Source organism: Enoplosus armatus, chromosome 14, assembly GCF_043641665.1.
Source record: "Enoplosus armatus isolate fEnoArm2 chromosome 14, fEnoArm2.hap1, whole genome shotgun sequence".
NCBI classification, from domain to species: Eukaryota; Metazoa; Chordata; class Actinopteri; order Centrarchiformes; family Enoplosidae; genus Enoplosus; species Enoplosus armatus.
Window position 1 is genome coordinate 1,866,428 of NC_092193.1, and position 144,179 is coordinate 2,010,606.

At 43.7% G+C, this 144,179-nt stretch overlaps 1 protein-coding gene across 1 annotated transcript; it reads left to right on the top strand.

The window, feature by feature from the left end:
* The first annotated feature begins 40,083 nt into the window (after positions 1 to 40,083).
* Positions 40,084 to 115,034, top strand: adcy8 (adenylate cyclase 8 (brain)). Its single transcript, XM_070919698.1, has 18 exons — positions 40,084 to 40,992; positions 68,718 to 68,867; positions 76,976 to 77,106; positions 78,354 to 78,465; positions 79,403 to 79,530; positions 82,771 to 82,929; positions 84,732 to 85,002; positions 94,299 to 94,496; positions 97,427 to 97,527; positions 97,744 to 97,945; positions 99,376 to 99,465; positions 100,512 to 100,684; positions 101,873 to 101,951; positions 106,834 to 106,992; positions 110,955 to 111,101; positions 112,780 to 112,872; positions 113,557 to 113,671; positions 114,535 to 115,034. The coding sequence occupies exons 1-18, from the start codon at positions 40,084 to 40,086 to the stop codon at positions 115,032 to 115,034; spliced, it is 3,717 nt and encodes a 1,238-aa protein (XP_070775799.1).
* Positions 115,035 to 144,179: the final 29,145 nt, after the last annotated feature.

A 144,179-nucleotide genomic window follows, 5' to 3' on the forward strand; every position in this document is an offset into this window, starting at 1 on the left:
ACGTCTTTGGATGTCTTTACCTAAACATTAAGACTGAAGCTGCTGATATAAACTTTCAGTCACAGACAAATTCATTCTTGCCAAGGTGGATGTAAAAGAAAGTCACAGTGACTCAAAATGTCCTGTTTATTGACTTCTGGTGACCTGTGACTCAGCTAAAATAGACATTTTGGCTGTCCAGAGTCACTTTGTATTATCACGATCTGCTTTCCAAACGTCATGGACTGCAGATTCGGTGTCTCCTCGTGCCTGTAAACCTGTATAAACCGTGTGCTGGGCGTTACCTGATGCAGTCTGTCTGTCTTGATCTTGATAAAAGAGTTTTTTAATATTCCCAACATTTTGACATTTAGCATCAGATTCAGCCCAAAGCTTCCCAAATGTCCAAAGCCCGGACAAGCCTGTTAATAGTTTTACTTGTAGGGCCAACATTTCCTCAGGCGCAGGGAAGTTAATCCTATACATACCATCCCCATAGCCCTCCACCCCCCCCCCTCCCTCTCTGCACTATTTTCCACTAGATTTGGTAAAGTCTCCTCTCTATAAGCTGATGATCCGTTTGCTTAATAAAACTCTGGAGAATGATACTTGGGCCGTAGTTAAGCTTCTTAACAGAGATCCCTGTTTGCAAGCATGACCTTAAAATGTAGAATATGTCACTGCTGTTCATAGTTTTGAGGGGAAATGCCCTCCCAGTGAGATTTAAGTTACACAGATTGTTTTGTTGATACAAACTGGTTCAGGCTGGGAAGGCGAGCTGACAACACGCTCCAAGTAGTGTCATGCCTCTTTTTATGAATTAAGTCAACTTATGTAAATAACAACTCATTAACACTCTAATTAAATCAACATTATCTCCAGGGTTTCTCTGAAGTGCTGAAAAAATAATACTAACAATAAAAAAAATCTTTGCTGCTCTTATCAATTACAGCGAGACAAACGGACTGTGTGATTTATTGATGAATTGATTATTGTCTCTGCCGAGGACGGACCCTAATGCATCTCATTAAGTCATCAGTGTTGTCCCATTTAAACCATCAGTACACAGCCTTAGCTGTGTGATATAGCCTCTCTGCTCATTGTTGCTGGAACTGAATATATTTCATAAAAGTGAATTAATGTTCTCTGATGGTGGCTGTGGAAAGGAAAAACTCCCTCTGAGAGGAAGAGACCTTGGGAGGCTATCTGGGGGCACCCATCCTCCAGAGGGATGGGGGACCTCCGGCTGCTCCTGGGTCTGTCGTCTTCTTCGTTCACCCTCCGTTCGTCTTCCTGGTCATTTGTCGTCCGCCTCCACGTTCACCACCTGTAGAGTGATGACAGAGAGGTTTAAAGACAGACTTTCCTCTTCCTGCAGTGGGTCCTCTGGACTCGATGACGTGAGTCCTGGTGTGTTCAGGTCCCTGCTCCAAACCCCAGCCGACGAGAGAGAGATTTTCTAAAGACACCAGGAGCCACATGAAGAGTGCCAGGATCCCTCACGTCATCGAGTCCAGAGATCGCTGTTAACATCTTAACGCACACTAACTCATTCAGTGTTCCTCAGAAGCATGAAAGCGTTCGTATTTGTGTCCCTCGTTCCCAATGAAAGCAGAACAAGTCTGCAGTTACAAAGGTTAAGTCATTAAGTCGAAAGGATGTTTCACAACCTTTCAACACAAAAGTTCCAAATACAGCCTTGCTTGCCTTGCCTTGCCCAGAAAACACTCTGCCTACATGTGGTAACTTGTTTCTTAAAGATGTCTAGGCAGAACATGAGATAGCGGTTGTAGAAACAGTTAGGATCAGAGCGAGGAGCAGTAACTAGCTTCCAGTCTTTGTGCTAAGCTAGGCTAAACACGCCTCGCAGAAGTAGAGAATAGTATACTGGTAAATGCTTATATGTAACAGGGGACACTTCTCATATTGAGAGGGCAGAACTGATGCTATAAAAGAAAAGTTAGTTTAAGGTGTTTGATTACACAGTTTTCATGTGCTTAACATGACACAAAGCAATTCATATGAAAGAATAAAAAGTCAACACAGCTGCAGGACAGAAACAAAGAACAGCAAGCATTTGCACAGCTGCAAATCACCTCCCAGTTATTAATTTGACCGCCGACTATGTAAACAACATTAGCACAATTACATACACAAATGGTTATAGCGAACTCACTAATGCAGGAAAAAGCACAGCGGGATTAAACAGAACAAAATGAACAAAATGAGTATTTAAGGAAGGAACAGACCCCCCGAGACAAAAGTCAAACTGTCACCCCTCTGTAATGACGACAGCAGCTCACAGATCTGTCTTTCAACCTTATGGATCTCAAGAGACATGTCTTAGTCCCTCCCACTGAAGACACGAGGAGGAAAGAAATGATGTCTTAAAATGAATCGACAAACATCTGCACATTCATTATTCATTAAAAAACAAACTGTATTCTGTATTTAATGTGAGTACAGATCAGTCAGTTCAGTTATTGATATCTTGGTTGTAAACTCATTATTTAATAATCTACTCTAGATTAGAAGTTCAGTTTGTAATGTCTTTGTGAAGCGGTTAGGGTTATGGAATGGATGGAAATGCTGATCTCCTGCTCTCATCAAACATCATTTCATCCATTTCTCATTAAAAGACGAAGAAACGTGATGTATGTGCTCGTGTGACAGTTCAGATTTATAATTTGCAGTTATAATCTCGTTTATGTTGAAACATCTGCACCATCCTCTGTGCATTCTTGTCTATTCATGTCCATTTGCATCCTTGCATTGAATTTATATGCATTTATGCCACTTCAAAAGGCCACTTCAGTCTCAGCGGACCTCAAAGATTAACATCCATCTTTTTTAAAAAGTAAATGATGTGTACAGTCGCTCTATTTATTGTTTTCTTTTTCCAGAACAAAGCAAGTGATTCTGCAGAAACATATTTAAAAAATAAGATGGAGAGAAGGTTTTCTTCAGAGACGTATGTGGACGAAGCACACTCGTAGTGCGGTATCCAACGTATTTTGTTGTAGAGATGTAGACATGCAGAATGTGTCCTGAAACAAGACAAAGAGATTCTTCCTGCTCACTTGCTGAAAAGCCCACAGAGCAAACACACCCGATAATCCCCCATTTTCAGAGTCAAGACCCTCATCTTTCCCTATCACAACATTTCCCATCTGAGAGGTCAAAGGTCAGAATTGCTCTATGTTCAGTCTGGATATCAGCAGGCGTACAGCAGCTCTGCAGAGACCCGCTCAGTCTTTTCTTTTTCCTTTCTCCCCTCCTTTACCCCGAGCCGCTCTTTCATTTCCATTTTAAAAATGACTGCTTTCCCGTCGGAGAACTGCTCAGTAATTTAAAAGCTAATGAGAGAAAATTAAAATGACACAGTGTTTCATTGGCAAGACATCTCTCTTTGATTGAGTGGCCCAATTAAAAGTAAGAAAGATAAAGAGACCTGAGGGGAGCTCGCTCTTTGTTCGCCTTTGTCAGGTGAATTAAGGTGCGGCTCCGTTTGAACTGGAGGCCGGAACATCGCGCTGCCGTTCAAATTGGATCCAGTAGTCAAATGAAAAAGGAATACTGATTACTGAGACCTGAAAGGGATGAGAGAGCAAAACTCGCCTCCTGTTTGCACATCAGCTACAGTTACGAAGCCGGCGACCCCAGGTCCATGCAGCGCAGCTGAGTAATGAAATAAGTGATGAAATGGTACAATCAGAGACGCTGCTCAGCGCCTCAGAGAGCGTGTAACGTTGCAGCCAGAATAATATAATAGAAAAATTAAAAATAATCTCTATTAGATGTGAGGTCTCCTGTAGGTTTAATGTTGGGATTAAGGTAAAGACCAAGTTATTTTGCTAGTTTATCCAGAAACGTATCCAAAAGACGAGAACACACATCAGGGACACAACAGTCTGTGTGACGCAGGACGTAAAGCACCGATGCATCTGTGTCGTTTTCAAAGCTAAAATGTCTGGTTTATTTTCAACCAAGAATTGGATTAAGTGCACTTCCAAAATCCCCAAATCCCTCGGTTGAAATCCAAATTTAGAAAGCGAGACAAAGAAGACATTAATTTATCATCTCCTTCCTCCCCCAAAACAGAAAGAAGAGCTCGACTCAGCAGAGACGAGGCCCCGGGCCCCTCAGCTTCAAGGCTGCAATGCGTGGGTGTCGATTTCCTTTTTTTTTTTTTTAAGAAAGTGTCTCTGTCGAAGCTTTCCGCTGAGAGAGGCTGAGGATGTGTCAGCATCTCCTCCAAGCTCACAATTTAAGTCAAGCAAGAGGACACGTTGCAGGAAAATGGAAAAAGCACTAACCTCTTATTCTATTTCAGTGAAGCGATTTTGAAACCCGACACTCTCCTTGCACTTTGTCTGCCATTCGCTTTACACCAAACAGCCATTATCAAGCTCTCAAAGTTCCCAACATCCAAAAGCTCTTTTCCTGCATCGACCTCGTTTTTCTTTCCTCTTTTTTCTCGCCTGCTTGTGTCTTGCTGGTTTGAGTGACGGGTCATGAGTCCAGCTGTTCAGGGTGTCGGCACTCAGCCAATTAAACCAAAGGGGAGAAGTGGAACAGGTAAGTCTATGATTAGATTCGGCCGGGAAGCGTTGACCTCAGTGAGGTGACTTAGAAAGAACCTTACCTGTCAAATCACAAACTCTCATTTTACACAAAAGCCCGGCGCGGCTGTGACACAGGCGCCCGATGTCAAGATGGAAATGAAAGTGTGCGTGTCAGTCTGAAGTTTCGGTCAAAAAAGCTGCTGCGACTCGTCTTTCAAACCTTGCGGCACATAGCCGCAGTACAGTTCACACAACAGTCACGTAAAATCAGGTTTGGTGATTCGTCATTCTGTGGACGAACTGGGTACCATGCCATTATCCCATTACTACTACATTACTCTGATACCCCAAGAGTCCGAAAAATGTCCCAACGGACGAGAGCCCTTTTTGTTCAACAGCCCGTTATCCCGAAAACAAATTCCCCACTTCTCTCTTCTCTAGACTCCATTCAGTAATTGGGTTATTTTCCCACAATTGAGTACTTGAATAAAAATTGAGGAAATAGAGCATTGTTATTTCTTGTAAAGAGAAACAAAACTCCTTTTGAATCTGAGCTGAATGTGAACTGAAGTCTACTGTTACTGTGTGGTATGAATATCTTTTGCAGAGACCAGATTAAAGGACTATCATTGTTTTCCTCGAGAGCTCATCGCTGGTAATTGATTGTCTCATATTCATGACGGGTCAGCAGGAGAAGACCCTGATTGATCCGTTCCCGATTGACCGGTAAAGCAGCAGAAAGATAATAAGAGGGTGTTTAAGTAAAAATCAATATCGTTTAGGTTCATTTACTGTTGTGTTTCCTGCTGATGGATGGACAGACCTGCAACCACGAGGTCACAAGTGTCTTTTCTTGTCATGTTGTGTAACATGGTAACACAATGTGTTCAATCTAAAAGATGCTCTTCTTCCCGGTTGGCGGTGATATAAAAGCTGTGACATGAACCCGACGTTCTTGCGTTTTCTCGTTGGTCCCCCATATTTCTGCCGTCACCTCCAGCGAACCGTGAGCTCTCTCCTGAATCTGTCCACACACATTTTGTTCTGGTTGGAGTCAAACTGCGCCGGAGCCAGCGAGCAGGTGGCTGATTGTCAAACAGATGAAGGCGACAGGCTGCGTGGCGATGAAGTGGGAAGAAGGGCTTCTGGAGCAAATAATTAAGGACTCGGCGTGTACATAAAAAAAGCAAACACTGGTGTTTAAATTCTACCGAGGCATCAATCCTCCGCAAATCCCCTCCACGCTCCACCAACGGCAGCATTTCTCTGTTTCTGAGGATGGAAATCAAAGCAAGAATGATTTGATGTGATTTTAAATAGCGTATGAATATACGTTTTTATCCTGGATCATTGTCAAAACGCTGCTAACAAGATGTAGAGTTTCATAACAGCAAAAGTCGACGCAGATTCTTTTTTCATTCCCACGTTGAAGGAAACCTGAGAATCATGAGACCCCGAACAGTCAACAACAGAAAAAGTGATGAAGTTAAAGTTATTTTGTGTCACCTGGTGAATCTAAGTCCAGTATTCTCTCTCTGTTAGCTCTGCTTTGTCTCTCTACCGACTGCTGAGGGAAACAACATCAACAACAACAGTCTAGTTTGCTGATACTAAGTTAAAAAGGGGAAAACAGAATATTTCTGTCAAAGGGAAATAAAGGGTCACTGTTTTGACCGCCAGACAAATGAGGCAGAAAGAATGATACTAATAACTTTCACAAACACACAGATGACTCACATGGATGAACTACGAGCCACACAAAAGAAAGAGAAAGAGACTGAAAGATTTTGTTAAACTGGTTTGCAAAAAACATCTGAAGGACTTGTGAGATGATTAACAATACAAGAAAGAAGGAAAACATTTGGGTTTATCTCAATTATTAGCTTTTCCTCTTGTAGATTACCATCTTGCCATTTCCCGGTCCCGCCTCAGCTCTACTGTGCCTCCCAAAGGAAGAGTTGACGAAGATATCGCAGAACTCCAGGTGTCTGTGATGTCATGTGACCTGTTGTCTGGACCCTAATGTGAGTCTGAGTGGCGTCTCTGGGAAGACTCAGAGAAAACGCACGCATTTTGTGTTTTTCTGTGTTTTAATGCAAAATCTGTGTTGAAACTGGTTGCTGCAGTTCTGCTGTTGCTATAGTTACTGTGCACATGTTCAGGACAGGGTTTAAAATTACAACAGTTAACCAGAAGTTATCCAGGCCCAGTGAGGGTACATAACATACTTATCTCATATCTGTTCACATTAAATCCTGTACTTTTGATCCCGGCTACTGTACGCCTGTTTCCACCCAGTGTTCAAGAAGATAAAGACACACATGCTATCTGCAAAATGAGATTAATGTTGTGGCTGACAAACTACTATCTGTTTCCCTGCAGTAAATCTGCCCTGTGTGGTACTCGCCCGGTCTCATATACGCCCCGTTCATCGATGCAGATCAGCCACGTGACGCCGTGAAGGGCGGCTGCTGAGGCTCGATCGTCGTTTCGGAGATTTACGGTGCAGATGTTTTGTTTTCGGCCTCAGTGTCACGTTCTGGTGTCCCATCCATCACATGTCCGACAGCGTTTATGGGGCTGCAGGTAGCAGAGCTGCAGCATGTGACGCCGGCCATTTTAATTATGTGGGCCAATAAATCTGCTCTCGAGGAAATGTCAGTGAGCAAAAGATGGGCGGCAGAGTCTGAGCCTGAGGAGACGTTCAGTTTGAAAAACAGGGGTTCAACAAGGCAGAGAGGGTCTTCTGATGCAGGCAGGAAAGGGTACTCTTCCAACAAATCCAAACTGCCTTCATGACATCTCTGTTCTGAAACAAGGCAAATGCTTTCATGCCAACAACTGAGTCTGCAAATCCCAGCAGGTCGAGTCCATAGAGTGAGAGTACTACGCGCAAAATAATACATACATATGAGAAAGTTCAGGTAAAGTTGAAAGACAGTGAATTCAATCAATTAAAATGAATTCAGTTTTTCAAGTTTAACAGAAAGCTCGTCTCTTGGTCAGTTGTGTTTTGTGAGGCGACGGCTACATCTGAGCCTCTTATCAAAGGAATAGATTAACAATTTGGGTGTTGTGCTTATTTACTTCTTGCCAGGACCAAGATAAGAAGGTCAATATCCATCTCACATCCGCAGGGTCAGCGCGAGCAGGAGGCGCGTAGCTTAAGTTAGCATGAAGACTGGAAGCAGGGGAAACAGCTGCCGGTCACCAGGAAATAGTTAAACCACAACTTCATTACAAAACACATTGTTGTACATTTGATTTTGAGTACAGATTATACAAACAAAATATAAAATGTACATTTGTGAGCTTTAGAGGTGGTGTGTTTTTGAACCAGGCTAGCTGTCCTGCCCCCTTCCAGTCTTTATGCTAAGCTAAGCTATTTGCCTCCTCGTTCCGGTTTCATACTTAATCCACAGGCGTGAGAGTAGAATCAATCTTCTCATCTATCTCTCAGCAAAAATATGTACATTTCCAAAAAATGTCGAGCTACTGCTTGAAGAGCAAACATGCTAACCCATCATTCACACCAAATATGTTACATGCACAGTTTGCATATAGGATGAAAAGCATTACAAAGCACTCAGATTCTACAGACTACATCGACAGCACCGCTGGTTATTTTGGTAAGTTGGTATACCTGCTCTACAAAAATGCGCAGGTTTCTGGAGACTGAATCTCCATCAGTTTGGTTCTGACCTGAATTGGGGGCGGTGAAGACCACTGGAGCAAACTGAAGCTCTTCCTGCTCTTCATGACCTCGAGCCGCTGCAATTCTGCTAAAAGCCTCCAAATCCTGCCATCATTAGCAAAGCTCCGAGCTCTTCTCTGATTGTTTTTTGGGGGCTATAAATGGAAGAGATTTATTTCATAACATATTATAATCTCTATTTTGGGAGAAATGTTCCACGTCTTTACTTTGTATTATCCTTGAAAACTAGAGGAACCAGGCTGTAAGACGGTGTCATTGTTTCAACCGGGGAAGCATCTAATATACTCGTGTTGTGTGATCTCTGCATGGTGATGACACTGAAGCAGTCTTCCCTTAAATAATTATAGCTTGTAAAACATGTCCCACGTCTGCTTCTCCAGCCGGCTGTCTCCTTCGGTCCTGCAGACATCTCACCTTTGGCAGTATCAAATGATCTGCTATCAGAAAATTGTATGAGTTGAATGATCGAGTATAATCTTTTGCTCCAAACTACTTTTTTTAAAAGACATTTTTGCAAAATGTGTTCGGGGACTGTGTTTCTGACATGCTTTAACATTTAATATCAGTCAAAGGTTGTGACCAATGTTTGAAGTAATAAATAGCTTTACCTGTGTAGCATGTTACCTTATGTTTGTCACTGTATAACACCATGATAATCTGATATGATAACAGCATATTTTAAGATATATGGCAGCTCTGCTGAACCAGATAAGACACTAGCATGATGTTAAACTAAATTAAAGCTGCATTGAATGTTGTTTGGTTTGGGCGCAGTCTCCTTTTAGCTCTGTTTTGGTCTCCACCGACTCCTAGTCTCTAACTGTGTCCGTCTGCAGTTTGGTGCTGAGCAGGTAGTGTGCAGTGGGTTCATCAGAGCTGTGTGTGTCACAAAAGAGGCCAAAACACTCACAACTGCAGTTGGTGTTCATCAGTGTTCACATGTGGTGTGTCATGTGGGTGGTAGGGAGCAAGTTGTGCTTGTTAGTGGCCACAGAGTAAGAAAGCTACATCATCTGCAAAGAAGAACAGAGTGATCAGCTCGTGATTTTCACTGCTTGTGGACTCCAGTTAAAGGTTCATATTATTTCAAATCTTAAAAACAATACCCACATGTTGTTTGGTCACCTGTGTCTTGGCAGCGCTCAGAGCCCAACACACAATCACTGTAGGTACACGGCTGAAAATAAAAACATGAAAATATGCTTTTGGTTGCGGTTAGTCGAGTGAAACGTGAGCTGTTGCCTGTGTAGACAGCTGTGTTGATCAAGTTACAGCCCAGGACCCAAAAGCACGACTAAAGATAAAAGTAAAGCGTTCTTTACACAGTCATTACATTGTGCTTCCTGCCTGGATGAATATGCACAAACATCAAACATCAATCCAAATTTTGTGTTTTGGATTCAAACTTCATTGCTGCAAATTACAGGTTGCACTCTGCTGAATACTTTGCAAACAGCTTCTATCCAGTGGAAATAGTTCTCGGTGTCTTCCACAGCTGTGCCAGCCAACTGTCTGCCAGTATGATGTATGTGTTTCTTATTCCTCGGTATTTTGTACATTGTTAAAGAAAATGTGCAGATTATAGAGAACGGCCGAGGTCCAGTCCACGTAGAAAAATGTATGCACCAATAACGGGTCACACAGTTTCCTCTGAAGGCCGTCTGTTTCGTCATTATTACGGCACGAATCAAGTTCCTCTCGAAACTCCTCGAGATGTCTGTGTTTGAACTTTTGCAATTTGTTCACCGTGATTCAATTCAGTCGTCTGGGAGGGAGATTTTACAGCCCCCCCTGCGGTGTCAGACTTTTTCATTTCGCTGATTTAGAGCCACTTGTATCCATGGGAGACGGCGGACCGCGCCGCTGTCGCCTTATTAGGGACGCTGGTGGGTCTGATCAAAGGAGAAGGTATTGTTATCCAGCAGACTTATTCAGCTGTTCCCTGAGATTTAACCTCTGCAGACACCAGACATACGCCATGTGGCACACACTGAAACTAGACACATCTTCACACTTTGACAGTTTTATTTAGTTCAAGGCGAAATGATCCACAGATCTTGACTAATCCATCCATTCCTCGTGGCTTCACAGAGGAGTCGACTATCAGCACCACTGGACGACCCTGTGCATCCACTAATCGTTCATCTGTGGTTCATTAGACCACAGAGACTCACCAACACAAGGCCCTGACCTGCTGGTCGGGTGCACTGTGAGGTTCAGTGTCCTGCTCAGTGACATGTGGACAGGAGGGACGGATCGAACCACTAACTCAATGATTAATGGTCACCCCCGCTCCGAACCACCGACAGCTTTGTTGTGATTTTATTCTGCGCTTTAGGTTTCTACCGCACCGTACTATCCTACACCAGACCGTACTAGTGTATGTACCGTAGAAGACGACACCGGGACCAGGCTTCCGTACTGGCAGTACTCCCAGTGCTCCCAGTGCTCCCAGTAATAGGCAGAGATTGTTCATCAGTTCAGCAGCTGAAAAACAATCCGTCACTCTGGAGAGCTGCCTCGGTGGAAAATTCATTCATCATACGCGTGCCAATCAAGAATCTTGTTCTTCTCAACATATTAATTCCACAACTTTAATAACAAGGTCGCTGGCAACATCCGTGACGGAGAGCTTTGTACAATCAGGGAGCAGCTGAATCACTCTGAGTGTGACTGTAATGCCTCAATGAAATGAATGTAAAGGGATTGTTCTCTGTGACATCGCCGCGTTCTAGATAACTGAACGCAGCCCAGTACCACAGGAACACCGGGGGGGGGGGGTTGGTTATACAACTGAGAACATTACGGCAAACACGCTTCAATATAGGATATATGGTATAGTATTATAATATAGCTTATAACATGTTGCCGGTGTTGGACGGCTGCATGTAACTCCCATGAAAGCCTCACACACACATAAAAAATTGTATAAATGTTAATAAATGCTTTAGAGGTGTCGGTCAGCACATGTTATCGCTGCTTAACGCTCAGTAGGGCTGTCACTCTTTTTATTGATCATTAAGACTGAAAATACTGAATATGAGACCCGCAATGATCAGTTTGAACTCAAACTCATTGTTTAAGGTTGTGTCTTGTACTTCAGTGGGCAGCGTTCATAAAATGCACTGTCCGTTTAATAATAATAATAATAATAATAAACTTTATTTATAACAGCACCTTTCAAAAGACAGTAACAAAGAGCTTTAAATGAAAACACAAATAAACACATTACACGGCTCATCTCACTCTCGGAAAGAAAGCAAATGATTGTATTTCCCAAAATGTGGAACTATTCCACCTTCTTAACCTTCATTCGTCAGTTATTATCAGTGCTAACCTTCATCGGTTGTTTCCACGTACCACATCTTCCCTCCTGTCAACTGAACGACGGCGGAAGCGCTCACTGATGAAGATGGAGAGGAAGACCTCGTCTGAACAATAATTGCCAGTGAGGTTTAATTAGTCGTCAGGGAGGTTTGAAACAAACCTGATGAGGAGGGTAAAGACGCTGCAGAGTGGCCGCAGACAGCAGCTGCCCTGATTAGATCAGAGCCTTCCTCCTCTTCTTCCTCACTGCATTGTTTTTGCTGTCTCTAATTGAAGAAGTGACATTTGAAACAGAGCCCGGGGTTGCTGGAGGACTGAAGACCCTCCTTCTCTATCTCCTCCTCGTCTTCATCGGCCCTTCTTTCTATACCGACAGTGTGTATCCATCACTGCCCCCCCCCCCCCCCCCCCGGGGTTTATGGTGGCGGCCTGAATGTCAGATGGTCTGGTAATGAGTTGATATTGTGCCAGTCGATGTATACGCGCGCCTCCCCGATGATCTCGGGTCACCGCGAGGATAATGTATCATTGATTGCGTGATCAATGGCTCACAGGAGGAGCCGGGGGGGTCGTTGTTGGGTGTTGAGTCGAGTGACGAAGCCCGCCGTCGTGTTTGCGATGCCTTCGCAGCCTCTGGGATGCATACCAAGCGTGACATTGGCCTCTCAACGCTCGCTCCTCTTAATCGAGGAGGTTTATTCATGTCCTTTGTTCAAACTTCTTACTCGATTCCAACTAATACGTTGTGAAAGTCGGTGGTGACGGCGTCCCATGTGTCTCCGTCCTGATCCCTGACGTTTCACCCCTCGAGTGAAATCTGAACACGTGACTTACTTAAAAGAGGAAGACGATAAGAGATAGATGCATAACCTGTCCACCAACCACCAACAGTACATTTAAATGTATTTATAAGTATATGTTTGGTCAAATTACCTCATTGCACCGCCAGATTATTTCTCTAATTTCAGTAAAATCTACGACTAAAATGTTAATGATTCTTTGGAGGAGCTTTACTTTAATTTCAGGATCACATTGTCTGAGGAATTCTTTTCCATAACTGAAACCACACGAGTTTTATATCGAAATGATTTTCCTTATCTGAAAGAAAAATGTAACTAAAGACAAACAAAGTACAACATAGTCACCAGTCCAACCCAAAACATCAATAACATTAGATGCATTTGTTATCTCATGCTAGTTCTTGTATTAACATATGGGAGTGATAGCAGATTTCTTACTTCTTTCTTACTGATCTCCACCTTTAAGTGCAATGTAATGAGACCTGTAGTTTTACTGTAAGTGAAGAACCATGTTCCTTCAGCTTATACTTTCTTTATTTTCTTGTTCATTTAAGATCTTATTCATCGTGCCAGAATGTCAGAAGGCCAGCTAATTACACTTTACCAGGATAGCTATGAGTTGGTAAGCCGGCTAAGCTAACAAGCTAAAAAGTTTTACCATTACACCATCGACCATTTTACCTGTATGTCACTCAACGACGGAAATATGGAAGCAGAAAACTGTGTACTGTGTTGAAGAGGCAGATTGAGAGCAGCAGTCAGCTGCAGCAAAACATCACGCTCTGCCAACACGCTTGTTTCCGGCCCAGAGTAATTCAAAAGTGAAAGGTCAAAGCCATCTTATTTAACCTCCTGTCAGTGACTCACTGGATGGACTGTGTGTGTGTGTGTGTGTGTGTGAGCTTGTACACACACACACAACAAAGGGAAGAAATGAAAGAAGCTGCAGTCCATGTCAGCAAAACATACAGAAAGATTTGATTTGTTTCAGCTTCATTTTAGATTATTGAATAATTAATGTATTTAATCGTAACTTTATGTATTAAGGCAACATTTTTAGGTTTATTTAGGTACTTAGTGATATTACATAATTGACAATGAAATGCTTCTTTAATGCGTTTTTTCTTGTTAACAACTTAAATAACCTACAGTGAATAAGAAAAGAGAAACAGCACAAAAGCAACGACAACAGGGAAGCAAGTCTTTGAGAGTTCATTTATAAAACGCGCAGACATTTAAATATTATTGGTCCTATTTTTCACACAGGCTTGCGGCCTCAGACGAGAGATATGAGTTTCTCTGCAGCTGATCGATGTTGTATCCCAGCAGGAGCTGACACTCAGCTCCAGAACAGAGCATCAAGTAGAGAAATCTGTGGTGGGAAATATCAGCGCTCTGCTCTGGTTGATGAACAGCTCCGTGTCCTTCTTCTCTCCACACAACCTTTTCATCAACTCTGCTAATTTGTTCATTTTCTGTGATAAGAGATATACTGGCGGATGTTGACCTTTCTGTCATTTGTCAGCATGAAAAATGCAGCTGCAGCGGAATTCAATCAGCTAACGGCTAAACAGGTAACAAAAGAATATCACCGCCTTAGACTTGAGGTAGAATCACCATAAACAAATGAGACCTTTACTGAAAAGCTTTGGCCTTTTGCAGCATTTCATATTCAGTTGTAACGAGAACAGGAAGTTCTCAGTGTTTACTGTCACAATTAAGTAAGAATTGCACCAGAAATGAATTAAAAGTTAAATTTGAGTCTGATAATAAAAATACATCTGCAACACAGACACTTTTAGAGGGATGTGCTGGCTGCTGCTCTTCTTATGGTGTGCTCTGCGGTGAGTCTATTAACTGTAATGTTGTGGCGGTGAAGGCTAAATTATGAATGCATTTATATTCAGGCTCGTGAGCTGTGGCGTGTTGTAGCCTCTGAATACTGATGTATTTAAACTGCAGTCTGGGTTTTGTTGTCATACTGCAGCGTGGACATATTTACTCTGCAAAAATACGTCTCAAACCATTCAACAGACACATTACACACTTATATTCACTTATATCTTTAAGAAAGTCAAAAGAAAAGACAGAGATTCACTCCACACAACGCTGGGAGGCGTTCAGGTGTTGTCCCTCCTCCGTGTGGTTACTGACCCATGGCCGGTGTCAGTAAACACATCATCCTCGATCAGCCCTGCTGTCACCTCGCTCAGGTCAGACAGAATATTCTCCAGCTTCACTCCACTCACAACGTCGGCACAATGAACTGTACCTTTTGGTTTCTCAGTAAGAAACCGAAAACTAAACAAAACGTTGTAGTGCCGCTTTAGACCAATCAGGGCAATTTTGCCTGGTGCTGATACTATTCCAGAATAGTGGAAGCTTTCATATAACCGTGCTCTGCTGTACGCTACTCCACGATTCAGTAACATAGTGTTCCCTACACGAACCAAAAGAAAACCTTTGTTTGTTTGTGATCTCCCAGATGTTTACAGTCTGCCAGCCTGAGGCCTAACCCATGTTTACATCCAGTATTTCCACAAACGGTTGCGACGGCATCGGCGTGGCGCAATGGCGTCATTTCCGCAGCACGGACACATAAACAACACTGAATGCAGGTGATAGATGCAGAGAAAGAAGTAACAAGATGCTAACGAAGAGAAAGAATGGAGGAGGAAATAAAGACCGTGCACTAACAAAGCCTCCTGGAGCACAGAAACCAGCTCTGATCGATGATGACTAGAGCTCCTCTTCATCAGACAGATGAATGACTCAGCTCTCTTTTTCTCTCTTTCACTCCTCAGTCCTTTTATCTGTCTCTCGACCGACATCTTCGCGTCCTGTCGAGGTCTCTTTCTGTATCTGTCAGTTATGCAGCTGATTCAGGGAGTCTGTATATTTATTAAGGATGGAGAAGCTCATTTTGTGTGAGGCAGCCAGATGTTGCCAGCTGCTGCGATGGAGTTTGGTAGTAAAAGCTGTGGATGAATGATTCTGGAGTCTCAGTCTGACTGAATCAAAGCGTGAAGGCTTCCTCCAAGAACCACAAAGATGTTCTCTAATAGCAAGAAGAAAGAAACACAAGAACAAATTTCAGTTCAAGACAGTTCAGGTTTGGGCCAGTTGTCTTTTTCTCCATAGCAACAGTGGCCGAGGCTCACGGGTGTCAGACCAAACCTGGATGTCATTTTCTGTTATAAATATAGAAAATAAGAATATAATTTCTGATAAAAATGTATTTAAGAAAATGTAATTCTCCTGTATGGGCACTTACAAAAGAATAATAATAACAATAATAATAATAATAATGATAATAACAAATCCAATCAGTCGTTCCTACTTGATCTTGATTCTCTGTGATCTTCCATTCACGCTGATCCACGAGTCAGCAGAGCAGCGACACGGTGAGTCATCTCTGCCCTCGCTGCTGTTTCTACATTCACTTCACATTAAACAGCTTTACTAGCGTGCGAAGGTTTTCCTCACACTCAAACCACCTCACTGCTCGGCATTAACGTCCACGGGACACAACGTCCACGGGACACAGTCGTATATGTGTTTCGGTACATTATGCACCTTCGTGTAGTTTGATACAGGTGGCTTGTCCTTCTCTTTTATGCCGTCTCTCATGAACTGAGCGTTGCTGAAATACATTTCCTTTACTATGCTAAACCTAGTACTGCTGATACTACTGGGGGACTGAAGGCACAATGTTTTATATGTATATTGGTAGAATTCTGATTATATTGTAGAAAATATTGGGATATTTGGTTGAAAATGATGGGTTTTATATATATACATTTTATCCACCACCGCCTTTCCAAGCTAGCTTGTGTTGTACTGGCCTTAGTGTCTATTTGTATTCTGCTGTCACGGTTTCAACGTCCGCTGAAAGCGTTTCATTTACAGTTATGTCCTCCGGTGTTTCGCGTGTCTGGCAGATGCTTTCTGGCTGTATGAAAAACATTTAGTTGCTTCAAACCTTCTCTGTGATCTCACTGTACAGCTGCTGTCATTAACCTGAAGTTTTCTTCATTTTGTCTGTTTTTCATGATGTTAGGACTGCTGGTGGCGTGCTCCCTAGTGGGGATTTAGTACTGTTCTGTTAGTTGTTTGTTCCGGGTGGTTGTCGTTTTATTTTTGGTTTGCTTTCTTGGTTTTATTGTTGTGTCTGTTCTTTACAAAATGTAAGGTTTTGATTTACTGTAACCGTGCATTGTCCCGGCACTGACTGCTGGATAACATAGTTTTTATTAGCTGCGATCGAATTTCAAATACTCATCTAGTTGTCTATGTTATTGAAAACAACGATATTGTGACGTGGCAGCATTAAAACTCAGAGAGCAGGAGGAGACGCACCGAACGTTCAACAGGCCGCCTCGCTTTCCTCACTAAACACAAACATTTGCTGTGTGACAAATAAAATGCATCATTGAAAAGTGGACGACAGACATTAATTACATCCGCTGGACTCACAGTCTGCACTGTATATTGGTGTGTGTTTGTTTTAACAGTATGTTGGCTTTTCTTTTGGTGCTGTTATGCTCTGTTGGTTTCCCACCACATAAAGTGGTTCTACTGCATATAGATAATGTATTTCACATAATATCGCGATGGTATTTTACTTTTTTATTACAAAAGCTTTGTGATGTTGCACACGAGTAATGAAGGTGCTATTGAGGAGGCGATGGTGAGGATGAGGAGTTTATTCTGGGTATGTAGGTGGTGGTGGGGTGGGGAGGAGGAGGTCTGTTCCCGTCAGACCCTGGAAAAATAACTGGGGTGTGAAACAGAATTACAGGATCAGTTCTGCTAATGCATCAATCAGAATAAATGACTTTGGCGTAGCGTTCAGGGTTGTCACCAAGTTTACAGGCTCTAAACAAAAATGTTCAGTTTTTTGTTATTTGTGGAGGAAAATAAAACCTCTTGGAAAACATCACCTGACCGTAAATACACCGTGGTTTTTAAACGAGACTTGGTTCCCACAGGCCTAGTAGTTATTTGTCCTCCTTTTAACTCCATGAAGCATCTGTTGACAGTGGGCGAGACCAATTTAGGTTTAAAGCGTTCTCTTCTTCATTTAGTATGGAGGAAATCTGTCTCCTTTGGTAAACAAAAATGTCATGTTGTCGCGATGATATTTAGTCAACAACTGACTGTTAGTCCTCCAGGAGAGTAAAGCAATGCTGTCCTCTCAACTGCTGGAAGTGTTTCAATGTGAAAAAGATGTCGGAAGGAAGATGTTTTTATACAACATGACTGATTAGAGCAGGAACAGATCAGAAAACAGGGATGCTTCTCAATGAAATAAAAGCCTGTCTCTATTATTGGCCAGTCTCAAATACAGGCCTGGTTCTCTCCTCAGTCTAGATAAATAAAATCCCTGCTCATTATTTGAGAATTCACAGAAATTCAAACTTTTACTTGGACGTTTACAAACCTTTATACAACAGTTACACAAGTATGTTTCATATTGAAATACTAGAATATTCTTTTAAAGATTAGGAACGAGCATGAGCTCCGGTAAGAGTCCACCTCCGTGACATTTTGCTCGTCACAAATGTAATGTGCTGCTGACTGGTTTGATAAGACGAGCGTGAGCCAAATCCCTGATGCTGCAGTCTGTGTGTTATCTGGACAGAGATATACCAGGTCACTGTCTATTTCTGTACACAGGACCAGAGCTGGGTGTCTAGACAGTCTACTGACCCGGCTCCTTCCCCCCTCTTCCTGGACACAACTAAAGTATTACCTCTGCCGCTCATTCAGTCCAAAACTTCTACTTGTTTCTAATTGAAATCCCAAGAAAATTGGTGGAAATAACGACTGACTGTCTTGATGTCATTTGACTCATTAACATGAATTAAAACTAGCTGGGGAAAACATTTTCTACCCGACAGCTCTTTTCTTTACCCAACTCGCTTAAAAAAATCTATTTCCTGTCAAAATAAGATAATAATTACAAAGTTTGACAGATTTATAACACAAACTGTCTTTTATTTTGTATAGATTCACTGAGAAACTACTATTTTAAAGGGGCTGTGATCCCTCCATTACTGTCACATCATGTAATAGACACTGCTGCCCTGCTTATTAGTGTGAAATTATTACTGAAGTTAATATAAGTTACACACACATTTATGACAATTTACTCTTCATCATTTGCTTTTGAAGCGTCTGAGGGAGAAGAGCAAAATAAAATTGACCTTCGGAGACTTTTAGTGTCACAGAGTGATCTTATGAGAGGAAGGAAAAGAGGACGCAGACGATGATTCAGAGAGCCGAGAATCAGGCGGATTAAATATGCATTTAAGAGCAGATGGAAGCCTCCACTGCAGGAAATAGAAAATAAATTCAAAACTCTCCACAGCTGAACCTCAGTTAAAGATTTGCCCTGGCTACAGCTGCTGGTGACAGGTGGCAAAATCAAAGACTGCTGCGTTATTATTTCAGCTGATTTAAGGTCCTGCATCGTGAGTGAATTTACTGTTCAGCTTTCAGAACTCAGTTGCTAACTTCAGCAAACAAACACTTTACTTTTAACAGGACAGTTTTTCTCCATACAGGAAATGAAGGCAGGTGATGAACCAGTGAGGCAGATCAGATCCGATTTTAATTCATTAAACTGATGATTAAAGCTGCATTAGGAGCCAGTCGGCTGCTCCACTTAACTTCACAGAAATCCTGTGAAGTGACTTCGGTCAACTGCACTCAGCACACCTCACTGTGGTCACACCTGGACCAAAGCTTTGGTTTAACAGAGCACATCTTGTACATTTCAGATGTTCCCTGGCACTGAACAGTACGTATTCTTTCTTCTTCCTGTCTGACGTGAAGCAGTGATTCACATTCTGCGGCGACAGCTGGCTGGGAAAACTGTCCACGGCCAGAGACAATATTTACAGGTGTGACCTTGGTGTGTGTAGATTTATTCAGCAGAGGACAGACTCAGTGTGTGCTGCATAACAAGACACAGCAGGTCTGTGGGGATCAGTTGGCTGAAACAAGGCACTGACAATGACTGGGGCAGGGGGTCCATTTCCTGCACGGCTCAACAGGAAGAACCAGGAACTTATGACAAATCACATGACAGGTTCAAGACGTCGTGGCGTAAAAACGAAGACATGTTGAGCATCAGGTCGACTTCTACACGCATCTGATATAAAAGTCACGTTTACAGGAGCGTAAAAGTATGCAAGGTGGGACGGGGCAGACGTCGCAGTTATTTAAATATCTTCGCCGTTTTTTGTCACATGATGAAACGGCTTTTTTAGGGAGGTGGGGGAGGCCCCAGCTGAGCAGAGAAGTGTGGGAGTGGGAGTGCACGGGAACCCCTCACACTGAATGAGGGAGTGAAAGACCTGATCTGTAGCTGTCTGTGTTACTGTTCACATCCTCTGTTTTAAAGAGAAAACACCGCCTCTGGCTGCACCTGCTTTTGGTTGTAAGTAGTTTGTATATTGCTTGATATGATCTCACTTTTCTCAGTTTTACCTTTCACATGTTGTGTTTGCAGCCTGTGTTTACATTTGCAACCTTTCAAATGCTTCATTGAGCACATTTGTGGTTTTGACAGTAAAAAATCATTTTCAAATCTGATTTGTACTGTGCTGACACAGTGAAAAACATTATTCTCAGGTCATATAGGTGATGTCGTGCTGAAGACAAAGATGCCAAACATTGGCATGGTAAACATTTTTTAGAGTGGTATATAAAGGCAGGATCCAAAGTATTCAAAAACAAAATAGCCGAAAACCTTTTTGTCCAGAGTGAAATGTCTCAACAAATACTCGCTGGCTGCCCATTCATGGTCCCCAGAGGATGAATCCAAGTGACCTTCATGGTCCTCTGACTTTTCATCAAGTGCCACCAGCAGGTCCATGACAAGATACCTCTGAAACTAAAGACAGAAATCCACCCAGCCTCAGCGATACTTTGAGATGAATGCTAACATGCAAAATATTAGCATGTGGTTTAGCGACTCCAACCACATCAACAAGACCCCATATAAATTGTCTTATCAATGAAACGATCAAATAGATAAATACCAACCATATATTTTGTGAATTACACATCATTGGTGAGCTCTGCAACCGAGCAAACCGAGAGAAGTTTGAACTAAACCAACTAAAACCAAATGATGAATTTTTTTTTTTTATGAATAAAATTCCACCTTTTTTAAATGGAGTCTTGCGTACTGTTTTGTTTTCAAGTGCCAAACTGCCCTTTGTGTGGGGTCTCTTACTACAGTTCAACTGCAAAACAGCTCCAGGTGGCATTACTGCACATTTAGCCCAAAACATATTTTCCTAATGCAGATAGCAGAAAGCCGAATGCTTCGTCCTCACAGTTTATTTCTCGCAGACATCAGGCTGCTGACTGTGTGTCTGATTCTCTCTCAGCTGCTCTGGCACATTGCGCCTCGTGCAGCCGAAGCCGTTAATTATGGCAGCCAGTTCACAGTTTCGATAGCAGTGCTTTGGCGCTCTGCGACATCCCAACTGTCAGTTTAATCATAGAGCGGGGTCGACGACACCGACCACGCCGGGCTGGCTCTGCCTCGCCTCATCCCACGCTGCAAAAAGTATCTGTCACGAAAAGTCACTGCGCCCGCTGTCGCTCGACCTCTTCGACTCACGGCTTCAAGGACGTAACACAAAGCTGGATGCATAAGAAGAATGAAATCCACAAATCTTTTGGTCTATTTTATCATCACCTCCTGTAGTTCATTTCCGTCTGAAATGTCCTAATTTATTGTATTTCAAGTTGTTATTTACCGGGTTTCAAAAATCTTCAAAACTCTCTCGAAACAAGAGAGAATAAGGCAGGTCTCTGACCAAGAATCCAGAATACTCAAACTTTAAAAATACTTTGCCTAATAAAGTTGAAATATTCAGTGCCAGTTGATTTTTTTCACCTGTTTAAGGTCAATAAAACTTTAGGGGGAAAAGAGACTCCAGTAGAGACTCTTAATTATCTTAGTGATATTATAACACCTTTTAGAGCAAATTCATTGAAAATGTCAAACTCAAACTCACATACATTTTTTGCTGGTTCATACAACTGATTTCTTTCTGTCGTTTCTATTAGTATCTATAATATTGTACCCACTCATTTCCTGCCGGTCTAATTTCAGGTGTGCTCACTTCCAGTTTGACCTCCAAACGAAGTGGTTTAGATCATCTGGATAAACCGAAACGAGTGTGCGTGTTGTAATAAACTGGAATCATGGCGGTCAGTGCAGGTGTTTTAACACGATTTTCTGAACAGCTGTCTGTACAGTACGTTATGAAGTGTTTTTCTTCTCCTGCAGCTGCCACTCGAGGTCGAGATGCCAGTAAAGATACTAAAATAAGCTCAGAACATCGTGTGAAATCAGGCTGCAGCTCTCAATTTGCAGCGAATCCTGTTTGCTTTTGTAAATCACTGTTGGTGTTCAAAGACCGCTTGCTGTTGCTGGAGGGTTTTAGACCAAGCCCCCCCCCCCCACCTACACACACACAGTGACACATTAGAAGTGCTGTCTGAATTTCGAAGGCTCATTAATGGTCCATTTCTGTCTGTGTTGATTTGATGTGTGCCACCCGCCGCTGTGTAGTCACAGCAGATACGACATCCTGTCCTGGAGAGGGTCAAAAATAGCTGCTCATTAACTGGCTTCTCCTCCACACACACACACACACACACACACACACAGATGTCTACACACTGACTGACACACATGATTATTTTAAGATTTTTATTACACACACACACACACATGCACATGGATTCACGGACACACCCCAACAATTTGTTTCCACACAGATGTGACTCATCGTTCACTGGCAGGAAACCTTGACTTGTCAATAACCCCAACTGTAAACACACGCACACACACACACACACACACACACACTGTTGACTAAAGAGGGTTTCTTTGGACCTGAGGCTGTGGTGCTGAACATTTTACTTTGGTCTACCTTAACCACTAGTAAATGAAGTATTTTACTGGTTTTATTATTTTACATGTATGACCTGTGAAGCACTTCCCACTGCACTAACCTGTTTGACAGGTACGACACAAATAAAGTTGAAGTTGGAACAAGTAGGACGATCACAACATGACGTCTGCTTTACTTGACCGGTATACTTGATGTATTTATATCAATCTAAAAGAGAATAGAAACAGTGTAAATATCTGGATTTCTGGATTCTAACCCAAAAAAGTTGTTTTCTGCTGCAACAGGACGCTGCCAACCACAACCTGTGGTCCCTCTGCGACAAGGAGCTGCAGCTTTTGGATCTCCAAGACAGAAATGACCACAACATAAACCAAACTTCCAACACTTTATAACTTGATGAATCCTTTCATAACCCACCGCTGGGCTGAGAGACACAAGTTACATCATCAGATGAAAATGATCAGTCACCATCTCTCAGATATAAACATATGCGCTTCAAGAGGAAGCATCTTTTTATATATATATATATATATATATATATATATATATATATGCATATATAGCAGATTTGTCAGAGTAGCTGCGGTTTATTTTGGAGTAAATCTTCATTCACTGATTTAACAACAGGGAGCTGTGGACCGGCAGCGAAACACAGCGACAGACGGGCGTCGTTTTGGGAGGCAACATGTTTTGTCAGCTGCGGCGGTCTGAGGGGAAGAAGCTTCAGCGTCGTCTGTGTTTGGCGACGCTCCAGACACATGACATGTGACACAGTGTGTGAACACTCAGTGACTCCATACATCAACCTGACAGCATCCAGCCGGGGACCCTGACTGCTGCTGCTGCTGCGCTCAGACAGGTGAAAGATAAAACAGGTTGCACAAAAATGGGAAAAACATATTCCATTAAAAATGTGCTTATATAAAACACACTTATACTCTCGATCAAATATTAATTCGTAAACACAGAAGATAAATGAACTGCTGAGATGCTAATATTTATTTAAGCATTTCATTTACTTTGTATTTTGATGAAGATTAGATTGGCATGGGGGGTGGGGGTGGGGTTTTTCCCGTTTTCTTGGAGCAACTAGTGGCCATCAGAGGAACTGCAGCTGATATGACCATGCTGACCCAAAAACAGCAGCATGTGCAGTGATTTAAAAACACGGAAAGTTCATTAGATACAGAGGCTGCACTAACTTCAGAGCCCCGCCCACTGACTGACTGACTGAAGTGTGAGAACCATCAGAGCAACAAAGAGTGAGACTATAATGAAAGGAGACTCTTTCAGATTTCTACTTGATTTGATTTGAACTGAATCAATCAATTAAATTAAACGATCACAAACTGGACTGTCCTGCTGTTTGAGCAGCAAATGAGACGCCTCCACAGGCGGCGTGGACACCGCAGACCCCGACAGGTATTAAGGCTGATGAGCTCCGGGTCGAGGTAATTTGTGTTGCCTGTAAAAAGCAGTGACCCACGGGAAACAGAGGTGAAGGTGGTGCTGATCATTATACAGCCGACCATCTGCAGCCTCGTTTTCATAAATCACTCAGGAGTGACTCCTCCGAATGCCTCGTCCATTCTGAGAGACGCAGTGTGAGGTCTTTAACGTCGAACCTCAAATCGAAGGAGGAGTCTTCAAAATGCCTGGATCATAGACCGTATATAAAGATGGCCGACGCGTCTCCACCACAGACTGTATATAAAGATGGCCGACGCGTCTCCACCGCAGACTGTATATAAAGATGGAAGACGCGTCTCCACCACAGACTGTATATAAAGATGGCCGACGCGTCTCCACCGCAGACTGTATATAAAGATGGAAGACGCGTCTCCACCACAGACCGTATACAAAGATGGACGACGCGTCTCCACCACAGACTGTATACAAAGATGGAAGACGCGTCTCCACCACAGACTGTATATAAAGATGGCCGACGCGTCTCCACCACAGACCGTATATAAAGATGGAATATGCGTCTCCACCACAGACCGTATATAAAGATGGCCGACGCGTCTCCACCACAGACTGTATACAAAGATGGAAGACGCGTCTCCACCACAGACCGTATATAAAGATGGCCGACTCGTCTCCACCACGGACTGTATACAAAGATGGAAGACGCGTCTCCACCACAGACTGTATATAAAGATGGCCGACGCGTCTCCACCATAGACTGTATATAAAGATGGCCGACGCGTCTCCACCACAGACCGTATATAAAGATGGAAGACGCGTCTCCACCACAGACTGTATATAAAGATGGCCGACTCGTCTCCACCACGGACTGTATACAAAGATGGAAGACGCGTCTCCACCACAGACTGTATATAAAGATGGAAGACGCGTCTCCACCATAGACTGTATATAAAGATGGCCGACGCGTCTCCACCACAGACCGTATACAAAGATGGAAGACGCGTCTCCACCGCAGACTGTATATAAAGATGGCCGACGCGTCTCCACCGCAGACTGTATATAAAGATGGAAGACGCGTCTCCACCACAGACTGTATATAAAGATGGCCGACGCGTCTCCACCACAGACTGTATATAAAGATGGCAGACGCGTCTCCACCACAGACTGTATATAAAGATGGCAGACGCGTCTCCACCACAGACTGTATATATCAGGGGTATTCAACTAAAGTTCGAAGAGGTCCAGTTAGAGAAAATGTCCTCAAGCAAAGGTCCGGAACATCATAATGTCTAACTTGCGTTGTGATTCAGTGTGATATATATTGAAGTAGCCTAGTAGTTGTATCAACGTCTGCATGTCATCAACAACTGACAAAGTACTGAAAGTACAATTCAAAAACATTCTGACAATATTTATTGTCACTTAACATTGAACTCTACAGATATAAATAATACTGTAGATATGTATAATGTTCTTCTCTCATTAAGTAACAGAATGGCTGCCTTTAAAAATAAAAGAGAGAAAATAAATAAAATAGCTTTTGAAAAATTGTGCGTCTTAAAATAAAGTGCTTAATTTTAGAAAAACAACTTATTGATTATAGGTCGACCGCAGTCCGCCTGTTAGTGACCTATGGTATATACAGTCTATGGCCTGGATGAACAACAGCTACCAAATGAAAGTCAAAACAACGTCCCCTTCACACCCACCACCTTGTTTTTCCTTCATTTCATCAAAGGTATAAAACATATTGAGACGTTTTCCAGTGTGACACATTATGAATTGAAAAACCTGGTGAGAACTAGTTCGGGATTGAGACAGCTCCCATTTTGCAATCTGGCTAACTGAAGTTCAGTACAGCAAAAGAGTTGAATCTGTCACTGACCAATCAGACGGTAGGAAAGTCTTGTAGCATTATGATACTTCTCCGGAGAAAGGGGATAAAATGATTGTTGCTGTAATATTTCCAGTTGTAAATCCTGTGTCACAGTATTATAAACCACTGTGTGGCGTTTAGGCGTCTTCAAGCCTTCAAACTCAAACTGGCCTCTAGGATAAGATTTCAGGGAATCACTGGTATCATGAAGCAACATGCCCACAATAACGTAAATGATGTTTTTGGTCTGAAGTCTGGATTTTAAGCCAAACAAAGATGGCAGCCGAACAACAATTGTTTCTAATTTATATGAAGTAAAGGCAGTGACATCCTTCTCTTGTTTGTCCTTCCTTCAACCAGGAAGTTAAAGGAGTTAAAGTGCTTCCAGAGTGCAACAGGCCGTCTACACAGAAAGGGTTTCCTCCACATCTGCAGTTGTCTGTCTCTTGCTCGTCTGAAGGAAAAAAGACACGCGCTTCTATTTGAATCAATACAGCTGTCTACAAAGGCCGTGCAACGGGTCGCGCTTCTTCAAAAGATTGCTTTGGCATTTTCACCTTTATCGGACGGCAAACTGGTGCAGAGAGAGCGGTATGACACGCTTCAAGGTCCCGGGCCGGACGAGAACCAGGGGCGCTGTGGCCATATGATCTTCATTCAAGGCTTTATGCTTTCAACTTTGACCTGAAGTGTCTTTTTATGCCTCAAGTCTATTTTACGCGTGCCTGAACGCATCCTGTGGTGACAGACGGCCACTGAAGGCCTGCGTAGACGTGGTGCAACCACAAATTCACCTCATGTCACACTGCTAGTGTGAACACAGTATGTACTCAAGACTGGACTATAACTAATTTGGAACTGGGTCACAGCCCTCAGACGTGCACTATGTGGCTAACTGAGTTCAGGAACTGGAGATTTTTCCTGGAATATCTGCCTGCTGTCATGGTAAGCAGACTGTTCGTGTGATATATGAAGTTCAGCTCGGAACTGATTAAAAGAGATGATAACATTTGATTTTTCCTTATCCAAGATAAATATCTGCATCTCCTTTTGCACCTCTTCTTTTATATTAGTTATTAAACTAATGTTTCAATAAATCAATGTTTCAACTCAATCTGACAAGAATCAAGTCTGAGAAGTGGATCACATCGTTGCCAAATTCACATCTTAAACATCTTTAAAGAGAAAGCTGGACGCGTTTGCTTGTGCTGTCTTTCTCGACGGGGTCAAGCTCACCTGTTTTCATGGCACCAATTCTGATTTGAATGTTGAAATGTGTAGAAGAAATGAACTCTTCAGCCTCACTGTGAGCGCAGCTGTCTAAACTACAACGGGGAAGTCTTTCACTCTTATCCATAAATAGGTGCACATTTTTCTCTTGAGAGCTCAAAGCTTGAAACCTTGTGTTTTTTCACAAGGACGTCTTCACAAGGACGAACACGTCCGCTGGTGTGGACATCAAACCTGGGATTCTCCCATCAGGCTGTGCTGCTGCCCGGCAACACTTTTTGTGAATGGAGTTAAGTTTCGTCATCTGTTTTACTGAAAAATGTGAGCAATTCAATCATCAACAAACAGCAAAGAAAACAAAAGAAGAATCAAAATGGGAAGAGAAACAAATTCAGACAAACTAAACATTTAGGCTCTGAATGAAGAGATGATGTCAGACGTCAGTTTTAGTATCTTGACTGTCTTCAGCTCAAGTGGACAATCAGTATCAGAGAGATGTTTCTCAATTGATCATATTCCAGCATTCCCTGATTACCGACATGATTACAGATGATTAAAGCTGCAGCTCGAAGCCAAACAACGAGAACCAGCAGCCAAATGGACGACAAGCTGAGCGCAGCAGATTACAAGCAAGGGACCGGAGGAATGAGGAGGAGGAGGAGGAGGAGGAGGAAAAAAAAGTCCTCTGGATGACTCATCCCCTCAGGCTGCCTCTCAGATATGATGCCAGCACAGTCTGTGATTTGCAGCAGGCTCAAACCGCCGCGTTACCCTCAAACATGATCATTTCCAGAGCCGGCCTCAGCCTCCGTGACTCCCAGTCACAAACGCAACGACTTCTTTAATCTCGTACAGAGGATTAAAAACTTATATCACTTGGAACACATGAGGCTGATTTCTGTGTGTTTTCACTGCAGATCAGCTTGTTTCAAGACTTATTTTTTTTACTAGGTTATGTAATTTTTCATACTAGTGCAAGTATAGGATTACTAGGGACATATTTTATACTGCTCAGACTCCCAAACTGCATCCTGCTCTGCACAGATAGACTTCTGGTGATGATGGGGGGGGGGATTGTAGTCCTGATAGTGTGGAGAGGGCTTTGAAAGACCTTAATGGCCGGAAATAAAATTGTAACTTCATCTTTTGTTTCCGGGAAAGAATAATTATGTAATCAAAGGAGAAAAGAGACACTTGTTTTTAAAGATTTTCCTTGAAGGAACTGCTGAATTTAAATAAATATGTTAATATAATTAACAAATAAAATGTAAAAAGATCTCAATTATAAAAATACATTTCTTTTTAGTGCAGGTGGGGGTGTTGGGAGGACTTTGACTCCTAACCTCAGTATTTCTATAATCCTGAGTAAGGTCCTGTTTGATCCATTTACTACAAATCAAATATATCTTACAGTACAGTCACTATGTTGTGAAGCACGCTGCTGTGTTTCAGACTTTGGGTATGTTTTTCCAACCATTCCAGGCAACATTTAACCATATATACAACAAGTGTGTTGTTTTCACTGAAAACTTGATTGCTGCCTTGATTCTTTTTGTAAGTGCTTTGGCTGAGGTGGGTGGTGGGTGTTCATTCAACAGACTGGCTTCAGTCATCAGAGTCTCCATTCAACAAAGTCCATTTTTCCTGTATGTACGTCCACATGTGATCCCAGATGTTTCATAAAGGCTTTGCTGAAATCTGATTTGGTCTCTCCACTTTAATTAAATCTGATTGCATTTTGGCTGAGTTGGATCTGGAAAAAACTCAACTCAGCAGGTTTGAATTAAAGGAGCCGCTGCTGTCGGCCAATCAGAACGCAGCAGTGTTAGGACTTACTGTTCAAATTCATTCAGTACAGGCCCTTTAAACGAAGCGTGTCTGTGGCTTTTCTACGTGTTTTATTGAAAGTATGCGTTTTTTCCCGTCCTAACATGTCGCAGCACGTGAGGTGTCGTGTCCTGTGTTTTGTTTTGTGTGAGCTCACCAAACCAAATCGACTATGTTGAAATGAAAAAGTATTCAATCTTGAATCTGAATCTCAAATATATATCCAGAACCAGAGGCAGTGCTGGATTAACCTCCTACCTGACCTTGAGCAAAAAATGTGTCCCATCCAACAAACAGTTAGCGTTGGTTTCTTTTACCCATGACCACCATCTTTCTCTAAACATAACCAAACCTGGCTATTCATACAGGTGGCAGCTCAGAAAACACTCATATTCTTGTGGGTTTTGTTGGAGACAAAGATAAACAACTTATTTTGCTGTTGAGGCGGGAATACTAGGACTGCATAATGTATTTAGAGGTTACACTTATTTTCTAACATACACCATAAGCCATAACAAAAACAGGACAAAGGCCCCCGAACTTCGTCCCTGTAAGTAAGAGATGTCACGCGTTGTTCTGGAGTGTCACCTGAGAAACGCAAGTGTGAGCTGCAGTCTGAGCAATCCAGCCAATACATGTTGAGATGTTTCACTGGAGGAGAAGTCAGGGGATCATGAAGATTCATCCTCTGGGGACCATAAATGTCTCGCTAGATGTTATATTATTTCAGTCTGGACCGACCACACTGATCTGTAGCCACACTAACGGCTAATAAACACACACACACACACACACAAAATGTGATGTGGGTGACACCATGTTAACTGGTGTATTTCCTTCACACAAAGATCTTTCTGTTTCCTGTGAGGATGCAGATCTTCGTCATTGCTGCATGTCATGTGCAACCTCAGTACATCTTTACAGCCATGTTCCCACGCTGAGATATCTATGGACACACACACACACACACACACACACACACATGCTGAATGCACACATACATACATACAGGTGCAGATACACACTTGTATGCGTGCCCATAAACACAAACATGCACCCACACACTCACACTTCTAACACACCGGCGGCATGCCGATGGTGGCGTGGCTCATCGATGGTGGCATGTGAAGTGCAGGTGAGCGTGGCAGTGTGTGTATGTGCGTGTGTGTGTGTGTGTGTGTGTGATGATAAGACTCCTGCAGCCTCTCTCATTTCCCAGCCTGCCTCTGATCTGTCAGATAAACTGCAGCTGAGTTAAACCCTGCTGCGTCTTGTCATCACACAGAGGACGAGGGCGCAGAGCTGAGGTCAGAGTGACGTCCAGGAGTCCTCACGTCAACACTTTGAGCCTCTCATCGTGTTTACATCTCAAACTTAAACTTTGGAAACCCCAGCATGATTTTCACAGATGTTTGAGGGGTCTACAGGACAGAATTACTGAAAAGGAAAATACCTTCTTACTTTAAAATGATCAAAATATAGTGTAATAAAGTTACTACTTAAGAGCGACCTGGCTACATAAGCAAGCAACCCCACAACTGTCACCACAGCTTGGTTCACAGCAGTTTCACACAGATTCACAATATTACTGCTAAATTACGATTGGTGCATGGAGGTTTGTGACGTCACAACGAGCTCAGGCAAAAAGACAAATACAGAAAAGTGTGCGTTCACGTTGAGCCCCATCGCTCAGAGTAAGAAGATGGTTTAGGGTCTTGAAGATGTCCCGATCTCTCCGATTTGAGAACGTCAACAGTGTTCAGTCCAACCCACAAAGCCTCTGATTAGCTGGGCCGTTTCAGAGGTCTGGAAGCTGTGTAACGACATTACAGGCAGGAAAGAAATCCATGTTCCTTGCACTGCATCAATCTGTTGATTCTCCGTCTGATCCGATCTGCTGACGTTCGTCTGGATGTCACATCCTCAGTTGTGTTCTTAATCTGAAGGGTTTTTTATAGTCAACTTTTCCTATGAACCAAGTTTCCCTGTCAGGATAATAAGGAGTCTTACTCTCAGATCAGGTTTGACCCAGATTCAAACTCAGTCAACACTGCGCTGAGACAAAATAAAACAAGACCTCTATTCTTTTGCTGCTTCTCTTTGTTCCATCCACTGATGAGCGGTAATCCTACGGGGGAATGAAGAGTCTGTCTGCAGTTCCTCTGCCAGACTTCAGTTTCCACACTTGATTATTTGCCTCAATAAACGTCTGTTTTTGCAGAGCCTCACTTTTTAACCCTGATGGGTCCAGAACACCGACTCAGCGCAGAGAGAAGCATCTATCTGTCTAATCATTAACTTTTATTTAACTAGAGAAAGGCGACTGAGCTTTTCCACCCACTCCCTCCTTCAGTCATACATTAACTCTGGGCAGCAGGCCAGCACAATCACAGTTTGCTCTTATTGGAGCTGAATTAGAGTGAATAAGCTGGAGACGTTTGGAAAAACTGATCTCTTTAATCACAGAAAGGCCGTATAAAAGTAGTCAGAATTAACATTTATGGACCTAGAAAAAGCAAAAACTCAAAACTGGTGCTTTGAATGTCCAACCATCCACCCTGACCATCTTCCTTAAGTGCGATCCACACCGCCAGCGTTCTTTGAAGCATTACTGGAGCATTTTAGACGTCCGTCCTTTATCCATCTCACGAAACAGCTTCTATTTTCAAATCTATCATTCCACATCTGAGAGACACGTGTACAATATATATATATATGGTATAATTAACTGACACGTCTTCACATTAAGACTCAGATTCACAACTTGTGCTAGAGAGGCCCTCTGAGACCTTGTCTTCTTTGGGGGAAATGGACCAGAAACCAGCCTGCCAGAGGAATTAATAAGGTTATTATTCACGCTACGCAAACAACAACACAGTTTGAACAAACAGAAATAACTAACGTGGAATAAATCATTACGCAGGAAAGAAATTGTAAGTGGTGAAGTATGAAACGTAGGTAGCTGAAGCGGTTTGACAAATGAAGTGGTAAATGACCTTCACAGCAGGCGGCTGCCATCTGAAGTGAGGAGAGAAAATGCTTCTGCAGATAACAGGCAGGCAAAGATTCAGGACTCAAACCCCCCTGAGGACACATGCTGGAGATATATGGACCATATTACTACGTGTTGAAATTTGGACATAAACCTCAGTGACCCGCAGAAGTCATTGTTAAATGATTCAGCATTTAAGATGCAGATTTAAGAGTTGTTAATGAGGACGAGGCAGAGATGAAAGCTCATGTTCAGACAGTTCCAGCCCTCTGAAGTCACAGCTTACAATAACGTCTTATAATAACAGCTCCTGTTTTTCTTTATGAATAAAAAATTGACTTCTTCAAGGTGATTTCAGTCTTCACACCAAGTGCAAACTGCTCTATTGCACCTTTTTTAAAATTAAAATTGGGTTCCTGTGTGCTCTTTTGTAATGCAAAAAGAGGAAAGAATTTGAATTTTAAATGCAGGGATAATACTGTTCTGCTTTTGTGATTGATGACATAGAGGCAAAAAACGAATTGAGGCTTGACTTTGGTCGGTTTTAACCTTGGACTTAAACCTCCAGCCATCAGACACAATCTGTACATTAGCTTGTTTCTGTATTATCCCGCCCGTTGGTGAAGTTCCTCCCTTGACACCCGTCCATTATCTTGGCATTCTTTTCTAATGGCCAGCAGGGGGCGACTCCATCGGTTGCAAAAGGAAGTCAGAGAAAAGTCTGAGAAAAGGACCCCTCTTCTCACTTGATTTATCACCTCAGTGGCTTCCACGCCGACCTGTCAATCAGGATAGAGGTAAGTACATTTACAAGCTAACTTCGCGCGGCGAGGTGCAGTCAGGTTGCAGGTGTAGCTATGCGTGCATATCGTCACCCTCTCATCCAAATATGGTCACTGTCCAAAAAAACAAGACGGCGACGGCCACAATGCCAAACTCAAGGTTTCAAAACGGTCGTCCACAAACCGCTGGGTGACGTCACGGTGGCCACGTCCACTTCTGTTATGGAGTCTATGGTTGAGACACATCCATCCTAACGCTAGGTTAACGCCGAGCGTTCAGCGGAGCCGATCTCACAGCACAGCAGCTGTCATTAACCTGTACTTTTGTTTATTTTGTCTGTCAGTGTCGTGATCGTAATGTAATAATGGTTTTGTCTTGCAGCTCAGCGATGACTGCTGACCAACATAATATACATAATATTTATGATCCAGGGTCAGTTTTCATGTACTCATTCACTTTATCTGACACCAAAAACAGAAAGATATGTCAATGAATGATATGGTAAATTCATAAAAACACACTGACAGTGATCACAGAGGTTTCAGAGGCCTCCTCCCTGAAACAGTGACCATCTCAAAAGACAGACATGCCGTGTTGTCTGTTACGATTAAGACCGAAGCCTCCTTTAAGGGGACATTTAGCCTAAAACCGAGTTCTAGCTTTGAAGGGTAAAGTCTCTTATAGTCCCAGTGAGCTTAAAATCAGAGCATCTCCACTTCACGGTGTCATCAGGTGATGTGTTATTAGTATAATAATTAATAACTGACTGATTAATTAGTGACTGGCTCATGTTTTTGAGTTTTTGTTGGATGTCTCACATCCTGACGAATTTGATTTGAGCGCAGGGCTTCCAGTAGTGAATCATCGCAGTAAAGTCACCACGGCTGATCTCAGAGCAGTCGTCCATTATTAACCGTCTGTGGAGCTGCTCCAGATGACATCATGGCTACAGTCTGTCACTGCGCCGTCCAGTAATATAATATATAAACATTCGTTTTGGTTAACTTTGTATAGATTTGACAGTAGTACACAGTTCTGGATTCAAAGTGGAGTATATTTATTTGGAGTTACTTTGAAGAATCACATTTTCTGATTTCAAATATATATATCTCCAAACAGTAAACTTATCAGGAACTCTGGAAAACGTACTTGTCTCAGCTCAATGACACTGTGACTTTAAGACATTTTTTGAGTGTGCAAGACTTTCCTTAAAACACTTCCAAAATAAGAGACAGAAGTACTTTCACTTCTCACTTGAGTTCATTCTTCTGCTACGTTTACTGAAGCAAAAGTTGGATTTTATTATTTCTTGTAATGGAGTAATTTCCCTGTGTGGTTTTGTGATGGTGATAGTGTGTTTCCTAGATGAGAAATGTGTCTGCTGTGGTCCTATATGTGATTCGTAGATAAATTAGCTGATAGAATAACTGTTAAAAACCTCAAACCTCAAGTGAAGTAGAGGCGTCGTCCTGCTCCTGGCAGGTCGTAGCCTCCAGCGGGGACAAATGATGAGAATAAAATCTCCTGCAGAGCTAAAAACCTTCCCATGTCTCCCTCCATTATTCAAGGAAAGGCCTATTTTGGCTCTGCAGCTAGCTGTGGGGCACGGCCCGAGCAGGGACTGCAGCCTTGACACACAGTCAGGTGACGGCTCGGGGGGAAAGGACACATTCGTCCTTGCAGCTTGCGCTCGCCGTCGTTAAGCTCTGTGCATATGAACGGAGGGCGAGCCGTCCCTCATTTCCTGTCACCTCGTCATTGAAACCTCAAATTACGGCCTCGTGCAATTGATGAGCTGTCAGGCGCGACCCTGCAGAGCTGTCAGGGGGCTGACACCCTGAAATGAGCAGGTCCGGGCGAAATGGCAAACAGCTTAATTTCTGAGGGGACCGCGACATTTTGACGGCCGCAGACGGATGAACTGAGGGACTTCAGATAATGTATGCATCCTTTAATGTGACTGAGGGAAGTAAATGAAGGGTGTCACTCTAAATGGGTACATATTACATTTAAATCAGCACCTGTTTTTCATGACTTCATTAATAACAAATTAACACAAGGAAACCAAATCTGCTGTAATTGTTTTTTTATCCTTCTGCTAACAGCATTTGAGCGTGACATCAGAGGAATATGGCCGCCGTGGCTACGGGAAGTAACTAAAGTTTGCGGCTGTCGATTTTGAAAGAGCAAAAGAGCAGCGCTTCATCACTCTCTCGTTAAGTCACGGACAGACTGACAACACTTACAGAGACTGCAGCTTCACTTTTCGGGACACCCAGGGACACACATGGGGAGGGTAGCCTGCCAACACCTGCAGCGCGTCAAAAGAGTCCGGAGCCAGTGTATTGGACTGTCACTGCATGTTGGACTGTCACTGCATGTATAATTAACATACATGTTTACAACAAAAGTCAAACCCCATCGTGGATGTTTTGGAAAGCAATGACAAATGACACATTTATCATTTAGTTTGGAGGACTTGTTGGTAACACTACTGTGGTTGGCACACACACACACACACACACACTTTTATATATTCTGTATGTAGGCCTATATGAGTTTGGTTGACCCTGTTTGAGTCCACAAGGTTATTATTTTTATGCATATCAAGAAACATGAATAAAGACCATTCAGTTTCATAAGAAGATGTTCAAATTTACTGTGAAAATGGGCTCAGTAAGTAACAGACTGGTTAGACAACTCAGTAATTTATTCTTTAAACACATTTAATTGTATTTTGGACTCATTGAAATTGTTATTACATTTTGACTAGTACTTTCGTTATTCTGCTATGAATATTGCTTATGTTCCTTACACAAACAGTGTTTAGTTGTTAAAAAATGTCTGAAACCGGAGACACGTCTAGTGTTTGCTGAGTTTCCCTGACGTCACGCTGCACCTCGTCTTTCTGGAGCAGCTTTCCTTCTGAGGCTCAGACTCCAGCGACGTGTGTGCCTGTGCAATTTCAATATTTCTTCCCTATCAGTTATGACGCCCTACTTATAAGGACAAATAAAGGGCACGTTGAATAAAAGCCGGCTCTTACTGGTGCTTGATAGCGTTCAGTTTGGGGAAGGATTTCAGTAATTCTCCTTTCCTGGGAATCAGCAGTAAAAAGCTACAGTAGAGACACGGCAGACGAAAGGAGGGTAAAAATAGACTGAATAGCAATGAGGCAACTTTCCTCTAGCCTGGAGCCATGCGTGAGTCAAAGTGGGGGTTGCTTCTCCTCATAAGGACCTCTTGCAGCTCCTCAAGGTTTAGGAGGGAATAATTTTACCAGATCTAATCCGAGTCCAGCGAGCGCTGACAGGCCCTGGCCCTGCTTCTCTCGGATAAGGAAAAGTGGGACAAGATACTCGCACACAGCGGGGGAAGATGGAGCCTCTACCCTGCGCATTTCCTCCACTATTCTTTCTACATTTTGGGCATTTTGATGACACTCTGAATTAATCTGAATTAATCTCGCTTTAACCAGAGTCCTCTGGGCAAAACAGTGAGTAGAGATCTGTGGAGGATGGTTGTAAAAACATCTCTGGGGAGCTCTCCTTTCATGATTAATTTGAAGTTTACTGTTTGTGATTAACATGTGAGGGCCTGCAAGCCTCAGATTAGATTCATGATCAAGTTATTATTTACATTTTAGTTAATAAGCTGAAGCTCTCACCCAGGGTGATTCACACTGAGAGCAACAGCAGAATAAACCGTGAATTAAAGATTACAGATACAAATCAGAAGTAGGGAAGCAGCCAAAACCACACTGCCCTGAAAACAAATGTCAAATTCATGACTGTGGAGACCCAGAATGACGGCGCATAACAAGGTGTGATCAGACTGAAGGGGAACTTAGAGGCGACTGCATCGACTCGCTGAGGGTGTGTTATCGTTTCAAGTTTTTTGCTAATTTAATAAATATAAACATGTTTTTCTGCAGTACCCTTTTTTAATTTTGCAAAAGAGGCCAAAGCATTCAAATGTTAAAGTGAAACTGCAATGAAAATAATCTTTTCCTTTTAAAAATCAATATCGTCTGGGTGTTTGTTTTGTTGTTACTCAACTGCTCCCTGCAGTTATGATGGCTAGTGATAGCCTAATGATGAGTGTGCAGGCCGCTGTGAAGAAAACACCAACAAAAAGTGATGCCGAGATGGAGTCAGCGCTAATGTTAGCAAGCTAGGCTAACTCGTTTACAGCACAATGGGTCCTCTGAATGTTAAATGTTGGAAAGAAACAGATGATTTAAATCAGTGTACAGTGTGATGTTCTCGTCATCGTCAGTAAGGCACCACACAATTTCCCACAAAACTCGGCCCGACAGCTGTAGCGTCTTTTGGAGTCGTTTGACTGAAAATGTTTGTCGAAGCACAAGCAGCCGTAAAATAACTATATAATAAAATAAATAATAATCTGAGCAAAAGATAAGTAGGCCTAAACAAGATGACGAATTTGACCGACGCGAACAAGACGGGGGTCTCGATGCAGTCGGTCCCGTTATAAAACACCACGTCCCAGACGCAGCTTCACTGGAGAGCTGAGAGATTTAAATCGTCCGGCTTGTGTCTGTTTCACACGTTCATTATTATTACTGTTATTATTTCATATTCATCGTATTCACTGCAGCGATGGAATATGTTTTCTTTAAAAACAAAGAGAGAAGTCATTATCCACACGGCCACAGGAGGTCACTAGTCTCTTAATATAAGATGTTCTATGGTTATTTTATCTTCATTAATACTCATTTTTAGCATTTATTCCCGTGGTTCATCGTTGTGTTTTGCTTTTTATTTTTGTTCATTTTTTCTTTTTTTGTATCGGACTATTTCTGACTTTATCCACACGCGTTACCAATAAGTGTGTATTGTTACTTATTCACACACTACGGTACAATACATGGCCAAAAGTATGTGGACACCCAAGCATTTCACCCGTATGTGATTGCTGAACATGTCAGCCCAACACCATGTTCATTAGTCTGCTGCTCTATCAGCCTCCACCCTCCTGGTTTCAGTCTGTCCTCCAGATGTTGAAGCTGCTGCAGGGATTCGCTCCCATTCAGACACCAGAGCACCAGTGAGGTCCAGCTCTGATGTTGGGTGATCAGGGGTCGTTGGCTGTTGGACGGGGTCGAGGTTCAGGGCTCTGTGCAGGCCAGCCAAGTTCTTCCACAGCAAACTGGGAAAAAACCATTTCTTTATGGAGCTGCTGGGTGCAGGGGGGGCACTGCAGCTCAGTATCCTGGGCAGTGCCTCTGTAAGGGTGGGGAGGTCATGGTGCTGGATGGTTGTGCAGCACGTTTGACTTTCAGGCAGGAGACCAGAGCTTGCCTGCTGTCACAGACGTACAATTAACGTTCAGTTTTTATTGAGTGTATCACAATCTTTCCCGTCGCCTGAGCTCAGTTTATTAGCCACAGTCTCTCCCAAACATTAAACTCAAACAAACAAGCTCAAACATTTAGCATTAAACTTCAGTAACATTGTTGGACTTTTTTTTTTAAAGAAGTACCAAAATCAATGCAGCAGAAACAGATCTGTTGTCTTTTTCATGCCATGCATTCTTATTTCTTGTCAAAATCTGGCGCCTACATTACCCACAATGCAACTCACGACGACAGCTTGGTTGGAGATAGCTAATGGCGACAGTTTTGAAAACTTTTGCATGTGACGTTTTTCAGAAATGTCCAATATTGACGTTCTTGTGTGGCGACAGAGTTGGAGCATTGGCCTGAAGAGCAAAGGGCCTTCAGCAAACTGTCGCCGCCATGTTGGAAGCCAGTTCTGTCCTGAAGCACTGAGCTTTCCCCTCGTCGGGACCGTAAGTCAACAAAGTTTTATTGAACTGAACTGATCAAAGGAAAAGACAGAAAAGGGAAGTGAGCAAAGTGAAACGGAGAAGGAGGGTGAGACAAAAGGCAAAGAATGTGAAGAGCGGGAGAAACGTTTGGGGACAGAGGGAAGGATGAAGGGAGGTGGAGGAAGAAGGGAGGTGGAGGAAGAGGGGGGAGAAAGAACGAGACAGAGAGACGAAGGGAAGGGGAGAGATGGAGGCTGATGGAGGAGAAGAGCGTGGGAAGAGGAAGAGGGTTAAGACAAGGAGAGAGGGGGAGCACACACACACACACACACACACACACGCACACACACACACACACACACACACACACATGCTCACACACACACACACACACACACACACGCTCACACACACACACGCACACACACATGCTCACACACACACACACACACACACACACACACACACACACACACATGCTCACACACACACACACACACGCACACACGCGCGCGCGCGCGGATACAGAGGTGACTGTGACGTCAAACCGGAGCCCAGCTGACTCGCGCGCTCCGCCGTGCCTCTCGCTGACCAGCCTCGCGCTCTCTGCACATCTACTCCACGCGGCTGCTGCTGCACGCCCTTTTAAACACCGAGGAGGAGGAGAAGGAGACGAAGAAGAAGAAGGGGGAAACCGGGAGCACTCACGCGGAGAGACGGCTCACCGGAGGAGGAGGAGGAGGAACTGGAGGAAGAGGAGGAGGAAGGAGGCTACGTTCTCATCCTCACGCGCAGCACTGGACGCGTAGAACATTATTTTTTGGACACGCGCCACGGAGACGGGCCGCTCTCCCTCGCGCGGTCTCCTCAGAGAGTGACGGAGGACCGTTGTGTGTCTTGGCACCGCTCTCCACACACCCCCCCCCCTCACCCGCCACCCCCCCGCCTCCACCAGCCTAGCCAGGTGTTGCATTCAAGCGCGAGCCCCTCGTGTGGATGGAGAGGCGGGAGAAGGAGGGCTGATCAGCGCTGCACGCGACACTGCTGCGGTCTGTTGACTGATGTGATCCTCCTCCGGCTCCAGACCGCCGCGGGCTGAAGGAGCGGACTCTGTTCTCCGGCCTTCTCTGTCGGCTGTCCACTTTACCGGATTTCTACTTTTGTGGCATCTTTCATGAACATTGCAGAAAAACGGGAGTTAACGTGAAAAGGTGTGCTTCTCGCACGCGCAAATAGGAAAAGAATGGCAAAGTAAACGGACCCAGCTGTGCCAACGACGCGCGAGCCCTTTTTCTTTTTGGTGGGGGTTCAATTTAAATATCACATTTTGTGCCGTGTGCGAAAGCTGCCGCCTCAGACCGCTTGCACCCCGAAACCTGCTTGTTTTTCTCGGATCCCGGCTCTCCGTGACGCCGCGGCACCCTGATGGTGCGGACGGTCGGCGCACGGTGGCTCCAGCTGCCGCTTGGACACGCCGCCCGGTGATTTTTAGCCTGCAGCGCGGGGACACGGTGCATGATGATGATGGTGATGATGGTGCGCGGTTAACCCGGGAGATGCTTTTCCACTCGAGTCGGATTTATGTGCTGTTTCTTCAGTGGAATCGTTCGCGTGACGATGACCTCCGACCGCGCTTTACCCAGTGCCGTGCTCGCCGCAACCCGAGAGAGAAGCACGCGCCCCCGGTTCGATGCGCACGAGAGGACGTCGTCTCCCCAAAATCGCTGAGCTAACTCACAACAGGGAGGGAGGGATCTCACGAACCGACACAACCGATAGGACAGACAACAAGAACACCGACAGCAACAAGCGGCGGCAGTGATGGAACTGTCCGAGGTCCGGTGCTCCAGCGCGAGCGAGGAGCTGTACACCATCAACAAGACCCCCACCAGCAGCAACAACAGCAACAGCAGCGGCACCGCGAGACCCAAACGGCTGCTGTGGCAGAACGCGGTGCGGCACATCACCGAGCAGCGGTTCATCCACGAGCAGGGCGGGGGAGGCGGAGGGGGGGTGAAGGGCATCGGGCCGGATGAGCCCTACGACCCGAGCCAGGGCGCGCGGAAGCAGTCGGCGGGGCGGACGTCGGTGGGAGACCGGCACAACAACGGCGGGACCAAGGTGTTCCCGGAGCGCGCCAGCAGCGACCTGGGCTTCCTGCAGATCGACTGCGCGCCGAGCAACTCCGACTTCTTCCTGAACTGGGGCTACACGTACCGGGGCGTCATCTTCCCCACGCTGCGGAACGCCTTCAAGTCCCGCGACCTGGAGCGGCTGTACCAGCGCTACTTTCTGGGCCAGAGGCGCAAGTCGGTGGTGGTGATGAACATCCTGGACGTGGTGACCAAGCTCACCCTGCTGGTGCTGCATCTCACCCTGGCCTCCTCCCCGATGGACCCGATCAAAGGGACGCTCCTGGGCTTCTTCACGGGCATCGAAGTCGTCATTTGTGCCTTAGTGGTGGTGCGGAAGGACACCACGTCGCACAGCTACCTGCAGTACAGCGGCGTGGTCACCTGGGTGGCCATGGCCACGCAGATCCTGGCGGCGGGGCTGGGCTACGGGCTGCTGGGGGACGGGGTGGGATACGTGCTGTTCACCCTGTTCGCCACCTACAGCATGCTGCCGCTGCCGCTCACCTGGGCCATCCTGGCCGGCCTGTTCACCTCGGGGCTCCACATCCTGGTCCAGCTGCTCATCTCCCAGAATGCACAGCTGTCTACCAACCAGGTAAGCTCTCACCTGTCTCCCTCACCTTCTCCATTCTTCTCCCCTCTCCTTCCTTCCTCTCCTCTAATGACCTTCTTCTCCATTTACCATTCTTCCTTCATTCATCCATGCATCTCCCCCTAATCTTCCTCTCCTCTTACTTCCTCATTCTTCTCCTCCTCTTCTTCTCTCGTTCTCTTTCTTCTACCATCCTCCTCATTCCACTTGCTTTTCTCTTCCTTTGCCTCCTCGTCTCCTAATCTTCTCTCCTTCTCCTCCTCTCTTCCTTCCTCTGCCTCAACCATTTCTCCTTTATTGACCTCCTCATCTCCCATCTCCCTTTCTTCCTCCCTCCGTATCCTCATCTCCTCTGCTCCACGTCTTTACTGCTTTACCGAGCCGGCTGACGCCTGCTGAGGTGTTGGTGTTTGCCGAAGCTCTCGGCTGAGAGAGGATACTGGTTGGAGTGTTTTTTCTCTTCACTCTTCACTTCAACAAAAACTAGGCAGCACTTTATTTGCCCTTGCTTCCTTGCCAGTGAAACCGCACTCTGCCTGTTGTGTATGAACAGGTGTTGGTTCACCTGGGCTGTCTGTTGCTCTGTGTCTCTGATTTGCTGATTTCTCAGGTCTAGAATTTATTTGTTTTTGTGAAAGGTTTCAGTTTTGATCATGAAATAAGGCAGTTTGTGTGTGACGCCAGCCTGGTCTGACTGCTGAGGTTTCAGCACCAAGAGCTGTCCAACACACACACACACACACACACACACACACACACACACACACACACACACACACTGGTCCTGAAATGCACCGCAGCTCCAAACAGGTTCAGCACCCCCTGCTGGTGAATATTATAATCATAAATCAGCTTTCTTTCATTAGAGCTGTTTTAAATGTCATATGTCAGTGAATGTAATTATACCATGCAGTACATGCGCTCTGTGTTGCAGTGCACTGGATCTAGAATACAACTAACGACTGTGAGGTTCAACTGCTGACTTAAACTCGAGGCCCTTTACTTCCTCTCTAGATGAACAGGACCAGTAGCCTGTTTCAGTCAGCCTCGTGACCTCAGTCCAGCTGATCGTGTGTGTGTCACAGCTGAAGACCAGGCTGAAGGCAAAAAGCCCCGAAGCTTCATTCAAGTTTCTGTCTGATAAAATGAGCTCTTAATTCCTAAACTGTTCACCTGATGTGGACGTAAACGTATTCACAGTGTCGGCACTTTGACCTCATACAGCAGTTTCATATCAAATCCAACGTGCTGGGGCTCACAGCCAATCATTAATCTCTCCTATCACACGCTGACTGGACTGTGAATGCATATATCTCTATTCGAACAGGAGAAATTCTATCGGGAAAGAGTTTTGAAGTCTCTTTCCTGTTAACCCGTCAGTCAGTTTCATTACAGCTTGTTTAATGCATTTAAAACAGTACCATACAACCTACCAGTCCTCTGGTTGATTTATGGAAGCAGAACAAGAGCATATTAAACTTTAGATCAGGATATTTAATAGGGTTCATTTTACTTTTTATTGTTTGTCGTGAGGAAACGTCAGCTGTGAAATGAGCCTTCATCCTCATAAATCTTACTGTGTATCTCCCAAGCGGTACTGTACTCGTGAGCCACACGGGAACCCCTGCTGACGACTGTGCAAGCTGTAAGTCAGCAAAAAGGCCTCTTGATCGGACCACGTCGGTGCACACATGACAGATTATAGTTTATGCTGTTGAAATGGTTTTACTGCCCGTTAAGCAGTGTCTCCATCTTCTTTGCTGTCATGACCAAAAGTGTTTTGTTGTGATTATAAAACCACTGATGTGCGCTCCAAGTTAATAACATCATTATTCTTCAGTCAAAAGCGTTTTTTATTTTTAACCTTGAAACTTTGAATCATTTGTCCTGGTTGGTTTTAATGGAGCCTGTTGGTTTGAATGTAAACAGAGAGACAGATTATTGAGCTGCGTGTTTTCTTGATATACTCCAGTGATTCCCAAACTTCTTCTGTAGCCCCCCCCCCCCGACACATAGACACTAATATGCACCCCCATGAACACGCTCTCAGTCACGTCATTTGCTTAGTTTATTTGAATCATAGACAGACCTGCAACTTAAGTGTGTGACGTCTTGCAGAAAGAACTAAATAGGAACAAGTCACTTTTTAGAGTGGAAGCATTGAAAGTGACACTGACAGAAAAATGATGCATCATTTATATTTCGCCCAGTTTTGGGGACCACTGATATATTCAGTGAGGAGTAGATCAAGGACAGAAGCAGAAACTGTCACTGTGGCAGTCCGACTGCTGCAGCTGAAGCGCCGTATGTGTGTGTTTTGACCTGAAGTGGATTATTCAATATGTGAAAATCAGAGGCGACCGAAGATGTTTATCTGTTTATCTTCGGTGTGTGAAAGTCACGTAAAAAAAAAGCTCGGCGAAGCCCTCAGATGTGTCGAGGGTCTCACGTGAAGCGCATATCTCTTTTCACATCAGCAGTTAGCTGTGAAATATGTGTCAGCTCGCTCATTTCTGGCAATGTTTCCAGTTTTCTCGGAGTGGCTCGAGCCGTTAATGCTGTGAAAGGATCAGGGATGACAACATGTCGGGCATCCTGAGGATGATTTGCAGTAAGTTCAGTTTGCATCATAACGTTGAGGACGGTTGTAGTTTACAGGTCGCAAATCTAGACGATACAGAAACATGAAATGTAACAGAACACAAAGAAACATAAACTGAACCAAATTCGACAAAACATCACCACAAACAACTCGGCAACAAATCACTGTATGTACTAAAGGTGTAACAGAGAAGGCAGGTAGGCTGGCCAACACCCTACAGTCAGCACATTTACAGACGAGAACCTACACGAGACTACTGAGTTACTCTTCATCAAAACGTCTCAAAATCTATCAGTTTTAATGTTAACATACAAGACTACACTGCACAAACGTACAAAACTATGAATGAAGTCAGTAAACATCAGATGAAATAATCAGCTAATGAACAGTTCCTGAAGTATTTATACTTCAGTGACTGAAGGGAAGTCCTGATGTGAGGATTCACACTTTGAAGTCAGTAGCACGGAACCCCATTTCTCCATTTGCAATTTTCAGTATTATTAACAAAAAGAGACTTTATATTTCTAATCTCACAGGAATAGAAATGTAATATCCAGGTTGTTTCTGGCATTTCGGTTATATTAAAGCCATTAGTGTCCTTTTTCATTTCATATTTAATTCTCTTTTAGTCAGAAAAGTAGAGCTGGAGCAGTTTGTCAGCTAATCAATACATGGCAACAATTGTGATGTCGATTAATCGTTTATGTCATTTTTCAAGCGGAAGTGAAACATTTTCTGTTTCCAGCTTTTCAGTTATGAAGATCTGCTGCGTTCTTCTGTTTGTAAATTGAATATCTTTGGGTTTTGGGCTGAAGGCCGGACAAAACAAGACATCTGAAGACGTTATGATAACAAAGAAGGCAACCCCACACCGATTTGACAGATTTAGTTTCAGATTTCTTCAGATTTTAGGACAAAAGTCCAAATCTCTCACTCTGTCATCTTATACAAACCAGGCAGGTTAGACTGGTCAAAGATGTTTTGAGTCATGACTTATTTTCAGCGTGCTTGTTGACGCAGCTCAGAGTCATGCATGTCCAGACGTGCAGGAAACTCCAAAAAGCACTGTGGAAACCTCGCGTGCTGCAGCCGCTGAGCGCGCTCAGTGCGACTCATGCTGCCTGATCTGAGGGCAGCATGAACAGAGCCTTGTCCTTCTACCGGTGTCACGCTGAATCCCGTCATGCTTTACTTCTGCGTCTCAGCTGACGCCGCTGACCCTCTGCGTGGCCGTATAGATGACTGTAGACGTGATGCAGCTGACTGTACGCTGCACTGTGTATCTCTTGTTGTGTAGCTCAGGGGGGTTTTCCCAGCCTCCCCTCGCGTGGTTCAGCTGTGTCGCTCTGCCCGGAGCCACCGACCCGCAGAGCCTCTCAGAGGAAAGGCCAGAGGTCGAGGCGGCCGTTGCCTGGCTTCGGGAGTCTGACACTTTGTTTTGCAGTGTTTTATGATTTTTGCAGATCAATAAAACCTCTGATATCTGACAGATTCAGCCTCCAGTTTCCAGTCCATAAAAGCTTTCCTTTTGCTGCTCCGAACACTCGCTGTCTGGTTGATTCCTCTCCGGTTTGTTTGGAATAAACAGCAGCGAGAGCCGCCATGACTGTCTGGCTCAACCACAAGTAATACTACAGTAACACTATAGTAATACACTGTAACGTGTATACTAGGGCTGTCACTTTTTCAACAAGTTTGTGTCTTGAATAAGACATAGGGCACTGAAGAGCATCCTGGGAATTGTAGGAAAACATGAATGAATCATTAAACAGCAAATAATACATTTTTGTGTCAACTTATTATCCTGTCAAAAGTCCCCATTTTCATTGAAATGTCTTTGGACAGATTTCATTTACAGGAATTCAGTTTGTTGGCACTGATGGATTCCTGCATTTATGTTCTGATAATTAAAGTAAGATTTTCCATAAATCTCTGCTATGTTATGTATATATGTGTGAGTTCAGTCGTGGGTCCATTAATTAGCTTCCTCTCGCGCCGTGATAAGTCTCAGCTTGTGTCATTACTACGAGTATTAGCTCGCTGGGCGGGAGGGATTATTTTGGCATCGCGTGTTGATATTAGTCGACCTGAAAATGCTCTGTGATCAGCGCCTTACATGTTCTGTCTTAATTCGGCTGCGATGACATGCGAGCCGTGTTGCGGCCGGGCGCATGCAGCTGGACGGAGGCGGCGGCGGAGGGAGGATTAGGACGGCTCATACTGCAGTCCCGGGGTTAGGAAGACTGGGCTCGCTGTGAAATTAAACATCCTCGACTCAAGCGGTGCTAATCTGCTCTTATTAATTGTGTTTGCTGAAGGATGCGGTGAACATATAATATACATATTAAATACTGAGGGGGGAGACAAGGAGTGGAGGGCTTTGACTGTCAGTTTAATTAGAAAGGAAAGCTCGAGGCTTATCAAGCATCTCAGAACCACACATTTAAACTGAAAGTTAAACAGGAACTATGTATTTATGAATGGCACCACTTCAGGAGACTCAGACATGTAATTGAATTGAGGTTTGTGGTATTTTTCATCGAGGTACGGTCATATTATTATATATTATTATTATATTTTATTACGATAAAATAAAACTTGATCGTAGGCCATGCTGTCGTGTTTATAGGACGCAGTCTGCTCTGCAGGAATGTGTTAACTGATTCACCCAAACAGCTCTGACTGTCAGAGTAAATGTGTTCAGCTCAACTCTGCCTTGAGAGCGCGACACATAAATGAGGCGTCGGATTCGTCTATAAGTTAATTGACTACATGAAAGCGAAGGCAGTTTGGTTTGAATTTTAAAGAGTAAGATTTCCCCAAAGATGGATATCTTCCCACCCTCGCTGTCCCAGCAGAAATGGTAAACACTGTTGAGAGTCTCTGAGCCTGATTCCTCCTGTCAGACTCAGAATAGCCTCCATCGATCCGGCTCCGTCCCTTTAGAGTCTCTCTGTGCCCCCGCTGGCCCCCACATCCTTTGTCTCCGGCCCGTCGAAGGCTTCAGTATTGGCCGCTGCAATTCATTTAAAACCGTCACACCAATACGATCACGTCCCATCTTCTCGCTCTCTAAACAATACGCTCATATTGAGCCGCTGTTCGCTTTTTTCTCCTCCTGAAAAGACCTGATTATGCTTCTCCAGTCGCTGCTGTATTGATGGCTGCCTTTGTGCAGAAGTCATTTAGCCTTTTTACTTGCTGTTAAATGAACAGAGGCGTCAGTAAATAACAGATAAGGTTGTTCTGGGCTGTGTGTGTGTGTGTGTGTGTGTGTGATAATGTGTGTGTTTTGGTGTTAGGGGAGTGTTCTCATGTAGCATTATGAAACCGTCAATAGCACTGTATCCTCTTCCCTCTGTTCACACTCGTTCACACTCGTTCACACACACACACACACACAGCAGGAGCTTCACACCCGCCGATTAGCCGTTCTTCAAGCTCACTGCAGTTTCCTCTTTCAAGGTCAAGCGCAGCTTACCTGGAGCGCCGGCTGCACCGAGGAGATAGAGGAGGGAAAAAAGAAAAAAAGGCCAAGTGTGGATTTCATGAGGAGACTGCATGCATGCTTTACCAATCTCTCGCCTTTAGCGTGCCCTGAAACAAGACTGAAGGCAAGAGACTGGTTAAAAAGGCTTTGCTGTATTCCATTGCTGCCAGCCAATCACAATCAAACCCATTTGTATTTCCTTTCAAAGACGTCGCCTGTGTGCCTTCGTGTAAGATCTCAGGCGTTTACGTTACAAAGACACAGCTTCTGCTCACAGCTGCGTCTGCATGTTTGAGTGAATCGCAGGTTTCATCCACACACACAATAATTGTATGTTGCTGCGTGTGCGCGTGCTTGACGATTGAGGCGCTTCATGCGTCTGGTGCCAGTGGTGGCTCATGGGAAGGTCCTCGCTGCAGCAGAGGCGGCCTGGGCTCTGCCCTCTGTCCAGGTGAGACTGTCGGTGACCTGTGCCTCCTCATGTGGTCATGCAACAAGGCGGGTGGCTTTAACGGCAGAGACCGCTCACGTGCCGCCTCGTTGCCATGGAAGGAACTAACAAACAATCTCACCTTAACCTTCATTTTGTAGCTTTTCTAGAGCTTTCGACCGTTTCACAGGATCTTCATCAGCAGCTGTAGTTGGTCAGTTGTCAGCCAACGTGGACAAGAAGTGCTCAAAGGACTCAAAATGGAAATTTGAACATCTACAAAACCATGACAACTGGGCAACTCCATCTGCTGATGAAGACCACGTGATACAGAATTTGTGTTTCAGGAAACCCTGAATACTATGACAGCGACAGGCGGCCATGTTGGTCCTGACACCGTCTCTGTGGTCTGAAGTCGCCGCCGTCTGTCTGCAGCTTTCTTATTTCTGCTCCCTCGGAAGACATTTCCTCTGTGAGCAGCCAAGCGTCTTTAGACTGACTCACCTTGATGAAAAATTATTTCTGAGGGAGGAGGGAGACGCAGAGGGGCGAATCAGGGACTCCATCCTTTATCTCCTCTCCTTCCTCCTCCCTGACCTCTCTTTCACCCTACTCCTCCTCCTCCTCCTCCTCCTTTATCTCGCCCTTTTCAAGCAATTGATCTTGGACAATCTTGCTGTTACCAGACACTGCACTCAGCCACTCTTAATATTTAATGAAGGATCAGGACCATCAGCAGGAGCTTTGTGAGTTTTTTAATGGCATGAGTTTTCCAGTGACATGTTTACGCTGTGACCTCACAGGCATTTCCAAAAATTGCTACAGACGTTCGAGCTTTTATCGTCCTTCATTCTCATTCTTCTGTCATGAATGAATCCCAGATTCGGGGCAGCTATTAAACACTTTTCATCCATTTAGAAATCAGCAGGCGTTATTACAACAGAACAATCTGAACAATGATTTCCTTTAGAAGAGATGCTTCTGAAGGGGACTGCTTGACTGCCAAAGTGGACAATATATCCCAATATTATAAAAGCCTCCTCCAAAAACAGTATATCTGAGTATGACATGACTCGTGCTGTGGAAATGCACATTACTCTGACTTTATAATGACCGCCATTAGAGCACAGGGAACCTCTTCTCTCCAATTGTTAGCCATGCTAGCAGCAGGGCTCAGACTGAAGTATCTCGACAGCTCCAGGATGGACTGACATGACAGGTCGCGTCAACATTCATGGTTCCCAGAGGATGAAACTAAAGGATTTCGGTGATCCCTGACTTTTCACCTCAGCATGTACTTGATGGATTGATAGAACATTTGGCACAGACATTCATGGTTCCCAGATGAACTTTGGCAGAGACAGACTTCCTCTGACATTTTATGTGACGTCATTGTCAGATCAAAATACCCGCAACATGACATTTCCTTCAGCCTCAGTTGTACTTGGGGTGAGGCTAAAATATTTTGGTGATCACGGTAAACATTATCCGCATGTTAGCATTGTTGTACGTACAGCCTCACAGCTGCAGACTCTGCCTTTTTTAGGGACTTTGTTAGTTTATTTCTGCTGGCCGAGACAATATTTGAATACTGGCTTTTATTTGAAAATGTCTGGTAATAAAGTGTGATTGCAACTCTAAAAATGTGTAAGTAGAAAAACGTTTACTCCAATAACTGCACATTTTTACAGTTTAGGAGTCCACACTGTCTCTCAGTTTTATGTTGGTGCCTGAGATATTAAAGGAGAAAGCATGATATGGATTAAGCAGTAAGACACGCTGGCCATTTTCAGTCAGTCAGGTCTTTTTAAAGGCAGAAAGAATTTAGTATCCGGCTCATTGCCATCACAAACTGTACAGTGGGGATTTTGGCCTTGGCCACCGTTTGTCACCGTGTTTATTCCTCCGGCCTCGTCCTCGTGAGACCAAATGAAACAGTCTGTCTGGGAGAATTACAGCCCCTGAGTCTGGGCTCTAAAACGATAAAAAAGACGCTTCGCAGTGGCTCATTTCTTCCTCTCTCTGCTTTCCGCTTTGGGCTCTTAACCCTTTTTTGTGGAGTTTTAGTGCCAGAAGACTGCCCTGGTCTGATAAATGACACCGCACAGTCAGTCCTGAAACCACCGTCAGGGAATATAGAAGCCTTTTCACTTTCCACTTGCGTCTTTCTTTTACTGAAGTTTATTCGTTGTTGCTTTTATTCAAACGTCATGCCTTGAAATATAAACTGAAACGTGTCAGTTTCAATTCAGTGTGTTCAGCAGGGGTGACTGACCTCCAAAGTTACCTGCAAGTCATTCAGTTTTTCTTGCCAAATGCTGACTCAACACCCCCCCCCCTTCCATTATCGGCCAGGCAGCCAGACATTCATCTCAATGAAAGCCTCTCTTTGTGTCCCTTTCACTGAACTGCTGACAGAACCTTATTACTGCTTATTGTATTGCTGCTGGTAGATGTAAGATGTGAACTCTTGGGCATAAAGTCGACAAACTCATTGGGTTTTTTTGGAGACCCCGGCTGCGTCACGCGAGCAGAGTGTCAGCAAAATGTGCCTCGTCATGGTCCTCGTGATGCATTTCTGCTGCACAATCAAAAGCTTGTGATCAAGGTTTTTTTCTTAAAACACAACCGGGTGCTTCAGGTGCAGAGAAAAATATAGTACGAGCTGTTCTGCTTCAGCCAAGACAAGAGGACGTTGGGCTCCATGCCAACACTTTTTGATTAAAGATTGCACTTGGATATAGAACCATGTCTTCTAAAACTTCTGTTTATATGCGAGTAATTTGCATATATGCCAAGTCGTGAAATGTTACAGAATTTATCAACAAACTGTTCACTGTTAACATATTTGAATGTATATTGTATGTTTAGGAAACTCAAAACGTCGTTAGGTGAGGGCGGATCATTGTCTCACACCATGCACCCCCACCACACCGCTCTGTCTCACCGCGTGGACTTACTCCAGGCAGCTGAAGTTGTTGCAGCTACTTTGACTTTATGTGGATTCGTCCTGTTCGTCTCTAATGTTGTTATAGTATATTCTAGACTCAAGGCTGATGATGGCAAAGTCACGTTTTGATTGTCATGATGAAACATTTTGTCATTACAAGCGTTCAGTTTGACTCATTTTTGTTGCATCCCTGCTTTTATTTTTGGGCATTTTTGCAGAGATTGGAGTCAGCGGAGAGGCGACAGAGATGGCCTGACACGAACTGGGGATGTTGTGATCACATGGTCAGCGTCGTAAACACATACTCCACCAGGATGTTACAAAACAGCACACAGTTACAAAGATCTTTACAAATGAGAAGGCAAAAAGAAGGTCATAAATGTGCCAAAACGGGCTGTTGAAGGATTTTTAACATGCATGACCTGATGCTGAGGAGCTGAAACAGTGACATCACAGTTTTGCAGCACAGCAATGATCCACTCCAGGTCTCCGTCCACCTCGTCCTCCCCTCTGTGCTGTTATTGTCCTCATGTGCTCCTCGGTGGGTCAGGAGGTTAAAGGACACAGCAGCTCTGTCTTAATGGACAGCGCGGTGAGAGGTCTGACCCTGAGACCTCTCCTACGAGGTCTCCTGAGGTCAAACACGCAACAAACAGAGTAATGAGCAGACACATGACACATGACTGCAGGGACACATGTTTAGCATCGCAGTGTCATTGCAGAGAGCCATCCATCTTCATTGAGTCAGGAGATCCTCTCCCTCCGTGTGGGTTATAGATTCTGCTTCATGTTGACACGATGCTGTAGCCTCGGGGGTGCTGCTCTCAGCTGACAGGTTAGCTGACCTGCTGTGGCCCGCCCACTTCAAGGTTCCAGCTGTTGTGCGTTCAGCACAGCACTCCTGTTATTTCAGTTACTGTCGCTTTCCTGTCAGCCCGAGCCCGTCTGGTTATTCTCCTCTGACCCCCCTCATTAACAAGGCGTTTTCGCTCACTGGGTGTTTTTTGTTTTTTGTGTTCCCTGTATACTCTAGAGAGGTGAACATCCCAGGAGAGCAGCAGATCCTCAAACCGACAATCATGTCTTCCCTCGTTCTGACGTTTGTCGTGAACAACAACTGAACTTCTCGACCGTGTCTGCGTGCTTTTACGCAGAACAGCAAACACAACATTGTGTTATTAGAAAAGGGACCTCGTGCTGTCTTTTTATTTTATCCAGGTTCTGAGATACCTTTGTGTTAGTGGTGCTCACAGTAGTTCAGGGTTAAGGGGAAACATGTAAACTGAATTTCTTGTTGGAAGTTGTCGTGGCCGTTGATCCCAACGTATGTTCAGTGTTATTCATTCAAAATAAATATTTCAAGGATCTAAAGGACAACGAGGAGAGCAAAGGTAGAAAATGTTTTGCAGATGAAAGCAGGATTTTTTTTCTTGTGTCCTCTGATGTTCCAAAACAACACGAGGTGAACTTTCCCCCTGTGAGTTTCCTGTGTGTTCACCCCACAGATTAAAGCAGGTTTGATATGCAACAACATTTGTCCTGTTTGAGTCCGAGAACATATTGAGTGAGGTTTTAAGCTTAAAGTGAGGGTGATTTTCGGCTTATTCTTCACATCGAGGATGATTTCAGACGGGATTACCTCCCAGCTGTAATCTATTCATAGCACCAGGCACCAGCCAGCAGCGCTCACCGCTCTCCTCTGGGGTCAGCGTTTAATGAGATTACTGTTGGATTACTGTTATCTGTTTGAAACGTGGAAAAACAGCAGGTACTCAGAAAAATGAACGGACGTATTCAACCCTCATGGTGAAAATGTGTGAATTTATTCAAAAACATTCTGGTTTTCTCAAGAAAGAGTGCAAAAGATTGTTTTTATATTTTGATATTTAGCACTGCTTTTGCCTCAGAAGTGGTTATGTGTGATCACATGGAAATCAAAAATAAGATACATCAATTTGCTCAAGTTTTGACGACAGCCAGACAGCCAGTTTCATTTGCATTTGATTGGCTCTTAGTGGTACGGTGGCCACCAGGGACAAGCTTTGTGGAAGAAGCAAAGCCCCGAGACTTTAATTGAAGCTTTTAAATGTTGTCTCAAACAGTGTGGCAGCGCCTTGTATTGATTTATCCATCAAAGAAGAAGACAGAGAAAATGTCAAAAAAGCTCCTCAGGCATTGTGTCAGCTCTCCACAGAAAACTTTAGATCAGTACACAAGTCTTTCGCTGCTTTTAGACAGGCTTCATCAGACTTTGTCTTCACTCTCAAGGATTTTCTTGACTGTTGTCTTGTTTGATTTTTAAGCTGCTGTAAAGAAGTGGCTGGTAGGCTGCGGTGGACAGAACACGACAGAGCTCAGTAGGGGTCAGGAGGGTCATCAGGGTTTGTTTTAGCAGACACTAATCCATTAAAACGTGACATGATTGGCCATCAGTATTAGAAATGATCCTCATGGGGTGAGATTATTTCAATTTATTAGTTATTTTTTTAAATTCGGCTCGCAGCAGAGCACAGGTAACCCATAACAGTACAACAATACAATCTACAAAAGGATGGGATAAGAAGTGCGTAGGTGCCTTTTGTGGAAGTTCAGCATGTTTACTGCCAAAAAGGAAAATTTAAATCGGTTGATCTATTGAGCTCAAATGCCTCAACGAGAAACTGCACAAAACGATCTATTTTCAACACGATTATTCAGCAGCACCTTGAAACAAGACAGAATAAGGTAATCGCTGCACTAATATCAACAAAGTGGCGCAAATGGATTCTAGAAAGTAGACTGATATATTCAGGAAAAGATGAAACGTTAATGAATCCATTGTCATTATATTTTTTCATGTGTCATTGAAATGAGATTTTCAGAACTCGTTTAGATGAAAAGTCTCGGCGGTAACGTCGTAGCTTTTTGCAGCTAGTTGCTTATAATTTCAACATTAGTCTTAATTGGGAAAGCAGTGAAAGCAGTGAAAGCAGTGAAAGTGTGAAGTGTGTGTTCACGAGTGTCCAGCAATCGTCAGACAAACAGAGCAGTTTGACACTTGCTAATGAAATTGCCAAGCTCACCATGAATTGGCCTCCGGGCTGTGTGCAGGTTGACACCCTGGTATTACGCAACAACGACTATCTGTCATGTTTGATAAGATCCTGGCGGCGGGAAAACCATTAGCTTTTAGAGAGTGTTAGAGTAGAAACACGGACATCAAATGTTTCATAACCAGCCAGCAGAAATGGCTCTGTTGACTGTAATGGACGTTTTAAGTCGTTTTAGGTCATTTTACCCCAATCACAGTGACAGAGCAGTCCATCACAGCAAGATGACGCCCCAGATCTGAATCCCGCCCACAAAGCTGGGATTCAAAGAGCACAACGCCAGACCCATTTAAAACCACTGAAAAACAAACACAGATGTGGGTGATTTAAGTGAAACATGACACGATACAAATACGGCACAGATTTTAGAGTTATTTATACCTTGAATATCTATATATGCAGACAACAAGCTAGGTATTTTAGGTATTTAATTGGCTTGATTAAGACATTCCCAAATAATTTCTTAGGAGCTTACAGTAAATGTACTATGAAAGGATATATATTATAATATTTCAGTATATATACTATGAAGATTTTGTCCTACTACTTTCTAGTAATCAGACTTGTTATTTAAGAACAAAAGCACATCCAAACTTTGACTGTGTGTTTCAGGTAGCTTCTCTACTCCACAACTGGAGCACTGGTGCTGATGTGGAAATGTTAAAGAGCACTTTTCTGTGGCTCTGGAAGGAACCGTGGAAAGTCTGAGAAATTAAAGTCTTTTTAGTTGGGCTGGGCTGTGTTCATTGTGCTAATTTAATGCTGTATTTGAGGTGATTGTTGCAGGGAAGCAGCCATCTTAGCTGAACTTTAGGCAAAACAATAACTTTCAGTCTGATAACTAAGTCTGAATGTAAGTTTGATGTTTTTAAAATGTTCATTCATGTTTGATCCACTAAGACGAGCTGATGGACACAGTCCTGAGATGTTATAGCTAACAGGTTAGCTTTTTACACAGACGTGTTTGTGTCCATCTGATGAATGTAAGTCCAATATTCAGTCTCCTTACAGCTGTGTTGTTGGTCTGCACCCACTCCAACAAGAAAAAGATCTGTCCCTTTGGTCTCTAACTGTGTCTGTCTGGGGTTAACAGGTCGTGTACAGAGGGTTTGTCAGAGCTTGTTTCCTGGAAACACTGAGATTGAACCATGCTGTAAATTTGCTGTAAAACCAGAACAATGAGCTAAAAGAGGCTGTAAACATTCTGTAAGTAAGATGTACTTGCAGTCTACGTTCCTCGCTGTCCTCGATGTTTGGACCGCGCAGCACACGTTCTCGAGGCTTGTAGCGGCTTGTCGCCTGGCGTCTCCTGGGATGACCGGTCTTCAGTCGGCTACAGTATCACACGCCGTCCCTCTTCTCCCTCAGGCTGTAGTGCTCAAGCTGCTCCCTGCCCTCAGGGATCTGTCGCCCTGACAGTTTCAGGGGATAACCCTCAGCTCACCTGAGAACAAACACGGCAGCCCACACTGCAAGAAAGGTCTCACAGCCTCACTTCCTTTTAAAATGTGGCTTTTCTTGTTAGAGAGAAGTTCATGACTTTATGGTAATTATTATGTGATTACTTTTTGTAAATTACGAATACATTGCACCGTTCTTGTAGTTGACCGCAGGATGTAATGAAGCATTTCAGTTAACTTGTGTTTTGATCCGGTGAACTGGATATTTTACACAGAGGCTTTCTGTTTTCACAGCGTTACTGATCTGTGTCTCTATTAGGGCTGAACATTTTATCACAATGACTTCTTATTCATTATTATTAATTATAAATTCTTCTTATTATAAATTATTAATTCTTTTTGATAAAGACCAGGAGAAAAAAGGTTGAATTTAAGCACTATATTTTAAATTGAACCACTTAACTTACTTTGAATCTGCCATACTCGCGAGCTAATCTCACATAAACCTCTCTCATCTCCACACTTGGTTTTAGCGCTGCACTCCGTCTGCACTCATTTTCTGACTCCACGCTGTTTGTGTCACGTGTTGATGGTGCGACTGAGCAACACGCCTGTCAAATGATTGGCTGATTGCATGTAGCGGCTCCTGTTATCAAGAGGCATGATGGGCTGTTTGTGAGCGTGTTCGTTATGTGCTTTCATGGCGGTTTGCATTTAATGCATGAAACTATTGAACTTTCCATCGAACAGTTTTCTTAATGCTACTAATGAAGTGTCTACACGGTACACATCGCTATCGTTTTATCTCCCGGGCCTAGTCTCCATCCTCCAGCATGTGAAAGCTGCAGGGAAAACACGCTTGTTAATTGTGAATTGGCGTCACCATCACCCAAATCACCACGGAGTGACCGGGGGGGAGAAACAGTTTGAAAGTGTTAAGCAATGCAATCAGAAAAAGTTTCATGAACTGAAAAAAGTGTGAAAACACAAGAATGTCGTGAAGATGTCATGGAGTATGATTTGAAATATCATTACCCCTGTAAATGTGATTTTCATATCCAACGTATATCGTCCTATCTCCATTTTTTATTGATCTATCAGAATCAAGAACTAGCACAGAAGTCGACCGCGCTGCTCAACGTGACTCCGTTTTTACTTCTTGAACCCGTCATGTGATTTGATCACGCCGGCGTGTTTGCCGACTATTCTGTGTTAACAAAAGCGCAGCTCTCCTTCATCATTCGTCGGCCTTCTTTGCTGACGTTTCCCAGATCTCAAGAGAAGAGAGGAGCTCACATGTAGTATAAAGCCGACTTGTGCACACGGGGTTGAGCGAAAGACTTAGTTCGTGAAGTGATCAATAAATCAGCCATTGAAAAATGTTGATAAACTGATATCGTGAGAGGGAACACTAGAAAACACTGTACACACTGTAGGCCGCGCATATCAGTCAGATATCTGTGTCAGCACTCAGTGACTCTGTGCATTCAGGCAGCAATCCATCACACTTGTTTACAGCCACACAGAGCTGATGGAGCTCACCACAATGGCTGCTTTCAGCTTCTTCTCCTGCTTCTCGCTCCGAGGAAAAAACAAGATGTTACAGCCACAAAATGACATTAAAGAGACGAGCGTGCTGCTGAGCTGCAGGCTGAGCTGTGGGGAAATGTCAGGATCACATGGCCACAACAGGAGGAATACACAACTGTTCGATCTTGTGTTGAACGTAGAGAAGGTTGGCCAGAGGTCAGAGGTCGCCGTTATAAAACCCCTGCTGTGGTCTCATAATGCAGCGCTGCACTCCACTACTGTGTACATGTGACTCTTTCATTCTAGATTCGATGCACAAACATAGTTTTTCTGTATATATCAGAAAATTATACATTTTTCCCAAAGATGGTTTCTGTCTTTTCATGTAGTTCTTATGTTTGTTCAAGTGTTCATTTTTCTGATCGGTTTGGTTTTAGTTAGTTATTTGATGCTATAAAAAGGGGATGAAATGTCATGATTGACAGCTGTGATTGACTGCGGTGTGCTCATGATTGGGTCGGGTGGGTGCATGGGCGGGACCTCGACCTCGTGGCTCCGCCCCCGATCACCACTGTGGTGGAGACACGTTGTCCATCTTTATATACAGTCTGTGGTGGAGACGTCGGCCATCTTTATATACAGTCTGTGGTGGAGACGCGTCGTCCATCTTTATATACAGTCTGCGGTGGAGACGCGTCGTCCATCTTTATATACAGTCTGTGGTGGAGACGCGTCGTCCATCTTTATATACAGTCTGCGGTGGAGACGTCGGCCATCTTTATATACAGTCTGTGGTGGAGACGCGTCATCCGTCTTTATATACAGTCTGCGGTGGAGACGCGTCGTCCATCTTTATATACAGTCTGTGGTGGAGACGCGTCGGCCATCTTTATATACAGTCTGCGGTGGAGACGCGTCGTCCATCTTTATATACAGTCTGTGGTGGAGACGTCGGCCATCTTTATATACAGTCTGTGGTGGAGACGCGTCGTCCATCTTTATATACAGTCTGTGGTGGAGACGTCGGCCATCTTTATATACAGTCTATGATATAAACCGAGAAAATACCTTGAAATTTTACTTTAATTGCATCACTTGAATAAGAGGACTGAGTTACTTTGTTTGTCTGGGAGACACCACATGGTTTGACACGTGGATGTTGGTGTAGACGCGTCCCTGTAGAGGCTGACGGAGGCTTTCCATTCTTGAGCCTCTCTCTTATTAAAATGTGCATACAGTGATCCAGATGATATGCAAAGTTATTCCGCCACTTCGTCATCAGGTTGCTTCTGATCACACATTCAGAACATATTGGTGAACATCTCAGTTTTTATCACTGCATGTTTGAAAAAAGCTGCTGTAACACACACACACACACACACACACACACACATCCGCCTGCAGACGTTCACGTGTCATCTTAGTCGTTAGGCCAATTTACACGTTCAGCCTGAGAAAACAGGCGGGCTGAGACACTGGAGGTGCCAAGAGGAGCCGTTTTCAGACTGGCATGAAAGAGTGTTTATGTCTGTACACTGTATCCTCCACACACTCTCTTTTCAGACCATTCAAAAGTTCCCCAGTATGGAACACCAACAAATCATTTCACCAGCACTGTTGAGACAGCAGGTCTATGCCTGAAAACAAACATGTCATTATTCTGTGGCCTTTTCGCTGTATTTTACATGTTGTGACAGATCTGCTGGATGTTTTTATGGCACAAAACAGGAAGAGGTGAGTTCGTCAGGTTGACTGCAGAGGGGAAGATGGTCCTGATGGACCGCAGCCTCCTGCCAGAGGGGAGGGGGTCGAACAGATGGTGTCCGGGGTGGGAGGGGTCGGCAGCGATCTTCCCTGCTCTCCTCAGGGTCCTGGAGGAGTACAGGTCCTGAAGAGATGGGAGGTTGCAGCCGATCACCCTCTCTGCAGAGCGGATGATACGCTGCAGTCTGCGTCTGTCCTTGGTGGAGGCAGCAGCGTACCAGACGGTGATGGAGGAGGTGAGGATGGACTCTATGATGGCAGTGTAGAAGTGAACCAGCATTTTTCGTGGCAGGTTAAACTTCCTCAGCTGCCTCAGGAAGTACATCCTCTGTTGGGCTTTCTTGATGAGGGAGCTGATGTTCAGCTCCCACCGGAGGTCCTGGCTGATGATGGAGCCCAGGAAACGGAAGGACTCCACAGTGTCCACTGGAGAGTCACACAGGGTGATGGGGGCGGGTGGGGCTGCGCTCTTCCTAAAGTCAACAACCATCTCCACTGTCTTTGAAGCGTTAAGCTCCAGGTTGTTGCTGTTGCACCAGGTCACCAGATGGTCAATCTCCCACCTGTAGGCAGACTCATCCTCTCCAGAGATGAGTCCGATGAGGGTGGTGTCGTCCGCGAACTTCAGGAGCTTGACGGACTGGTGACTGGAGGTGCAGCTGTTGGTGTACAGGGAGAAGAGTAGAGGAGAAAGAACGCAGCCTTGAGGGGAGCCGGTGCTGATCGTCCGCGAATCTGAGACGTGTTTCCCCAGCTTCACGTGCTGCTTCCTGTCAGACAGGAAATCTGTGATCCACCTGCAGGTGGGGTCAGGCACGTTCAGCTGGGAGAGCTTGTCCTGAAGAAGAGCCGGGACGATCGTGTTGAAGGCAGAGCTGAAGTCCACAAACAGGATCCTGGCATAGGATCCCGCGGAGTCCAGGTGCTGGAGGATGAAGTGTAGAGCCAGGTTGACGGCGTCGTCTACAGACCTGTTGGCTCTGTAGGCGAACTGCAGGGGGTCCAGCAGAGAGTCTGTGATGGATTTGAGGTGGGACAAAACCAGGCGTTCAAATGATTTCATGACCACAGAGGTCAGGGCGACTGTAGTCATTTAATCCTGTGGGCCCTGGTCTTTTGGGGACGGGGATGATGGTGGAGGCCTTGAAGCAGGCTGGCACGTGGCATGTCTCCAATGAGGTGTTGAAGATGTCCGTGAACACCGGAGACAGCTGATCGGCGCAGCGCTTCAGGCAGGATGGGGAGATGGAGTCTGGTCCAGCAGCTTTACGCGGGTTTTGTCTCTTGAAGAGTCTGTTCACATCTCTTTCAAGGACAGACAGAGGTGTCGATGCTGGAGGAGTGGGGGGCGCTGTGGGGGGCAGCTGTGGTGGTAGGAGGTGTGAGAGTTCAGCCCCAGGTGTGATGAGGGGGTTGGGGCTGTTGGGCTGGAGCTGGTGGGTGATGGTGTGGGGGATGATGTCAGGACTGTCCCATTGTCTTTCAAAGCGACAGTAGAAGTCGTTGAGGCTGTTGGCGAGGCGTCGGTCGTTAGCAGAGTTGGGGGCTCTTGGCTTGTAGTTGGTGATCTGCCTGAGCCCCCTCCACACAGAAGCAGAGTCGTTGGAGGAGAACTGGTCTTGTAGTCTCTCTGAGTACAGTCGTTTAGCTTCCCTCACCGCCTTGCTAAACTTGTACTTGGCTTCCTTAAACTCTGCTCTGTTGCCACTCTTAAACGCCTCTTCCTTTTCCAACCTCAGCTGTCGCAGTCTTGCTGTGAACCAGGGTTTGTCGTTGTTGTAACTCACCCTGGTCCGAGTTGGTACACAGCAGTCCTCACAGAAGCTGATATATGAAGTCACAGCCTCTGTGTACTCATCCAGACTGTTGGTAGCAGTCCTGAAAACATCCCAGTCAGTACAGTCCAAACACGCCTTCAGGTCCTCTGCAGCTTCACTGGTCCACTTCTTCGAAGTTCTCGCAACAGGCTTAGAAAGTTTTAATTTCTCCCTCTATGTGGGAATCAGGTGGACCATGTCGTGGTCAGAGTGTCCCAGTGCAGCGCGGGTGACGGCGTGAAAAGCGTTACTGACTGTGGTGTAACAGTGATCCAGAGTGTTCCCCTTCCTGGTGGGGCATTTAATAAACTGTTTGTATTTTGGGAGTTCGTGTCTGAGGTTACCTTTGTTAAAGTCACCTGTGAAGTTCTGATAATGCAGCCGCGTCTTGAACATTTAAGATGCTGCCTCCTCCGTTCAGAGCAGATGGGCTCATCTTGGCTTTTCCGTAACCAAATCATCTAAAAGACTTCTGCTGATCATCTGCAGGAAGTAGACATACCAGTGGGAAGCAGAGGTGATGAGGGTGGTGCAGGACCAGGACCAGGACCAGGTGTGTTACACTCTAACTGTTTGTCTGTGATTGTGGTATTAAAGCTGTGGTCTGGTCGGCAGTGCGGTCTGCTGTGGTACAGCATGTAATCCTATGCAGATGTTATACTGCAATATGGTACTCATAAAACAAACCTTCAACAGCTTGTTGAAAGATTGAGGCCTGATTGATCTTGAAGTGCTGCTTGCACCTGATATTTCTGGTGTATCTAACGCTAGTACGGCTTGTTGCTTGTCACACGTGTGCACATTAAGAAACTCCCGGGTTGGCGTGTCGGTTACGTGTCGTGACTTCCTGTGCTCCTCGTTCTCCGCGCTGACGTTGACTTAGAAAAGCTGCCGTGGGCTGCAAACTGTCTGTGACGGTCGTCTCTGCTGAATGACATCAGACATTGTCATGGTAACACGTCGCATATAGGTCACGTGCCGTGGGATTCATATTTGGGGCAGAGATCCACGTGGGCTGGAATGGAATTGAAAAATAAAAAGCGCTTGAATGAAACCTTTTGACGTTCACACAGCAAAAGAAAACCCTCAGATCTGTGTCACAGGAAGACAAAAGAAGTCTGAACTGGGACACTTCCAGCTGCCGAGGGAACAGATCCTTTACATCACTGGGAGAGTCGGGACACGGCATGGAAGTTTTTATTGTCCTCTTCACAGTCACTTACTTCAACACAATGTTGACTGAAAACCAAAGGGATCAATGTTTGGGAGACACGACTACTTTATTGATGAGATGAAACGTCGTTTCCAGACGTATTTCCAAGTGAAACAGGAAGGCAGGGACGTAGCGTTGAAAAGTGGGCGTGTCCTAACCGACGTACCATGCTGTCGCTAGCTAGCTAACTAATGAATGTTAGCTCTGTACATGTACGTAAGTACATCTTACAGGAATAAAGCCAATCCAGTGTAGACACGGTATGATCTCTGCATAAAGTCTGGTATTGAACCTCAATTCTATTAGCGCACTGATGGAATGGCCTTGTTTATTAATTCTCTGGTCAGATATTTTCTGATCCAAATCATCAAACCTTTTTAACTTCAGGAAAGGTTAATGACGAGTTATACATGTATATATTCCCCAAACTAAGGTACGAGGGCAGTACTCAGGTATCATGGCACAGATATATAAATACGAAACAACACGCAGCTCTGCAGCCAATTACCTTTACACACTACAAATACATTTTGGGAGGAAACGTAATTATTTCAAGGAGATATGTCTCTGATGCAGGAGCGTTGGAAAGTATCACTTCAGTCCTAGAAAAAGAAGATCCCGCTCACCGCTCACAATTTATTGATCATACTAATGTTTCGGCTGAGCAAGAGCAGCGTGCAGGATCTTCTTTTTCTAGGAAACGTAATTATAATATCTGTTATATATCATAGTGTCTGTAGGTTCTCTGTGAACAGGATCTAAAAGGCCTCTTTTCATGCCCACCGTCTCTTTAGGTTTTTTTCACTGTCGAAATGTTGCTGTAATAGAAACAACGTGTCTGATTTTTTAACACAAACAGCTCTGCTGACGCACGCCATCAGTGTGGGGAAAGACTTCCTGTGTTTTTAACACCTCAAGAAGGTGGTTTTGACTGTTAAAACAACCAAGTTCTGGAGATTGTAAAAAGACGGATTGGCCCTGATGGTGATTCTGCAGACTGACGTGGAACATCCCTGTTTAATACTGCTAATTACTGAAACCCAATGCTGTGTAAAGCTTGTATTGGCAGATTGTCACAGATCCTGGTCCTTTCCAGGTTATAAAAGAGATTTATGACCGTTAGATCAGGCTCATTGCAGTTACACAAGGTTTAATCCAGTTAGAATAGAGAGACTGCAGTAGTTTGGGCTGGTGGAATAAATGCTGACAGTTTGTCTGCCGAGAGAATACACAGAGCTTTAGTTTGTTTTTCCGCAAAGTCTGTCTGCAAACATCAGAGTGGTTTCGCACGCGGTTATGAATTATTAATCGAGGCCGTCCATGTCACGTTAAATTTAAAATGTAATATCTTTTGACGCCGTGTGTTGACTGTGGAATATCTTCATCTAGTCGTCGGCAGATAACTGAGCGTGTGAAGCCGAGTAAATCATTCGCTGTCCTCTTCTGTACCTCGGAGCCACAGAATAAATCCCTTCATTTGGCAGAAGAGTGTTTTCTGCAGAGACCAGCGCTGGCAGCGGGGAGCTTTAGCTCTGCTGCTCTTAGCCAGCTGCTCTTCTAACATGTTTTCATACAGCTGTCATCAGACACCAAGAGCAGGTTAAACTGACGGTGGCCCGACAGCTTTTAAGGCTACCGATGTTGCTGTGACTCCTTCTTCTAGAGTACATATGCACTTCTGTAAAGTCTTGTAATGTAATATAAGTCCAGACGTTGTGCAGGGAGGTAACTGATAGCTCTGAAATATTGATGCTGGGTGGGTGTCTGAGGAGTTCCCACGCTCGTCTTAACCTCGTCCCTCTGCAGCCGTAACCCTCCTGTTGTCGTTCAGTGTTTAACGTTTCTAAAGAAATTATGGACGTAATTGTTTTTGGTTCAAATTTGATTTGACTTTTCCGAATTGAGTGGGGACAACTGGGTAAACTTCATCATGATCATCATGTATGTTTTCAGTGTCCCGTCCACATTTTGTCATCTGTTTCTATTTTAGCTTTAGAAAACAAATCTGAACATTTTACGCGCATTCGTTCAGTTGTTTTGGCTGATACTGAAGTCACTAGCACGTTGATCTATTGATCGATTGATGTATTGATCTATTGGTCAATCCATCTCTTAAAAGAATATTCTATTGGTGCGTTGTTAAATCTGGAGGACGGACTTGTAACTGACTACAAGTGTGTGTGTGTTTATTTTCCATGTCGGGCTGTGTGCCACTCCTCACCCATGAATCAAATTGAAAACATTATGATAATTATTACTATTATTAACCCTGCCTCATTATTTTCCATGTAGCTGTTTGTAAGCTGTGCCTCTTCCTGGCCCGCTGCTCTTAATGAGACCTTGTTAAAAACATCCACATCACTGGCATTTTCCTTTAATGAGTGCACCGGCGGTCTCCATGCTGATGCCCTTTATGGCGAGCCGGCACTGCTCTTTTCCAAAACAACATGGACGCCGCCACAGCTACCACAGCTGCTGCAGCTTATGGGGTTTTAATTTTCGTCTCCGTGGGAGGAGCAGAGGCCTTCAGGGGGCGACTTAGAAATTGAATCAGCGCTGATGGAGTCCTGGGAGAGATTCACAATAACACACCGTAATGCACAGAGAGGCTCCTCAGCTCTGTGAGATACAGTGAAGAGCCTCCAGGGAGGAGACTGTGAGAAGGATGGCTGTGTGTGTGTGTGTAGCTCAAATGAAAAATACTCCTACACATATTCGGTGTTGAATGTAGAATACACAGATTTATTTTCCTGTACGGTAACATGCAGGGTTTCCTGCAGCAGTTTCTTCAAGCAGAGGCGGGCTGCCTGCGCTGAATTAATGTCCACCTCCGCCACCGTCAGAAGAATTGAAAACAGTTCTACTAAATAAAACCTTAAAGGCCCACCACCATGTAAATCTGAGGCGTATTAACATACATAATTGAACTTTTGGAGTTTTTGAGGAGTGCAAAGTTAAATCGGTGGAGGACTCTTTTATATTCATAACTTTAGTGACTTAATAACAGTTAATAATAATAATGTCTTTGATTTGATTTGAGTGTTGGTGGTGCTTTTAAGATTCAGAGAAAAGTTTCGACTGGTAATTCAACTTCAAACTAAAGTTGACGTGACAAATTCAGACTAAATGTTTCTTACTTTCCTCACACGGAGGCTGACGGCAGTAGATGTTCAGTGACTGTGTTCACGTTTCCCTGATGAAGGACCCGTGTGGTTGTGAGAGCAATGGTTCCTCTCTCTGAAGCAAACGTGGAAGTAGTAACGTTGCTGTCTGATTTTGACACTGAAGACTTCAGCTCACCTCCTGTCTCAGTCAACATCAGCGTATTTTAACCTTGACCTCGATCTCTCCTCCGTTATCTGACCTAATAAAACCTTACACCGCGGAGGCGGCAGATCTCTAAATGTTTTGGAATCGTCACACAGGTCACGCTGACTTATTGGTTTAGGACTCACTGCTTCGATCAGGTAGCTCCTCCTTGATCAGGTAGGTTTTCTGCTAATTTGAGACTGTATTGTTTTTGTGCGGCTGCTAACATTAGATAGTCTCAGCCCTCCTCAGGGTCTGTCTGACTCAGCTCAGCAGAACCAAACCTCTGAAGGTCTGAATCTCTGGCAGATATTTGAGAATTTACATCCTAAACAGCTCTAACCACTAGACCACCTCCTAACACCGATCCAGAGCGGTGGAGAGACCCACGGGCAGCCGGGGAAAGCCCCCTTATAAATTGTCAACTCGCTCTCCACAAAGCGTCGGGCTGTCGAGAGCACCAGAAATCAGAAAATCCCCTCTTCATGCTCCATTTTTTTCCTCTTGAAATGTGCTCTTAGTGCAGCAATTTTACTGCAGAGGGAAACATGGCAGAGCACTTCAGAGCTTTTCTCTCAGCGACAGAGGACACTGAACTGTCTGTTTGAGGTTTTTATCAGTCGTGACACAATTCAGCCTCGAGTGTAAGAGCCATAGCACTCTCCCTTCCTAAAAAAATGAAAACCGACACAGCCGGCGCAACGGAACGACTTTAAAGTTATTTAATCACCAGCCCTTTGATTTACGCTGTGCCTCAAGCTAATGAGACTTCTCTAACTGACTATAAAAGAAGCATTTAAACACACATTTCTGTGTTTAGACTTTACTACCATCTCACTGACCCTTTGAGACAAACAGCAGTCACATTTCCACAATAAGGAATAAGAAACATGGTGCGAAGAGGGAAAGATATCACCGAGTGCCTTGGTATTAATGTATTTTTGGAAAACAGGGTTCAACACCCTGTCATCTGAACAGCTCCGTCTGCCTGGAAAGCTTTTTGCTTTTTGCTTATACTGGATAAATCAGCGGTGTACGATTATAGTAATACAGGAAGCAGTGGAAGGTTTTTGTATTGTAGCGTCCGGGTGGTGGATAATGTGTTTGTGTCAGACCAACAAAACGTTACTGGCTAAATAAAATATTTAGCAAAGATTGACTGGTGAATGTACAACAAAGAGAAAGTGAGCGCACACGAAGCTCCTGTGATTTTATTACAGACGTTTGGAGCACTAATGAAATATTTAAACATGGTTATTAGAGTTAATAAAATATTTAACCATGAAGACAGTCTCGCCCCAAACTGTAACTAAGTACACGATGTGGGCAAAGGTATGTGGACACCCCTGTCTGGCTCTGTTTTATTGGAACCTCTTGGCTCCAATGAAGAGAAATATTAAAGCTATCATTATGTTTTAGGCAAAAGTGTGCTTCCAACAGTTTTGGGACAGCCTTCTTCTTTCTGTTTTTCTGTGTATCTGTTCCTGGACAGGTGGGAGCTTTGGAGCATGGCCGGATCTACCTGTAAGGGGGCCCTGGGCCAGAAATGAGCTGCTGGGTCCCTCTTAGCCACAGTTCCTCCCGATCTCTGTGTATTTATACCACCTTTCCCCAGGTTTGCTTTGTAATAAAACACATAAAATTAGGAATATTCAATATATAAAACCAAAACTGAAATAATGAAGGTTTTAAAACTAACTTTGGACCCAGGGACTCCCCCACCTTAAGGCCTTCTATCATGGCAGGTAATGTGTGTGCTTTAGAGCTGCATGTTCCCAAACAAAGACCCTGACCCTGGAGTTCTGGCGCCCCTATCGCAGGTGCCGACTTTGGCCAGCTGGTAATCAAGCTTTGCCTGTACAGGTCAGAAGATACGATTTAAAAGCCAGAAAAGCTCGTGACTTATTGATGGACGACCTTATCAGCCTCCTGCAGCTTCAGTACAGTCTGCTCATTTTGTGCCTCTTTGTACCTTTTGAGGCACTATAGATGGCTGCAGACGATCAGGACCTGTCCGTGACTGTAACCCCCCCACTTCAGCTAGTTTAAAGGGGAGGGTTTGTGTGTGTGTGTGTGTGTGTGTGTGCAGTGAAGGGTCTTCGTCTGTGAGATGAGTTGAACTCTCAGCCAACCTGTTTTAACACTTGCGTCATGTAAAGCTCCAGCAGGCAGGAGGAAGCCGGCCGGGCGGCGCTGTGGTGCAGCTGAGGAGGACGGCCCTGTTGCAGAGTGTTGCATCAGCTCTGCTTTACTGATGAAAACCTTCGGTCTTTGTAATAATTAATGAGGACGGCCGTGTTTCTCTGAGTCACTGATGTGTTTTGGTGGAACCGTTCCAGAGCTGGTTCCTCTGTTCAAGAAATATTACCTCTAAATCACAAATCTACTGTGGACGGTAAAGGCTGATAAATAAAACCTCACATTAGTCATTGGTGCACATTACAAATCACGCCTTAAATTACTAATTTGTGCACCCAGTATTCTTATTTTATTTCCTCGGTTGAACAATTTGTACCTTAAAATGACTTCCGAATATTAAATACCGCTGCCTAATCGCTTTATTTACCCCTCTGTCCAAGATGATACAGTATTGTTTCAGCCAAAACCTGAAATATACACTCACATATATCAGTCCGAGATTAAAATAAAACAGTATTTAATTCAAGAGTCGATAGTGTTTTTTGGGGGGAAAACATAACCTCACCATAGAGGAGTTACAGGGTTCCCTGAGTAGAAAATATGAAATAATGGGAATTTAAAGCTGCTCTGATCAATATTAGTTATATCAGAATGGATTAAACGACTGTGTGTGTGTGTGTGTGTGTGTGTGTGTGTGACAGGCGTAACGAGGCGCCGCAGACACACAAAGGGACTCGTTTTGTTCAGTGGTGAATCTGGACGTTGGGTTTTACACAGATTATCTTGACAACAGGGCATCCTTTTTTCAAAACATTAATCACATAACTTTTCGTAGCACTATGAGTCTGTGCAAGTTCTTCACCTGCTCCTGTCCCGCAGGTAGAGCAGCGGGGGGGGGGGGTTACAGGCTAAAGCATGTAATGGAGGAGCCGTGCAGTTTCAGTGTTCACTCCTTCTATGATGATCAGTGACCTGCTTTATTCCTTTGGCTCTGTTCTCTTGTCTACTCTGGTTTCTCATGTCCTCGTCTCTTTTCAGCGGACGTCTGGGCTCATTGACTTCTTATGGGGGTAGAAAGCCAATCAGTGATGTCACACTCAATCAATTTTTAATCTCATCTTGACCCCCGTTTACCGCGGCTGAGGCCTAAACTACGTAACTACAGGTTCTGTGTGTATTTGTTTTTAAAGTACACAGCATATCTATATAGTATCGTGTAGTTCCCCCAATTTCACACGTTCGAAAGATCATCTGTGGATAAATGAAGCAGTTCATCTGCAAACACGCCGAACAGAGGACTCTTTATCCAGCTATTGTGCTACAAGTGGATGGCAGACTACTGCACAGCACTTACATTATGTTACTACAAGCATCGTGGAACGCAGTGAACGCGCTGTTATAGTGAGTCTACATACATGGATGGATTCATGGTGGTTTCCATGTCTCCTCAGTAGTTCCTTTCAATAGAATAAACTAGTTCAAAAAAGTGTAAACACACATAACACACAGCCTCCTACAAACGATTTGTGTTCAGTTTGTTTGTTGTCAGCAGAAAGAAAAGTACTACTACATCTTATAGTTGGGGCCTGAAGGCACTGATCATGGACTGCAAGGTCCCTAGTGCGAGTCCGGCTGGGGACCCTTGTTCTATGTCCTTTCCCATTTCTCCCTCCTGTCATCTCTCAACTGTCAGCTCTCTAATAAAGTCCAGTTTTAACCTGGACGACTAGACCCGTCTTGACCTGCAAATGACCAAATAACAGCTTATTTGGTTTCAAAACACGCAAAAGAATTAGCAGAAACACGGGGAGCAACATTCAGGAATTCATAAGGGAATGTTTGATGAGTAAGACTGGAACCTGGTGCTTTAACAAGTCACGAAATCTGTGTTCAGGTGGTATTTGAGTTATTTGTGAGTCATGTGATGTATTGTGTGCTCCCTGCTTCGCTTGTGAAAGGCCTTTGTGAGCTGAAATGACACTCTGTGTGTTTCAGGTAGCGGCTCAGGCTGTGTTGTTCATGTGTATGAACACTGCTGGAATATTCATCAGTTACCTGTCTGACCGGGCTCAGCGGCAGGCCTTCCTGGAGACGCGGCGCTGCATCGAGGCTCGGCTGCGACTCGAGACAGAAAACCAGAGACAGGTGAGTCCGCGACACGGCACGAGACCATGATGCTGCTCACAGAGGTGTCAAAACTGCTTGTGGTGCCTGTTGCTTCATCGTACGTTGTTTTTGATGCAGCACGTTGGTCATGTCTGTGTATAAGCGTGTGTCTGTGTGTGTGATGGTGCTCAGTGAGAGCTTCATGAGCTACTTCCCTTCATATCTTTATATTTACAGTCGGTTTACTGGTTGCTTCATCAGGATGGAGGGCCTCAAAACAGCAGCAATGGTGGAGTTATGATGTAACTGGCTTAGGTCTGAAACATTCAGTCAGACCTACATTTTAGCCCTATGCAGAATTCAGGTCTGCACACTTCAAGAGATATTGAACAGTGACCTCTAGATGACCTTCACCAACCACTGGACCACTACAGCCGCCAAAACACAGCAGGACATAGAGAACAACGTGCAGAGTGATGTGCTTTTACTTCCTGTTGTTTCGTGATGAGCTCAGTGTGAAGAGAGCTTGATAAAGGAAGCAAAGCGATTGATGGATTTCAGTTGACAGGACTGAACGTTAGCAGCTCGGCTAATGAGCCCGCTGAGAGGAGAATAACATGGATGCTGCATCGATCCACTGCTGTCACGCAAACTGTGCGTCAGTGCAGTGGACACACAGACACGCACACACGGCTGCAAACACTGCCTAACAAGGCAACACACACACACACACGTACTCAAATAGAAACAATACACACAGTCTGAGTCAGAGAGGTATACACACAAACACACACAGTGACACATAGTGCGCTCTGTTTGCGCAGTGGAGTGGACGGTCAGGCTCTGAGAAGCCACAGAAAGCTTTTACGGCGTCGAGTTTCCTGGAAGGGCTCGGCTCTGATAAGCTCTGGGATGGTTGTAATGGAGCGAGATGGGGCCCCGCCCCGAGCAGACCACCTTAATGTGAACCAATCAAGGCCTGGTACTTCCATCAACATGCTGTAAGAACACAGAGGCACAAGGCCAGATCGACTCCCTCTCTGTGCGTGACTGTGATATGAGGGTAGGATGTGGACACCAATATAAAGCAGCTCGAATTCATATTTTCATATTAAAATGGATCAACTGACCGCATTTAATGTGAAAAGGATCTCTTAAAGTGACGCGACTGCACTTCCTGTCAGCTCTACGGAGAGTTTCAGCTTCTTTCAGCTCCTTGTTTTGGTTTGAAGGTCTGTCCGGTTGTGGTTCAGTCTCACCGCTCTCATCATCCTCGGTCCCAGCAGCGGCAGGCAGCTGTTTTCATCAAACAGGCTCTGATAAACCCTCTGAACACCACCTCTGTTAAAACTATATATAGTTGAAATCAAATCTACGCCTTCCAAACATAAAAAGTTAGCCAATATGAGAATGGAAATGTCATGTAGTTATTATTAAGTTCATCATAATATAGCTTTTAGCTTGTATAGCACAGCCTAACGTTTTTTATTTCAAGTTAAAGTTTCACTGTTCCTGAAAGGACTCACTTTGTGCCATCTAAACGGCCAAAATGTGAATATAAAAGAGTCATTCTTGGGGGCATTTATGCATCTTTTAAGTCTTTAAAGAAACAGATCTTTACTGTTTTGGAGTAAACCTTATGGTTCAGTGCGGAAGCACAGATTATGAATATGAATTAACTTGAGACGCTGACATTAAATTGGACCTGAAAGCTCTTTCATTGCTGCCTTTAGACTGAAAACGACCAGAAGCGACAATAAAAACAGGACGATGGAACAAAGTGTTTTCTAGTGAACCTTTAACACAATCTGAATGAGATATGAAGATAGAAGTTGTCAGTGAGCTGCTGGAGGGCTTTAGCTCGCGGCTAAAATCAAGCTGCGCTAATGACTTTCAAAGCTAATCTGACACTGAGTCCGCTGGCTCTCAGCTGTCCAAACCAGAGACCATGTCCAGTGGAGCAAACACACACTGCAGCCCCCGTCAACTGTCCACACTGCAAGAAATGTCCAGCTGAGCAAGTCAGCAGCTGCTGTGGTTGAAACAGTAAAACGGCACAAAAACACACGTGAGATGCAGTTTGACATTTGTTTGTTTTGTCTCTTTAAATATTGATGAAATGAAAAGCAAAGCCGACATTTCTTTTCCAATTATTTTCTAGAAAAGGAAGTTTATTGCGAGGAAAAAACATGATTTTAATAAAAACATGTTCAGACTGAGACATGACATGACACCTAGTCAAGTTTGTAAACCCTTAACAATGAAACTAAGAGCATAAATTGATTATTATATTCAGCTGTTCTACTATACTTAATATTACTGATTCCATTCCCATGTCACCTTGATGTTAGTATGAAATGATTCACATTTTTAAGCTGTAAAAGTAAAGTAAGGTATTCTGTTTCTTAGTGAATCTAAAGTAAAACTGCGTTAAATTATCACTCAAGAGGAGAGGTCAAGCTCAACAAATAAACATCATGTCGACGTGAGCAAAGAGAGTGCGTCGATATTCCACAAATAAAATGCAATGAATGAATGAACTCTTTGCACGCTTCGACCGCCTCGCACATGTGAGTGATTTAACATTTCAATCTTTCTTCTGGATGGATCGTGAAAGGCGGCCTTTTATACACGAACAAAGATCTGAATGTGCACGGAAACGTCGCAGCTCTGAGACTCAAACTTCCAGCCTGAATTCGAGACGACTCAGTAAAATCCACATTTCTTGCAGTGAATCTCCAGCACCAAACCCCCGAGCGCTCGGTAGCGATGCAGCAGCCGAAGCATTAGCAACGCTCCACTGAAATGTTTGTCTGTCTAGACCTTAATTTGGGGGATGCACTGCTCCGCTTTCCAGCACAGATAGCGGGTCAACACGACACAACAGAGCAGGAGGCGGCGTGTCGGCAGAGAGCGCCGAACAACAGAAACACCTGCTGTCCTCCGACACGGTTTACACAGTTTACAGCTGATGGTCCCGGCCAACCTGGAGCTGTCCAATCAGCTTCCGGTCCTCCAGTCACAGCATCACAAGCTGCCACAATAACAACTAAACACCACTGCAGCACTAATAGACTCATAGAACCATTAAAATGTAGGAATATTGAAAAAGTATTTCTGTGTATTTATAGATATATCTAACTAAAGGGCAGAGGACATTTTTGGCAATGATTCCTCAAATTGGTTTATTAAATAGTGACAAAGATAAAAGCAGAATGTTTTACGATTGAACAATAAACTTTGGAAAGAAGTTATACCCTTAATGTTTTTATCCTCTGTAATGCTTTAATTAATATGCAGAACTCGTGTGATTTACATTTAGAGAAGCTTTTATTTGATTTCATTTCATAGTTTTTGTCTTTGCATGTTCGTGTCCGTTGTTGGATTAAATCTGTGATTTTAGTTTTGTGTATTTGGAGTGTGGTGTGTTATGTGTGTGTTGTTTATGACAGAATCAAATCCAATCAAAAACAGTGGCAGTAACCTGCAGTGCATGACGAGCGGCGGTGTGTCGACACACTGCGTGTTGACATAATACAGATCAGACTGGAGCTGAACACGCTGTGTTTACTGTCTTATTATGTCAAAGTCAACTACTGCTAATCAGATGTTAATGAATGTTGTAATGGATGAAGAAGATGTGTTTGGGGTGGGGTTGGGGGGTCCGCTGCTCCGCCCGTTGTCCCGGAGCTGGGGGCAGCCACCGCTGACCGGTCTCTCCGCCCAGGGTGACTGCTGTCGCGGGGTGAGGTAGGAGAAAGTGAGGTTGGGGGGAGAAAGGGGGTCAAAACAGGTGACAGTGGGGTGTGTGTGGAACTGATGAACAATGCAGGTGAGGTCAGTGAGACACAGGAGGGTAAGACAGGTGAGGAAAGTGTTGTATGGAGTGAGCAGGTGGAGGAAGCTGAGATGGAGGAGGAGGCAGCAGCAGCAGCAGCAAAGCCAAAACCTGCTAACAAACGCAGGAGACAGACAAAACATGCAGCCAGTGAGGCTAAAAGGAGTGAAGTTGGGGAGGACACCGTGAGGAAACAGACGGATGAAAGCGGGAGTGAAGAGGAGGAGGAGGAGGAGGAGGAGTGTGTGTCGTGTTTTAAACTGAGCAGCAGCCAGCAGAGAAAGCTGCACGCTGCAGAAAAGATCGGGTCGTTTCTCCAACACCTTTTATGTCATGTTTTTATTCGAAATGTTTTGCCAAAAAGTGCATATTGGCATTTTAATTCAGTTTTAACATTTGACAAAAAAGTTCAGGGAGGTTCTTGTGTATTTCTGGGGTGTTTTTAGACAGAGGAAGGGTGCTTTTAGCAGTCTCAGGCAGTGGTGGGAAGACTGAGATTAAACTTCTATGTCAACAGCACACCCTCAATGTTACACGAGACGTCACCAGATCTATGAGTCCACAGGAGATCGAGGATATATTGAAGTCCTCAAAGTAAAGAAACTGGCTTTAGCCGACCTGCTAGACGGTAAAGTACAGGGTGCACTGGTCAGGTCCCGATTTCAGAACATCGCTGAGATGGACGCTCCCTCTGGCTTCTTCTTCGGCCTGGAGAAGAAGAGCGGACAGAGGAAGGTAATCCACTCCTTGCTGTCAGACACGGGGCAGGAGCTCATGGAGCCAGGCCAGATCAGAAGGCGGGCGGCGGAGTTTTACTCCGCTCTCTACTCCACTGAGTATGAGGAGGAGGACACACTGCTGGAGGAGTTCTGCAGTGAACTGCCTCAGGTCTCCGGGGATACTAACTCCCAGCTCGAGGAGCCGCTGCAGATGCGGTAGCTTCAGGCCGCCCTGCAAAGCATGCAGGGCCGGAGGGCTCCCGGCATCGACGGCTTAACGGTAGAGTTTTATAAAGCCTTCTGGGACGTCTTAGGTGCAGATATTTTAAATGTTTTTAATGAAAGTCTGGCTTCTGGTTCCATGCCGATGTCCTGCCGCAGAGCTGTTCTCACGCTCCAACCCAAGAAAGGAAACCTGCAGGACATCAAAAACTGGCGCCCCGTGTCTTTGCTGTGTGTGGATTACCAGCTTCTGTCCAAGGCCTTGACCAACAGGCTGAGGGGAGCTATGGAGCAGGTCGTCCATCGGGACCAGACCTACTGTGTGCCCGGCAGGTCCATGGTAGACAATGTCTACCTAATTAGGGATGTTTTGGAGGTCTCTAGCTCATTGGGTATAAACAGTGGTCTGATTTCTCTAGACCAGGAAAAGGCTTTTGACCGCGTTGAGCACAACTTCCTCTGGAAGGTCATGGAGAAGTTTGGGTTCAGCGCAGGTTTCATAGCTAAGATCAAGGTGTTGTACAGGTCCTTTTAGAGTGTGTAGAGGGGTCCTTTTAGAGTGTGTAGAGGGGTCCTTTTAGAGTGTGTAGAAGGGTCCTTTTAGAGTGTGTAGAGGGGTCATTTTAGAGTGTGTAGAGGGGTCCTTTTAGAGTGTGTAGAGGGGTCCTTTTAGAGTGTGTAGAAGGGTCCTTTTAGAGTGTGTAGAGGGGTCATTTTAGAGTGTGTAGAGGGGTCCTTTTAGAGTGTGTAGAAGGGTCCTTTTAGAGTGTGTAGAAGGGTCCTTTTAGAGTGTGTAGAGGGGTCCTTTTAGAGTGTGTAGAAGGATCCTTTTAGAGTGTGTAGAGGGGTCCTTTTAGAGTGTGTAGAGGGGTCCTTTTAGAGTGTGTAGAGGGGTCATTTTAGAGTGTGTTGAAGGGTCCTTTTAGAGTGTGTAGAGGGGTCCTTTTAGAGTGTGTAGAAGGGTCCTTTTAGAGTGTGTAGAGGGGTCCTTTTAGAGTGTGTAGAGGGGTCCTTTTAGAGTGTGTTGAAGGGTCCTTTTAGAGTGTGCAGAGGGGTCCTTTTAGAGTGTGTAGAGGGGTCCTTTTAGAGTGTGTAGAGGGGTCCTTTTAGAGTGTGTAGAGGGGTCCTTTTAGAGTGTGTTGAAGGGTCCTTTTAGAGTGTGCAGAGGGGTCCTTTTAGAGTGTGTAGAAGGGTCCTTTTAGAGTGTGTAGAGGGGTCCTTTTAGAGTGTGTTGAAGGGTCCTTTTAGAGTGTGCAGAGGGGTCCTTTTAGAGTGTGTAGAAGGGTCCTTTTAGAGTGTGCAGAGGGGTCCTTTTAGAGTGTGTAGAAGGGTCCTTTTAGAGTGTGTAGAGGGGTCCTTTTAGAGTGTGTAGAAGGGTCCTTTTAGAGTGTGTAGAGGGGTCCTTTTAGAGTGTGTTGAAGGGTCCTTTTAGAGTGTGTAGAAGGGTCCGGCAGGGCTGTGCTCTGTCGGGGATGCTCTATGCACTCTCCCCAGAACCCCTACTGAGCAGGATACGCTCCAGCATCCAAGGACTGGTTTTACCTGGTTTTAGTGGAAACGTTGTTTTTATTGGCAGATCTGCTGGCCACTATAGTGGAGAAGTTTACTGTCACATCGGCAGAGAGGAGAAGTGAAGCCCTCGCTGTCGGTGAATGACGTGACGGTCTGCCAGTTCTCCCCCCCCTCTCTCTCCCTCTCTCTCCCTCTCTCTCTCTCTCTCTCCCTCCCCCTCTCTCTCTCTCTCTCCCCCTCTGTCTCTCTCCCTCTCTCCCTCTCCCCCTCTTTCCCTCTCTCTCCCTCTCTCTCTCTCTCTCTCTCCCCCTCTGTCTCTCTCCCTCTCCCCCTCTCTCTCTCTCTCTCCCCCTCTCTCTCCCTCTCCCCCTCTCTCTCTCCCTCTCTCTCCCTCTCTCTCCCTCTCCCCCTCTCTCTCTTTCTCCCCCTCGCCCCCCCCCTCTCTCCCCCTCCCTCTCCCCCCCTCTCTCTCTCTCCCTCTCCCCCTCTCTCTCTCTCTCCCTCTCTCCCTCCCCCTCTCTCCCTCTCCCCCTCTCTCCCCCTCTTTCCCCCTCTTTCCCTCTCTCTCTCCCTCCCTCTCTCTCTTTCTCCCCCTCTCTCTCCCCCTCCCTCTCTTTCTCCCCCTCACCCCCCCCCTCTCTCTCCCCCTCTTTCCCTCTCTCTCCCCCTCCCTCTCTCCCTCTCCCCCTCTCTCTCTCTCTCCCCCTCTCTCTCTTTCTCCCCCTCGCCCCCCCCCCTCTCTCTCCCCCTCTTTCCCTCTCTCTCCCCCTCCCTCTCCCCTTCTCCCCCCTCTCCCTCTCCAGAGCTCTCAGACGGCGTCATGCAGCTTCACTGAGTTCACAGGAGGCTGGACGTTTATCTTTTACTGCATTATGAGCCAAACAGGGCAAAAACAACATGATATTATTCAGCAGGTGTTCATCCTGTGTCTGCGTGGTGTTGGCGGGTAGTGCTTTCTAAACTGTTCACTGCCGCAGAAGAGTGAGGAAAAGTTCATCTTTTCGGAGGATTTGACAGAAAGTGAATTTGTGCACAGAGGAAGAAGAGGTTCAGGACGGACATTAGACACAGTGTTGTCTACTACATCAGCAGACACTACTGCAGCAAACACTCATGACACCTGATCCAATAGGAAGATAGTGAGTGCAGAGCACCAGAGACCAGCTGGGTCTTTGAACGGTAGCAGGATTTCTGGGTAGAGAAACTTGAGTCTTGGTTTTAATGTATTCAGTATCTGAAGGAGGCAGTTGCTTGGCGCCGGTGCAGCTCCCCCGAGGCCAAAAAATACTGAGGGACGCTGCATGGCTCCCACTCCAAATCTGTTTCTGCTTTAGCCAAGTGGCACTGCGTCAGTACAAAAACCACAAGACAAATTTGATTGTTTGTGTTGTTTCTGTGGGCCTGGAGGCTTTGCAGGATCCTGCTCCAGGAGCTTAGGCTGGCGGAGGCATCTTTTAAATCATTTCTTACAGCCTTTATGTAATTTGTTATTACAAGATCTCACGAGTCTTTGCCTGTTTAATACTTAGTTTTTGACTTGTGTCTCCATTTAATTATTTTTAATCTTGATGTAAGAAATGTACACATATCAAGTTTTCAAACTTATTAACTCAAAGCTGCAAACACCACAAACATATTCATTTTGTGTTTATATACAGTATATATAAACGCTATTTGTATATTGAGCCCTAAAAATCTTGCTTTCTTTAAATTATTGGAAACAGGTTCAAGTGGCTGATTCTTTTCCCTTTTTATAGAAAATATCACTTGTAAGACTCAAACATCCAAATATCTGATATCGGCCCTTTTTGTTCTTGTTTCAGAGGACTAATATGATTGATTTTTCTCCCCCACAGGAGAGACTGGTGTTATCAGTCCTACCACGTTTTGTAGTTTTGGAAATGATCAACGACATGACAAATGTAGAGGACGAACACCTCCAGCATCAGTTTCACAGAATCTACATCCACCGCTATGAGAATGTCAGGTGAGGCCACCACGTTGCTGTTACTTCAGTAAAATAAGCGTCTTCATCAGCAGGTCAGGTGACATGTTGTGTTTCTGAAAAGCATGTATGTTTCACCACAGCAGCACGTATATTGACTCAAACAGGGATAATCGGTGTCAAGCTATGTCACTCTGCAGGTAACCATAGCAACTGTAGGGTACTGACGCTCCGTGCTACGATGCAATGAGCCTCACTCTGAGTCAAACTGACTACAAACGCTCACACAGGTGTTTCCGGGTGTGCAGGCTGATTAGACCTCTGCTCGGGTTTCAGTATGTTGAGAGTTGGCAGAGAACATTCACGAAGCTGTGAGAGTGTGGATGCGCTTCCCTTTAACTCTGCGTTTGCGTGTTCCTGCACTTCTTTTTGTCCGTTAGTTAGTTGGTCAGAAATGAGCGCTACATGTCTGCAGGATGCAATACGTCACGTGAACAGTGGGAGCAGTCTCTTAACATGTGAAGCAAGGCCAGCAGCAGACTCTGAACAAACCACGGTGTTGGAAAATGTTGAAAATGAACAAATAGAGCTGTTTTGTTTGTTGTGGCCTCATCATTAAAAACACTGTACACAACACATGTTGGTAAAAAACAAGTGTATCATGAGACTGCTTGTGAGTCAGTCGATCTTAACAAAATACAGTTTACTACCTGCTTCCATCGTTTAGAAATGAGGTGGATTTGAAATGATGCAGATCAGTGCAGCAGCTGTTGTGGCCACACAGAAAGGCAGATTAAAACGTATAGTGAGAGTTAACGCAACATAACAGGTGTAACAAAACTACACTATATGGCAAACATTACGTGGACAACAAGACGTCTAATCACATCAGCCCAGATGAGTGAAAACACCTGTGTGAGTTCTTCCTCTGTCTGAACTGGAGCCTTCATTCGTTTTTATTACCGTCACTTGTGCTTTCTCTGCTGTGAGAAGGTTTTTTCCTAAATCGCAGTATTTTTCTGCATATTTGTGTTTCCCATTTTGCACATTTTCTCACACTGATACTGTGAGACCTGCAGCTGGGTTGCTCTTCATCACAGAGATGTGAGAGAGGTGACAGGTGTTTATCATCAGTGCACGGGAGTTTGTGTCAGACACCAACTGACAGAGACTCATCAGACAGGAACAGGGAAAACACAAAGTTTACATTGCATTAAATATCATAAGTATTTGGATGGTGTTAAAGAGCTGACCTGGATATTAAAGTGACATTTCCATATTTTATTCAGCATTCTTTTCGCAGATGTCAAAGGCTTCACAAACCTCTCCACGACGCTGTCAGCGCAGGAGCTGGTGCGAATGTTGAATGAACTCTTTGCACGCTTCGACCGCCTCGCACATGTAAGTGATTTTTACCCAAAATATACATTTTCAGCATGAAACACTCAGTTTAGATTCATGTCAGTTACACTTGATTCCAATGGTGACACTTTTTTATGGCCAAACTTCAGAGTCCGACCGTGGCTGGTCCAAAAACAATTCCTACGAGCACTTTCTGATCTGACAGCTCTCTGGTCAGAGTATGGGTAAGATCAGACAACTAGAACTACTACGTAAAGGTTTGGGAATGGTCTCTGGTCTCAGTTATGGAGAGAGAGGCAACTTGATCTGACAGAATCACCAAAGAAATGCAGAACTGTGCAGGATCTTTAATGACTAATGATAATCACCAACACCTTTGTTCTGTAAAGGAAAACAAACTTTTAACAGCAACTTCCTGAACCTAAAGGAGGTTTTGAGTTGAACATGTAGGATATGTTCTTCTTCTGTTCTTCCTGACCAAGTTTTGACATCTTCTGGAGACATCAGGTTGTCAAAAGAGTGAAAGATTGATGGAAACGTGTTCGTCATCTTTAGGCAGCCAAAGTGTCTGAAGTCGTGTTGTAGATGCTAAACGTTACATATCGAAGGCTGCCAAAACTCATGAAGGCTAAACAAAGATACTCCAATAGCCGGATAAGTATTTTATTCCAAACCACAGAGTGAATAACTGATTGAGCCTTCACTCTGTAGGACTGCGTGTTTGTCTGATATTAGATTGAAGAGCTTTTCAGACCCACCTGATATGGAAATAGTTTTCACCAGTTAGTTTTTTTTAGATTTATTTGCCACTGATATCTTTCTGTATTTCTATTTTAGAAATATTTTATTTCTCATGTTCTTCTGTTGCAAGGTTAACTAAATGAATTCACAGTATGTTGTGTATTTGAATACAAGCTGCCATAAATACTGTATATAGAGTGTTTGCCTATAAACTGATGTGATTGGTGTGTTGCAGGAGAACCACTGTCTACGAATAAAGATCCTGGGAGACTGTTACTACTGTGTGTCAGGTCTACCTGAGCCCAGGCAGGACCACGCCCACTGCTGTGTGGAGATGGGCCTCAGCATGATCAAAACCATCAGGTACTGTCTTCTTCCATAACCCCGCTTTGCTTGTCATGATATTTAACTGTACAGTTGGAGGGACACTGAGGCCCAAACTGAAATATTTCGACGACTGTTGGATGGTGTCCATGAAATTTGGTTCAGACGTTCATGGTCGTTACAGGATGACTTGTGATAACCTGAGCAATCCCCCGACTCTTCATATGCTGTGTGTGTGCCTGCCAGCTTGTTTTAATGTGTGTCTGCCCCCCTGGTGGGCTACGAAAACAAAAACCTTGGAATAAATATATTTCAACATGAGTTTTGGAACTGAAAACACTAACAGACAAAATGTTATTTTAATACCTTCAAGACATTCGTTGAAGCTGAGGGGTGCACGGTGGGCCAGAGCGGGGCTGTAAGAAGCCCACCGCCGTAAAGTATACCCCCACCTCACGGGGGCTGCGGGGGTATACTTCACGGCGGTGGGCTTCACCTTGAGCTTGTTGTTGTTCTGCATCAGCTGTTTGCGCTGTAAACTGATCACTATCAGGGTTTATGGACATGTATGTGGGGTTCATTCTTCACTGTGATTCTGTAAATACGTCTGTGTTCACAATCGACTGCAGCATTAATGAATGATATATATGTTGAATTAGAGAAGCAGGACCCCCGAGTTGTTTCCCTGCAAGCGTCTTTTACCCCCAGGTGTTGGGACAGCAGCGCTGTTATCGGTGCATTTCTTTTATCTCATGTCACGCAGCACTCGGTGCGCCAGGCCTGTGATCTGAAAGCAGCTTCCCTGCAATATTTGCATTTGCAAGAATTTGCCCCTGGCTGTGTTTCTACAGAACATCAGTAACATATAATGCATACAATTACAAGGTTCATCCATTTCACACATCCACGCATCACTGAGGCAGGAGAAAAAAACATTCTCAGGGATGGTATCAATTTTTTGAAACAGGGATTTACAGATCTCATATGAATCCTGACACATAACTGACTGTGTAATCTTCAGATCATGTGGAAAAGGAGGAATGCAGCAGAAAGAAAATCACTCTCTTAAAACACACAGTCGCTCTGCAGTTACTTCTGAAACTCTGGAGTTTGTGCTATCACGGCCTGAGGCGTTTTCTTTTTGATTATCTTCTTTGTCGCATCATTTTTAGCGTGACAGTGAGGGAGGAGAGGAGCACTGACGTTTAGAGGAAAGAGAGGGATTAGTGATGGATAAGCTGTGAGATTTGTGCTCTATACTATTAAGTCAATATGGTGAGCTGCCTACAGACGACCGCTTTGTGCTGCAAAAGTGCAGCTTGGTCCATGTTGCCATTTTGAATATATGAACTCTGACCACTGCCTAAAGACTTCAGTGATCGTCCAATGGTCTCTGTAACTTTCCAAAACCTTCAGTCTTTACGTAGTGATGGTCCAGGTTTCATCACGTCGCCCCCTCCCTATGCAGGCTCCTCACCCTCCCTTTGAGTGTAAACACTCCCCAAAGTAGTTTGTTTTAAGCACTCTGAGACTTGAAGAGTGTGTGTCGGACAGTGAAAAGGTTTTTGATCAGTTAGAGCTCGTTTAGTTTTGTCCCTTTCTACGTCGGTGCAGGTTTCCTTGTGCTGCTGAAACAACATCAGATCAGACGTGTTGAGGGTTAAAAACTGGAGAGTTTCCTGTGTCCAGACTTTGTCAGCCACTCAGTCCCCGTGCTGACGTACACATCTGTGTCTGCTGTCATCAGCGTGGAAAATCAACCCGAATCAAAGGCCAGTAGCTGTGAACATCAACGTTTTCACTGCAAAGGTCTTCTCTTGTGTGGCACTTATTTGTGTTGATACATGCAGGTGAATAGCTGCCTTTGTCCCAGTTTAATAACCTGAATTCACTGGACATACTCTTTACTCATATTTTCCTCATTTTTTATTCTTTTGATGATGATGTTGATGTGTATGAGAGGGGGGCTAAGTACGACTGTGCACAAAAAGACAAAGAGGTCGAGTGCCTCATTTATCGACACCGCCAATGCATATCATGATGCAATTTTCATATTAAACTCCTTGGGGTCAAACATGAGTACGGAGCAGGTGAGACACAGCGCACTGTATGTTCAAGGCTCATCAAGTTGGTTTGTTATTGATTTTCAACACGATAGAGATAAAAAATACAACAACAACTAAAGAAACTGCGTGGTTACTGCACTTCACGTGGGTGAACCGGAGCACGGCGCTGACCTCTGACCTCCGCAGGGAGGTGAAGAGCGTCCCTGCTGAGTCAATAAAGCGTCACATCGTCGTCATCGTCGTCGTCACCTCTAACTGCAGTTTGTCTGAGTTAATTTCCAGTCGGTGTCGTTCAGCAGTCGACTGACTTTAAGCACCTGTCACAAACTCCCAGGATGCCTTTCACCTCACATTCATCACTGCTGTTATGAAGCATGAAATGGGATGGGCGTGACAGCCCTGTCTGCTCTTCACAGACTTCTTTCAGCCTCAGTTTGTCCTGCTCTTATTGTGTTCAGGGATAATAAGAAAGTATGAAATGAGAAACAAATTTATTAACGAGTGTGAAAATCCTGCTGAAAACGTTTTCCGCCTCGTTTTCGGGCTCACTGATACGCGTTGAATGTATTGTGTTCATTTCTTGGTGAATTTATGAACAGTGTTTGTCTGTCAGCGTTATCTGTGCTCTGTTTCGCCAAAGGTCAATTTCATGTATATTAATTTGCTGAATTAATGCACACAGACGCTGTATTGTACTCAGAGTATTTTTAGACAAAACATCTGCCCTTTAAGAGCACAAAACTAAATATATGAATTTTAAATATGCACGTTTATCGTTAAATATTTATTCAGATTCATGCGTCATTAATTTAAAGATTCATTAAAATGACAAAATAATACCCTATTATTCGTGCTATCCAATTCAAACGGTGTTTTTGCATGTTTTATACCATTTGTTACTAATCTATTATGAATTATGGATCATAATGTAGCTCTGGTGGTAGACTGGGTTAGTTATTAATGGTGGGGTTGGTGGTTCAGTCTCCTGTGTCCTTGAGCAAGGCACTAAACCTCAAACTGCTCACGATGAGTGTGTATGTGTACTTTACAATCCTCCCAAGCATATAGACTCTTTGTGTGGATCTTTTATGCAGCCTCGGCATGTTGTGAAAATGACATGAAGTGAACATATAGTTTGTTGTTAGAGAGACTTCTGGATCCTTCTGCCGGTTACTTTTTAAAACCTGAACTAGACTCACTGTGTTTCTTCCAGATACGTGAGATCGCGTACGAAACACGACATCGACATGCGTATCGGGATCCACTCGGGCTCTGTGCTGTGTGGCGTGTTGGGACTCAGGAAGTGGCAGTTTGACGTCTGGTCCTGGGACGTGGACATCGCCAACAAGCTGGAGTCTGGAGGGATCCCGGGGTGAGTACACCGAAGAGATTCAAGGTTTTTGGGGTTTTTCAAAACTGTTGTGAACTGTTTTATGTGGTGCTTTTTTAGTTTGTGTATGTTTTTCGTTTCATTTGGTTTTGTGTCCTGGTAAAGAAGCTGTTTTTGTAACGGAGGTCATGGGTTTAAATTCTGCCTGGATTTTTCAAATATATAATTTGTCTCTTCGTATCTTTTGCAGTCCAACCAAGAATCAATTTCCTTTGGAAATCAATGTGTGTTTGTTGGGGCGCTCTGATACACAGCAGTGGGAGTCATTTAAAGTGCCAAATTATCTCTGTATTTCCACTCTGATGGCCCTGTTTGGCCTTGGGACACTGGGTGGGAATAGTTGTCTAACTGCTGGTTTTAAACATCCCGCCACCATCTGCTGACCTGTGGTCTTGACTGAACTCAGCTTTCAGTTTCTCTGCAGTATTTCAGACAGAAGATCTCTCAGTGTTTGATGATGTAGGGTTTCGTCTCATCCAGCACACCAGACACCCTCCAGTAAGTGCTGGAACATACTGGACCTGAACTTCGAGTTCAGTGATATCACACTGTGCTGGATGTCATTCACACCTGCGCATGTCACTGATTGGCTGCTCCTCTCTGGCTCAATGTGTCGCTGCAATCAACTGCCGGACTCTTTGGTTTGGATGGAAACCTGCAGACTCTGTCACTGATCACATGTCATGTATATTTGTGAACTCTAGGGAGGATTTTGATCAATAAATATGCCGTGATATTCAGACTGAACAGCAGATTTAAAGGACTCCAACCTGAGAACAGACCGGTGATAATTCAAAGGAAACACTTGATTAAATCACCAGATGTCATCCCAACTGAACACCAGTGGGATTCTCCAACACCATCATCAAACCACAGAACGAGGGGAAAGCTTTTGTTGGTCCCATCAGTTCTGGAGGCTCGTGGTGGAACAACACACTTTATGTTGGGTTTAACTTTCACTTCTCATCCACCTGTACCTTGGCAGGTGCCCACAGGGAGATCTTTCACTACAGTTGCTTATTGTTTGTACTGAGGATTGAACTGGAAGAGTTGTGTGGCCGTCCAAGTGTTTGAAATGAGGAAAAACTTTTCAGTGAAATAACTCTGTCTATGGGAAAAGAAATAGGACTTTTCCTTCAGAGACCTCGTAGGTGTTCTCTGTATTCTCTTCCCCCAAGAATAAGTTTTAGTTGTGAAGAGTTGTTGTGTGGGTTTTACTCTTTGTCGTGCAGGAAAATGAATTGTTCTACAGGAAACTCTGAGTTCAATCAGAATCAGAATCAGGAATACTTTATTGATCCCTGGGTGGAAATTACAGGTGCTCCCATTCAAGAGTAGAAAGTAGCATACATTTAGAAATGAGAAGTATGTACAAATATAAGAGACGCGACTGTACCGTGTGTGACCGAAAGGGTGAAAAAAAGTACCAGAACTGTGTTTGTAGAGGGCGCAACTTCAAGAAGTTAGTAGTTAAAAATACGAAGTTATGATAAAGAAAAAATAAGAAAACAGACAGGAGCGACTGCAACAGGCTGCATGCAGGTCGGCGCATGCGCACTTCTTGTACAGTGTCCTACATGGTATCTGTTTATCCAGCATGACAGGATTTTGGCCGTACTACAGTACATTTCTTACTATGTAGCTGCACACGTTTCGTGTTGTTTTTACCTCAACAAAAGTAACTTTTGCTACGAGATTCTCTTGGAGCCAAAAGTCATCTGACCCTACTGAGGAACTACAAAGCCGAAGTAAAATGACTACATTCTCTGCCTGTCCGGTTCCAGGAGGATCCACATCTCTAAAGCTGCACTGGACTGTTTGAATGGCGACTACGAGGTGGAGGAGGGCCACGGGAAGGACCGCAACGACTTCCTGCGTCGCCACAACATCGAGACGTACCTCATCAAGCAGCCGGAGGAGAGCCTGCTCACCCTGCCCGAGGACATCATGAAGGAGGCGGCCAGCTCGGCCGACCGCCGGGCCAGCAGCACCACCTTCAACGAGGCGTCCTGGAGCCCCGAGCTTCCCTTTGACAACATCGTGGGGAAGCAGAACGTAAGTCCCGCCGCTGCTTGTAATTCAAATCACGTTGTGCACTTTATCACACTGTGAAAAAACCATCTGTCTTGACAGCAAACTGGTTCTGCTACTGAGGATTAAACTGTTATTTTTATTCAAACGTGGGGGTGGCATTTTCCAGGAGGAAATATGGTCACACTGTTAGCAGGATATTTTAGCTGTTTGTCAAACTCTTGTTTTTCAAACCAAATTGAATCAAGTAAAATAACCTTAACCTGCAGACGGCCCTTGTTTGTTGAAAATAAGACTTTAAGCCTCCCTGCAGGATGAAGTGGCTTCCTAAGATGGACGTTTTTTTTGCAGTGCATGAGATCTTCTCAGTTGTCTCGCCTGTTCGTTGGTTGTTTTGTCTTTTTTTGTTTTCCTGGGAATGAGTGGACAGCTTTCTGTGGAGAGATTGTGTTACCGTGGTAACGCGTCACCATGTGTCAGCCTGCCTGTTTGTGAGGATGACGAGCTTCTTATTGTGTGGCCCATTTTAAACATCCTCTTCATCCCTTCTTCATTTGTCTGCGCTCCTCTCCGCCCGTGACAACAAACCGGCCCCCGGAGGCATCGTGTTGACATTTTGGGTGTTTTGTCTGAAATGGTTGATTTTGGAGGAAGTACTGCAGCGTTGAGTGAGAGGCCAGTTCATCCCAAAGACCATTTTACCTGCCAGAAAGTCAGATCAGTCCGTTCTGAACACATTCTTTCAACCAAGTCTGCCTACTCTTTTTAGATTTAGTGCTCATGTACAACAGCGTCCAGTGTGGAGAGAAGCAAACCTCCTGATTAAGGCAAATGTTGTGACAAGAGCTGAGCGTTAGTGACTTGAACTTAATGCGAGCAGCAACAGGGAGCTAGCGGCGAGTCATGAACAGTGGAGTGACATGAGCAGTTGTTTTAAGACCAGACGTGCGGCTGCACTTTGAACCATTTGCAGAGGTTTTACTGTGCAAGCTGGCAGCCCCGTCAGGACGTTACAGTAGTCGAGACGAGAGAGGACCAGGGCCTGGACAACCAGTAGACTGGCATACTCAGTCAGATAAGACCTGATCTTTCTTTTATATAGGGCTCTTTTATATAATGCAAAGTGACATTTTAATGTGAAGCACTTTGTGACGTCTGATCCGGAATGGTTCTTTATTAATACATGTAGCTCACACACATACTCCTATGATATAGAAAAACAACAGAGTTAGATGGATGAGAAGACGCCAAGCTGACAAAGTTCAGGGTGAAGCGGATCAGGCTCAGGGTCGGCGTCTTCATTTATTCACTTTCCCGGGATTCATTCCAGAAAAATGTTGGTCCCAAGCCCACACAGTCATTCACAGACCTGCACATGGGGGTATCTGCTGCCCCCCTCCCCCACCTACACTCACAGATATGTCACCATACATAGTAGCTCAGGGGGGATAGCTGCATATTCAGGCCACAGTTGCATCCCCAGATTGGTTTGAGGGGACGAGCTGTTGCCTCTTGTGTTGTTGGCGCCAAAAAAAACACCGCCTGGCCTGAACTCAGCGTTCCTCCACCAGAACCAAGCGGTGACTTTCTACGACCTGCTGCTTCTCCGTTCAGCTCCGCCGCGACTCATCAGGAACATTTCAAAGCTCTCGCTGGAGTGAGCGAGATCACTTAGCTTCACATTTCATGTCAGATACACTGGCAGGTTGTTTCAAAGCCCCGGATGGAGACAAGACAAGACGGGAGGAGCTGGGGATCGAACCGCCAGCCCTGTGATTAACTTGATTACTAACTGTAATATTCTTTCCACTGACCGTTCAATTAATAAGCCCTTTCAGCACGATTCACAACGTCAACACATCTTTATATCATTACAATGTGGTTTCAGTGTAAGATGATAAGCGATATGTCCCAGCCCTCGTGTGAAATCTGTCTTCACTGTCAGCTTGTGATCAATGTGCAGAGCCACAGTTTGTTGTTTCATCTCGTGCAGCCATGAGCTAACAGTGAACTCTGCGTTACCTCTCGTGTATATATGAGGACATGTGCAGCTCCTCCTCCACCGCCGGCCTGTCAGGAGCTTAAAGCATTTGATGTAGCCGTGCGTTTGGATTCAGAGGAATGTTATTTCTGAAAAGTGCCACTTCTTTGTTTCTAGCACAATGAAAACCTGTCAGGACAGTCTTTTCAAAAAGTGGCTCTTTGCATATCAAAGGATTCTCGGAGGAGTTTTAAAGTGTCTTTTATGTTGTCGCTTGGCTCTGCCTGGAGCTCAGCTTCTCCCTCTCTGGTGGTTTTGTGTCCTCTTGGCCCCCGTCCTCCCTTCCTGTTGGTCTGATGCAGTTTTCAGCATCACTGGATTGAGGACAAGGTAAAATATTAGTGTGTGTGTGTGTGTGTTGGTAAGACAAAGAGGGAGAGGAGTGAGAGTGTATTTTATTTTAATTCACTGTGGTAGAATCCAAAAGGTGCCGTGAGGTCTTTAACTTCTCCGTGCTTAGAAGCTTGCTGATACATCGGCCAGGCCAACATAACAAGGGGACACATTGACCAGCTAGCATTGATAGCTCTCAGGTCCCTGCCGCTGTCGGTCCCCGGCCCTCACGAGTCCGTGGGGGTCAAAGAGAGGACGGGAGATGTCAGGGACGGTGAAGCAAAGCTAGCGTTGGAGTGTTTACAGACATGAGGGTGATCTCAATCTTCTCAACTGTCGGCAAGAAAGCAAATAATAGAACTATTCTTTTAAATACAATATTGGCCAATATGTTGTTATCAGATTTTCAAAACTTTACGTGTCTGACGTCGAACTGTGGAGATGATGATGCTAGAACGGCCCCCTCTCTACTTCCTACCCCCTTACTTCCGGCACCCTTGTAGTGACGCTGTCACGTTGATGAAATCTGTCCACAGACAGACAGACAGGCAGACAGACAGACACGGCTGGTAATAAAAACTAAAAAGTGACGTATATAAAATATTCAATATTATTATTATTTTCATTATGGATTAATCTATAGATTATTTTGTCAATTAATCGTTTAGTCTATAAAACAAAGAAAAAGTCCTCACATTGGAGAAGCTGCAAGAGACAGAATGTTTGGCATTTTTGCTTCATAATTGATAATCGATTAATTTTCTCAATCAATTGATAAAAACAATCAACATTAATGATTTACCCCTCGTGTTAAAACAGACGTTGGGTTTAAGAGAAGATCACGATTTGGTGACGTGACTTAAAAAAACGCGGGACACGACCCACCCCGGCCTCCTGTTTGACCGACCCGTGCACCCAGGCCTCCTCCATATGTGGACTTTGTGGTAACCTGAGACGGATGGGTTCACATTGAAACCCCGGGGACTTACTGACATGGACAATATATGAACCTCCATTAACTGTAAACAGCTGGTTGAAGAGCATGAAGAGTGATGAAAGATGATTCACCAGTAACCAGGCAACAGCTCTGTGCTGATAACAGTATTTGGTATTTGACTTCCAATCGTCCTGGTTTTTATTGCGAAGTAGCCTGATGACTATTGAATAAATGACATCATATCCTGTCCGCCACTGAGCAAAGACTTGTGAGTCCTGGACGCCGAGCTCCAGCCCTGAAATCAGACTCCAGCTCTGTGTAGGCTCTGTGTACCGGCTGAGTGGCTCTGTCTTTACCTCTTTCATGCTTCGCTGTGTGCCTGCTGGCTCCCATGATGCACAGCACTGTCACAGCGCTTTCACCTCAAAGGAGGTTGTGCGTTCCCTCAGAAGACCCAGTTACTCAGTGTCTCTACACCGAAGCCCAGGCCAAGAAGAACATTCCTTCTTTGGTTCTCGTCTGTGTTTTTGAGATGTTTGCTTTCATTTCCACTGAAAACATTTTTTTAAATGTTTAAAATGGTGTCAGGTGGCTCAGCCATCTGAGGCAGCTCGGTCTCATTCTGGATCCTCCACCCTAATTCACTCTCTGTCACCAAATGAAAAAGAAATTGCTTCCACGACTATTTATTGAAAGTTCATTTAGGTTCAATTCGAGGTTTGGATTGAATTATCTTAAATCCCCAAATGAGACTCATTAAACACCGGAAAACAATTGTTGGAGAGATGAAAAATTGAGAGTCCACTGAATGCTATTATTAGCATACATTAGCATGTAACTAACTGGGAACTGAACATGCCAACATTTAATGTGGTACCTGTAAACATTCTGTCAATAACGCACACTCAGTTCTTCTCTTGTAATCTCGTATTTATGTTTACGTCACATTTTGTTCTTTGGTTTAGAATGATGATGCTGAAGAGGAACGTAGAAGAAGACTCAGAGTCTAGAAGCGTGCACGGTGCCGACTGGTGTAGTATTAGCACACTAACGTTAGAAATAAGCTCAGCTGAACAGTCGAAGCTGATGGGAACTCGTCATTAGTTGTTGTTTTTTTATTAAAGATTCTTTTTGGGGCATTTTATGCCTGTTTTTGGTAGTGATATTGGCCGCCCACCTAGAGTCCAGTTCCCTTCAAGGTCTCCGCCGCTGAGTCCGTTCTAGACCTGCTCTTTATGTAAAGTGTCACGAGATGACTTTTGTTGTGATTGTATAAGTACAAATTTAATTGAAGTATCCAGTCTTCAACGAGTTGGTGAAAACGTTGACCTGTTGGTGGCGCTACATGAAGAGTCAGGCGATCAACAGCTTCATCAGGATTCATCCACGTTTCATGGCAATCTGTCCAATAGTTGCTGTTAGTCCAGGTCCAGGAGCCGCCTGCTTGCAGTCATGTTGCAGTGAATTTTACTTTCTGGCTCTAAAGTATTAAGTTATTGATCTGTCACACTACCAGACATGTGAGACATCCAGCAGGTGAAAGTCCTCTGATATTACTATATATATTCACCACCACTCCCCCCCCACCCCCCACCTCCAGTTGCCCTTTTCCTGGCATCATATGTTGGCATTTCCGAGAGACAAATGTGTCCTGTTATTAATATGTATCATACATGTAACCCCCCCCCCCCCATACTGCTTCCCCATATAGCCGACCAACATCACACCGGCCAGTACACAGAAGAAAAATGTCAGAGGAGGAAGCATGTGCCCTTTAGGCTGTACGCTTCCTCAGGGACGTGCACGCCAAAAACAATCATGGCAGCACGGCTCATAACACTGGCAACCGTCCCCTTTGAGCCCTCGTGTCATGAGTGTACGGCAGAGGTCATAAAGTGGCCTATGAAGTATTAGATCCACATTTCCGATATAGAGTTGCACCCTCTTCTCTGTGATTCATGTCGTTGGTCCCAAAAGAGGGTCTAGTACAAAATAGATCCAGTGGAGATCCCACGGTTTTCTCGGATGTGTCAGGCTGAATTATAGGGGAAAGAGTACAGTGCCCAGAATATCTGTAAAGGTTTCAGGTTTTTCTTTAAAGCTCCACCAGGAAATGTTTTCCTGTTTGAATCCAGTTGCATAAGAGATGATCAGTCTGTGATGTTCAAAGCATTTCAGCTCTTATTTTGTATTTGTTTTCTGACGTCAGGAGGTCGTCTGTGCTGCATCTAGGAAGGTGGAGAGTGCAACGGCTATAAGTGATAGTGAAGTGATTTCTTACAGTTTGTGAAAAAGTGAGTACGGAGTAAATAGGTGAGATGACATTTTGACAAAATAAAGCTCTTTGTGTGTATTTACAATACTAGGACTACAGGAGTACTTCAGGAGTACTACTATCCAGTCCAATTCATTATGGCCCAAGCCCAACTTGTCTCGAGCTCGACTTGGTTCGGATCAGTGACTTCCTGCAGTCTCCACTGGTTGCCTAACAACCTCACAGTGACTGCACCCGGCCAGGAAATAGTCCGGCACATAATTCCCAGAAAGACCACAACGTGTTGTTTTTACACTTTGGTTTTTATGGATTAAACAAAGATATAATGTGTTAATCAGTAAGCTTGCTGGTAGGCAGAGACAGGCTAGCTGTTTCTCCTGCTTTTCAGTCCTCATGCTAAGCTAAGCTAGCTTCTCCGGGCCCCAGCTTCATATTTAACGAAACAGACATAAGGGTGGTATCGATCTTCTCGCCGAACTATTCCTTAAAGCCCACATTCCTTACAGACCAAGCAGAAGTGAGCTGAGATCGTTCTGAAATAAACTGATCGTACAAGTCATCTACAAGTCATCTACAAGTCATCTACAAGTCATCGCCATGAATTGGCCCCGGAACATTTGAAGTAGCTGATGCTCATCTGATTCCACAAAATACCGTCCAATTGTCTTCATTATAATGAAGCTCATGTGTTTTCTGTGGCTGCGGCAGATATGTTAATGATTTGACACACAGGCCGCACATCTTCATTCATATGCAACGGAGGTTTTGTCGAGTTCAAGTTCAACGTCAGCTCTCTCTCTCTCTCTTCACTGTGTGCAGAGAACAAAAGAGGGCGATTTACATTCAGTTAATGCTCTATTCTGGCAGAGACACAGGACATTCGGGAAAGTCCTTAGTTTTTAGCAGGCAGGACTTTTCTTGATTCTATATTTCTTTTTGTTTACATTGCGTTTGCTATTATCACCTCCAGCTCATCCAAAACTCTGCTGCCATGATTTTGGCTTCCTTACACGGGCTAGCAGTTGCTTTTAGAATTGATTTTTGAATTGATTTCAAGTTATTTGTCAGATCTTCAGGATGCCTCGCTCCTTGTTGTCCCAAGGTCCAGATTAATTCACAAAGAGCCTTTCTGTGATTTTATGTATGTTATGACCGACACAACATTTTACTTCATTCTCCTGTCTTTGTGTTTTAAATTAAAACGTGTCTGCTAAATTAAAATAAAAAAATACATTTAAATAAATTTCCCCACATTATATATTCATAAGTATGGTTGTTCCTATTTCTCCAGATAGGAAAAAGAGTCAGAGTTACTAACTACTGCATTTGAACGTGAGGTGCACTTCATGTTACTTTAGATCATCCCATTTCCTCAGTAGTTTTTAATATTATCTGATTGATATCATGAAAGATGTTGAACCAAAAAACTAATATTTTGTACTACTGGATGGCACTGAGTGAGTTGTTTGACTTGTCTGTGGCTTACCTGTCTTACAGATGAATATCAAAGCTCTCCATATGTGAGAATCTTTCCGCTGAGGTTGATAAATGCTGCAGTTTCTGATTTGTGACCGATAAACCTCCAAATGGCTGTCATCTATAATCCCCAGGTAGCTCTGATTAGACTTGAATCTGCCTGCAATGACGGCCAGTGAGAGCCAGAATGGCTCACAGGTGAAAAAAAGAAAAAAAATCCATTAATCAAGATTTGTCTGGAAATGAACTTTTAACGATCTCAGTATGATGGATTTCATTAGTTAACGTGTTGGATTAAGCGCGACACCGTGAGACATTCGATTGGCCGGAGTTGGTGAGAGACATTTTGAATTTCTCACACACATCTCCATCATCACACATTTCCCTCATAATCACTTTAATGGCTGCCGGCTCTATAGGGCTCAGACACTCCAAAGGGTAATTTGTCCGAAGTTGCCACGCTGCTGCTTTAACTCACAGCTAATGGTGGAGAGCTAATGTCAGCGGCTCTGAGAAAATGACTGTGATCCTCACGTACGACCTTCATCACTTTTACCTCGAGTGCTTCTCCTCCAGGACGGACAGCAGCTCACCTTGACTAACTCCAGAGTAGAGCACATCAGAGGACTGTACCAATGGTTTGTATATTCTCACTGGGAGAATGACACTGTTTACGTCCTTTTGTCCGTGAGAATATTGTGTATCATATTCTGCGAAGGAAAGGAGGAAATTATGTAAAGTTTTCCGCAAAATCTCTTAGAAAGGAGGTTGAAGTGAATGTTAGACAGAGGTTCATGTCCTGTCTCCTACCAATGGTCAACTGTAGTTTAGTTTTTTAACCTTTTCCTATCCTTTACCAAGTAGTTTTTGTGCCTGAGGTGATAGTAACTGTTTCAGTACTGGCACATGATGTCGTTCTGCTGATTGGGTTGCCAGATCTGAAGGTGACTTCTAATTTCCTTGAGATTGTTAATCCATCAAAACTGAAGCTGCAAGTAGAGACCTTTTTGAAAACGTTCTTTTTTGTTGTGTTTAAAGACACTCCGACATCAGAAATTTGAGTCAGTTGCCTTTTCTGCAGTCAGATAATTAAACTTGTTGTTGTGGAACTATAAAGTGAACTTAGTGGACGGGGCGTCCTTTATTGCGCTAAGCTACGTAATATGAAACTAAAAGAAAGAAACCAAGGTGACAAATTATTCACGATGGATTATCTATTTATAGACATATCAATGATTCATTATTTCCCCACCAGAATTTTATTTTAGACCTCTATGTTGGGAAATTAAATGTTTGTAAAAAATATAATTAAACAGTAAACTGAATAAATAAATATGAAAAATCCAAACAATGAAAAATGGTAGGATGTATCGGGGGGACGCAATATTTTGGCTGCCGTCTTGGCTGCTGGACTCAAGTCACTGTAAGCTGATTTTCATAGAAATGAACAATCGAAAAATAGTCAGTGATTAGTAATTAAAGCATGAATGATTTCAAAACCATCAGTGTGGTCCTTTAAAGATGAAAGAGTTATGGGAGGTTACGACCTTCAGTTTATGGAAGGCCAAGCGAGGCGGGAAGTGATGAAGAGGTCAGTTTCACCTGAGGAGAGGGTCCGTTGTAAACCGAAGAACCTTGTCATTCAATTACCTTTTAATGTCTTGCAAGGTCGTCCTGGTTTAGGACGTAATGCATTTTTTTAAGTGCTCAAACATTTTGGACGATCCAGTCTATGAAAATGTGATTTTTTTTTTCAAACCTTCACTTGTTAAAGATTAACACGATAAAATAAATGTTCGTTTGTTTTCATTTTGTGCATTTGGTGTTTTTGTTGTGACATTTTTGCAACTAAACTGTTTTTCTCTCAGCTGCGTTTCCATTTCATGCTTTTTTTAAATTTTCATCCGTTTTGAGTGTTTTCATTCCCAGTCCTTCCCCTTTCCAATCACAGCCGTGGACATAAATTACAGCTTTGTTGTAAAATGTGCATAATTACAATTTTTGTCACCACTAACATCAGCGCAAAGTGAACATGCTGCGAGTGAATGAGAGATGCATGACTTGCTCTGAGCTGTCTGTCTGATAGCGAACGTTGCATTTTGGTCTTCCCTTTTCTTCCTCTTCCTTAATTCTTTTCTTTTTCTTTTGTGTATGTAATGAACGTAACTGTGTGTCTGTTCTTCTTTTTCATTTGTAACTTGAATGAAACAAAAGGGGGACAAGCAGGTTCATTCTATGTGCATGTGCTTTCCCCCTAGACTCTGGCTGCCCTAACGAGAAATTCGATAAATCTGCTTCCAAACCATCTCGCACAAGCTTTGCATGTCCACTCTGGTCCTGAGGAAATTAACAAGCGAATAGAGAGCGCCATCGACTTACGGAGTGGCGATAAGTTGAGAAGAGAGCATATCAAGCCTTTCTCACTGATGTTTAAAGACTCCAGCCTGGAAGAGAAGGTAGCTGGGGTTTTAGACAGATGACTGTTTTTTTTTTTTCTTTCTCTCTCCCTCCTCATATCTATTCTTAGATGAAGATTTTCAGAAGCAAAACAAGAACCAGCTATTTTTTTTTTCCTGTCATGAGTAAGCTAAAGGCACTTGGCATTGTGGTATTGCAGAGAAATAAAGCATGGTATTTATTTAGTTTTACTGTAATTACACGAGTCTCTGTGACATAAGACAACACTTAATGGCTAACTAAGGGGCATTTATTCTATAGATATATAAATGTAGATATACTAAATGTAGATATGCTGGCCCAGGGTTTTATTTTCACTCCATTCAGTCTGAAGTGTGCCACCAGAATAATTATGGACTCACACGTTTTAATAATAGTCAGTTAATAAATTGATACACTTTAAAGAACTGATATGAATTTATGTTTAAATAATGCACTGATAAATTCAAAGTAAAACAAAAGGTAAATTAATGTACTAATTAATAATCCTGTTTTTTTTGTCCTGCCTTTTAATAATACATTATAATTACATTTTAAAATATAATTTATTCATTTTTAAAGGCTTTTTGTTATTTTACTGTCTTATTCCACCTCACGGTTCATTTTCTCACAGTCACCGTCCTCAAGGTCAAGAAGGACATTTCATTCTCAAGTTCAGTAAAGCGTTTTGAAATATATACATTTAGTAATTGGTTATAATACAAAAGGTGAAGTTTAATTAGAGGTATAATTATTCCGTCAGCACACTTCAGACTCTAAATAAACACAGTGAACCTAATCTCTAACTCTTCATTAACATCCATATTTGTTGAGTTACTGTTAAAACTGGGCTCAGACATTAAACCAGCGCACCCATGACTCATGTTTGATTCTGAAATAAAAGAAATCAGAGTATAGAATAGTCAGCTGGGCAAAACATTGATGTTTGGCAATTTGTTGATTTGTTTTTGCTGAGACTGCAGAACCCCCCCCCCCCTTTAGTTTACTCATGACCAAAAGTCCATGACATGGACCTGTTACCCTTTTACAGTCTTTTTCTTTTTACAGGAGCGCATTGCATTCACTAAAGACAAAAGCCCTTCTGAGATGGTTCTCAAATTTATGACTTACATATCCAGATACTGCAGTGAATTACTACTAGACCAAATGATCAGACTACGACTAGTCATTTTTTGATTTACCAGATAAGGACACTCAAAGATGGTGGGTAAGAAACAGAATACATACAGAATCAACATGATTAACAGTCGTCATCATTTGATAAAGAAGGGCTATAATGAGTCAGCTGTTGGGTCAGTCTTTACAAACTCATCCTGTGCAGCCAAACATTGATCAAACCCACAGACCTTTATTTTAAATTCTGTTGGAGATCCTACATTTTCCAAAGATACCAGATATCAGGCTGGATTTTGAGGAAATGTGTCTAAAACAAGACAACAAGAATATCTCCATTTAATGGAGTATAGTGCGTATTTCAGTCCGTGTAAAGAAAATATATATATTCAATGAAGACCTGGAACAAGCTGTTAAAGAATGTGATAAATAGATTTTTAATGCGCTAATTTGCTATATTTTCCTCTTTGGTTTGATGCTTTGGCAGCTACAAGTACATAAACACTATAAATGGGTTTATTTACGGCATTATTTGCTGTCAACAGCTGACAGCAACTAAACTTGGACGAGTTGTTGCCATAGCAACGAATTCCAATGAAACAGCCCATAGCAGGGTTTTGACCGATCACTTAACGCTGACAAGCGACGGGTAATTCTAAAGAACGTATGTTGTAAAGATGTTAAGTCATAGTCATAAGATATGGACGTCATAATAACAAGAAAATGTGTCTGAATGTTCTTCTTCTTTGGTGAATATAATGCACTTCTGTAGCTTCTCCCCATTTTTTTTTTGCTCCATGAATAAGCTCACCTTTAACCTTTGAGTTGACCTTCATATGGGCCCCCCCCCACATCTATGTTTCCCTTGGAACCCCACTGCCATCTTCAAAACTTTTCCAAGAACCTCATTTTTTTTAACCTCCTCAGTACGTGTGCAGTGATTTGCTGTTGGCCTCCCTCATTTTTTTTTTGCCAAAGTTGTGACGAAACGTGAAGCATCCTCTTGCTAATTTCCCAGCATCCTTTGAGAAAGAGACAGAGCGAGGATGGGGCAGCGGGGGTCACGGGGGTGGAAAGTTTAACACTCAGACAGTTTCCTCCTTTTATCTCCATACAACCAATGAAGTTGACTATGCTCCTTTGTACATTAACGTTACAAGAGATGTTATTTTATTCTATTATTCTTTTCAAGGAATAGAAATAGAAAAATAAGCTTAGCTAAGATCCATAATTTTTACCCAACAGCAGCTGTATTAATGTCATTTTTCAGGTAAAATTGACGCAGTAGAGGAAAAGAAGAAAGTCTCAAAACTTAAAAACTGGATTGAAGTAGGAGTACTAGCATAAATGCACTTGTTTGCTGTCGTTGTTTCCTGAGTTCTTGTAAACTGTGCTGGCCTGTGAAAACTTTTGAAAGAAGTTTTGAAGTTCATTATCTATTATTTGTCAAATCCAGAGAATTGACATTTGAGTTAAGCTTTGAGAAACCCTCTCCCCCCTCACAGTTAGCTTTATTCTTTAGCTTTCTGTTTGTGTCTCTGACTCAGCTAACAGCTAACGGCTAACAGCGAGCATTGTGCCTGTCAGCGCTGCACCTTCCCCAGGACCCCGCCGCTAACCCACCGGCTCCTGTCTCTCTCTAACGCTTGTGGTTGAACCATTGCATGCGTCTGTGGCGGTGCGTCGGCGTGTTTGAGGTGCATTTCAGTGTGTTCAGTCTTTTCTTGTTTGTCTGAAAACTTGTTTCTTCATCTTCCCCTTCACCTCCTCTTCCTCCTTCTTTTCTCTTCTTCTTCTTCTCCCTTTCACGGTAAAGTACTCCCAGATGAGGGACGAGGTGTTCAAGTCCAACCTGGTGTGCGCCTTCATCGTGCTCATCTTCATCACCACCATCCAAAGCCTGCTTCCCTCCGCCAGGTAAAAGAGGACGGACTGTCGACATATTGCATAAAATACGGGATATTGTATTCTGTATCTTTAGTTATTACGAGAACATAAAATACACGTTTTAATCTGATATTTAATATTTACATATATCAAAATGGTTTCTGTGATGCCTTTATGTGTTGGGAAAGACCAAAATCCAATCCTTAAATGTTAATTATTATTTTGCCATTTATTGTGTTTCTGCAGGATGGTAACCATGGTGATCCAGTTCTCAGTCCTCATCGTCCTCCATTCCTGTCTGGTCCTAGTTACAACGGCGGAAGACTACAAGTGTCTGCCTCTGGTCCTGCGCAAAGCCTGCTGCTGGATCAATGAGACCTACACAGCGCGAAACGTCATTATCTTCGTCTCAATCCTCATCAACTTCCTGGCAGCCATGATCAATATAGTGAGTTCAGTTTCCACTTCCAGATTATTATTTGATTGCAGAATATTTACAGAGGTGACATTTGTTGTCTACGCTGAGTTTGCCAATAACCACAAAGACACACAGCAGAGATTGGGGTTTTCTGACTTTGCTCTGCTTCTGGTTTCCAAATGCTGTAAACAAATCCCATGAAAAGATCAAAATAGTCTGTCTCACAGTACTTGTTGACTTCCCTTCCCTGTCTGTTGCATTGGTTCCTACTGAGGATGTAAATGTTTAAAACTCGTCTCAAATATACAGTTTAATTTACAAAAAAAAGGCTCAGTAATTTCATGAAACAGCTGGATAATGTAGTGTACTCAGACAGGAGGAAATAGTGCACTTGTTGGGGACTACTTTCAGTGGTGGATGAATACACATTTGGTACTCTACCAATGTGATGTTGTAGAGCAAAACATTCAAATGACATCCTTAAATTTCACCAATTTCAAGCCAGACCTATAAATAGTATGAGGTTGAATTCACTCACTTGAATTCTGTCTCTGACATAAGAACCAAATTCATACTATAGCCAATCACAAAAGGGGTCAACTCACAACAAACCGGACTTTGAAAAGTGAAATCGAAAAGTTGAGTGGGTTGAATTTCAAAACAATGAGGGTTATGTGGTCAGTTTGTCAGCGCTGTCTGAAAGTCCGACCTCATCGACCTCAATTTACCTGATATGTTAACTCTGTTCTTCATCTGAAAGACACTGGCTCGCTAGTCATTACTTAACGAAAGCACATGAAACAAGCTCATTATTAGCTTTTGGTGTTGCAGGGTCTCTGATTTCATCAGGCAGACCGTATTAAACAACCCTGAGGCCTCAACTGGTGATAAAAAGGATCAGTTAGTCAAAGAAACAGAACCTTCGCACTGAGGCTTGTTTGTGTAAAGGAATTAAAACTGGAGGAAGTGTTTCCTTTCCTATTAGTTATTAATGTCCAGCATCAATAACAAGTGGAAACTTCCTGACATCTTAAGAGAGCATCAGTAGAGAAAGTTATTGTCAAACAAAATGGTCCCTGTTTTCAGCCCTGTGTCCCTGCTGCACAGCTGTATCACCTGTCACGCCGCTTAATAAAAGATCAAGTAAAAGTGTCCTCGCTCTGTGCTCCTCCAGAAGCCTCCTCTCTCCTCGTCTCCTCAAGGTGCTCCTCCATCTCACGGGAGGAGAGAGGAACAGATCAGCTGTTTATTGTCATGAAAAGGTTTCAGAAACGTGCAGCTTCCTGCAGAGAGCTGAATCTCAGCCTCACAATGAGCCGCCACTTTCTGACACAAACATCCTGAATGATTAAAAGCTTCATCAACAAATGCATGAAGAGGAATTCTGGCCTCTGACCCTGCGTCAGTTTAAGACTGTACAACAACAATAACCCCCCCCCCCCTCTGTTGGTCTCTCGCAGCTGTGGTGCGACTTCGACAAGTCCAGCACCTTCAGGAACCAGACGTACAACGAGTCGGCCTCCATCCCAGACATCTGCTTCTACCCAGAGGTACCGACTAAATGAGGTGTCTGAATTTTGCAGTCAGGTCCATCTGTTGTGTTTTTTTCACTTCTGCAACAGCGGCAAAATGATGAATTAAACATCCTCGACATCTGCTCACACCCAGAGGGAGGTCTCGCCTCAGACACCGGCGACTGATGGAGCCATCAGAACGTCACGGAGAAAACATCCATTATGTTATTTTGCAGCTGATTGATGGACTCAATAAGGGAGCAACAAGCTCCGAGCTTTGGTTGAGCCACGCATCTTTGCATGTATATGTCACAACCTTATTTCCTCCGGAGGGTCGGGAGAGCTCGTGTACGTAAAAAAAACACTGGGACAAAGCCAGACTATGTTATATATTAGATTCCACACACAAACTAAAAAAAAATGCAAATCTGAGGCCTTTGGTGATGTGGAGTGTTATTCATTATAATGTTTTCTATCCTGTAAAGAGGCACTCCACCAACTTTAAACATAAAGGTCAGTTCACTAGTTAAAACTTAACTTTAGTGTCATGTCTTCTGAGCTGTGTCTGGTCTAGTATTTCAGTTGAGACTACAAATTAATAACGGAAAGCCTGTGTCACAAACTGGGGGCATGGAGTTTTAAATGGGTGTTTACCAGACAAGTAGGGTCTAATGAAAAGACGCTATGGAGTTGCATTATGGGAAATGTAGGCTCTAGTGTTTGGAGCTTGGCCCACACTGGAGACTAGAAGCCTCTGCTGCTTCGATATTTTTTATTTTTTAGAAGTTTTGACATGTAGGAAGTCTGCGCTGTTGAACAGCCCCCTCATTTTTTAATTGACATGTCTTAAGTTTCCAATTGCCTGTCAGTGACCTTCACCAGAATAACTCCATGCACTGACTCAGTGAATGTCAGTAGTTCTGCAGGTATTTGGTCACAAACCAGTTAGTTATTACAGTTATTACATTAACATGAAGGTTTGAACCACGGTCCATGAGGTGTCTTAGTCCTACTGTAAAGTGTTGGAATCTGTTTGAGGAAAGGATGGACCTGCTGATATTCACCGGCTTTGTTTTCCTCAGTATTTTGTGTTCACGGGGGTCCTGGCGATGGTGACGTGTGCCGTGTTCCTGCGGCTGAACTCCGTGTTGAAGTTGGCGGTGCTGCTGTTGATGATCGCCATCTACTCGCTGCTGACTGAAGCTTTCTACACCTCGCTGTTCGTTCGCTACGACACCGTCCACCACAACACAGAGTGAGTGTTTTAGAAGGACGTGTTCAACGGTCACATATGAGGGAAATGTCCGGGTGTCTACGTTTGGCCGTGCAGCGTCTGGTTAGAAAGACTGATTAGATTGGATTCGCTGCGTAGGTTTTAATAGTAATGTAGGCAAATTGGAGAAACTAACTCCTCGCAAAGTTCATATTAACAAAGTACATTGTTGAAGTAAAGACACATCAGGGAGCCTCGTTGACCTTATTTCTGGACGTAAATGTTGCAAATGTGAGAAAACTCATCTCGCAGGCGTTGTCAGTGATAGTGCAGTGACCTTTACCAGGACAATATATGAAGGCATCCTGAGCATGTAACCGTGAAAAAAAGCACTGTGCCCCCTTGAAGCAGAGGTTTCCATACAGGCTCCGTAGGGAGCTGATGGGAGGCAGATTCATTTCTTTAAGGCCTTCTGGGACACGAGAGAGAAGGTCAAGATGAAAAGACCTCAGAAGGAGTGCATTTCCACTGCAAAAAGTGCCAGACTCCACTCATTTAGCCTAATATTTTATTTATTTGTGCAGAAATTCACCAGAACAGTTTGGGCGTCAGTTGATGCATCTCAAATAACGTGAAGCTTTATGATGCAGCCAGCGTAACTAAACATTTGAAACGTCTGTATGCGGAGTACGTTCCAATAAATATTTCACTGTCACGACCTTCTTCTCTGCAGTTCTTCTGGGAGTTTAAATCTCTATGAAATGGCCAGAGCAGCATATCTACATCTCTCTCTGAGCTGTTAATCCTCAGTGAGCCTCAGATCAGCCTGAGATCCTGCAGGACTTCTGGTCCTTCTACAGTCTGAGCTCATGGAGGTTATTTTCTCCGTCGGGCTCCTGCTGTGCGGAACAAACTGAACGAGCAGATTAGACGAGAAAAATCAGTGTCGTCTTTTAAAACGCTTCTAAAAACTTTTTAGGGTTGCTTTCTCTCAACTGCTCTGAATTACGTCTTATCTTAAGGAATGTTTGATTTTAGGCTTGAATTTTGCATTAACGGTGAATGGTTTTGTTTCCACACCTTGCCCTAATACTGGTTATCACGTAAAAGTAGATCATTGTTCATATGTCCTTGTTTGTTAAAAGGAAAATGAAAAGCGAGCAACAAAGTACTGTAATAAAAAGTGAAGCGCATCAGATGAACAAACTAACCCTCCTTTTGTTCCTACAGAAACTTCCTGGGGACCAAAGAGACGTCTTTGCTCCTGATGGCCATGTTCCTCCTCGCTGTGTTTTACCACGGCCAGCAGGTAAGACCACGCATGCTTCACCGCTTTCATCATCGGCGAGGTTTGATCACCTGAGCATAACTAGGCTTTGACCACAGAGGTGTCAGATCTGAAACCCCAGTGAGTTCTTTCAGAAAGCTCTGGTGTTTTATCTTTTTGTCACGATATGAGGACTTGTTGAAATATAGAGATCATTGTCTCACTTCATGTGATAAGGTTCAACTCATTTGTCTGATGGAGCTCCGGCCTTTATTCTGGAGACTAAAGCTGCTGGCGAGGTTGAGCTCTGCATGACTATAAATAATGTGAAGATGTGGTTCAAGTGACCGAAGGTGCAGTGGACCTGAGGAACGTTGCATCATTCTTGTTGCTATGCAGCCGTCTAATTAGAAGCCCCGACGGTCCTCAAACAAGACAATGAGGAGTCAAATTTCACAAAATTAAAATGCTGCAGTTTTTCTGCAAGCTAAAAGAACGTGCTGTCTATAATTATTGCCAACATTAGTTACATTAAGCATTAACATTATCACAGGCTGCTGAGCCTGTTGCACCTCCTCAGCTGCACCATCTCTTCGCCGGAACTTCGCTAAGTCGATGTGACGTTATGTGGCCGAGAAGTTACCATTCACATGTTTGTACCAGAGACGTCAGACTCTCTGCAGTGACTCTATAAGACTCTCTGCTGAAGACGTAGTTCAAATGATTATCCAGAGTGATGGTGGCACTATTTCTGATATTGCTGTTGAACATTTTAAATGTGCTTTTTCAGCTCTGTGAGTACCACAGACTAAATCCCGTTCACCTCCGTTGTACTGGGACCGGAGGGAATAATCTCAGAAACAGATATGTTAAACCTGGACAAAGTGTCTCCAAGTCTAGATCCTGCTCCACCAGGACAGCAGCTTTGGGATAAATCTCTCCAAGGGGTTGTACAATAAATCTGAGGGTTTGTGAGAATAAGAAAGGAGAAAATATGCTCTTCAGTGATGAAGTGTGATGACACTTGATTGGGAACCTACCCTTTAAATACCCAGCAGAAGCATTACATCCATAAAAACCAGAGAAGCCCGTTCTGTCGGGTGTTACTGCCGTGTATTATCTGACCTGAGTGATATTCTAAGAAAAACAGAAACAAACCACTTCATTTACACATCTGATGCATTGTACGAGCCATTTTTACAAAGCTGCAGTCGGAGTCAGCAGCCTGAAGGAAGCTGGTAATGCTCTCTATGGCAACCTTTGATCATGCAGTTCAGCGACTCGACGTCGGTCAGAGATGGAGGAGAGACATCGTCGTAATTGAAGGTCCTTTGTAGCCCCATAAAAGTAGAAAGCAGCCGCATTTGAAGTCATCCAGTGGCATATTGATTTTCCCTGGGTCAATTCTACCACTTGTTTGGCAAAGCAGAGACAATGACGGCTCACAGCATGAGGTGTGTGTAGCTCAGACGAGCTGTTTGTGTGAGATGCATCAGGCCAAGACAAAAGAGTGCAAATATCGTTGTGCAAAATGTGATCCAGCTTTCTTTTTAGTGCAGCGTTAATGGTTGGATGCTGTCTTTCCGGCAAAATAATCCAAATTATCTTTGAGAAAAACTGGTAGTGGGAGCTTCTCATGCCGATGCTCACAACAACACGTAGTGCGGACCTCAGCATCAAGCAAGCTGAATCCTTTTAGTAGTCAAGGTGTGTTTGCTGCCCCTAGTGGTGGATACATGTCATCTCCACTTGTGTCATTTTGTTTTATTGAAACATATCTGCCGTTTCCACCAGTTACCACGAGGCGTCACCAAATCAGCTCTGAAATCTTAACAATTCAAACTTGAAGGCAGGTTTTGATTTCTTTATGGCTCATTATCACTCGGGCAGCTACAGAAAACTTACTCACATGGCAAGAGTTTCTTAGAGAGGAACTTCAAGAAATACGACTTAATTGGGTATTGATCTGTCGGATCAAAATAAAGTGAAACAACATTTGCAACGGTCACCTGCTGCTGTAGAAACACGGCCAGCCCTCCTCGTGTTACAGCCTCCTGTGGAGCAAAGATCCAACAGAAACGTGTAGTGATGACGTAAAAACAGAGATGATATATCACCAAACTAAATAATGAAGCAGCTTCGTCATTTGGATTCTGCAACAAGGCTTTTCAGTCCTTTGTAGCGGAAAACTCGCAGCTCCGTCGTCTGTTGTTGAGAAACTACACAGAGGGTGTAAAAACATGCGTCGCTGCTTCTTTTAGAAGAGACATCAAAGTGATTTTATTGTGTTGGGAAGAAGAGCCTATTAGAGCAGAAAGATGGAGGAGACTCTTTTATTCTTCTTCTCAGCCTTTTTCATTTCAAGAACCTCATGCAAGCTCTCGTTCACTGCTGGTTAAATGCGAATGTTAAGTATTATGTCTTCACAATAACCCACACGACAACATTTGCACACATTTTCCCTTTAAATTACATTGAAGCCGCCGGTACACAACTTATTAAAATCTTTGACAAAGCATACGGAGAGTAGAGCTCACGGGGACGAAGACTGATGTATTGTTTTAAGTTGAGACTTGTATGTATTTTGCCATGTGATGATTTTCGTTTCTTTAGAAGCGGCAGAGGAAGCCGAGCCTCAGTCCTTTTACATAACAAACTAATGGCACCAGAGCACCGGAGCCAGATGAGGCTGTCCTTCATGAACGCTGCTTCCTGTCAGAGCTGTAATTACATTATCAAGCACAGTGAACATGAAGCATTTCATTACAAAGCTGAAGACAAGGCTCTTATTTTGAAATGATTAGGGTTCCTTGTTTTGACACCCCACTTTTCTGTTGAATCATTTCAAATAATTAATTAACTGCAGGATTAATAACAAGCCATCACACTACAAATGTTCATTTTCCATTGTGTTCCCTAACAACCCGTCGTTTGTTTCCTGCTCTGCCATGTCTACGGTTAAGGTTTGGTTAGGCTTAAAAACAACTCAGTTAAGTCAATGTATGAACAAGAGGTCACTTGCCAGGAAAACAAGGAAGTGTTTGATCAAACATCAGATGTGTCAGGAGGAAAATCTTACGTAATAATAATAATAATCTAAGTTATTAAGTGTTTAACAGTTAAACAAACAGAGTAACTTAAGAAGAAAACAATAAAACAGGTTCACATTATTGTGAAAATGTGAGAAAAGGCTTTCTGATAAAAGTGATTTGAGAGATGAACATCGTCCTGCGATCAAAGTTTTACTTCAGTAAAAGTATTAGCTGTAAAATGAACTCCAATGGGATGATGATATTCAAATGTAACACGTTATTCATAACTCAATATATGATGGCCAGTCAACTAAACTGTACATGACATAATAAAGAATATCACTAATCTCTAGTGTTGGTGAAGAATTAAAACTGTGTCAATGCTTCATAATGTCTAAAATACATATTAAATAAAAGGTAACCAGTAAGTAATTTTACCTCAAAAATGTAGTGAAGGAAAAGCAGAAAGTGAAAAGCTCCTCGTTGCTCTCCACGTCTGTGAAAACACTTCTTCCAGACTTCAGTTTGGGCCCAAAATCTGCTCCGTGTTTAATATCCTCATATATTTAAAGCTGTCAGGCCAGAACACGCGAGCGTACAGCTGAACGTTGTTCTGCAGCTGATCGCACAGTGTGAAAGATAACAGCGGCTCTAACGCTGAGTGAAACGTTTATGAGGAGTGGGTGTTTCCTTCCAGACGTCTCTGAGTGTTAACAGGAGCCGTGTGCTGCGGAGGTCACGTCGGTTAACGCCTGAGCGACCCGTTATTTCACCGGCCACCGTCTCATCACCCCAGTACCGAAGCGGCCCTGCAGGCTCTGCATTCTTAATTAGGAAAACTGAAGTTTTGTACTCACTCATATGATTAAGAGACTAATTGATAGCAGGATTAATCACAAAACTGTTTCCGCCAATCGCCAGAGAGAGACGCTTAAATCCTCACAGGCTTATCTGCCTGCCCCCGAAATTAATTTTCAATATCAGGGCTGCCCCCCCCCCCAGTACAAACTAAATGATACCGACTTTTGTTTGGCTCTAATGTATTCAAATGACTTTGTATTAATTGTGCATTCAGAAAAGCAATTTGTGCTGCCTATTAGAACCCTTTTTCTGCCCTTCAGATTGATCGCACTCTCTTGTGTTCCATAATTGATCCAACCTTTAACGGGTTTTTTTTATTCAGCCGTTCATTATGGAGCCGCGGCTCGGCCTTTCCATCATCGAAATGATGTAAACGACGGACTTTCCTCTTATCTTTGGTTGAATTTCTAAGCAATTAACAAAGTCTTAGGCCTGTCTGGAAAGGAGCTCTTTCAGGTCTTGAGAGGCTCGACAAGTTGCAGATTCTGGATATTTGTTTCTGTGAATAGTCATCACTGGTCACTGTATCAGGCAGCGTTAACAGGGTCAGGATGAGGATCTGTATATATATATATATATATATATTTACAAATGCTGAGTGTCTTTTAAAGCCCCTGAAAGCTTTGTTTTAAATCTCAAGTATTTCTCTACAACACGAGACACTTACGACTGAATAAGCATCAATCAGTTCTGACAAACACATCATTGTTCATGAAGATTTAAACGCTCGCAGTTTCAGCTAAACTGCTCCGTGGGTGTTTTCATCTGGTTTGATTGACAGTGACCTGGCAACTGGAAAATGTATGAAAACACAACGTAATCAGAGTCAGAGTACTTGTATCTCTGAGTACTACAAAGATTGAAGAATCTACAGTATGTAGAGGGTTGAAAAGTGACTGCTGGCGTCCCGGAGGATGATCTGCGATTGGCCCCTCAGCAGAGTAATACGGACTGAACTGAGAGATGAAGAAGCGCTCATGACGAGGACACTGTGCTAACGTTGTTTTTTTGTGTGTTTCCTCCATCTTCAGCTTGAGTACACGGCCCGGCTAGACTTCCTGTGGCGCGTCCAGGCCAAAGAGGAGATCAACGAGATGAAGGAGCTGCGAGAACACAACGAGAACATGCTGAGGAACATCCTGCCCAGCCACGTGGCCCGACACTTCCTGGAGAAGGACCGGGACAACGAGGTCCGCACAAAACCCAGTCACGCGTTTGAATTTTCCCTCACAGTGTCCGCAGACAGTCATGAAACAACTAACTTAAATTTAAAAAAAAAACAACCAAATTCACATTTTCAATGTCTCTCGTGAAGGTGATGCTTTTTTTAGGAGCGCCTGAACTCATCAACAGGGTTTTCAAAAGTGTCTCCAGCAGCATTACCATGTGACAGTAACTTTAATTTGACAAAGAAATAGTGAATACAGCGGACTATTATCTGTCTCAAACGAATCCAAAGCGTCAAAGTTCATTTTCAAGCCCACAGAAATCAACCAGGCTGGAAGGCAGAAATCAATGAAATCTCAAGGAAAATTCCAGTTTATTACAAGTTTGGTCAACAATGATGGTAACGTTGTACTCTCCTAAGTGATTGTTGAGATCTGGGAACACTGTGACGTCGACGGACGTAGTTTGTACAACCTGGTTTGTTTCTGATCAGACTTCAGCGATGTTGCTGCATTCCCAGATCTCAGCATTAACTTTTAACATTAATGCTGAAACAAGAGGATGGCCAAAGCTGGTAAAATAAGACCCCAGTGCAGGACTCCCTTTGTCACCCACTGATATGAATGGTTCATATTTTCAGTAAGTGACCATATCAAAGCACAACAGTGGCTCTGAAGCTCAGTGTTTCAGTCTGCAGCACCTCCTCTCACACATGTGTACATCTCACCTCAGCCGTCCCTGCAGACCTGCTCTGAAATTAGTCCCCTGCGTTCATTACAGTCAGATCCCTGAGCCTCGGTGTTCCAGCCCGCGGAGGAAAGAAAAGGCTCTGTAATTGCTTTTCAAACAGCTGTACAGAGAGAGAGAGAGAGCGGGAAGCGGTGGGGCGGTTCATTCAGCCGAGGAGCTTTTTTGGTCGCATGCATTTGATTTGATTTTAATAACATGTTGTCAGTCAGCGGCAGAGAACGCATTGATTTGTCTCTCGGTCGCAGCAGTGACTCAGCTGCCCAAACTCTCAGAGAGTCAAACTTTACCAAGTTTCTCTTTTTGTTCACCTTCTCTCTGTTGCCCTTTTCCTTTTGTACTTTTAACTTCCTCTGAATGAAGCGTTAAAAGTCTAGAATGGAAACAAATACACACACACACACAAAGGGTCTTCTCAAACTGTTGCCACAACTATAATTGAGTGCTGCGGCATTATAATTTAACTTAACTGACAGGAACAATCTCCACCAAACTCTACAGTTGGCGCTCTGCGTTCAGGCTGTTGCTCTCCCACCAAACACAGACTGGCAGACAGTGAAGCTGAGTCCAGTACCAGTGAGCTTCACGTCCCTCCTGCCGACACGCCTGGCGTTGCACATGGTGATCTGAGGCTGCTCGGTCGTCGAAACTTCTGACGCGCCGTTCCTCTGCAGACGTTGCTCCTCGAGGCGGTTTAGAACTCAGCAGCCCGTGTTGCATCTGCAGATGGTTGATTTTCCCGTACGTGAGCTTGTGTGGCTTATCGCTTTGCAGCTGAGCTTCTGTTACTGTTGACCGGGGCAGATCTAGCAGAGCAGAAATCTGAGGAACGGGCATCCTGTCAGTGCAGCCTCCCCTGGTGTCACGTCCGCACATCGCCATTTACGTTCAATGCCAATGCAGGAAGTAGCGTGCCCCTTATGATGCCAGGTGGAAGTGGTCCCATGACAGACCTGCAATTGTAAGTCTACCTCCTTCTTGTTAACCATGACCACAGTCTCTCCCTAACCTTATCCAGAAATCAGTTGCAGAAATTGTAGAAGTGATGGTGACGTGTGAAAACATCCTAATCAAAGGCTGGCTGATACCTTCTGTGTTACTCTGTAATGAGCTGCCAGCAATTAAAACGAAAGAAGAGTGAATCTATTTGAATATCCATCACCAGGGTTTGATATTAATTAAGACAAAAAATAAAGTAAGTCTTGTCGAGAGGAAGAAAATGGCGTCTCTGCTGCACTCAACTCGATAACGACTGATTGTATTGGTCGGCAGTGAGGACAGTTATCACGCACCGGAGTCAAATCGCCGTATTGTCCTCGTCTGTCCTCGTCGGGCTCCTTCATTATCGACTCCTCCGATCTTCCGTTGCTTCCCGAACAAAAGGCGAGCGTCCGATGAATTATGAATGTCAGGAGAGGAGAGCTGGTATCATTCTGCTCCCATGCCTGTTCCTAATTAAAAAGGACATGATTAAAAATGCATCCATTAGGGTAGGTTGGGTCCTAATCACTTGTTACATTATTAATCAGGATGTTTATTGTTCCGTGATTTAGATACTGGAGCACCGGGTCATTAATAGGCTCCTACACCCCGAAGAGGTGTTGATGATCTTTGGAATTAATCAGGTGACAGAAAGCTGAGAGTCATTTATATCAGCATTTTCATTTTTAGCCTTTTCTGAAGCTTTTATTCCGAGCAGCAAAGGTTTCAGGGCCTTGTTCAAGGACACTTCAGCTGCCGGTGGTTTAGACCCTGTGACCACGTCAGTCTCCATCTGTCTATGTAGTGTAGAAAACTAAAAGTACATTAAAGAGCCTTCGCTTGCAAATAAACCTCCGAACGCCGCCTGACGTGATCCTGAAGAGACGCAGCGAAGGACCGAGAAATTCAATTAGCTCGACTTTTACCAACTTTCACCTTTAAGCTTTGACATTTGACTGAGCTCATTAAGTGTGTATAATGTCAGTAAGGATGTCACAATAAAGTCAGAGGCTTATTTCCACGAGTGTGTAATTACATTGAAAGTCAGGCAGAATACAGAGAGAGAGAGCAGCCCGACTTCTCCTTAATTATTAATATGAAATGTTGAACTATGGCTGGACGTTATGTTTACCAGCCTTTTATTGAAATATTCCCATAATGACATGATGAATTACTCCATGTGTGAGGACATGCTGCTTCATGTCAACAGGCCTGCTGCGCTGCTCGGCCACGCGTCAACATTGCCCCCCGGTGGTGGAGACAGTGTAGTGCAGCTGCAGCTGCGCCTGCTGCAACATACGCTGCTGTGGAGCAAAGCAACTCTTAACATTGAGTCTGAGTCTTATTTATTTTCACAAGTTGAAATTACATAAGAATAACAACGTGAAGAAGGACAGAGGTGGAATGTAACTAAGTATATTTACTCAAGTACTGTACTTAAGTACATATTCAAGGTACTTGTACTTTACCCTTAGTGTTGCGTTTAATGCCACTTCATACTTCTACTCCACCTCATCTCAGAGCTATTGGACGTTTTACTGCACGACATTCGTCTGACAGCTTTAGTTACTTTCATCCCCTTCCTGTCCAGTGAAAACCATGTATCTCCAGATGTTCGTGATGAAGAGTTCCTTCATGTGTTGAGAACATCCTCCTCCTCCTCCTTCAGCTAAATAAAGTATTTAAAGCCTCCTCGGATCAGCTGGAAAACACATCGTCACAAAGCTGAAAACAGGACAAGTGGACTTAGTAGAGATACGTGGTTCTCACAGGACAGCACATGCTGATCTTATAGAATATGATGCGTCGCTGGAGATGAAAGTACCCAACAGTATATAAAGTACTTCACATGAGCTCTGAAACATCAGAGAGAACAGAAACACTGACAGGGAACATTTTACTGCTACATGAACACGTCTACTGTCATACTTTAGGTACTTTCTGCTGATTCTACTTATAACTAATACTATTTTCAAGTCAAGTCAATTTTAATTATATAATATCGCAAGTTACAAATTTGCCACAGGGGGGTTTACAATCTGTACAGCATATGACACCCTGTCCCTAGACCCTCCATTTGGATGAGGGAAAACTCCCACAGTGTGGTATTAGTACTTTTACTGAAGTAAAGGAATACGTCTTCCGCCCTTAAACTTCAAAGAAATTGTATATGAGCAAAGAATTGTGAATAACTGAAGTTATTTCATCCAGAAAAATGTGACAATAGGTGTTCAGTCTGTGACGTCTGTCCCCACAGGAGCTGTACTCTCAGTCCTACGACTCCGTGGGCGTGATGTTCGCATCCATCCCTGGCTTCGCCGACTTCTATTCCCAGACCGAGATGAATAACCAGGGAGTCGAGTGCCTGAGGCTCCTCAACGAAATTATTGCCGACTTTGACGAGGTGAGACTGCAGACTTTGAAGTGCACCCACTTCTACTTCAGTCCAACTTTAAAACATGCAGGGGACCGTCTCCGACGTCAACATCTTCCATTTTTGATTAAAACATCCATCTTACTTCCCCGAACACTTCAGAACTGATTAATGCAAAGGCAGAGACAACGGGAGCGCTCACGTCTGCAGCTTATCAGGAGGCTTTTATCTCAGATAGAAAAGACGAGAACGTTCAAAATACTTTGGACACTTCTTTCCTGAAGTACACCACCGCTTTCCTCCAGTACTGATTTCTCAGTAGTCAGTGGTTATGTGTGTATCAGGAAACATTTGTAACAACAACCAGCGGCCAACAATTCAGTAATCACAGAAGAAGAAAAGAAAAGCAAAGAGTCCCAAACTCAGTTCTTTCAATTATGTCATTTCTGAAAATGACAATAGAATTAAAACAGAAGAAGTTTTAGATCAAATCCATTCGTACACAGCTTAAAAACAGCAGAACACACACTCTACATCTGGTTGCATCTGGCTTATTTAGGTCAGGCTTGAAGTTTAAATTCAGGATTCACTTTTCTGGAAAGTATACTTCAAAAGTGTCCTGATTTCTGAAACAGGCACAAAGAATTACTGATCTGAAGAAATGAAATACACGTAGATGAAAAAGCTCGTCGATTATCCTCCGTGCTTCAGGTTCAGTACGAGTCGTCACGCTTGCCGAAGTTTCCTAAAACTCTGGCACGTCTCGGTCCCCTGTGGACAGACTGAAGACTGGAGGAGCTCGTGGTCCTGATCCGAGCCTCAGAACTGAACTGAAGTTTTTGACAGAAGATGTCAAAGTGTCCTAATAAGAGCAGAGACAGACAGACACCAGCTGAGCTCTCTGCTGCCTCGGGCCTCACTCCTCACTTTCACGCACGTTTTCCTCTTTTCTCCGTCGGGGAACTCGACTCGAGAGGCAGAGAGCGAGACGGTGACTCATAGCGTCAGAAGCAGAGAATCACGTGGAAGGATCAACAACTAACAACTACTCTTAAGCTCCGGTATATCTGCTGATTTGAAACATCAAATCTGCTGCTGTAGCTCAGAGAAGTTCTTTTCTCTTCCTGCTGCCGGGGCTCATTGTTTCCGTCAGTCAGGTAGGCAGGACGACGCTGTCTTTCCCCAGGAGTTCTCTCTGGCTGCAGTTTCAGTAGATGGCCGTGTTAGTGTCTCATGCTGAGTACACAATCCTCTCTGCTGCATTCGTACATGGTGGGAGGCGGGAAGCTGACAGAGGGAAAAATCTGAACTGACATTCGAGTGCTTCCACCAGAAAACAACTGATGTTTGTCAAATTCACAGTCTGAATGATAATGATGAAATGATAAAACGTCATCAACTGACCACAAACTGACAGCGTTCATGTGGTGTTTTGTCGGGAAACCGAGCCGGCAGGAACTCCATTTTGTTTTAGTTCTATTATTCTTTTATTCTAGTAAAACTATATTATTGCCTAAATATACAGTAGGATCAGTGTCGTGTCCGCAGCAGCCAATGGTAAGAAGCAGCAGAGGGTTATTTGTTCCTATCAGTTAGAAAATGAATCTAAAATGTGCAACAAGTTCTGAAACGAAGAACGAAATCCTAAGACGTCTTGATTTCACTCAGGTTTGTGTTTTGGTCTCTCTCACTGCATCCATTGTCACAGTTGCTTGGTGAGGAACGTTTCCAGGACATCGAGAAGATCAAGACGATCGGCAGCACCTACATGGCCGTCTCTGGCCTATCGCCTGAAAAGCAGGTGAGGTCCTCCAGGTCCGGTGCAGTCCTGGTGTCACACTGTTGCTTTTCAGCCTGCATGCTGTACCAGCTGATGAGGCTCACAAGACACTAACTTGTTTATGATTTTCCAAATATCTCAGGTGGATTTCATTAGCTGACTGACGTAGCATCAACTCACTGAAGTTTTATACATTTTCAGACCTTTTTCTTATAAACTTTATTATGAACTCAGAGTAATCATGTTTACGTTGATTCATGTATTTGTGATATAGACCAAATGTTGGAGGGTTTGCTAGCTGGGTCACAAAATACAAATGAGTCTGAACAGGTCATCGTGTTACATGTTTTCATTCAGTGGGACGGACGCAGACAGTGAAGTTTGCACCGGAAATTGTTTTATTATACCATAAAATATAGTTTGGGGTTACTGAAAACAGATTTCTCTTTAACTTGCTCCACATTGTCTTCAACAATTAAGAAATGACCAAAAACAAACCTCTCAAACGCATCATTGGTTTATTTATTATCACAAAGCCGCTGCACAAGACCTTTTCTGAGACAAAATACAACGAGTGGAAAAACACTCGAGCAGCAGCTGCTGTGACTCTGACACGTGGACGCACTCGACTGACACGCTGCCCTCCGTCCGGTCCTGACGTTCAGCTGACTCAGACTCTTCCTCTCTCCTCCTCTGCCTCCACAGCAATGTGAAGATAAATGGGGTCACCTGTGTGCGTTGGCTGATTTCGCCATCGCCCTCAAGGAGAGCATCCAGGAGATCAACAAGCACTCGTTCAACAACTTCGAGCTGAGGATCGGTGAGAGCTCCGTGTCTTTTCTTTGTCTTTTCTTTCAGTCGTTCTTCTCGTTGCTGTTTTCTGACTTCAGATGATGCTTCCTCTTAAATCTTACATATCTAAATTGCCCATTTTCTCTGTTGTCTCATCTGATCACATCTTTACATTTGGACATTTCTGGGTGCAACTAACGATTACAGTATCGTCATCACTGATCAGTTCACTGTGTTCTTTGACCCCGACACGTTCCCGGAGCTCAAGATGATCTTGTTTAATCCAACAAATAGTCTAAACCCAAATATATTCAGTTCATAATAATATAGAACAGATTTTAAAAAAATCCCCACATTTGAGAAACAGAATATTTAAAATCTTTGCTTGAAACAACGTAAACTTGCTGTCAATCAATCGATCGCCTAATTGTTTTAGCCTTTAGTTTCTTTTCTAGGATGGAACTGTTTTATCTCCTCAGTGCGTAGACTACTTAGAATAAAGGTTCAAATCAAATCTTAACAAACGGAAAGCAGTAAACCTACCGGCAGGAACACACTGTCCAACAAGGTTTCTTGTTTTAACATGATAAGTTGGTATTATGTGACAACAAGAACGTTTTTTGATACGAACAAGAAACGTTTGTTTAAACAGAATAACTTGTTTGTATGTAGTCATAATAAAAATATCTCAAACACAAGGAAGCCAACAAGTCATTACAAGAACAGACAAGTGGAAACATGAAATCCAGGAGGAAACTGAATGACATCACACATTTCTAAAGACAATTACAATATAAATAAATAAGTAAAAGAAACTGAAAACTGGGGTCCAGGATGACTGAACATCCCCTCTGGAGTTGTGACGGCTGATCACCTGTGTGTCTTCGGCAGGTATGGCCCACGGCTCCGTGGTGGCGGGCGTGATCGGTGCCAAGAAGCCTCAGTACGACATCTGGGGGAAGACGGTGAACCTGGCCAGCCGGATGGACAGCACGGGGGTCAGCGGCAAGATTCAGGTGCCCGAGGAGACCTACCTGATCCTGAAGGAGCGCGGCTTCGCCTTCGAGTACCGCGGCGAGATCTACGTGAAGGGCATCAGCGAGCAGGAGGGCAAGATCCGAACACACTTCTTGCTGGGCCGGGTGCAGCCCAACCCGCTCATCCTGCAGCCGCGCAAAATCACCGGCCAGTACTCGCTGGCGGCCGTGGTGCTCGGCCTGGTGCAGTCGCTCAACAGGCAGAAGCAAAAGCAGATCCTCAACGAGAACAACAACTCGGGCATCATGAAGGGCCACCACCACTACAACCGGAGGACGTTGTTAGCGCCCGGTGGCTCCGAGGTGGGAGGGGGGCATCACACCGAAGCAGCTGATAAGACTGAGCTGTCCTGAAGAGCAGACCGGAGTTTTAGTTCCGCTCAGATTGCTCAGAGGCAGAGCTGCTCTTCAGGCTGACATGATCCCAGTGGTTGAGTTAAACTTCAGTGAATAATAATACAGAACACTGGCTTTAAGTAACGTTAGAATGACGCCGAATGGGAAAACTGACCAATCAGAGCTTTGTAGACAGGATTAATAACAGAGACACCATGTTCCTGCACCAGAGCCAGAATCCATCCCAAACTAAAAAGGACAAAAGGTGTGGATGAGACTGAAGCACCTTCTGTGGCGACTGATGAACACATTCGTGTTCGGTTTCAACCAAACCCTTTCAAACCCTCTGACCCTCATGCTTGAATTCTCCTGAGATATCTAAGCTATCGCTGCAGGTCTACGTAGAGAAGCGTCTTACGGGTTGTAGAGGCTTACAGGGGACGTGTACAACTCCCAAACCCCAAGACCCTGAGCCTACACACAGATCGCAGACGGTGGCAAACTGCAGCTCAGCCTGTGAATCCTGTTGTGGTGCAAGTATAGTGATTGTTGTGAAAAAATTAGCACGAGAGTAAATTGTCTCATGTCGCAGATTCGGTCCCTGAGCATTAAACGAGCTGATGGGATGATCCGACTCCTGTTGGGACATGAGTTCAAAATGGAAAAGGAAGAAAACACGTTATCCATACAAGAATGAAGAAACAGCCACACTTCTGTCTCTCTGTACATTCGCCTGCGTGCAACAATGTCGCAGCCTTAAAGGCACCCTGTGGAGCCGTATTGTAACTGTGGCTCCCCCTTGTGTTTGTTCTCGGACTCACATGCATGCGGGTGAGGTCACGCACAGTCCTGCTGGTGGTGTCACACTATTCCAGCATACAAACACACACACACACACACACACACACAGCGATGCACCAACAAAGGCAAGGTGGAAGGAGACTGCTAGCTAACATCGGTGGACGTAAACGATGCCGGTTTCAAACTCAATTTTTCAAATGTTTTGTAAGGAAGGAAATTGGTGAGAAACACTGAATGTAAACAGAAACTTTGTTGTTTGTTTACAAGAAACCTCTACAGGGCACCTTTAAGACCAGGCGAGGGCAGGATATCAGTTGGTTATTACGAGGTTGATTAGCGGGTTAGCCTAGCTGAGCTGTCGAGGTAACCTAGTAAACCGTCCTGCTGACTTTCAACATCGTGAATGTCCTGAAAGAATGAATGAAGTCACTTCATACTTTCACCAAAGTTACTTCTTTCCACTTTTCTTGCCAGTTGCCAGAAGTTTCTCTGGCTCCTCCCACTCAGGTTTGAACTCAACCAATGAGATTGTTCCTGCCTCTTGAAACAGCTCTGCTTCTGGTGAATGTTTGTAGGACTGAAGCTCCACTTTGTTCCTGAAGGAGGAGGTGGAGGAGGATGAAGAGGAGGAGGTGGTGGTGGTGGTGGTGGGGTAGGGAGGGAGGGAGGGAGGGACTGGACGGGACCGCCGCGTTCTGTTTTCACCCCCCCTCATCTGTTCGATGTCTGTTCCACTGATCCCCTCGGACTGTCTGACGTTCCTCCTGTCGTTTCCACGTCCCCTTTTTATGTCGCCTGGCCACCGACCCACCCCCCCCAGTCCCAAACCCAGAAACCCTGTCCCGCTCTGACCCCCGCCCGGTGTCGATGTTTCTTTTTTGTATTTCTTTTATATATGAGAACACAATAAAAGGGGTCTAATTTTTTATATGAGCCGTGTGTCCGGTGCCTTTATTTGGTCACATTTGCACAACAGGTTGTGTTGAGAAGAAACATGAGGTCAACGCTGATCACATAACAAACAGTAAACAACATTATGTTTAAGATTTTACAACTTTAACAGTTTACAAGATGTTTGTAATATAAACTGAGACAACTTGATAATAATGATCACATTATTTAAATAGCACCTTACAAAGGTAAAACGCAATTAAAACAAATTTGCACCACAATTAAATAAAATCCAGAAAATAAAAGTACCGTGAATAAAGTAGAACACAATAAAATAAGATAAAAACAGTAAAATGAACAAATAAAACATAGGGGGCTCAACCAGTAACACAAAGGTAAACATATTTAAAACTGGGTGGAAGAATCCCGTTGAATGAATGAATTGAAAACATGTATGTGAATGTGTGAAACTGGTCCTCCGACGGCAGCGTTTCACTTTTTCTTTGATTAAAGGTTTTCCAGGTTTCCAGAGAACCTGAATTAAAATAGAAACACAATGTTGAGCCTCCTGTTCATTTTCACTTTAATGCAGAAAAGACTGCAAACCAGCTGCTTTCATTTCCACACCAGAGAAAGAACTCTTCTTCTTCTTGAGAAGGTTTTGATGAATCACATCGTCAGACGAGCGTGAAGAGGAGGAGCTGGAAATGAGACCAGACACCTGCTGGATGATCCCAAACCATCTGGACTCTGACTGACGGAGCTGATGGTTGATGATCGGCGTCGCACCTGATCATCTGTACCATTCAGCTGCAGGATTCTAACACAAAGATAAAACAGAGACGCTGGCATGTAACAGTCAGGTGTGTCCGAGAAGACCAACAGGCTGTAGGAGTTATTAACACCCCAGGCAGGCAGGATGTCTGCAGGTCTTTAAAAAGGCGTACACGGTGACAAAGTGTGAGTGAACGGGACCATTGTCAGTTAATCTAAACGGCTGGTTTATAAAAAGGGAGAATAAATGTCAGTCCAGTCATCAGAGTCCAAATACTGAAAGTATCTGATCTCCACTGAGAGGATGGGAGCAACTGTTGAACCTGAAAGTATGTGCCAGGAGGAAAACGTTTGGACTGCCTTTCTGTCTCTCTAGTCCTTCGTCTAGTTGTTTGCTGTTAAATGACACTTGTTTTAATTTGTGATTGCATCGTTTGTATGAGATTTCCTTTTTCTCGGCTGGGATTTGATTCGGTGTCTCTGTGTTCTTGGACTTCAACCTTCTGATCATCAACACAAACAACAAGAGAAAGAACATTCACCTTCATGAATGAGTAGAGAGGAAGTTAAACATGTTGGCATCAGACTAAAACACTGAACTCTGAGAGTTCCACTATTCTGACAAATATCCGAATCCAGTATTTGATGTATTATCTTGTGTCTGATACTCGGATGTAGTTTAAAGAGCAGTTTTGGTAACATACAGGTTTTGGGTTTGAATCCTGTCTAGACCTGATCCCTGCACTGATGCTGAAAGAACTGGTGCTGAGGACATTTATGCAGGTACTGTACTCAAGTACAATTTGTATGCACTTGTACTTCACTTGGGTATTTCCATTTTATGCTGCTTTATACTTCTACTCTACTACATTTTGGAGGCAAATATTTTTTACTGCACCACATTTATTTGACAGCTTTAACTAGGAAACTATGTTGGCAATGTCTAAAAACAAAGACAGCGGTATCACTAACTAACTGGGAGGGTTTTCTAGTCCTCATGCATTCAGCAATGTGTACAAGTGTCCACTAGATGGCAGAAGAGGCTCAGTCAGACTCCTGCAGTCAGACACTGAGGACGGACTCAGACCGAAAAAGCAGATCAATATTGTTGATCCTTCAGCGGCTGCAGGAACATTTCATCTGTTGTCATGGTGCTGTGACCTCTGACCTCTTCATGACTGGTTACACGTAGGGAACAGAAGGATCGTACCTGAGAACATCAGTAGTAAAAGCGACACGGGACAGTATTATAAACATTATTTACAGTAAGAACCTTTATTGATCAAGCATGTCAAAAAGTCTGTGCAGTTTGGAGGTATGTTGAGGAGTGAGATTAGACGTTTAGACAGCAGAGATTACACCTGAAAGTACAGGAAAAAGTGTTATGAATATGAAAGTAGCTGTATTTCTGTTTGCTAGTAGACGCTCATTCATGGGGGCGAGGACAGAATGTGGATAGTAGACCACAGGAACACAAGAGGCCACGAAATGAGAGCTAGCTCAATGCAAATGTCCACCCTCCAGACTTCAGGCACATGTGCTGAACTCACAGTCAAGTTTACAAGACTGCGAGACGACATGAGTCCAGGATACGGCAGGTGACTTTAAAGCATCACTTATTATTATATTATTAAATTACACATCTGTATTGTAATGAATTGTGGGTATTTCAATCAGTTTAGCTCCCCAAAGCGGCATCTCTGAAAGTCTGCAGAAAGTCCACATGAGCCCCCTTACGGACTTGCATGAATAGTGGATTTGGAATTGCAGCACGACAGGAAGTGATGTCAGCAGACCGGGCTGCAGGGTTAGGGGTCCCGTCGCTCATGAAGCTGCTTTTACTGATGAGTGAAGTCGATGACAGCTGTCAGGTCTCCATCATGCTAACAAGCAAACCAAAACAGTAGCTGAATGTCCGTCTTCATGTTTCTTTTCTACCTGTTTTCTTCCGTCACCCTTCGCTCCTATTGGTGTACTTCACTGCTGGCCACGCCCACAGGAAATAGTATAAGCCCACAAAAATCCTGTCAGACAAACACACATGTCGTCATTTGAATGTGTGTTAAAAGTTGGATGTCGCAGCTTTAATATTCCTGCCCTCCTCACCCAGGCGTCTCTAAACAGAGACATCGGCGATCAGTAAATAAATAAATAAATCAGTAAATCAAAGTGAACGACTGTGTGTCCTGTGTGTTCAGGACCAATCGATTGTGTTCCTCTCGTTTCCCTCCCTCGTATGGATTTTCTGTTAGACATGAAGGAGGAAGAGGAGGAGGAGGAGGAGGAGGAGGAAACGACGGGAGAGGCAGAGATGTGGAGAATGGAGTTGCCATGGCGACCATTGGCATGTTTGGGGGTGCAGTGTGTGCATGTGTGGATGCGTACGATTGTGTGTGTGTGTGTGTGTGTGTGTGTGTGTCTGTTAGCAGATGAAGTTTTTTAGATTTCAGATGTTTGACCTGTGGGGGGGGGTTATTCTGCAGAGGCTGTACAGCAGCATCACTACTGCATCAAACCATCAAAAACTACGTCACGTATCTCTCACAAAGCAGTTAAGAACATTTCTGAAATGTAAACGCTACAAGCTAAAACGCCATTTAGCTGAAGGCAAAGTCCAGTTTACTGTCGCCCCACAGATGTGTCCACTGTGGCTAACTTCACGCTCGCTAACTACGTTGTAGAGATGACTCACACTAAGCAGCGTACATCAGGACGACCTGTGTGACCCTCCAACATCTTTCCAAATAAACATGATGCTTCTTTTTCAAGTTTGACAAAGTTTGTTTTGTTTTTTTTACACTCAGCATCAATCAAGCAGAAAAAACGTTTTAGATCAATTTGGCTTTTTATTGAATTTCTGGCACTTTTCCATCCAAATTATAAAGTTGCAAGTTATAAATGCAGAGTGGAAATGGACCTAATCACAGACTGGAGCCAAACCAACAAACTCCAAATTGGTCAGTTGGGATATTATGAGTAAAAGAATATTTTATACTGAATGGGATTTTTTTTTAAAAGATACTAAAATAAAAAAGGAGGGTGAGGATGAATTAAAGAGGGGTTAAATCAACATAATAATAATAGTCTTAATAACAAATAATTACACATTACAGGTATTATTCAACAGGAGGAGAGTAAACTAGCAATCCTCATTATGCTACGCTATTAATTCCAGAACTAATTATTCTTTAGTTTGATGCTGCTGCAGCTGTTTATCCTCGGCAACATCCCTGAGCATTATATTTTAATAACATGCTGTCAGTCATGCTGGAAGAGTCGGTGTTTCCATTTTAAAAAAACATTTTACAGTCAGTTGGTCATGAAACAGCAGCTCTGGTGAAGTAGTATCAACACGAGCTGAACAGGAACAGACCACAAACAACCGGACAGGGTCTAATGGGTTTTATTATCCAGGCAGCTTTGGACCCGGGGGGTCAAAGGTCGGAGTGTGTTCGGCTCATTTCTGCTCCCAGAGGTCTCTGACCCGACTGACCACAAACACAACGCTGCCAAATCCATTTTCCTAATGGCTTTTTCCTGTTGGCTGGTGAAAACACCCAGCAGACACTCGTATATCTGAAGCAAAGAGAAACTGGGCTCGACATGGGGCCAGCGTTTCATGATGGAGACCAAACCAAACTGAAAGGAGAGTGAATATCAGACTGACATTCATCAGGTGGAACCATATGAAAATAACCCCCCCCCCCCCAAAAAAAAAGATAATGTGACTCTGTTTTTGTTGAATTTGAAAGAAGGCAACTGTTTGCTGACGTGTTCAGAACATGCAGAACACTTCAGGGTGATAATATGGCAGCATTGTGTTCACACTTTGTTCTGCTGCCCCCTAGTGGGCAAAAAAACAAATACTTTAACAACAGAAAATAACATATAGTTTCAAATAAACACATATATACATATTTGGCTAAATTATCTCTTGGAAAATCTGGATTCCTCAGACGACACACAGTTGAGAAAAAAGGACCAACACGTGCACATTTTGACCAGTTAAAGCCCGGCGTGCTGTAACTACACTCACTGCTGCGAGCGCTGGCTGCACACGTCTTCAGAAATGAATGCCACGTTTCCGCAAGATGCGATACAGCCCCTGAACAGTGGGGGCAGTGGGGGCTGTGGGGGAGGTCGACAACAACGACACAGGGTTTTCTGCGATGGTTCTACTGCTGCTTTTTACAGTAACCCCCTCAGTGGCGTCATGTTTAGTTATATTGGCTTTGGTGACTTTTTAATCCTCCGTGTGCGAACACTCGCGTCGTATACCCGCTTGTCTACGCTGAAACACTATTTATCAGCCGAGTCTGACAGTTTAGAGCTGAGCCTGACAGCTTGAGTCTGAGATGTCCTAAAATGGCCACCAAGAGGAAACCTTTTAATATGACCTTTGCTCTGGTGCCACTCTCAGGACATACTGTCATGCATTCAACAGTTTTGTTTTCCTGTACATACTGAGAGCCCCCCCCCCCCGTCACACAAACACAGCAGAGGGCCTGTAGCATCGCAGCTGAGCTCAAATTGTTACCTCAGAGCTCCAGAGCCTGTCGTCTGGATCAAATGAAGCAGCCAAGTTGAAACAGTGACCAGAGACGAGCGTTTATTCACAGCTAATAAAAGTCTCCGTTCAGCTTCACTCTAAAACCAAGGAGGAATAATAAAGAACTGGACTTCATCTTGTTGCTTTCAGTGCAGAGAACCACAAAGCCCTCTACAGTCACTTCATGATGGGGGGCCCCCGTCTCACTGCCATCTATAAGAATGAATGTGTAAACAACAAGACAGTTTAGTTCAGAGCTGCTTTCAAACTAACAATTTCTGAAGCTGTTTGGATATGAATCAGACATCACTTTCGCCATGGCAACCGCCTCCTCCCCGCCGGTGATGCTCTTCAGTTGACCACAAAGAGTCGACCGCCATCTGGGCCAACAGGCGGAGGGAGGAGGGAGAAGCGCACACACACTATCACACACACACACACACACAGAGAAAACAATGGAAGACACACAAAAGACATGCATAACTAGACACAAACACGCTGTCACGGAGAGAACCGCATGCATGCACAAAAAGCATGTTAATATTCCCCTCAAACCAGCACCGAGAAGCAAGTACACGACTCATAAATGTGTGAAAAAATGAGTCGACACACAACCTTGATGATGCAAAAGCATACAAAGCACATGAAACTCAACTAGCGTCATTATTCTTTATATGATGACTTTTTAAAACTATGAATGTTTAATATTTGTAAAGTATTTCCAGAGTGTTCTACAGGTGGACTCTGGGATTATAATAAGCAGGTGTCAGCATAGCTTTCAGGTTAGCGTGGCAGCTTAAGTGCGCCGCCATGATTAAAAGGGTTTTATCGTTGTCAGACTGGATTTGAAACAACTATAAATGTGTTTTTTCCCCGTAAGCCTACCACCACCTGCGGCTTTCCTCCTGCCTGCTCAGAGGGAACAGCGCCCTCTGCCTGCCTCATTCTGTAAAGCCATCCAGCTGATTTAACTGACACTGCAGCATCAGTTTGTGTTTTCTGTTCGTGCTACCTTTAGTTTTACTCATGCTGCTTTTACTCAGTGTTTTACCTTTTTCAGCAAAGTACTACAGCAATAAAACTATTTATAATGCACTTAAAATGTTATGAAAACAAGAACTCATCCACTCCACCCAGATCAAACATGTGATCACATGGTCCATATCCACAGAGCCAGGACTCTGTTGTCATGCTGCGTGCCCTTTCTGTTTACTGTCCATCCACTATATGCATGTTGGGGGGGGGGGGGGGTCATGGTCGCTGACACAAACGTCCTTACACTTCCCCCCCCGGAGACTGAGCGCCCTACATTCAACCATCAAACCCACTGTTACATAAAACCACCACTGCCACACAAGCCGGCTTGCTGCCTGTTGCTAGGCAACAAGCCCCGGAGCCCCATCGTCGAGTCTCGCTGGGCCGCGGCTGTACCTGAGAGTGCTCAAATGGGTCAGTGAGGACAAAAGCAAAGAGACAAACCGGGCAAACGGAAAGAAAGAAAAAAAATAATGAAGCAATGTCCCTGGGACTGTGTGGGTCTGCACTCAGCATAATGTGTATAATGAGGTTTGTTAGTCAGGGAGGACCGACGAGGATCTGTGGAGGGGGACACAAGGCAGGGACGGGTTTCTTCAAAATGAGACAGCAGCTGTATGTCTGCACAGACACAGTAAAGACAAAACAGTGACAGCAGGAACAGCGTTCTTCAAGAAGATGTTCCCTCGGACGGTGTTTTGATGATGGGGGTGCAACATAGGTGTTCAGCTGGGTCCAGATCTGGTGACTAAATAGGCCACAGCGCACGATTCCCTTCAGCATTATCATACTTAAATCATTCAGTTGCTGTATGGAAGCACCTGCATCTGTTCTGTTCACTCATTTATTCGTGTTTTTCCTTCAGCGTGCCGCCGTCTGAACATCGTCGCGTCATTCACTCGGTTTTTGTCAATCTTTCATCCAAAAGAGAAAGGGGGGGGTGAAAAGTCTTCTCTTTTCTCATGAAGGCTAAATGTGATAACAAAAAGCACGAGTTCAACCTTTCTGTTGTTTGTCCTGGTAACTGCTGTTAGCACAAACACTCTGATATTACATATATACGGGGGCCGACCATCTTCTTCAGCTTCTTTGGTTCAGTGTCGTCTACATGGATCATCACCGTGTGGTGATGCTGACTTTTTGGCCTCGAAAGCATTGGCCCATTTTCGTGCTGAGTTCGCTTTATGTGTTTGCTGCATGTATTTAGCCATCAAAGGCATTTTTACGAACCTTTTGCAAGGTTGCGATATTTATACAAGTCAGGTGGAGACGTTATAAAGTCACACGGAGACTTTGTTTTCAACCAAACAAAGCGGAGCTAACGCTAATTCGATAAGATCTGCTAGCGACACTTCAACTGGCAAAATCATCAGTCATCGATTAAATATTTGAAAGCTGCTTGTCAATACCTCTTTCTGAACTCAAGGAACTTTGTAAACTGAATACATGCGAGCAACAGTCACTGAAAGTCAATCAAAAAAAGAGAACCTGTAGAGGACGACGACCGATTTGATCGAACGTAACAGGAAATCATCCAGAACACAAAAAGTCAGGAGGCACAATTAAGCCGCAGATAGCAGGAGACAGACTTGTTGTATTTTAGGATCATTTTTACACTCAAAGTCAAAGATTTCTTTGTGGATCTAACTATGACGGATAGATATCCACACTTCTATCCATCCCTCGTCGAACCAGACGGATAGACGTGTGTGGATATTATCTATCTATGCATCTCTTTCCATCCACGATAGATAGGGATGTGTGCATATCTCCCCGCGGCTGCTCTACTATCTCCTGCAGCTTTCTCTTCTGCTTGACAGAACGATGGAGAGTCACATGGCAGACATCATAAGACTTGTCACTCCTCTGATAGGCCCGCTGCCGTCCACGTCCTCCAGCACTGTGGGAGGGTGTCACAACCAGACCACGACACTTATTAACATAATGTAAGGTTGGATTTGGTGACTCAGTAAAACAGAAACAAAAACAAGCACTATAAAGAAAAACTCTTTGCCATAGATCCACGGAAACAGCGTGGTGAACTGACTGCCGCTCGAGGTGACTTCAGTCTCACCTGTTGATGCTGTGACTGTAAAGCCACCTCGCCTCTCACTCTCACAGCTTTTTACTTCTACTGGAGCAGATCTTCCCTTTGAATCTCTTGCTGATGAAATGACAACTGAGTTTTTTTCTAGCTAGACGAGGATGAACGCTTCTTTTACATGACGTCATTTCGGTACAGACTGATGATCAGATTTGAGCATTCAGAGTTCATGTCCTTCCTCGCAGACTGGGGGGCGTCTGGAGTTCACATCAATATTCAGTATCAGCCTTCAAAGTCAATTATTTTGTACATAGGAGGCGGCAAACAGCAAATCCTGCATTAAATCCTGTAAAGGATCATGATGGGAAGCGTAGCTCCACAGCAGAGGCTCTGCTACAGACTCACACACCGTGCTCCCACATGCTTCATTTGCCCTTTAGTCATGTTTCTACTTGTTTGTAATTTGAAATGTTTTAAATTATGCAGATGTTTTTGATTATGTTCTGTTGTACCAAATGTATGAACTATGCATACTGTAAGAATACAATTATTGGGAATCCAGTGCTTTGCTGTGAGTTTTGACAGGCGTTTGCCATCAACACATCTGGATCCATCACAGGAGGAACTAAAAGTGCGGAGGGAATCAAAGGCATGATGGATCCTCCTAAATGTTGAACATTGTATTTGGACAAATGCTGGCTTAAATCATTAAGATCGATTCCAGTATGAGGGACGGAAAAATGGATGAAAACTCCTTCTGTCAATATTTGTAGGTTAAAGTAGTATGAAGCTCTAACGTTTAGCTAGCAGCAGTCCACGTACACCGTCAGTGCACGTTATCATTATTATTTACCATCACACGTCACATGTTCATACCTGTCGCAACAGCTGTATTGTCTTCATAGTTTACCTTTCCCAACACACACAGCAGGAGCATTTAGAGCTTCAGCTGGATTTGAACTAAATATCGAATTGGTGTCAAAAATATGAATTAAAATCAAAATCAAAAACCACAAATTCTGCAGATTCAGTTGTGATTAAAAAGGAACTAAAGAAAAGCGGTGTGTCACTATGAACACACACACACACACACACGGTCGCTCTTTTAACTCCTGCTCACCAACAGATCTCTACACTGCCTCTGAATTATTAACAGCTCCCTCATCAATGTTTTATTCCAAATTTCACGATTCACTATCTATCCACGGCTTTCACTCGTGATACGCTCCCTTTTGAAACGCATGCAGCCCAGGCTGTGATTAGCAGGTGTGTTCACCTCCTAAAGCACACACACCTGTGGAGCGGTTAGGTTCAGGATCAGTTTCACTGCTTCCTGCTGCATTTTCTACTGTCGCTTATTTACCAACAGGGATGGATGATGCAGCCAATTAGATACAGATAGTACAACATGTGAAGTATTCAATATAACATTTGTAACCGTGTGTTAATGATTTTGTTTTTCTATGCAGCAATTTTTCCTCAATTGAAGACAGTTTTCTCTCTCAGGAGACAATCAGTACATTTCCATCCACCTGATTTTGTGTGTTGTTTCAATTCGTGGATTTATTAAGTGGGAAAGCTGGAAATCAGAAAAACAAAGTTGAATTATTGCACAAAAGTTTTTCTGTTGGGCTGAGGCTGATACGATGGAAACAGACTGAATAAAGGACGACTGTCTGTGTGGAGCGATGAGGAGACTGTAACCTTCCTCACGTTAACACGTGTTTTCATGTTTTCCGTCGTTTGAGCTCTGACGGCGGCTCTTTCAGTGACGTCTGCTTCTGCAGCGGCACCGAATTAGCTCGACCAACTGTTTACATCGACAGTGGTGGATGGAAACGCAATGAAATCCGATTTTCTGTATCTGTGTCTCACCTACAGCCTCTGGTCCTGATCGACTTTGTTCTTGTCTCTCCTGCCGAGCTCGTAACATTCACCAGAGATGTAGAAGTTGTGGACACACCATGTCAGTTAGCCGCAGTTTATTGGCATTCATTCAAGTGACAGAAGAAACCATCTGTTTCTCTAAAAGATAATTAACTGGTGACATTTGAATGAGTGTCACCGAGAAACAACTTTTTATCATGCTGTGGTATCGTTTTCATCCAGGTGGTCAGGAGGGTCTTCAGAACAGTCAGAACAGTGGTAAGTACAGATTTAGGTGACCTTCTGGGTTAATGGTCTTGTAAAACTCATATAAAATTTCTTCAGAAGACAAATCAAAATTGTGTCCATCCCTGGCTTCTGTATATACTGTCCATTGTTTTCCCTTTGTTATCTTGTGCTGGTTAGTAGATCACATGCACCTTTACTGTACGCGGTGTTTTGGGCACTAAAGAGATGCTCTCGGGATGGAAGTTTTGTATTGGAACAACATGAAATGGAGTCAATGTGACTCATCCATCACTCAGTCATGACAATACTGTTTAAAATCGACCAGTTTGTTTCCCATTCTGCTGTTTCTTTTCTGTTCAGACTACTTAGGAACCGTCAGTAAAACCAGACGTAGGACATTTTGAGCTACAGTGTGAACACAGCCAACATATTTCGCAGAGTTTAGTTTTAGAAGTCAGATTTGAAACTTTTACTGTAAGAGCTTCACCTGAAACGACTTCGTCTCAGCTCCTACCTCTCTCTCCCTCTGACAGACAAAAACAACACAGCAACCTTGTTAATTTCATACCAAAAATAACCTCCACTTAAGATTTCGTGACAACAGTCCCACCGCAGCCTATCATCGCACCGCTCGACTTGAAAAGCGCTGAAAATAGTTTCACTCTCTATGAATTTCTGTCACTTCTCAGCCTATAAACCTCTTAAACAGACGCAGCCGGAGACGAGTAGCACCCTCCATCCCAGGAGAGACACTCGAGGGAGAATTTGTGAATCTAGGACAGTTGATGGCGCTCCGGTTGACTGACGCAGGCAATTGTACGGCAATCTGCTGTAATCACTGAGCTTAACTATCTATAATTCAGGAGAGCGAGGGCCGGATGATTCAAAGGACAGGCAGACTGTCTCGACGGGAAAACAAGCGAGGCAACAGGAAAAGTCCCTTCAAGTAGACTTGAAGGAAATGATGCGTCACGGTGGAATTAGAAAGTATTTGTCATCGTCCTCTGTGATTCATATTTCACCAGTGTGGTGCCTTGCTCGAGGACACATCAATGAACAGAACAATTAATCAGCGATATCTGGATAATATTTTATTATCAAAAAAATTGTATCTCTAATATCTAATATCTTTTTTGGGAAAAGAAACTTGCAATTCAAATGCAGATTTCGTCATCATTATATATTTAGCGTAATAAACGATCACATGGATCACAACGACTTCACTGATCTACAAAAGTATAACGTGTCACTTTATTGTGAATTCTTGCTGTCCGTGCCTGGACTCTTCCCGTGATCTGATTGGTCAGTGGTCAGGCTGTCAACTGGTTCTGACCTGACCCTCCGAAGTGAACCTGCTCCGGAGCCGGTTAGCCGTGCGTTGGTAGGTTACCATGGCGATGTTCTAGCCTCGTGATATGGGAGTTAGGCCCAGACTTAGCTTAGTTCATTCAGTCACGTGTGTTTCACGTTTCCTGTTTTGTTTAGTTTCTTAACTCTCCTCTCCTTTCAGACTTCTTCACTTCCTGCTTTTGTTTTGATTGGATGCTCCGCTCTGATTGAGTTCACCTGTGTCTCGTTGTCCCTCCCTTGTTTAGTATAAAGTCTGCGTCTTCCGTTCACTCCGTGGCAGTTCGTCTCAGCAGCTTTGTGTCGAGAGGTCCAGCATTGTTTTTTTGGATCCCTGCCTGCCTTTGTGACGCAGCCGCTTTCCTTCTCCTTCCTGGATTTGTTTGCCCGCTCTGACCGCTTCTATCAAAATCTGTGCTTTTGAGTCCTGTTGCCTGCGGTTCTCCAGTCTTAACACAATAAGTCGCCTCTGTGTTTTATTTTCTGTTGTTTTGTTCGACATATCGTTCCCCAAACAACCCTTCGAAGACCGCAGTACTAGCAGGTCTGTTCCATTCAATATAAACACGGTGCACATATTGCACAACATTCGACAGTAAAAACGATTGTGATTTAGGATGTGACACGACAATAAAATATTCGACATAAACTTCAACGTTCCCCCAATGACTTGCTGTATTTTCTGAAACACAATACGAAAAAAGAACAAACTGAAGTGGACAAAATGTGTTTTTGAATTGAAAAGTTGACTCAGATAACGTAGATGCTGATGATGTTGAATGCTTTTGTTTTGTCATGTTAACGCTGGAGTTAACGAATATGCACAGTGTCAGCCCTGTTTTATAGTTTATTAAGTAAAGTGCATCACTTCCTGTACAGCAGGAACAGCTGACATGCAGAGAGGCTCTCGAGCAGCAAAAGGAAAAGCTTTCCTAAACAAAGGACAAAGGTTGTTGTTGTTTTACAGATTCATCACATTAAATAAGATATGTGCTGCATGTTTTTGTTTCATTAGAGAGCTGAAGCCTAAACTGGGAACATCTCCATCCTCGATGATCATTGCAGGGTCACAGAAGTATCTGTTCCAATCCAGGAATTATTGTGACGTCTGCTCCTCGACCTTGTTACTGTTGGCTTTGTCTATTTAGAAATGTTCCACCTCCTGTTGCTTATTCCAAGCTGCTATAGACAAGGATATCAGCTAGCTGCTGCTGAGTTCACTGGTTGGGGTTTGTTTAATAGCCAAATGTACATTTTAACATTAAGCTGATGCCTCACAGTGAAATACTGCAGCTGTGACAATGAAAAGATTAAATCCTCTTCACAGTTAAACCGTCAGAAAAGTACTGTGGCCGGCTTTCATTTAATGGCCGCAGTCGAAACCTTAAACCTCCTAATAGTTCGGCATTTGAGCAAACAGCTTCTGTTTGTCTGAGCTGTCCAACACGTCCTTACAATACAAATCAGACACCACTCAGCTCGACGCTGATTCACTCACAGCATGGCTGGAACTCCGATCTAAGATACGACACAGTATAAATAAAGAACTTTATTGATCCCTGAGGAGAAAGTGGGTCAGACAGTATATGAATAAGAATCCAATAAAATGTGAAAAAGTCTACAGCAACACTGTGAGGCTGTAAAATCATTAAACGCCAGAAAAAGTCAATAGTGAAAAATGCTTTTGTTAGATTTTTACCAACAGAGGAAAGACACATTTAAAAGATCGTCTTTACAGTGACCACTTCAGGTCGTGACCACTCGTCGGCCTCAGCTCTGGGCCCGGCCTCGTGGCCTGGCATTTATAACAGCGACATTTCAGACCAAGATCACGTCGTGTCAATGGAACCGCAGCGATCACTGTATTCGCTCGCAGAGGCCGAGTGAATTTGCAAGATGCTTTCATGTAGAGATCAAGGAACCTTGACATGCAGATGTTTGCCGTTTTCTTTTAAGGAAATAGACGAAGCTATTCCATAAGCGTAACCATCAACAAGTTGTTATCTGATGCACATATAATTAATCCAAATATACCTAAAGTTCTCATATGAGTCATCTAACTCTGCTTTTAGGAAGAAGAAGAAGAAGAAGAGTAGATTTTGTCCTCCATCTTTGAGAGTGCTAAGAAGGGGGTCGCTTCACGGCCAGTACGGAGAGGACGACCAGTTACAGCGACTTGTGATTCCCCAAAAAACGAACCTTTCCTTAACACATACTGGAATCTTGGCAGGAAATATGGAATTATTACAGAATAAAATATCCTGCTAGAGTTCATTGGTTTGTAGCTCACCATTAAAACTAAAGCCGACAAGAATTCGGCCATTATGAGAAGTATCCTGTCAGGCATCAACATCTCTAGAGCCAAAACATTCAACATGAAAATGCTGAATTATTTGCTATACACAAGGGAAGTATCACTGAAAGTCATCTCTGTAATAGCAGCTCAGTCAGGCCGTCTGTCAGTTAGCTGTCACTCTTCCAACACGGTGACATGAGCAGCTTCTATTAATAGTTTAACTTCGACGCAGCCGAAAGTTCATGTTCGCTAATAAAACAAATTCTACATACGAACTGAGAGTCCTGCGTTATTTTTTCAGCAAGCAGAGCAAAGAGAAGATCAAAGATTTGTTCTTTTTTAATCAAAACCCACTCAGCCTGTCTGTAGTTTCTCTCTGTGTTCCTCAGACACAGAAACACTGCTGTTGTTGCTTAGCAACCATTACACCCATGAAAATATAATGAACACAAGTGAGAAGATGCTGTAATCTTTGTGCCGACTGAAAATAACTCTCGCTTTACTGACTCTGAATTCACAAGTTTCAGGTTTTGAAAAAAAAAAAAACACCTCAACATTTTATCAAACGGAGTAATAACTGATCGTCATCAATCATTTCTGATTTGACTTCTGTTCAGGTTGAAGTTGGCCAAGCGTTACGTTGAGGTGTGCGGTGAGTTGTCAACAGGGAGATGTCAATCAAAGCTAAGCCTGTGCACGCCCACACAGTCCACAGAAGCCCAATCAGGTCAGGTAAGTGAAAGCACCTGCGTAGGAGGATCATGGCTGTGTAGAGATATATACAACGGTATAAACACACATTGGTCCTGTTACCTGGGCAAAGACTAACCTCCAACCAGTACCTCTAACCCTGAAACCATTTTTACATTTAGTGTGTGGGGACCAAACGAGATGCAGGTTAATTAACAGGCTTTCGAGGTGTTGCCAGTTGTGTTCATCACTTTGGACTGAGCCAGCTGTTTCCCCTTGCTTCCAGTCTTTATGCTAAGCTAGGCTAAGGATATCCTGACTCCTGCTCAGGAGGATTACATCAATCGATCGATCGATCAAGCTAGCACAAACCTTTTGTAAGGTTGTCATTTCAATAGCAGAGTCGGTTCATCCACAGTACGAAAGAAACAAACGTGTTTTTAACTTACCTCCAGTGATCCTGTACGTCTTCCTGTGGTTGTAGTTATATCCTCCCTGACCCCCAGAGGCAGCACGACATTATTATTATTATTTAAACAGCAGTCACCGACTTTACAGCAGAACTGCAGCTGCAACTTTGACTGAAGTGGATAAGCAAGTGCAGAGAGAGGTTAGATATTCCGAAAATAGAAAGTAAGATGATGTTTACATGACACATCATCCACTGAAGGTTTAATCCACCGCTGTGAGATGAGAAGGAGATTTCTCTGTTCTGACGGAGATGAGACAGTTTCATTCTGATGTTCTTCTGGTGATATATTACAACCAATGTATGTTTCTTTATTTCTCATGCAGAATACCATCTAATTGACATTTGTATATTTAATGAAACGGACTGCTTTGCTATTTACTGGATTCCACTGACTGTTGCAAAACACAGGACAGCTGTTTCGAACACTTACTGTACAAATGAAATTACCGTACTTAGCTTAGTACTTACTGTAGCCTGCAGAACACCAAGTCTTTGATTCACTGATGTCATGATTTCAGTGTGCACGCAGCAGCAGCAGCCTCAGGTCGCCAGTTACTGCGAGGCAAAGCGTCATGGGAGTAAACAAAAATATAATTACCGTCGTTTTAACATTTGTTTCCAGATGTTGTCATGTGTGAAAACAAAATGGCTGTAAGAGGAATATTTGATTAGTATCAGCAAATGATTTAAACAGCATTTGTATAGAAATGTACTTGTAAAAGTCGCTTGTCTGAACGTTTGTACACACGGTTAATGTGTGTGTGTGTGATGATAATGATCCAGTGTGTACCCACCCAGACTTGGATTGACATGGCAGACATGGGGCCCTGGGGAAGGACAAGCTGCTAGACTGGCTGTGGGTGGGGGGGTGATGGTGGGATGATGGTGTTTGGCTTGTCGGGGCTCAACCCACATCCAAGGAACAGTCTCAAACATGAATCCCTTCACACACACACACACACACAGCCGCTGTCTCATACACACCTAACAGAATGTGACAAGTGTGCCTCTGAACACACTTGTCACCCCCCCGCCCCCCCCCCCCCCCCCCCCCAAACAGAGAATTTCTCAGTATTCGTCTTCTTGTGTGTTTTTAGCCGCACTAGCAGCGCGGCTCTGGGGATCTGCACTCTTTCCCAGCTGGCCGGCTTACGGTTGCATACACCAGAAACCCACAACTGCCTTCATCAGTAGTCGTGTTTGAGAAAAGAGCACAAAACATGTGACATGGAGCCTTAACGCCAAACAAAACACGATACTACGTATTTAGAGGATCTATAACATGTACAAGTCATCGTTAACATCCTTTCATGAATGAACCTCAGTGACCACATTGTTGTTCAGTCGAGGTAACTGAGCTTTCTAGACGTTTGTTTGTCTCTGTGTTGCGTAGCTGTACGGGACATCCAGCCGAGGACCTCCCACACGGCTGAGTGCAGTTTAGCAGAGCTCCATTTTCTAATCCAAACTGCTCGCAGGTCTCAGGGGCGAAGGGCTGAGCGAGTCGATTGGTCTCTAAGTGGGAGACAAATTGAAGCCTGTTGCTTGTTCTAAAAGTGTTGTGATGGGCGTCCTCAGCGGGGAGACTGTGCAGAGCAGCAGCAGCTAAAGCTACCAGAGCAGAAAAGCAGAGCAATATGAAATGTTCATCTGTAAACTCTGGCTCTGTATGTGAGTAAGCACATCTACATAAACAGAACCATAAACTTGATGCTGAGACTGATACATGGCAGCATCTTTACATCTTTACATGCAAGATATTTGCACAGAACCAAGCAGGTTTCTGTTTCTCTGTGCACACGAAAGACATACTTTTGTTCAATGGAAACAACTTTTCAGGGTTGTGGTGTTCGTTTTCTGAAAGTTTGTTGTCAGGAATTAAGAGTTTGACTATGAAATTCATGTCTGTGACGTTAGGAGATGTGGCCAAGGCATGAGTTTGTCACTGTTTCTCAACCTACATAGTCCACGAGATGGAAGAATAGAAAAAGAAATACAACACAAGTGTCCAATTGTTCCTGTGCAGCAGCTATGATGAAAAACTGGCAGCATTGCCATGACGACCTAGCGGGCCAATGAAATCCGCAGACTCCCCTGAGCGGCAAGCAGCATCAGCAGCCGGGTAAAAAAAAGAGAAAGAGGCAGGTGGCCGCGGACATGGGGGGGGGGGGGGGGGGGGGGTGGGGGGGTGAAAATGATAACAATCACAAACCTCCAGTCCCACTGTTTCCCACACTGCCCCTGACGGATGCACAGACCCCACACTGAGCTGGATGGAGAAGTGGATAAAAAAAGACGGAGGGAGCTGGAGGAGGCTCAGATGACGAGCATCTCTGACAGAGTGAACGTGTCAAAGCCTTCCTGCTGTTGTGTTGGATTTGTCCTGCAGTTTGAGAAAAATGCACATGAGCTGCGGGAGCTCTTGTTGAAGTAGTTGGTTTTGAATAAAGATGAAGTCAAATTCATATAATATAATTCATACAAACTATTTCACATGAGCACAGTTTGTACTCAGTGGTGGCTTTAGTGCGGACTCTCTAATAACTCCTGTCTCCTACAAAATATGTTTATATATATACATATTTTTATTTTGGAGGAAACTTCATTATCGCCTGGACTTTTTCAACAGAATGAGGAAAGCTTTATATTGAACGTATCTTTGCAGTCCATTTCAAGTGTCAAAGGTTTATTCTAAACGCGTCTGCTAAACGTTCCCTGCCAACATGTTTCATGAGTTTTCCCATAATATCTGCCTCTGGGAACCGAAACTTGATTAAAGTTTTCATGGTTATGTTTACGTTTGGTTACGGTTAAGGAAAGATGACAGAGTTGATGAAATGCTGCATTGAAGCCTGGACTCACCTTAATACACTCCCACTTGTTTTAGTAACCTGGTAGGATGCAGAACATGAAAGTGAACTACAGTGTAAGGATGTCACTTTCTGGATTGGAGGCAGTCATTGGAGGAAGTCTTCTACGGGCAAACTACAACTTGAAGATCAAAACAGGTCGTTTCGGGTTATCTACCTGAAGAGGACAGTAGTTACTTTTTCAATACAAAACACAGCAAAATCGAACTTTGAGTCCAGCCTCTCAAGAACGTGAGGATGCATACACTCGATTCGCAACAGAAAATAACGCAGATTGAGAAAGATCTCATTTATGGTTTAACGTGTATTTTTCGGGTAATCGAGACTGTGTCGTGTAAATGCTGTCAATCATGTTCATGCACATGTACCTGCCTGGCGGGGAACTCTTTGTCTGTTTGGAAAAAAAACTCAAGGTAATCATGGCAAAGCTTAATTGGCAAAGCAAATAAGTAATATTTCCACGTGTTTCGTAGGAGGCTGGGTTGCCTCATGATGAAGATCGTTGTGAATGCAACGTCTTCATTTGTGACACAGTCCGCAGAGCTGAGGACTGCTGGTGTACTTGAGGCATTTAGCACAGAGAGAATGAGTTGGCTGAAGCGTTAAAGAGGTGAAGACTCTCTGAACGCTCTGCAGTTCTCTCACCTCCCTCGAGGAAGTGCAAATGGCGTTGATGAATGAGATTCAATACTGGCTGCAGAAACAATGTTATTACCATCATTTACCATCAGCCTGAGGAAGGCAGGCAGCATCATCTGGAGTGCACATAGTTATTTAGTACGCAGGTACGGTACAGAGGCAGTGTGTGCAGCTAAATCAAATGATGTGTATAAATTACTGCATTGAATTTCTTCCTGTTGTACTGCATGTATCAATGCTGTGTTGGCTTTTTTTGTTTTATTGACTTGTCTGCAGCAGTGCCACCATGACAAATCCCTGCACATGTGCTGTACTTGTTAAATTAGGTGATTTTAAATGATTCAGCGGAGAAAGTCTGAATATGGAGCAGACTTAAAGGTGACATCATCTGTCTGTGATCACTGGACCAAGAGTCACCAGGAGTCGGTGGACGGTCGGAGGAACCAGGTTTATGATCTGCCCTCATATACAGCCACCTGTTATCCCTCCAGTGATTAACGAGCTCACATTCTCCTCCTAATGGTGAAGAATGAACATCCAGGCACAACAGGATTATTGATGCAGTATTTTCATTAAACTGCGCTGGGAATTAAGCTTCTTGCCGTATCAGAAATCGTCCAAAAATCTTCCTGAAATCAGTTTCTTCAACTCTGCCAATAAGAATATTTCAGACTCAGAAATGTTTGTGGAACTAAAACGCTTCTCAATCTGTGGTAAGTGAGAGGAGACTGGAAATGCAGCACAGGGTAGGTAATGAGAGTCTCCCTCTGTGTTCATTAACAGTACAATAGAGCCAGATGATAGACCATCTTTCAGCTTAACTACAGTGTGCTGCTGTGAATACTGACACAGTGAGCAGTCATACCTGCGTGCTGAAGTCATAATAAAAGCCATGAAAATGTTTTTACCTTGAAGTCAGACTGTTGAATTGTACATAACTTCCTCCTCTTCTCCTAACCTGCATGATGGCTGATGCTCTTTCAGACCTGTCAGTCTTTGTAATCGTCTGCCAAACTTGTGATATCTATATTTGGAAAACAGCGAGAGGACAACGGGTTCATTGGCTCTGGAAAATGACAGCTTAAAGGGACTGTTAGACTACACTCGCAGCATGTTCTTCAGTGCCATTTGATGTGCTGCTTGAAAACCTCGTCCGTCTCCATCTTGAGGGATGAAACAAAATGTACTGTGAATAACCGAATGAACAGCAATCAAACTGGTGCTTCATCTGATGAGACTTTTTGCCAGATATTCGGTGCTGATTGGCCGTTCGTTCTTTAGCATTTCAGCCTTCATTTATTCAAGAAAATATTGGCAGTGTGACCTTTCGTAATATCCACAGCATTTAAAGAGCACCTTGCTTCAATAATGTGAGAAGAAATAAAAAGCTGTAATGGTTTTTATGGTTGAAATGTTCCGTTTCCACCTGTTTGTCGAGCACGAGGGTCACTTCTGAGTTAATTCGTGTTCTGTTTTTTGTTTAAAGTTTTGTGTCAAGTTCAAGATGGTAGTAGAAAACTAGGCTTAGCAATAGTAGCTTAGCAACATTTTGACACAGAGGTATTGCGTCGTAGTTTTTGTTTGTGGAGATTTAGCTGTCGTTCAGTGAGCGTTTAACCAGGAAGTAACATACAGTTTATCAGGACTGAGCTTTATCAGCTCCCATGCTGAAAGTCTCTCAGTCAGTACTCAAGATCAGGTTGTACACATACTGAACACCTTTAGTCTGCACCAATGAGTCAAGTTACTGTTGCTTTAGGAAAGAAAGTGAAATGACAGGTTGGTTACAGGAGGTGAGTTGGGGGGGGGGGGGTTCAAAGAAAGAAGGTCATTTTAAGCCTTGTTACAGACTTCAGATTCATAGCCCACATCTCCAATCCACCAGTCAGAGCTTTGTAGGAGGGATTAAAATGGGACGTCATCTTCCTACATCCCTATCTAGCTACGTGGCTACATCCATCGATAGTAGTAGATAATAGTGACAGAAAGATTTCCGCAAAGTTAAGATGAACACAGCTGCACAGGTTGTTGCTTACAGAAATAACACATCTGAACTTGACATATTTATTTGAACACCAAGAAAATTGTTAACTGATTCTGTTGTCATAGAAACGCTGTTCTTTAGTTTACACATGCAGACATGTAGGAAAAAGAACTCAATATTGACGTGAACGTTTTGTATGTTGACAACAGTTTGTGTTGACAATGAACAATTTGCAGATTCAAATCAAGTTGAATGTTTCCTTGTAATGACGATAAAATCCGAAAGGCGTCACGTTTCAAAACGTAATTCCTACAGCAAATTAGACGTACATGAAGGTCATTTTCAGGAGACAGACTTGTGGGTAAAGTGCTGTGTGTCTCTGGGAGGCTGAAGCTGCCAGTGTTAGCCTGGTTCTGTAAGGGTTAAAGACAGAAGACAGTACAAGATGTACTTACTGTATGTGTTATATTCACACTGCATACATCTTCAGCCCTGTGATTATGTGTTTGTGTGCTCGTGTACATATGCCATCCTATGTTCCTGCCTCTCTCTCTCTCTGCGTGCGTCTCCACATGCTCGATCTATCAGCTGCTCCCCCACACGGAGGCAGGAGTTGGGGGGGGATGGGGTGCTCTGCAGTGGCTGCACTTGTGCCTGTTGCTAGGCGAGAGTCGGCACCGTGGCCGCCTCCACAGCCAATCATGATGATGCAGGAAGCTCCTGGACCAATGAGGCGGCTCAGCGAGGCGGTGGGCCGACGCTCAGGTTCTTCATGGAGTTTTTTCGGCTGATTTCTCAATGGGGTTGTTATGTGTTGGACATCAAAGCAGGTATCTGGAGTTATTTTCAGCCCGCTGTATTTTGTCTTAGTAGCAGTGGTATCGGGTTCTTTGTCGTGGGCCGTTATCGGTGACGCTTCTTCACAAGGAAGCTCTGGGGAGTAATTAAAGTGAACATTAAGTCTGTAATTTAGACATCCTGTTATCACCCTCCTGTTGTTGTGTCAGTTTTCAGTCCGTTTGTGTGTCCGGTTTGATGCAGTTTATTAAAAACGTGCGTTGTTACCTTCAGGCCGCCAACGAACCAAAACACTTTTATTCCAAAAATGTCTCCACGTACTCCATTGAATCAAGACTTTTTGTTTTTGTCATATTTGCTGTCATATCATGGATTTGTTACGGAATTTATAAATGGGTTGATTTGCGGCGGCTCTAAAAACGTTGGATGCATTTGTGCATTAGCCTTTGTAATGTGAAAAGACACGTTAAAGTCTATTAATTTGGCAATTAATGCTCAATTTATGATTGTAAAATAAGTTAGAGTTGTTAAACTAAAGATACTTTATTTGGCAAGGACCATTAGCCTCTTATTGTACCTATTCATTAAGAAATAAAGGGAGAGTCAATTGATTTTAATAGCATGTTTTTGCCATTGCATCTATTATATCTCCACATATTAGAAAGTAGTCAGCCAATGATTGAAGAAATTCACCAAACATACAGGAAGAAATCTGTCATTAAAAAAGGCAAAATATATACATATATATATATATATATATATATATATATCTGCACTGACAAAACTTGGAAATAGAGCAGCGTGGGATGCAGCGCTGCTATAAGACCGAGTGTAGTTCAGCAGAGGGACGCAGGGCTGCAACTAACTATTGTTTCAGTCGGTTCATCTGCAGATCATCATGGATCTAACAGCTTAATGTTTAGTGTGGGACTTTCTGGGGGTGGAACAAGTCTACAGCTGTCACGGGGTCTAGTTTGGGAGAGTCAACATTTCAACACGTGGCAGGTTTTTGTGTTCTGGTGTGCGAGTACACATCCAGCAGCCATCTCTGCGAGTATTTTTCCATCATTGTTCCAACTATCGTCCTCGTTCCTTCGGCGGCAAACAAGCACTTGAGCTAAACCCGCTTTAAATATTCAACACATTATGTAAGATTACGCAAGACGGAGGGAGACCGGGGAAACATGAGGGAGATCATGGGAAACACTGAATATTTTAAGAATGCCCTCATGCTTCACTTGCTCCAAGAAGTGGCCAAACATTACTGCTTACTTTTGACTTGCTTCTTATGCTGCAAATACAGCAAACACAAGCAAATACAACTACCCAGTAGTAGTAGTACTATCCTTTATTAAATGCCACAGTTAGCTTTACTTCCATGCTGTCAGTCATTCTGTAATACGTTGGTGTCACTTTCTCAGATGGTGGCAATCTCACATTAATGCACGCTCTTTCATTACGGCTAAATGGCACTTTATGAAATTAAAGAGTTCAATCCCACGACTCCGTCAGGTAATCATTTAGTGGTTTTAAAATATAGAAGATCGGAGCTGTAAAGTGCTGTCATTTCCTCTTAAATACGGATACCTGCCGTCCCTTAAAATCACTTTATTCTGCCTGCCACTCACTCTGTAACAGCTGGCAAAACCTTCTCAAATGATAGCAATCACATTTTGGCACTAACCATCATATATTCAATATGCATTAATGCAAGTTTGTACATTACAAAGAAATGAAGCTTTATACAGCTTCAGAGTTTGGGCTCAGTCACCCGAGCAAAAATAAGACAAACATTTAGGTGTAAAATTTATTTCAACAGAATTGCAAAGATCATTGGATTTACTTGTATAAGTAAATGTAAAGTAAATCCAGTATTTTGGTTTATAACACCTGCAAAACTAACAACATTTCCATCAGCCTTAGTTACAGTTTGTGTTTAGTGCTAATTCTAAAATGTTTGTAAAAACTGTGGACTCTTTCGACTCTCGATTTAGTCTTTTATTCAGTGTGTACACACGACCCAGACTACTCAAAACCTGCATACAATTAGTAAGCAGCAGGGCATTGGGATACAGCCAAACAGAAAACAGAAACTGCTAACAGAGAAAGAACCACACTGATTGGATTAGAGGTTTTGGGAGTGAGCCTGAACAGAAAAGAAAATGCATTGACTGCATAAGTAAAAATATGTGGAGTATCTTGAGGTGCAGCACAAACAGCATCCAAGAACAAAATCTTTAAACATTAACTTCTTGCTGCCATTTGGGGCCACTAACATTTTTTTTTTTACTTTTTAAGTACTTACTCTTTAAAACAAAACCCATTTTGGAAAGATCCTTTTCTGACTTGCTATTTAAAGTAGAGTAAAACATCCCAGACAACCAGCAGCTGTTTGTTTAGATATTGTCATATTACGTTCTGTACCATGTTCGTCCTAAAAGCAACACCACTGAAATACATCAACTTCTCATTTCTAAAGCGTTGCATTAAATCCTTGTCTGTGTCCCCTGAGCCTGAAACATGTCTGATTACCATCACATGAACGTCTGATGACAAACATCCTTACAGATCCTCCCTGACAGCCGCCGATCAGAGATGCTGGCCGATTCTGCACATTTGGCCCGAAGGCCCCCCCGATCGAGAGTATCCACGCGTCAGGAGGATCTGACTGATCTTCCACAAAGCCTCGCCTCCGTCTAGCCCCCCCCCCCCGTCTGATCCTCCCCCACAACGCCTGGCTTTGAAAGTGGAGAGAGATGGAGGCTGGGTACGGACCTGCTCACAGTCAGCAAGCTAAATGACACGGACGCTTTGAAAGCGGTTCTCGCACAGTTCCTCACTCAGGCTTCAAAGGACAGTCGCATCGGAGAGAAAGAGGAAGGGGAACCAAGCGAGCAGCAGAAAGGGACAAATGAGGAGCTTCTTGGTAGGAGAGCAGAAATAAACGCCGGCTTCTCGACACACTCTGACCTCTGGTTAGGCCTGCTGTGAGATTTACACATGCTGCCGACTGGTGGGGTCAGATCACGACGAGACGAGGTCCTGGTCAAAGTGTATTCTGACTGTCTGGACTTAAAGTTCGAGCTCCTCCAGATGAAGCTCTGTTCCTTTTTTTGTGCTGTAAAAACATCCAGCAGTTTCTCTCCAAATCTGACCTGGTGAAACACAAAATGCAGCGTGGCGTCTGACGGCTTCATAACGCCGGTTTTATTGTAACTTTATTTATTTAGCACAGAGGCCATTCAAAGTGCTTTACGTGAGGTGAGGAAATGCATTAGGACAACTTTTACAAACAAACTAAAAAGTAAAAGAGAATAAACAGAATACAAAGAGAACATCGCCGGTCTTCAGTATTTTATTTTGTGCTTTTTAACTTTTACATGCTAGAAGTTAACAATCTTTCACCTCTAGCGTTTGTTCTTATTCAGCGGAGGCACCTGCTGCATTCATCTCCTCACCGCGGCATCTGACACTTCACAGTCCTTCTGACAGAAGACGATAAGGCCTCAATCTGACAGCATTGTATATCTGTAATTACTGCATGTCTGACTCTTTTATCTCAGCCGTTTATCTTTGATGGGGACTGATGGACTGGATTGTGAGAGAACACAGCAGCTGAGACAAAAGTTTTATTTTCCTTCATTGTTCAGTTTTCTGCCTCTGCATGAAGCCTTGTGATGGGAGGCTCTGCAGCCTGTAGTTACCACTGCAGGGACGGTGTGTGTGTGTGTGTGTGTGTGTGTGTGTTGTGGGGATTCAGATTCGCTCCACGTACTAAAAGTCAGACCTTTTGCTTCTGAGCATTTTAATATTTCTGACCGACAGAGAGACAAACCGAGCCTCGCAAGTGTTTTCAAATGAAAACAAACAAAAATAGAAATGCCAGAATGCATCAGACGTGCCGCCGCACTGCAGATGTGAGGCAGAGAAAGTGTGTATGTTCTAGTGTTGAAGTCCATCACGTGTCCCGTACCTCGACTAATAACTGACTATCTACTATCTCTTTTATTTATCTTACAGTAACTTTCAAGTATTGAGCCAACGCTGTCTCCTAGAAACTACGTTCGTACACAACTAATTTGCAAAAGAAAGTACATTTTGAAGGAAACATAATACCAACTGGATTATGTTTTCCATTAACTTAATGAGGACATTTTGTTAATTAATGTCTCAACAACTACAGAATTATTAAACTGGTCTTGGTTTAATACAGAAAAACAGAGGAATCAAATTCTGCTGACATCATTCCAATTGAATCCCATCAAAGTCGTCTGTTCGGTTAGAAGGAAACCCAGAAGGAACCACTTTAAGTTCAAGTATAAAAAGAAACAAAAGCTTTGTTATTCAGTGCAAGTGATGAGTCAGCGGCTGACTAGCCCCATCCTAACCACACCAAACCCCATGAAGAAATGACCAAACACTTGACATTAAATCTGGTTTCCTTCAGTTGGCTGTTGTTTCTCCCATTCTCTGGTTAATCCAGTCCAATAACACCCCCAGTTTCCATAGCAACCGTCTATGCACTGGAATAACCTGGGCGAGTTCACGTTGCTCACATCCCTTTGTCGTCCTGCAAGCTTCACAGCTCACACATGTGCAAATGAAGCACACACAAGTGCAGCAGAGTACTTGAGTAAATGTACTTCAATAACACTTCACACATTACATTACTTTCATAGTACACACATGACATGTAGTTAAAGGAAGTCCCACGAATAAATATTAAGCCTCCGACTAGCCCCAGCAGTATGTGCTTATCATGTTTCCCGCCTGCAAACACAAGTCATTTTACTTCTAGTTAAGATGGAAATTGTCTTTAAAGTAGCAGTACTTCGATTTCAGGAAACACAGTTTTTCTGCTAGTGAATGAATGAATGAATTTATTTCTCACATGCAGTCATAGAAGGTATAATCACAGCGAATGCAAATCAGACCTGATGAAGGCCATGAAATAATACAATTAAGCTGTCAACTCAACTACCCGGGATACCTCTGGAGGTTTAAAGGCTAGTCTAGTCTGTAACAGCCCACTATCACTTCAACCTTTTTAGTTTATCAGGCGCCGTGTTGTGTTCATGCAATACATCCCATCCAGTTCCTATTTCTGTACAGCATCACATCTTATCTAGCCATGTTGTGGCCTGAGTAAAGGCACGGGGAAGGTATTACCGGGTGAGAAACGGCGTTTGAACAGGTGTAAATCACAGCAGTGAGATTAAGTCCTTGATTTACTGCCCAAGAGAGGGAGGGCGAGGAGAAAGAGGAAGAGATAAAGACATCAATCATTACCTCTTGGCAAGACTTCGGTCCTTCTATTTGTCCTCTTTCTGGTGTCCCTGTCCATATTTTTCTTTTTTATGTGATAAGGAGGAGTGAAGTTATTGCCCAGCTGGAGCGCCTCGACCTCAGAGACAGTTTGCGGGGGACCTCTGGGTGCTCTGTGTCGCCTCAAACAACCCTGCGGTTCTGACACATGCAGTGTGTCAAGGGTGCGACCGTTAGTATCACCCCACATCACGGACGTGTGGTGGCGCATGGGACACAAAGAAATGTCTAGTTCAGGTTTTAATGTTGCACATTAGACATGATCAACTTATCTTTTGATTATTTAGACATTTAGGTTATTTACATTTTCTGTCTAGTTTTAATAAAGAAATGAAGTTTCTTGAAAGGCAAGACAGTGGCTCACTTTCATCCATTCATTTACATTTATAGGGACAACATCCAAACACATCATAGCTCTCATGTTAACAGGTGCATATAGAGAAGCCAGTGTTTGACTCACCTGCTGAAGTTGACTCGTGTAAAATATGGCGGCTCCTTTTTCTCAAGTAAAAGTGAAATGAAAACTCCAGCTT

Excerpts from the sequence above, each read along its gene's own strand:
- adcy8 (XM_070919698.1), top strand. The coding sequence starts at position 40,084 with ATGGAACTGTCCGAGGTCCGGTGCTCCAGCGCGAGCGAGGAGCTGTAC. Across the intron at positions 79,531-82,770 it reads AGCATGATCAAAACCATCAG|ATACGTGAGATCGCGTACGA; the intron begins GTACTGTCTTCT and ends TGTTTCTTCCAG. Across the intron at positions 112,873-113,556 it reads GCCTATCGCCTGAAAAGCAG|CAATGTGAAGATAAATGGGG; the intron begins GTGAGGTCCTCC and ends CTGCCTCCACAG.